Raw genomic sequence first — 135,593 nt, 5'->3', positions numbered from 1 at the left:
GCAGTCCAATCCTTTTTGTCTTAAGCCCAGGCGAGACGCTTCTGACGCTGTGTCTTGTTCAAGAGTGGCTGGACACAAGGAATGCGACAGCTGAAACCCATGTCTTGCATACATCTGTGCGTGGTGGTTCTTGAAGCACTGACTCCAGCTGCAGTCCACTCTTGGTGAATCTCCCCCACATTTTTGAATGGGTTTTGTTTCACAAACCTCTCCAGGGTGCGGTTATCCCTATTGCTTGTATACTTTTTTCTATCACATCTTTTCCTTCCCTTCGCTTCTCTATTAATGTGCTTGGACACAGAGCTCTGTGAACAGCCAGCCTCTTTAGCAATGATCTTTTGTGTCTTGCCCTCCTTGTGCAAGGTCTCAATGGTCGTCTTTTGGACAGCTGTCAAGTCAGCAGTCTTCCCCATGATTGTGTAGCCTACAGAACTAGACTGAGAGACCATTTAAAGGCCTTTGCAGGTGTTTTGGGTTAATTAGCTGAGCTAGCTGGCACCAGGTGTCTTCAATATTGAACCTTTTCACAATATTCTAATTTTCAACACTTGAAATATATCAGTCTGTGTGGAATGAATGTATACATTATACAAGTTTCACTTTTTGAATGGAATTACTGAAATTAATCAACTTTTTGATGATATTCTAATTTTATGACCAGCACCTGTATATATATATATATGTGTGTGTGTTTTTCTTTTTTATTATTTTTAATATTAAAACACTTACAACCTAATAACTGGCCTAAGTTTACCTTTCAAGTGTCTAAGACTTTTGCACAGTACTGTATATGGAAAGAGAAGATGGTTGTTGAAAGTTCTCTATAAAACTTAATGGAGATTGAAAAATTTAGCAAAGAAGAATGGGCAAACATTTCTGTGTCCTGATTTACAAGGCTGGTAGATACTTATCCAAATGTACTCATGTCTGTAATTGCAGTCATATTTCAAAAAATATAGAGAATTTATTTACACTTTGACATTTCTTACTTAATTTATGTTGACTCAGTGGCAAAAACTCTTAATGCATTTTGAATTCATGTTGCAACACAATAAAACGTGGAAGGGTTGAAGACGTGTGAATATTTTGAGAGTCACTGTAGCTGTTATTCATTTAGTTGCTAAGTCTATCCAGAAACACATTGTTTCTGCTATTCCCGTTGTAGACATCAGTGGTCTGAAAATACAAATACAGTGGGTATAGAAAGTCAACACCCCCTTTCAAAATGATCACCTTTTGTTTCCTTACTGACTGAAATGAAAACACATATAATCTGACTTCTTCTGTCTTTATTAACACACAGTAACTCACAATATCTAGATAAAGATAAAACATTTAAAATGTAATAAACTTTAACAGTAAAAAAACTAATTTGGATAAGTGAACCGCTTTTTGCTTTACAGTCACGGATCTCTTTAAATACGTCTCTACTAACTTTGTAGACCTAAACTGTGCAATTTTTGTACATTTTTCTTTACAGGATTTTTCAAGCTCAGACAAATGGCAAGTTGACCACTTACGGACTACACTCTTCAAGTCATTCCTCTGATTTTCTATTGAATTTAGGTCAGGGCTATGAATAGGCCACTCTAGGACATTCACCTTCTTGTCCAGCCTCTTTACAGTTGCTTTGGTGGTGTGCTTTGGGTCATTGTACTGTTGAAACATGAACCATTTTTCAATTTTCAACTTCTTGGCAGAGGGCGGCAGGTTCTCCAAGAAATTACGCTCTCCATTTTCCCTTTTACCAACTGCTTTCATTTGGAATAAATCATAGAAAATACAATTGATGGAAGCTTGAATTCTGATCTGGAAGGTGATTTATTATACCTTAGCCAGTTTTCCATTTCAATTTTATGGGGGAGTGCTCGCTTATCCAAATCCAAAAGACTATAAAAGCAAGTAATTTTTTAAGTGAGTATTTGATGTGGTCTTTAAAATACAGAACTTAAGAAATTTGCTTTGATAGAGTGTAGTTTTTACGATTAGTCCTGTATTAATGTCTCCCAACAGGATTTGCCATAAGGCTTCCTTTCACTTTGGCTGCTTTTTGTTCTTTCCTTCTCCAAGTGTTTTTGCCAATCAGTCAAATATTTCAGTTTCTTATAAGACATCTCGTGGTCAAAATTTATATTTTGGTGCCAGAAAATTCTGCCCGATGCTGAGCAAGCACTTCACTGGATTTTTCTTCCTTCCTTCAAGCAAGTAACTTTAAGTACTGTTCATCAGAGGTGCAGTTTTTCACAATGCTGTACTTTTTCCCAAACATTGCAGTAATACCTGGCATTTCACCAGTTTCATTGACAGTTTGCAAAGTCAGCTAAAATGTTTCAATAGCAGCTGTGTGCGTGTACGTGCTTGAAACTGGAGAATAGCCTAGCGTAGGCAGCAGTGGATGAATCCCCTCGGATGTACAATTGTCGACACACCTCTCCACGGGGGGAACATTCTGTCCTTCTGTCCGTGCTACTTGCTACACCACTATCTCACGTTTCCATGGCAACCATCTGAGACTTCACTCACACCAGTCTGCGCTGTGTGGCAAAGAACAGCGCTCAGCAAATTTCTTCTCCGTTTCTTCTTTTTTTTTTCATGGAAGTGCTATACACTCCTGTGTGGAGTAGCGGGTGTAATTATACCGAAGACATTGCGATTATCTGAATGGAGTAAGACTGATTGAGAATGGTGACCACTGAGACCTGTCCCTTGACTTGCACACAGAACGACAGACAGTGCCCCTTTGGTGCTTGTTAAAACAGGTCTCCCAACAGCTCCAACAAGTCTCCTGTTACGACTTGTTGATTTATGCTGTTAAGGGCATGTCTAAAAATAAGGTATTTTACTACCACACACCAGCATAATAACAGAATCCCCCCCAAAAATCTGCATACTGAACTAACAACAGCACCATGCGTAGTAGTCTTGTTGAGGGTTGAGGAGTAATTGACGGGTGGAGGAGGAGTTGAAAATGTAGCTTGTAAAAAAAAGGGGGGATTTTGAGTTGAAAATGATATATTTGTAAGTATTTGGTCTATAACAAAAGTTCATCTCAATACTTTGTTATATACCATTTGTTGGCAATGACAGAGGTCAAATGTTTTCTGTAAGTCTTCACAAGGTTTTCACACACTGTTGCTGGTATTTTGGCCCATTCCTCCATGCAGATCTCCTCTAGAGCAGTGATGTTTTGGGGCTGTCGCTGGGCAACACAGACTTTCAACTCCCTCCAAAGATTTTCTATGGGGTTGAGATCTGGTGACTGGCTAGGCCACTCCAGGACCTTGAAATGCTTCTTGCGAAGCCACTCCTTCATTGCCTGGGCAGTGTGTTTGGGATCATTGTCATGCTGAAAGACCCAGCCACGTTTCATCTTCAATGCCCTTGCTGATGGAAGGAGGTTTTCACTCAAAATCTCACGATACATGGCCCCATTCATTCTTTCCTTTACACGGATCAGTTGTCCTGGTCCTTTTGCAGAAAAACAGCCCCAAAGCATGATGTTTCCACCCCCATGCTTCACAGTAGGTATGGTGTTCTTTGGATGCAACTCAGCATTCTTTCTCCTCCAAACACGACGAGTGGAGTTTTTACCAAAAAGTTATATTTTGGTTTCATCTGACCATCTCCCAATCCTCTTCTGGACCATCCAAATGCTCTCTAGCAAACCTCAGACAGGCCTGGACATGTACTGGCTTAAGCAAGGGGACACGTCTGGCACTGCAGGATTTGAGTCCCTGGCGGCGTAGTGTGTTACTGATGGTAGCCTTTGTTACTTTGGTCCCAGATCTCTGCAGGTCATTCACAAGGTCCCCCCGTGTTGTTCTGGGATTTTTCTCACCGTTCTTGTGATCATTTTGACCCCACAGGGTGAGATCTTGCATGGAGCCCCGGATCTAGGGAGATTATCAGTGGTCTTATATGTCTTCCATTTTCTTATAATTGCTCCCACAGTTGACTTCTTCACACCAAGCTGCTTACCTATTGCAGATTCAGTCTTCCCAGCCTGGTGCAGGTCTACAATTTTGTTTCTGGTGTCCTTTGACAGCTCTTTGGTCTTGGCCATAGTGGAGTTTGGACTGTTTGAGGTTGTGGACAGGTGTCTTTTATACTGATAACAAGTTCAAACAGATGCCATTAATACAGGTAATGAGTGGAGGACGGAGGAGCCTCTTAAAGAAGAAGTTACAGGTCTGTGAGAGCCAGAAATCTTGCTTGTTTGTAGGTGACCAAATACTTATTTTACCGAGGAATTTACCAATAAATTCATAAAAAATCCTACAATGTGATTTTCTGGATTTTTTCTTTCTCGTTTAGTCTCTCATAGTGGAATTGTACCTATGATGAAAATTACAGGCCTCTCTCATCTTTTTAAGTGGGAGAACTTGCACAATTGGTGGCTGACTAATTACTTTTTTGCCCCACTGTACATAACCCATCAGACATGCCAAAATTGTGTTTCGTTATTGTATGCAAACCAAAATCTGATTAAATGTGTCAATTAATTACGTATAGATTATGAATAAAGCCCTGTCATCATGGAATTCTCAGATGGCAAAAAGCAAGTTTATCTGAAATCCAAATAATTTATGGTATCAGTAAAAAGTTTGGACACACCCATTCAAATGACTTTGGAAGTGTGTCCATTAGGTTTTGACTTGTGTAGTGTATTTTCTAATTTAACTTTACTGTATACTCTCTATGAATTGTGTACTCTTTCTTTGCATGTTACATTACTCAAATGTTTTATGTATTTCATGTATGTATCTTAATTGAATGCAATAAAAACGACATGTACTGTAGTCTCTTTTGTAACTGCTCTGAACTATCTCATGTCTTTGACATTTTATAAGAGCCTCTGGAGGTTTCAAATAACTAAACTCAGTATTCTTCAAGCAGACGAAGCAGGAAAGTTGTTTATTCATTGCTGTAGACCAGAAGCCCTGCTAGAGGTACAGTACAACCAGGTGATGGAAGATAGACAGTGAGACATTCTCCTTCATCTTCCTCCACAACCTTCTGTTCAATATGGACCTTGCAGAAATCCATCTCTATCTCAACTTTCTACTTATATAATCACCCTACCGACTCCCTCCTCACCAGAAAGAACAAATTGGCTACTATCTCCAGTAACTCACACGCACACACACACACACACACACACACACACACAGCCTTGCTTACGCTCATTTTTGTCAAGCCACATTTCATATGTCACAGCCCCTCCCAGTGTTGAAAGATTTTAGTCATGACTGGCAGAATATCAGATGGGAATATCCAAAATTACATTCGCCACTCCGGTCTACTGCCTAGCAAGCACCTGGAAAGCGCCCCTAGCCTCTGACTTTTGAATAGAAAAAGGTCTAGGGAGACGGACACCATCTGTGGACCACCTAACACACAGAATCTGTTGGATGAATGTGTCTGCATGACAACAAAACAACAATCTCAGAACAAAATTTTTCAGTCATTTAAGTTGCTGTGGTCGGGTATGGCACACATAGATTTGTTGTAAGGTCACTGATAACACTAATGGGTTTCGGTTCCCTCTCAATTTCAGTGGCCAGGTTGGCTTTGGTTACAACTCCTCTGAATTTGGCCTCATCTCTTGCTTGGCACTGTTTTGTATGGTCTGGTCTATGATGTGTGTCACCACCATCTTCCTCCACATTAGGTGCTTCTTGCTGCTGTAATCGGGATTTATGGTGCCACACATTAGCGTGGATGTGCGGTCCGCCTTCTGGTGGGCCATACTGGTCTTTATTAAATAACTATCCTCGCAATGAAGTCATATTGGAGCTGACAGCTTTGATTCACTGACACAGGCTTGTCAGGTCAACACAGAACATCTGCCAAGATGGAGAGGAGGGATTTTTGCTGAAGAGAGAGCAAGAAGGCCTCTGCCCTTTTAGGGTCCCCAAGGGAGATTTGGTCAAGCCACCCCCCCCCCCCCCCCACACACACTTTAGATAGCTGATTAACTTACCATACACAGCAATGTTAGCTATTAAGAGCTAATTGAGTGACTGACATTACAATATGAAGACTGCTAATGTACATTTCAAAATTGTCTCGTGTTACAGTAATTTGGTCACCTATAACAAAATGTACTAGACCTGGGGACAGTATCTTTTACACTACAGTTCAAAAGTTTGTTCAAAAAATACAGTGTAGACATTGTTAATGCTGTAAATGACTATTGTAGATGGAAACGGCAGATTTTTTAAGTAATATCTACACCGATCAGCTATAACATTGACATTATGACTGCCTAATATTGTGTAGGTTCCATTTTTGCCATCAAAACAGCCCTGACCCATCAAGGCATGGAGTCCACTCTGAAGGTGTACTGTGGTATCTGGTACCAAGACGTTAGCAGCAGATCCTTTAAGTCCTATAAGTTACAAGGTGGGGCCCCGTGGATCAGACTTGTTTGTCCAGCACATCCCACAGATGCTCGATTGGATTGAGATCCGGGGAATTTGGAGGACAAGTAAACATCTTGAACTCCTTGTGGTCCTCAAACCATTCCTGAACCATTATTCTTTGGGGCAGGGCACATTATCCGGCTGAAAGAGGCCAATGCCAACAGGGAATACCGTTGACATGACAGGGTGCACATGGTCTGCAACAATGCTAAAGTAGGTGGTAAGTGTCAAAGTAACATCCACATGAATAGCAGGACCCAAGGTTTCCCAGCAGAACATTGCACAAAGCATCACTGCCTCCACCGGCTTACCTTTTCCCATAGTGCATCCTTGTCCCATGTGTTCTCCAGTTAAGCGACGCACACCCGACCATGATGTAAAACGAAACGTGATTCATCAGACCAGGCCACCTTATTCCATTGCTCTGTGGTCCAGTTCTGATGCTCACGTGCCAAATGTACACGCTTTCAGCAGTGGACAAGGGTCAACATGGGCGCCCTGACTGGTCTGTGGCTATGCAGCCCCATACACCACAAACTGGGATGCACTGTGTGTTCGGACACCTTTCCATCAGTACCAGTATTAACTTCTTCAGCAATTTTGAGCTACAGTAGCTCGTCTGTTGGATCGGACCACACGGGCCAGCCACCTAGTTGGCAACCTATCACAATTTGGCCCTTTTCAAAGTCGCTCAGATCCTTACACTTGCCCATTTTTCCTGCTTTTAACACATCAACTTTGAGGACAGAATGTTCACTTGCTGCCTAATATATCCCACCCATTGACAGATACAATGATAATGAGATTATCAGTGTTATTCCATTCACATGTCAGTGGTCATAATGTTATGGCTGATCGGTGTACATACTGTAGGCGTACAGAGGCGCAACCATCCTGTGTTCCAGTGGCACATTATGTCTGCTAATACATGTTTATAATTTTAAACAGCGATTGTGTTAGCACGGATGAAAACTGTTGTACAGATTAAAGAAGAAAATAATAAAACTGACCTTCTTTAGACTACTTGAGTGTTTGGAGCATCAGCAATTGTGGGTTTGATTATAGGCTCAAAATGGCCAGAAACAAAGAACTTTCGTCTCAAACTGATCTGTCTATTCTTGTTCTGAAATACTGAGGCTATTCCATGTGAGAAATTGTCAAGAAACTGAAGATCTTGTGCTATGCTGTGTACTACTCCCTTCACAGAACAGCGCAAACTGGCTCTAACCAGAATAGAAAGAGGAGTGGGAAGCCCCGGTACACAACTGAGCAAGATGACAAATACACTGCCAAAAACACTCAATTTTTGGAACACTTAAATCACACATCAGGTCTCGTTGAATGAAATTTTACTGTACAGTAATATGCTGTACGTTGTGAAATTCGTTGAGAACAGAAGGAAGTAAGAACGGTCAATGTAAACCAAAATCACCTACCAAATGAGGGCTGGATTCACACTCACATCGGTTGTCACTTTCATTTCGCAACAAATCAGGTCAAACTGATTCACAATCCCTTATGCTTCCTAACTGGACAGATTCATAACCCGTAAGTTTACTTGATTTGGTGTTATATTGTGATGATTACGTGTTCCCTTAATTGTTTTGACCAGTGTACATTAAACTGTCAAGTTTGAGAAACAGACACCGCACATGCCCTCACCTGGCAGCTTCATTAAATAGTACCCACAAAATACCAGTCCCAATGTCAACAGTGAAGAGGCAATTCCGGGATGCTGGCCTTCTAGGCAGAGTTGCAATGAAATAGCGATATCTCAGACTGGCCAATAAAAAGAAAAGATTAAGATGGTCAAAATAACAGAGATACTGGACAGAGGAAGATGTTAAAAAGTGTAATGGACAGATTAATCTAAGTTTGAGGCGTTCCGATCACAAAGAAGAACATTTGTAAGACACAGACTAAATGAAAAGATGCTGAAGGAGTGCTTGACATATCTCTTAAGCATGGTGGAGGCAATATTATGGTCTGGGGGTGCTTTGGTGGTGGTGAAGTGGGAAATGTATACAGGGTGAAAGAGATCTTGAAGAAGGAAGGCTATCACTCCATTTTGCAATGCATGCCATACCTAATGGACTGCACTTGATTGGATCCAATTTCCACCACCATCAGGACAATGATCCAAATTATACCACAACTATTTACAAAAGAAGAAGCTAGCTGGTATTCTAACCATAATGGAGTGGCCAGCACAGTCACCGGATGTTGAGTCAACCATTATGAGCTGTTTTAGGAACAGACTGACTGATAGATAAGAAGGGCCCATCAAGCCAATCCAAATTATGGGAGGTGCTTCAAGGAAGCATGGGGTGAAATCCCTTCAGATTACCTCAGCTAGAATGACAAAGATCTGCAAGGCTGTAATTGCTGCAAATGGAGGATTTTTTGACAAAAGCAAAGTGGACAAAATTATTATTTAAATTAAGTCATTATTTCTAACCTTGTCAATTAATATATTTCCCAGAGGTGTGGACTCGAGTCATGTGACTTGGACTCGAGTCAGACTCGAGTCATAAATTTGATGACTTCAGACTCGACTCACAAAATGTACAAAGACTTGCAACTCGACTTGGACTTTAACATCAATGACTCGTGACTTCACTTGGACTTGTGCCTTTTGATTCGAGTAGACTTGCTACTGAAAACTGAGGATTTTTTTTTTTTCACACGGCTCTGTTTATCTGCATCTGTGAAAAAAATTTGCACCACATGTATGCATGCAGAGAGCGCGCGAGCTGTCTGCACGTCCCATGGGGGGTGGATTCTGCCACGGAGATGAACCCCCCATACACGTCATCCAATCCCTGTAGTCCCACGTTGTTCTGATTCGACAGCATCTAAGCAGGCACATTGCAAGACAACCAATGAAGCGCAACAAGTAACAACGCGCCAGTTGGCAAAATGATACCCAAGATAGTTTCGTTTGGCTATGAAAAATTACGAGGTAGTCGACAAAAAACGAGTTGCAATTTGCAAAACATGCGGGTCAAAGATTACAGACGGAGCTGCCACAACGCCCAACTTTGTTCGACACCTGAAGTTGCACAAAGAAAGGTAAGTTTTGAACGAATGCTAAGCACCTTATCGGATGTACCGTAACTTACTAGCTGCTGCATATTTACTGTATCAACGATACAGTAAACGCACGTCTCCCTTGCTGGTTCATGCTTCCAAAAATAGGGATTTTTGAACCCGGATTATATGAGGTACATGAGTGTAGCACACTCAGATGGAAAACCTCGCCAACATCATGTCAACGTCCGTTTTAAAGAACCATAACACAGTCACAGTAGATCCACAATTAGCCTTCCCTTTTCATATCATGCCCAAACAGCAGGCAGCGCATGGACATAGAGTGCTACGTAGTCTAGGTCTGTGAGGCAGCGCACCACTGGGATATATATAGTATATAATAAAATAATAACGATTATAGTAGTAATGTTCAGAGATGCAATAGATTATTATAGTGCAGTTCTTAATTAATGGGAATATTGTTTAGCTTATTTTTGGTTTAATTTGGTTTACTTTAGTTATTTAATTTATTCAATTATTTTGTTTTGCTATACTTTTCATGCCAACTTGGCATGCCCCCCCTAGCACCCCCTCGCGGCACCCAGGGGTCACCGTCCCCACTTTGAAAACCATTGCTTTAAAGCATATGACTTCAGTTTCTTGAGGGAAAGGACTTTCTTATGACTTTTGAAGCAGTGAAAATATTCTTAATATTGCATACACTGAAACTGAAATGTATTATCGTATACCGTAGTGTACAATAGACAATGAATATTAACACAACAACATTGATATGAGTAAAGAGTAGTTTCAAATACAACATGTGTGGCTATAAGGGATTTTCTGACATCTGTTTCATATTCTTCTCTGTTACAGGTATGAAGAATACCAGATGAACAAAAGCATCGTAGATGAATCACAACAGCCTTCAATCTCAATTCCTGGACACTCGTGTAGGGCGTTACAGCATGAGCCACCCACAGCAGAAGGCCATCTCCAATTCGATACTGTCTGACTTGATTATTGATTGCAATTTTCCTGTCTATTGTGGAAAATAAGAGCTTTCGTCACTTTCTGGCTTTGCTGGACAGCAAGTATATCCCAGTCTGTCGCCGAACACTGACCACAAAAACAGAGAGCCTTGCTGAGGAGAGACGTTCAAAGTCAAAAACTCAATTGAGCAACACTGACCATGTTTCAGTCACTGTGGACATTTGGTCTGATTGAAAGATGAGGGGATTACTTGGTGTCACTGTGCACTGGATGGAGAGAGATGCAGAGAGGGTACAGCTAAAGACTAATCTCTTGGCCTGCAACCGCTTCAAAGGCTCTCACACAGCGGAGCGCATCTGTGACCAATTTGAGGCAATATGTGATGAATACAACATCAAAGCTAAATTGGACTATATCATTAGTGACAATGCTGCTAACATGCGCAAGGCATTTACGGTCTGCTTCCCCAGCGAACAGGAGGAAGATGATGATGCTGGAGATAATCTTGATGATCCTGAGCTATGGCATGACTTAACTCTAGAAGACCGTCGATGCTGCTATGGCAAAGAAACTGTGCCTGCAGTGTTTTTCACACACATTGCAGCTGGTTGCGGGAGACGGTTTGAAAGAAACAAAAGCGGCATTTGTCCTTCTCTCCAAGTTATCAAAACTTAGCTCCCTGCTCCACACAAGCACAACGTTTAAAGACCTCTTTGATGGTGAATTTGGGGAGCACAGAGGCATCCCTGAGGTGGAATTCCACACTGCGGCAGGTGAAAGCAGTCCTTCATTGTGATCAGCAAAAGCTCTGTGCAGTTCTTGAGAAGGCCGGGTATAAAGAACTGTCATTCACACCACAAGAGTGGAATCTGCTGAAGGAGTTGGTGGACATCTTGAAACCGTTTGGAGAAGCAACTGATTTGACACAGGGAGAGAAAGTCATTACAATCAGTGCAGTTGTTCCATCCGTCTTGTCCCTCAATCACCATCTTGAGAAGCTGAAGCCTCAAGTTCGTTTCCTGAGCGGCCTGGTCAGAGGTCTGCAGGCATCCCTGATAAAAATATTTCTTGGGATCTTCATTAATGTGAAAATAGCCCAGTCTGAAGAAGGGATCACTGCCCCCTTTTCAAACACAGTCTACCTGAAAGCAGCTGCCTTGGATCCAGCCTTTTGTCTGCTGTGGATTGAGCCCCGTCTGCTGTGGATTGAGCCCCATGTGCTGGTCAACCGTGACATCAAGGCAGAGGTGGCACAACGAGTTAACGGTAAATATTATTGACTTGCAATGCAACTTAAATGCAACGTAAAATAATTTGATCTTAATCTGATCTAGGATTTAATGTGATATTAATCTGACTTTAACAATAATAAAAATGTTCAGTCTTGCACAGTATCATCAACATCAGTAATGGTAATAAGGGCACTTTTGTTTCTGCTGTTGTGACACGTTTTTTTTAGAATTGATTCTGCAAGATGCTGCAGACACGGAGCAACCTGTGCCTGTGCCGGTGCCTGCTGAAGAAGAACTAGACGACATGGAAGGAGAAGGGCTGTTTGCTGCATACCATAAGAGGCAGAAAAGGGATGTTGGGACCTCACCAGCAGTACAGCTAAGTCACTACATTGACATGGCAGAAGGACAGAATGCCCTTTTGTTCTGGGCACTGAACAGTAAGACCCTTCACTCTTTCAAGTAGCCATCCGAGTCTTGGCAGTGCCTGCTTCTAGTGCTCCAGTGGAGCGAGTTTTCAGCCATGGTGGCATCATTCTGCGTCCCCATCGTGCACAAATGACTGACAGACTTTTGGCCAATTTGATCTTTTGCAAATGCAATGCAGTAGAGGGGCCTCCCTCCACCTGTCCACAGCACGCATGCGCACACACACTCACTCTCTGCTCATCACCTGTCCACACAGCTCACTCACTCATTCATACACACCAGTCTCTATGGAGTCATTCCAATTATATTATCAGGTTGGTCCAGTTTTTCAGAAGTGATAATTTTGAGGAGTGAGGATTTTATTGATGACATGTTTAAAAAAGTTTAGGCTAAAAGGACCCATGTCTATTTGAAAGTTAAACTGTTTTGCAATATGAGGTCAATACAATACAGGACTGAAGCTGCTGTGCATTGTTCTAGTGCAATATGCTGTTGAAATACAAGCATTTTTTGTGACAATTAAAGTTTTTTACTGTATTTGGTTAATGTCATTATATTAAAAAGAGGTTTAAATAAATACAAATCTTACAGACATACATGATTTGTATACATTTTATTTCTGTGGTAAGAGGACTTGAAATGACTCAACTAAAATGGTAAGACTTTGGACTCGACTTGAGACTTGTTGGCTTTGACTTTTGACTCGACTCGGGACGTGCCTCATCTTTGACTCATCTTGACTTGGGACTCGAGGGCAAAGACTTGAGACTTACTTGTGACTTGCATAACAATGACTTTGTCCCACCTCTGATATTTCCTATTCATTTTGCTATCTTTCTTATTCAAACTCATTTTTTTAGAAAACAAAGGCATTTCTAAGTGACTCCAAACTTTTGAATGGTAGTGTAATCTTACAATATTTTAACCCAAATACATTTAATCACTGCAAAGCCGAGCAACGAGCTAGCGTGCCAGGCCATGTGTCCCCCAATCACGTGTGATTGTATTCGTTTTCACGGATATGCTTGACACATTCAAGTTCCCATACTGGCACCAAAGTGACCAACTGAAAGATAGCTGAAAACTGATGACCTTATGGCTTCTATTTTAGTTGCTTCAAAATTTCATGTTAATTTATCCTAGTCAATTTATTGTATTGCTTTCAGGTTTAAGCCTGGGTATCTGTATTGCACATTGTGACAACTACTGATGATAAAATAGTTTTACACAAAATCTATTTAATTGATTTATGTAAATGTTAATTATTTCAGTGCCAATGTAAGCTGTTTTAGGTTGCTTCCCAAGAATTATGAGCTGGAAGTACAGTCTTGACGAACAGAAAATACGTCTGTCGCTAGCTTTTTATGTCTTTTAGTGTTTAGGTAATAACACATATGGTTCATTCATGTTCTTGTCAGTTTCTATTAATGTTTGTGCAGATTTCAATTACTTTCTTCATGTTATACAATTACCAGACTATTTAATGTAATGGACACTCACATATAATAAGCTCCAAGGTAACACCGGGGATTGAAGAAAGTTGCTTATGACAAACCACCAAAAAAGTTGCTTATGACTGACCCCTCTCGATGTGGAGGAGCAGCGGCTATACTCTGAGCTCCTCCCGGGTGACCGAGCTTTTCACCCTATCTCTAAGGGATCGCCCAGCCACCCTGCGGAGAAAGCTAATTTCGGCCGCATGTATCCGGGATCTTGACCTTTCGGTCATGACCCAAAGCTCATGACCATAGGTGAGAGTAGGAACGTAGATTGACTGGTAAATCGAGAGCCTCGCCTTGCGGCTCAGCTCTTTCTTCACCACGACAGACCGATACATCGACCGCATTACTGCAGAAGCTGCAACGATCCATCTATCAATCTCCCGTTCCATCCTTCCCTCACTCGTGAACAAGACCCCTAGATACTTAAACTCCTCCACTTGAGGCAGGCACTCTGTACCAACCTGAAGTGGGCAAGCCACCCTTTTCCGATTGAGGACCATGGCCTTGGATTTGGAGGTACTGATTCTCATCCCCACCGCTTCACACTCTGCTGCAAACCGTCCCAGTGCATGCTGAAGGTCCTGGTTTGAAGGGGCCAACACGACAACATCATCCGCAAAGAGCAGAGATGAAATCATGTGGTCCCCAAACCTGACACCCTCCGGCCCCTGGCTGCGCCTAGAAATTCTGTCCATAAAAATTACGAACAGAACCGGCGACAAAGGGCAGCCCTGCCCGAGTCCAACATGCACTGGGAACAAGTCTGACTTACTGCCGGCAATGCGGACCAAGCTCCTGCTTCGGTCGTACAGGGACCTGACAGCCCTTAGCAAAGGACCCAGGACCCCATATTCCCGAACACTCTCCACAGGATGCCACGAGGGACACAGTCGAATGCCTTCTCCAAATCCACAAAACACATGTGGATTGGTTGGGCAAACTCCCATGAACCCTCCAGCACCCCGTAGAGGGTATAGAGCTGGTCCAGTGTTCCACCGCCCGGACGAAAACCACACTGTTCCTCCTGAATCTGAGGTTCTACCATCGACGTTCCCAGCAGACCCTTACAGTACGCTTGGGTCTGCCGAGTCTTTCCAGCTTCCTCCCCCGCCATCGAATCCAACTCACCACCAGGTGGTGATCAGTTAACAGCTCCGCCCCTCTCTTCACCCGAGTGTCCAAGACATACGGCTGCAGGTCAGATGAAACGACAACAAAGTCGATCATCGACCAAGGCCTAGGGTGTCCTGGTGCCACGTGCACTGATGGACACCCTTATGCTTGAACATGGTGTTCGTTATGGACAAACTGTGACTAGCACAGAAGTCCAATAACTGAACACCGCTCGGGTTCAGATCAGGGGAGCCGTTCCTCCCAATCACGCCCCTCCAGGTGTCACGGTCATTGCCCACGTGGGCGTTGAAGTCCCCCAGTAGAACGATGGAGTCCCCAGTTGGAGCACTTTCCAGCACCTCTCCCAGAGACTCCAAGATGGTTTGTTACTCTGCACTGCGGTTCGGCCCGTAGGCACAAACAACAGTGAGAGACCTATCCCTGACCCGTAGGCGCAGGGAAACGACCCTCTCGTTCACCGGGGGGTAAACTCCAACACATGGCGGGAGAGCTGGGGAGCTATAAGCAAACCCACACCAGCCTGCCGCCTCTCACCATGGGCAACTCCAGAGTGGTGAAGAGTCCATCCTCTCTCAAGGAGTGTGGTTCCAGAGCCCAAGCCGTGCGTAGAGGTGATCCCGACTACCTCTAGTCGGAACCTCTCAACCTCACGCACAATCTCAGTCTCCTTCCCCGCCAGCGAGGTGACGTTCCACGTACCTAGAGCTAGTTTCCGTGTTCAGGGATCGGGTTGTTGAGGCCCCCGCCCTCGACTGCCGCCCGATCCTCTCTGCACCGATCCCTTATGGTCCCTCCTGCAGGTGGTGAGCCCACGGCAAGGCGGTTGCGCCATACCGGGCGACGTCACGGTCCTTAAAATGTTTCTCATAATTAAAGGGTTTTGAACCACTCTTAGTCTGACCTGTCGCCTAGGACCTGTTTGCCTTGGGAGACCCTACCAGGGGCATATAGCCCCAGACAACATAGCTCCTAGGGTCATTCGGGTACTCAAACCCATACACCACGTTAAGGTGGCAGTTCAAGGATGGGAATCAGAGACATTTTATTAAATATATACCCACTTTGAATATGATGCCAGCAACATGTTTCAAAATAAGTTGTGACAAAGGCAACAAAAGATTTGAAAGGTGGTAATGCTAAAAAACTAAACCTGGAGGAATATCACACAACTAATTAGGTCAATTGGCAACAGCTCTGTAACATGATTGGGTATTAAAAGATCATTCCAGAGAGGATGGGTATGTCAGAAGTGAGGATGAGGAGGGGTTCATCACTCTGTGAATGACTGCGGGGGCAAAGGAACACCTCTGAAAATCATAGTCTGTGAACACAGTAGATCGCAGCACCCACAAATATAGGTTAAAACTCTACCTAGCAAAGAAGAAACCATGTATAAACAGGATCCAGAACCGCCTCTACCTTCTCTGGGCCTGAGCTCATTGACTGACGCAAAGTGGAAAACTGTCCTGTGGTCTGACTATTAAAAAATGTGGGAATCATGGACGCTGCATCCTCAGGGCTAAAGAGGATAGGGACCATCCGGCTTGTTGTCAGCACACAGTTCAAAAGACGTCATCCGTGATGCATTGGGGATGCATTAGTGCACATGGCATGGGTGTCTTGCATCTGTGAAGGCACCTTTAATGGAACAACATATTCTGCCATCCAGGCAATGTCTTTTTCAGGGAAGGCCTTGCTTATTTGAGCAAGACAACACCAAACCACATTCTGCACGTATTACAACAGCATGACTCCATAGTAAAAGAGTATGGGTTCTAAACTGGCCTGCCTACAGTCCAGACCTGTCACTCATTGAAAACATTTGGTGCATTATGAAACGAAAAATACAGCATAGGAGACCCCGAACTGTTGAGCAGCTGGAATCATCCTATATCAAGAAAGAATGGGAATACATTTCCCTTTCAAAACTACAGCAATTGGTCTCTTCAGTTCCCAATTGCTTACAGAGTGTTGTTAAAAGAAGAGGTGATGCAACCTTGTGATAAACATGCCCCGGTTGTTGGCATCAAATAAAAAATGGACATTTATTTTTCCAAAAACAAAATTTCTCAGTTTCAACATTTGATATGTTGTCTTTGTACTATTTTCAATGAAATACAGGGATAAATAATTTGCACATCATTGCATTGTTTTCAATTGCATTTTATGCAATGTCCGAACTTTTTGTTGTAAGTTATTTATAAATATGACACACCTGAATGAGTGGCGGAGAAAACTATTATTTTCATGTAATTAGTTGAATGGAGATATCCTGTGTGCAATAAAACTGGAATAACTATGAAAAATTGCTTGAAATAATTCTTGGACAGCCTCTTTATGAATGCAACTCTGCAATTACTCTGGAAGAGCAGGGTCAAGCTAATGTGAATGCAGCATCAACTGGTTATATTGCTTTTTCCCCATCAATGCAATTTGAATCAATCTACAAGAAAAACCAATGTTCTGTCACAACAAATGTACAAAATCTGTGAACCCTAATTGATTGTAGTATGTACCACATACATTTTATGAGATAAATGCCAGTCCCGGGTTTACAAGTAGACCTTTTCTAACATCTCTTCAATAGACGAGCAGCAAAAAGAAAGCAATTGTTGAGAAAAACTTTTACCAGAAGGCATATGGGAGTCTCTGAGACCAAGAGAAAAAAGATTCTATGGTCTGATGAGAGTCTGATCTGAGGCCATAGATAAGCACTATGTTTGGCATAGGTCTAACATTGCACATCATCCTGAGAAGGTGGAGTGGCTTAAAATGTAAAAAGGTGGTAGAGACTTCCAAATATACTATAATCCAAATATACATTGGCCTTAAAAAGTATAACGTAATATTAAAAGATTACTTATGAAATTGATTATTTTCTGTATGTTATTTCTGAGGAATTTAGAACCATTTGTAGATTTTATTTTTTATTTGACATTATGGACTTTTTGCACTGTGTTCATCATTGGCAAAAAAACACCTAATTAAATTCATTTTGAAGTTCAAGGGGGTGAATTATTTTGAGAGTATCCTTATGTTTTCTCTGCAGGACTGGCTATAGTCTTTATTGTTTCTAAGTATGTTTTTGTGTTGGTTAGCCCACATGTAGTTGGAAATAAAAACTAATGTTTGGGTTGGGGCCCCTTGAGGGGTAGTCCAGAAAGCTTCAATTCACTGTTCCATAAACACTGGATTTTATTAACCAAATGAGGGCATCCTGGAGGTTCTGGTTCCAGGATGCTCATTTAAATCATTAGTCTAAGTAAATCAAAGCCTGTTTGACCTGACAACATTTTGAAAGGTCTTTCATGATGATGACAGAAAACATGATGGACATCATGGAGTCAAAATAATTATTTTAACATTTTCTAAACTACCGTAGGTACGGTCCCCTATTGTTTTTGTTGGTTTTATTATTAGGGGGCCAAGCAACAAAGTTGCTGGAACCCTTTTATGTTTGTACGTTTTATTATTATTATTATTAGGGGGCCAAGCAACGAATTTGCTGGAACCCTTTTATGTTTGTATGTTTTATTATTATTATTATTATTAGGGGACCAAGTACCGTAGGTACAGTACCCTATTGTTTTTGTTGGTTTTATTATTATTATTATTATTATTTTTCTCCGGGCCCATTTTCAGAGGCCCGTAACTCGGCCATATGTGGCTCAATTTGCATGAAACTTTGCATACTTGTTGGCAGGAGAGACACACCCCATGGTGTGAATTGTAACACACCCTGGGGTGTATTACAATACCTATACACCCCATGGTGGCGCTGTAGCACTTAGTCAAATGTTGAACATTTGAGCATGCATATTTCATGACCCGTATGTTGTAGAGTCATGCAGCCAAGTTCCATACATTACCCTTCTCATGTTGACCAAATAAGTCTCTGGGGGATTTGCATGCCGTTTCGTGTGAATGACCTCTGAACCATTATCTTTAAAAGTTATATAAGAAAAGTTGATATCTCAAATAGTATTGCCGAAATCAGCGAATGAAATTGAGCTGGGCGGGTCTATGAATTTAGAAGTCCATTAATCCCAAATGGAACATCAATCAGCTACGAAACGAAACATACTCGTAAATGTGTCTGTCAGGAATGGACAGAAAAAGTTCCATACAGAAATACCTCTTGGGGGCGCTATATACATCACCGATGTTTCTCACGATTTTGCCGTTAACAAAAACACACTTAAACAACATCTCCTCCGAAACCGCTGAACAGATTTGGTTGACAATCAGTGTAAAGGACCACTGGACCATTGTCTTTAAAAGTTATATAAGAAAAGCTGATATCTCAAACAATATGGCCTCCATTTTGAATTTGGTGAAAAACTTGTTAACGACATCTCCTCGGAAACCGCTGAACGGATTTGCACACCATTCGCTGAGATGGACCCAGTGACCAGTATCTTTGATATCTCAATCGATTTGACCGCAATAAGTGAATGAAGTTAAATCACCTAAACACCACCTACCCTGATATAATTGAACGGATTGGCATGCTGTTTGCTTGGGAAGGTCCTTTGGACAATGATTTCAAAAAGTTTTGTATGAAAAATTTATATCTCAAACAATATGGCAGCATTCAGTCCCCAAAGTTTTGTGTTATTCTCTTTCTCTATTTTGGACTATTATTTTGAAGGAACTCTTATTTTGAAGAAAGAGGTGATGTAATGAGTGTGTGAATCTGCTAGAATGTTGAGTTGGAGTTGGTGGTTCTATCAGCAGTTACGGAGGGCTATTTTTGAAGCTATGGGAGGAGCCATGGCAGTGTATGTGAGTCAATGCGGAATGGGTGGGGTGTCGGGAGCATGGCAGCATTCAGTTAACTTTTTGTTTATATTGGACTATTATTTTGAAGGAACTCTTATTTTAGGATGAGCAAATGTTAAGTGTTTGTAATTCTCCTTGATCAGTAAGTTTGTCTTGGCAGTTGAAATTGCTGCTGCCATAAGCTAGATTCCAGTACAAACCATCTTAAGGTTTAGGCTATGGATGATAAATGTCTGTGTAAATTCTAACCCTATTGAAATTATTATTCAAAAGAAGTCAATTTCTTAATTTTATTTTCCCCTTGTAAAGAAGACCTTTTTTTTAATATTCGTCAAATTCTTTGTTAAAAACCCAAATATTTGAGGGTATTCCGGGTAATATGTTTGACTAAAAGCATTTGTTTCTGTTTAAGAAAAAAAAAGTGTGTGTTCAATGAGGTTAGTTTCTTGTTAAATGTTACACAAATCATATATTATTGTACACATAGATATATGTTTTTATACCTTTTTTTAATTTCCCTTGGTAAGACTTCACTTTTGCAGCCGGTCAGGTTTTTTGCCATGTGACTTCCTGTCAATTAATAATCAATGACCTTGTCACGTCCAATCCCATTGACAGCTTAAATTGTTCGTTAGGTCACACCTGCTCCCTTTTACAAGGTGGTAGTATTTCGTAAGATTATGAGCTTTTCAAGAGTACACAACACTGTGTATTCAAATCGTAAGTAGGCCTGTTGGATTTGTGGGTAAGTTTAAAATGAAGCTTGTAATGGGGATATTAGCCTATTTGATAAATTGTTGTTGTATATTTTTGAAACGTTTATAAACATAATAGACTTAATTGTTGCAATATTTCCTGTCAAAAGTGATCTAATGTAGCCTGTACACTGGAAATGGAAGCAGTTAAACAAGCTATTGGAAAGCCAAATTTTTGAAAATGTTATCTTACTAAGGCGGAAATTACACTAGGGACTTAGTCACCTCTTCCAAATTAGGACGACGTGCACCTGCAGTAATTTCAGAGTGGCAGGCAGGCCAAGGCAACAACAAATCCTCAAACTCTGACATCTCGCCACTTTGTTTCATAATCGTTTCTGGTACTGGTATTTGCAGTTAGACTTCTTTCCAACAGAAGCTGCTTGCGCGTTTTCCTGAAGCAAAGCATTATATCGCATTGTAAAGTGAGTTCGATTGAGCTAGTTAGCAACCTAATTTCTCACAATGTTGTGCATAAGCAGGTAAAGCATACATTGCCAGCTCTCTCATTGATATAGCGAGCTAGTTCCTCTTTCAAACAAGGCTGATGGCTGATAACGACCAAATATCTTACTACTATTTTGTATGCGTTATTGTAGCTAGTTAATTTACTAATTGAGCTACATGAAGTTTGCTAGCTAGTTGATTAGTGCTGTGCTGGAGAGCTACGCTATAGACAACTAACAAAGCTGTTTTAAGACCGGCTATAGATCACTCATCTAGCATCAGTAAAGATTAAATAATCTAAGAGATTGACGACCGATATTAGGAGAGTTGTCAGAGGGTCTTTCAGCTATCTACCAAATTCTTTATTAAAACATCGTCACGCTGTAACGATGTTTTACATGTTTCACTGTCATGGTAATTCAGCCTACATGACTTGGTGCACCATGTCTCAGCAGGATGTTCAGTTGTGCACAATATTAGAATTCAGGAGCTTTACAAAAACTTTTCACCCTCACTTAAAAAAAGTTCCAATCCTGTTATTTTACTAACTTAAATGTCAAAGTTGCTTGGCTAGTTTTAAAATAATTTTTAACATTATCTTTGCAATTGTGTTTTCCTTTTTCAGTGTGTACATTTGCTAGGTGAATTCTGAAAGACACTAAGGGACGTTATTCATCCTTAATTCTAAAATGCTTGTTTGGTATAAGACAATAATTTTTCATTATATTAAACCCAGCTGAAAACTATTTGGTTTATTTATATTAAATGTAACATTGTCTGTTATTGAGTTGTCAAAGTATGTAATGCACTGTCATGTGTTAAGGTAGGTATTAGGTTACAAATGGCAGAAAAGGAATTAAATGAAGCTAAAGATGTGAAGCGTCTGTTTCTGAAATTAGACATTCTGATGTACTTATTCTTTTGTTTAGTTGTACATTTGCTCCTTCCACATCTTTCATTCCTCAAAACATTGATTGATTGATTGGCTGGTTTCTACAGTGAGCTGTTTCTTTTTTGAACAAATATTGACCTCAGCACATACCAGTCAACTCCAGACTGTGGCAACACAAAAACTCAGACTATATAAAGCTTAATTTATCAAAGAAAATAGCTTTTAGCTGTTTGATATAATTAAGTGATTGTCTAATACCACATTAGCAATTTGGCATGATCACTCAATGATAAGGTGTTGGAGTAATGGTTCTTGGAAATGAGGCCTGTGTAGATTTAATCAAAAATACTTAAATAGTTATGTTTTTTGCATCATTAATATCCCGACTATACTTTGATCAGTTGAATACCACGTTGGTGAATTAAAGTAAAAATGTCCTTTCAAAACAGCAACATTTGTAAATTATTTAAAACTTTTGAACCGCAGTGTATATCTTTTATTGTCCTGTTAGATTTCAGATCAGTCCCATGGCTAAAATAAAGGTTTCCATAAAATGCATTTCAAATTGACTAACAATATTATTTGTTTAATAGATGCCACGCAAACCTGGATTTATGCAGAGTGTGTTGTGAGTGTCTTTGGGTGTGGAGCCTGTCCTTGTGTGTTCAAGTGGCTCTATAGTTTGAGTGAAATTTGTAATGAAGTTCTGCTTGATTCCCAACTGAGCCAAATGTTGTGTCCTAGGGCATGGCATTCCCCCCTAATTTATTCCAGGAAAATATACCTGTGCTTATTGTAAGTCGCTCTGGTTAAGAGCATCTACTAAATGACTACAATGTATACTTGTACATACTTTTTATATTAATGCATTTGATTTGTGTGTAAACACATTGTTGTTTTTATTTACAATCTTCAAAGTGGAGTAAAATGGAAAATTGGAAATGGAAATTGATTCCTTTATTAGAAACTTGCTAAATTAGCAATACAATGATTTGACATAACTACTCAATTCTGGTAATGGTGTGATTGTTATTAATGTACAGAAGTAATGTCTTATTACCTGCATTATCTAGCTCGGCTAGTCTTAATATTATTTGTAACCTTTCAAATGGTAATTTCCATTTTCAATGTCTAGCTTAGAAGAAATAAGATTTCTGTGAGTGTGACATTCATCTATCTTTTATTACACTGATGCTGAGAATGTTTTGTTGTTATAATCTAGGCTATTCTGCAAACAGTGTGTCATTAGGGTTTCAACAGTATGCCAAAATCCTATTCTGTTTGTTCCAGTTCCCTGTTATTCTTCTGGCAAAAAATGTCCTTTCTGCAAATTCCTGTGAGTTAAAATGTTGTAAAGGTACCCAGATTTATATAGTAAAGCGTCAAGAAACAACTTCTGGTGCGGTGGACATGCCAATCAGCCTCATGGTGGCACAAGCCTGTGAAGTTTGACTTTTTGAAAGTTCACCACACTCATCCCTTTTGACCTGGTCTTGGAAATCAGTCCATAGGTGTAGTAACTATGAAAATGTTTGCCACTGAGACCCAGAAATTGCGATAATGGATTTTCAGCCGTCTTAGTTATTTTGAAAAACACTTAAAACACTACTCATATGGCAGCAAATGACCAATCTTGATGTAGTTTGACATTTGGTATCTATGTATGAAGATCTTCAAGGGTTGTATAAACCAGTATGTGTAAAACTACATGGGATTACAATTGGACAGGAAAAAAACTCCAACATTGGCTTAATGTTTGTCCACATGTGCAGTTTTTTACCCTACATACCATATTGCATAATTTTCATGCTAACTAAATGCTGAAACCCACTAAATGCTGCTTGCAGCTTTAATTGAAGTTGAAAATGTAAAGACAATTGCTTAGTTACAGTAACATATACATTCCAAGGGTCTTCAAAGTTTCCTTTTTTCATTACTTGGTCCCCTTAATTGCTGCTTGCAGCTATATTTATTATTCTTATTCTTCTCCGGGGCCATTTTCAGAGGTCCATAGCTCGGTCCCCTCTGGTTCAAAACGCTCTAAACTTTGCCTGATTGTAGACGGCCAAGGTTCGAATGACCTTGGCAATCCTGGTACCCATACTCCTCATGGTGGCGCTGTAGCGAAAATGGAATAAGTGAAGCTCAGATCTCATTAACCGAATGTCGTAGAGACATGCAACCAAGTTCCAGATATACCCCTTCTCATGCTGACCAAAAAGTCTCTGGGGTCTTTCAAATTCTACCCTTGGATTTTTCTTCATTTTGAATTTGGTGAAAAACACGTTAACGACATCTCCTCTGAGACCGCTGAACGGATTTGCATGCCGTTTGGTGTGAAGGATCTTTGAACCATTATCTTTAAAAGGAAAGTTAATATCTCATAGTACAGCCGAAATCAGTGAATGAAATTGAGCTGGGTGGGTCTATGACTTCAGAAGTCCATTAATCCCAAATGGAAGATCAAACAGCTATGAAACGAAACATACTCATACATGTGTGTCTCAAGAATGGATAGAAAAATCCCATACAGGAATACCTCTTGGTGGCGCTATAAACATCCCTGATGTTTCTCACGATTTTGACGTTAATAAAAACAAACTTAACAGCTCCTCCGAAACCAATAAACAGATTTGGTTTAAAATTGGTGTAAAGGACCACTGGACCATTGTCTTTAATAGTTATGAGTTAACAACATCTTCTAGACTGCTGAACGGATTTGCATGCCGTTTGGTGTGAAGGCTTTGAACCATTATCTTTAAATGTTATATAAGGAAAGTTGATATCTCAAACAATATGGCCAAAATCAGCGAATGAAATTGAGCTGGGCAGGTCTATGACTTTAGACATCCATTAAACCCAAATGGAACATCAAACAGCTACGAAACAAAACATACTCATAAATGTGTCTGCTAGGAATGGGCAGGAAAACTCCCATACAGAAATACCACTTGGGGGCGCTATAAACATAACCGGTGTTTCTCACGATTTTGCTGTGTAAATGTTTCTGGTGGATTTTCATCCATGTATGCTATTTTGGGTATTATCACACCCCGTTGAGACTATTTGGACTGCCAGTAGGCCCTGTGGTGTACTGGGAACATCCCGGTCCTTCAATATTGTGACCCCAGTTCAATTCCCTTCTCAGACATTCCAAATTCTGTATCTCATAAATGTTTATCCACTAAATGTTTTGGTATCTATATTATATCAACAAAAATGTAATGGCTGAGGTAAAAGCTGCATTCTGTTGTTTAAATGGCGTAATGATTAAAGACAGTCTGCCACATAGAAAACCAGGGATTGAAACCTGCCAGCGACAACAATATTCAACCCTTCTAATTGGCTGAACTAGGATTGCCTGGTTCCTGTTCTGGTTTTTTGATTTCTTCTTTTTTGATTGGACATCCTAGGGGCATTGGGCATTTTTAAATAGCAAAAAAATTCTCTAGTGAGAGCATGCAGTGAGATGATTCCTGTGCCCCGCTTGGCTCCCTGAAATTGTTATTGTTCTTATATTTAATATTTACCTGCTGCCAGGATTCTTTTGCTGCCATTTCTGCTGAAAATTGATGTAATTAGCATTGCTATAAAATAGTTCTATATATTTAAAATGTTACACTTAATAATGAAACGTGTTATTTTTTTTTGATAATTAGTTCATGACACATGAATTTAGTCTGATATACTTCCAATCTGTGGGGGGGGGGAATCCAAAGCAACACAGAGTTTGTATAGTCAAAGCTAAACTGCATTGGGTTACATTGAACATGTACGTGTGGAGTAAGTTGGCCAGAATAATTTACTGTGTGGAATCATTATTCAAAATGAGGGCTGGCCTACCCTGTTCCTGGAGATCTAATGTCCTGTAGGTTTTCTCCTCTACCCTGTTTGAGTAACCCAATTAAGCTAACTAGTTATTAGAATCCGGCGTGCTAAATTAGAGTTGGCGAGAACCTACAGGACAGTAGATCTCCCGGGGCAGCCCTTGTCTACAGTTTCAGCTCCCTTTCATGAGCTAAAAACTAAGAGATGCTTAAGTTCTGGTTTGACAGAACTTGCTAATTTACAAATCTCCCTCTGGAGATTGGGACCCAAGAACATGTGTCCTGCATGCCATCATTAATATGACACAGTTGTCCAGAGTGAGGCAACTGTCATGGTTTGGACCTGAGGCGTAGAGCAGTAGTGGATTAACATTCCTTTAATCGTGTACTTACAAAAACAACAAACAGCACAGCCGCAACCACAAACCGAAAAGCAAACAGCACAAACAATGATCTACAACTGAACACAGAAAAGATCAACTTAAATAGGATCCCCAATTAGAGACAACACGGCAGTAGCCTTTAATTGGGTACTGACAAAACCAAAAATAGAGATGCCTAGAGAGCATCCCTGCAGTCAGGCAGAGAACAACACAATCTGTTGATTGTCAATGATTGGATCGGAAAAGATTTTAACCCACAGACTGTATATTTTAGATCTCCAATAGCATTTGCTAAGGCCCTATTCCTTCTGAGGCCCATAAAAATGTGTATAATCCAATAATAAAATATTTTGTTGATAGCCCCTGTACTTACTGCAGCAAGGTACTGCAACAAGGGACTGCAAGTCTACCCAAACTGATTTGAATGCAGAGTTAGACCAACATCCCTTAGTAAGCACATTAAAGGCACAGAACAGTCTGTTCTGACAGTTAAAACACAATTTGGACACCCATCAATACCACCAAAAGAGAGGCAGCAGAGGATTCCACACGGTCTCCAAATCTCTGCTACCCCAGTCAAATCAAGCTATATATATATATATATATATATATATATATATATATATATATATATATATATATATATATATATATATATATATATATATATATATATCTACACATACACACACACACACACACACACACACACACACACACAGGTGATGGTCATAATTAGAATATCATCAAAAAGTTTCTTTTTATTTCAATAATTCCATTCAAAAATTGAAACTTGTATATTATATTAATTCATATATTAATGTTTATTTCTTTTAATTGTGATGATTATAACTGGCAACTAATGAAAATCCCAAATTCAGTATCTCTGAAAATTGGAATATTACTTAATATTACTTTTTTGAATTGTTGGCCAACTGAAAAGTATGAACATAAAGTATGAGCATGTACAGCACTCAATACTTAGTTGGGGCTCCTTTTGCCTGAATTACTGCAGCAATGCGGCGTGGCATGGAGTCGATCAGTCTGTGGCACTGCTCAGGTGTTATGAGAGCCCAGGTTGCTCTGATAGTGGCCTTCAGCTCTTCTGCATTGCTCGGTCTAGCGTATCGCATCTCCCTCTTCACAATACCCCATTGATTTTCTACAGGGTTAAGGTCAGGCGAGTTTGCTGGCCAGTTAAGAACAGGGATACCTTGGTCCTTAAACCAGGTACTGGTAGCTTTGGCACTGTGTGCAGGTGCAAAGTCCTGTTGGAAAAAGAAATCTGCATCTCCATAAAGTTGTTCAGCAGCAGGAAGCATGAAGTCCTCTAAAACTTCCTGGTAGTTGGTTGCGTTGACCTTGGACCTCAGAAAACACAGTGGACTAACACCAGTAGATGACATGGCACCCCAAACCATCACTGACTGTGGAAACTTTACACTGGACTTCAAGAAACGTGGATTCTGTGCCTCCTCTCTTCCACCAGACTCTGGGGCCTTGATTTCCAAAGGAAATGCAAAATTTACTTTCATCAGAGAACATAACTCAGCAGCACTCCAGTCCTTTTTGTCTTTAGCCAAGGTGAGACGCTTCTGACGCTGTGTCTTGTTCAAGAGTGGCTTGATACAAGGAACACGACAGCTGAAACCCATGTCTTGCATACGTCTGTGCATGGTGGTTCTTGAAGCACTGACTCCAGCTGTAGTCCACTCTTTGTGAATCTCCTCCACATTTTTGAATGGGTTTTGTTTCACAATCCTCTCCAGGGTGTGGTTATCCCTATTGCTTGTACACTTTTTTTTCTACCACATCTTTTCCTTCTCTTCGCCTCTCCTATTAATGTGCTTGGACACAGAGCTCTGTGAACAGCCAGCCTCTTTAGCTATGACCTTTTGTGTCTTGCCCTCCTTGTGCAAGGTGTCAATGGTCGTCTTTTGGACAGCTGTCAAGTCAGCAGTCTTCCCCATGATTGTGTTGCCTACAGAACTAGACTGAGAGACCATTTAAAGGCCTTTGCAGGTGTTTTGGGTTAATTAGCTGAGCCTAGCTGGCACCAGGTGTCTTCAGTATTAGTTGTCAGTTATAATCATCAAAATTAAAAGAAATAAACACTTGAAATATATCACTCTGTGTGGAATGAATGTATACATTATAAAAATATCACTTTTTGAATGGAATTACATACATACATACATACATACATACATCTTCTTCCGCTTCCGCCAGGTCGCGGGGGCAGCAGTCTAAGCAGAGATGCCCAGACGTCCCTCTCCCCAGACACTTCCTCCAGCTCTTCCGGGGGGACACTGATGCGTTCCCAGGCCAGCCGGGAGACATAGTCCCTCCAGCGTGTCCTAGGTCTTCCCCGGGGTCTCCTCCCGGTGGGACGGGACCGGAAACACCTTCCCAGGAAGGCATTCCGGAGGCATCCGAAACAGATGCCCAAGCAAACAGATGCCCATCTCAGCTGACCCCTCTCGATGTGGAGGAGCAGTGGCTCTACTCTGAGCTCCTCCCGGGTGACCGAGCTTCTCACCCTATCTCTAAGGGATCGCCCAGCCACCCTGTGGAGAAAGCTCATTTCGGCCGCCTGTATCCGGGATCTTGTCCTTTCGGTCATGACCCAAAGCTCATGACCATAGGTGAGAGTAGGAACGTAGATTGACCGGTAAATCGAGAGCTTCGCCTTGCGGCTCAGCTCTTTCTTCACCACGACAGACCGATACATTGACCGCATTACTGCAGAAGCTGCACCGATCCGTCTGTCAATCTCCCGTTCCATCCTTCCCTCACTCGTGAACAAGACCCCTAGATACTTAAACTCCTCCACTTGAGGCAGGCACTCTCCACCATGAATGGATGGAATTACTGAAATAAATCAACTTTTTTATGATATTCTAATTTTATGACCAGCACGTAATTACGTGTGTGTGTGTGTGTGTGTGTGTGTGTGTGTACACAGGTGCTGGTCATAAAATATACATACAGTCACCTAAAGGATTATTAGGAACACCATACTAATACTGTGTTTGACCCCCTTTCGCCTTCAGAACTGCCTTAATTCTACGTGACATTGATTCAACAAGGTGCTCAAAGCATTCTTTAGAAATGTTGGCCCATATTGATAGGATAGCATCTTGCAGTTGATGGAGATTTGTGGGAAGCACATCCAGGGCACGAAGCTCCCGTTCCACCACATCCCAAAGATGCTCTATTGGGTTGAGATCTGGTGACTGTGGGGGCCATTTCAGTACAGTGAACTCATTGTCATGTTCAAGACACCAATTTGAAATGATTCGAGCTTTGTGACATGGTGCATTGTCCTGCTGGAAGTAGTCATCAGAGGATGGGTACATGGTGGTCATAAAGGGATGGACATGTTCAGAAACAATGCTCAGGTAGGCTGTGGCATTTAAACAATGCCCAATTGGCACTAAGGGGCCTAAAGTGTGCCAAGAAACATCCCCCACACCATTACACTACCACCACCAGCCTGCACAGTGGTAACAAGGCATGATGGTTCCATGTTCTCATTCTGTTTACACCAAATTCTGACTCTACCATCTGAATGTCTTGAATCAGCTTGAATCAGTCGGCCCATTTTCCTCTGACCTCTAGCATCAACAAGGCATTTCCGCCCACAGGACTGCCGCATGCTGGATGTTTTTCCCTTTTCACCCCATTCTTTGTAAACCCTAGAAATGGTTGTGCGTGAAAATCCCAGTAACTGAGCAGATTGTGAAATACTCAGACTGGCCCGTCTGGCACCAACAACCATGCCACGCTCAAAATTGCTTAAATCACCTTTCTTTCCCATTCTGACATTCAGTTTGGAGTTCAGGAGATTGTCTTGACCAGGACCACACTCCTAAATGCATTGAAGCAACTGCCATGTGATTGGTTGATTAGATAATTGCATTAATGAGAAATTGAACAGGTGTTCCTAATAATCCTTTAGGTGAGTGTATATATATGAGAATTAAAACACCTAGAAGCATGACAAGGTCTGTGAATTACATGCAGACAATATTTGTTTATCATGTGTGGATTGGCTTTTGTGTATTATGTATTTTATAAGGAAGAGAAGCCTTTTACTTTGGCAAATCGAGATCTCAATAGAATACCAATATCAATAGGTCACAGTAGTCCCCAACAGTACTGTTTATTGGCAGGATAGTAACCTTACATAGCAGTGGTTCAAAGAAATGCCTAAAACTTTTTCCCCTCCATAAGTGTTCTGTCTTGAGAAAATAATTTTCAGATCAGTAAATCAGTAAGTGTGGAGGAGTTAAGGAGAACTTAATGCTGTTCTGCTTGCCGAAGTGAAGAGAAGTCATATGCATCCAAACACGCAGCAGAAATAAATCGGCACTGGGAGATATTTGAATTGCAATTAGGAAATAAGAGGAAAGATTCGAAACATTTTATGCTATTAATTATAACTCAGTATATGCAATTTCAACCTAGCTCTGTATTTAAAAACATGTATTCGGGTGAAAAACTGGGTGGTGGGAATTGATCCTTTTATAAATATTCATTTTGAGAGTGGGTAAAATCAGTGCTACTGAGAACTCCCATGTGGCTTCTCTCAAAACTACACTGAATGGGTCCAGTTAAAAGAATTGCTCACAGATGATTCGATTTAGGGAGTTTTAGACCCTTCCATGTGACAAATCCAGCTACTTTGGAGGGCTGTCCCATCAATCTTTGGTTCATTTTTCAACTTCCCACTCTGTGTGTGTGGCACTTGGATGAGCCCAGCAGCGCAGTGTACGACTTGCTTGCGCACCATTCACTTGTGCCTTTCCTCTGTATATCCTCAGGGCAGGTAACAGAACTTGACAGGCATTTGCCAGCAATACAGTTTAACACTAAAGCATATTGATAAGCAAGGATGTGAAATTTGCAAAAGTGAAACAAAAATAGAAAAACTTCATTGGAAGTTGCGGTAAGCATTTATTTTCTTACCGGTACAGGTTGACACACTTATGTGTTCTGTTTTTTTCTATGGGTCTAATCACAGAGTATCATATGGGTAAGTGGCAGATAGTGGCTATATTGAATCCCAGAGACGACAAGGTAAGAAATCTGTCTGTCCTTGAGCAAGATAGTTAGCCCTAATTGAGAAATGGGGAGCTGAGCTGCAACAAGCTTACTCACTAAAGAGCTTATAGAAAATGACATGCACAGAACGCAATCCACACATCCTCAGAAGCTTCTGGATCTTTAGTGAAAGAGGTATTTTAGTCTTTAAAGGTCTGAGGAAAGACAGATCGGCGGACACCATCTCAGGCATGTTTCCCGGGGTGGGGGGGCTACAACGACGACTGAGCATTATAACCCAGACCCAACAAAGACAATACATTTATGAAACATTGAGCTTGATACAGATATTCTTTAGCATTTCTTTGGCATCTGTTTTTTAAGGTATTCATGCCTACACTTTTACATTACAGTTTTGTGAACGAGACAGACTATCTCAATCAATCAATCAATCAAAATTTATTTATAAAGCGCTTTTTACAACAGCAGTTGTCACAAAGTGCTTTACAGAGACACCCGGCCTTAAACCCCAAGGAGCAAACAACAGTAGTGTTGAATTTCAGTGGCTAGGAAAAACTCCCTAAGAAGGTCGAATTTTAGGAAGAAACCTAGAGAGGACCCAGGCTCAGAGGGGTGACCAGTCCTCTTCTGGCTGTGCCGGGTGAGATATTAAGAGTCCAATTGGAATAATAAATAAATTTCTCTTGGCTAAATCCAGAGTATATTTGATTTTAGACTAGGTCAGAAGTATGACCAGGTGGACAAGGACAGGAACAGCAACGGTCCCCCCAAACCAGGTAATCCGCAGGTGTGGACCAGGACCTCATCTCCTTCTAAAATTTAAAATTGGAGGAAACTGAGAAAAGTTAGTAGTACATCCCTCATGTCCCCCAGCACAATAATATAGCAGCGTAACACCTTGGAAAATCTATCTGAATATGGCTTGTTTAACGAGAGACAATTCAGCATTGTGTCTCTGCCTATGTAAGCAGATATCTCTGCTTTGACAGCCTGCTTGGATCTGCCATGTGCTGACGGGGCAACTGACAATTAAGCTACTTCGTTTTTTAAAGACATAGTCACATTGTGTGCCCTGAGGCAGCAAAGCAGAGAATGAATGGACCAATTAAATATATTCAGTGTTGAACCATCAAGAGGCTCTTCCTTTCCTGCCCTCTTCTCTCACCAGAGTCAATGAAGTGAGGTCTAAATAACCAATCAGCACAAACCGTCGCAGACTGAATGGGAAGAGGTACGTTTCTGGTGGAGTTGCCCTTGTTCTGAAGACACACGGTCATGATGATGAGTACAACGGTGTCTATTCTTTGGAATTGCTGTGTTTTGGAGACTTAAGATATTCTACCTTTCAACCCTCATGTCTCGTCTGACCAAAGACAACAGTGTGTCAACAAAAAGGTTCATGTTGACATTGTGCAGCACATTAGGATACTTAGCATCTTTCAAAAATAACCAATGGCAAAAACACCCAGGGCATTTAAAAAAAAATTACATCCTAACACACACACAGATTCGACAGCAAATCGAAATGAGTAAAAGACGAAATGGATTAGTCCATTTAAACCAGTCCCTTTCCTAATCCTGCAGGGTTCTTATTATTTCAGCCAATAGCAGTAAAATGTGTGCATATTACTTAAAATGGGTCCCTGTTTTTTGGGTACTGTCTTTCTGTCACCAATTTGGATGATTTGATACTTAAAAAAAGAACAAATTAAATACAACTTCCAAAAACTGTTTGAGTGCTCAGTTGACCCTAACCTGACATTTAAGGCGGGTATCCCAGAGATAGATAAAGCCCAATCCTGGGGTAAAACATTTTATTCACTGAAAATTGATTTAGGCATAATCTGTGACCGACCCAGTGAATATGAAAAATGAATATCCAATTACTGTTTAACCCAGACTCCTTTACAGTTGCCCTCCCAACTCCCATTGTTGACAAAGTCCATTACTACCACAGATAACATCACATAGTTATGGAAGAACCTATTCAGAGATCTCATATCAATTTCAGATTGAATGTTCCAAAAATGTGCCCATGTTAATTTGATTTGTATTATTTTTCAATTATCCTGGATGGTGTTGTGTGAGATCACACGTGACCTCTGCGGAGAGAGTGCGAGAGCCATTAAGTAGGAGGTCAGAGGAACAAAACTCCTGGCTTAATCTCTCTTAGTCTCATCTCAAGTCAATGAGGCAGAGAATAATTCCTGTTGCAGCCAACCAGCCCTAATGTTTTGTCTACCCAATTGCATCGTTAAGATCATTTTGCGAACAAATGATTCCAGAACTTTTGATGTTCTCTCGTCATGACTCACTGTCATTACTGTGGTAAAAAAAAAATATGGGTAACAAGGAAACAATATTAAAAGCAGGTGGAATGAGTAACAAAGATTCACATTGCTGAAGGGCACCTTATTAATTTTTATTTCTCTCTTTCTGTATCTCCATCTTTCTTTGTGCAAGCTGTCATTTTACATTTGAGTCATTTAGCAGATGCCCTTACCAAGAGCAATTTAACTGTAGTGAGTGCATAATTTTTTTCTCTTGCACTGGTCTCATGTGGGAATCAAACCCACAACCTTGCGTTCTAAGGGTTATGCTCACGCCTCTTATATTCCTATTGGTGTCATTATTGTTGTCCGACTTTATTTTTCTCTTTCCTACATTGTGAGTTTTCCAGGCTTCCTTTTCTCTCTCCTTTTCTCATCCCTCCTCGCCCCTCGATCTTCAGCCCTTCAGCTGCTTTCACATTTTGCCTCCTGTAACACAATCTCTTGCCACTACCATTCTCCTCCTCACTGCTGCCCACTAATGAGGCACCGGGTGTATCTGAGGTTCCCCTGCGATTCATTAGTTTGGCCACTGGCCTCTATGTGCCTGGGTGCCACCCCCGGACAAGAGCCCATGAAAATGCCATGCCCGCGGGCAAGGTCTAAGCATTAAGATGTGTCATCCGACCCCTGGGCAAGGATGGCACTGCCACATCAGTGGCCAGAGACTTGCTTGAGAATAAATATTCATCCAGATTCTGTGTTGTTGGCCTCATTAAAAAAGGCTCAATACAAACATTGGCTGTCTGTTGTACTCATTGGAATATTACAGTATATGTTTTGGAAATTTTAATTGGTGAGTTGTAGTCTGACAGTCTCTTTTCGTCTTATAGAAAGCTATTTGACATCCTGAATCAGGATCTTTTAAACCGTATTTTATCAGATATGTCCTTTAAAGATATATTTCAGGCATTTAAAGTTCTGTTAGACTGAGACAGTGAGGAAAGATACAGGAGAGTGTTATGTTAAAAGATGTGCCAGATTTGAGCCCACCCTGCAGCAGATTGGACCACTGCACAACCCTAGGGCAACCAAGAACAGTAGGTTGACCACAAACACATTCTGATTACGTTTACCTGCCTCGCTCAGGAACAGAACAACACATTGTTAACCTTGCTGACATATTCAATTTTGCAACCTTTTCGTTGGTTAGATGCTCTGAGAAAGTGTTGTTATATTACTCTCTCGCTGCAGCGTGGTGGTCTCGGTAGACTGATGCAGTGTCAGAAGGGGCATGATTGACAGCCTGCTGTCAGAGCAGGCCACTCCACAGGACGACAGATTGGATCGATAGCAATGAAACTGGAGTGCAGTTTATGGCTACACGGCTGTCGTGCAGTAGATGTGTCCTTCTCCATCAAGGGGAACAGGTACATTTAATGGGTCTTTTATAGCGATACAAAAATGTCACAGTTGGGGGTCATTTGCCACGGGCACATATACAGTATCTCACAACACTGAAGAAGTTAGAATGTAAAGTAGTGAGTGTACAGCTTGTATAACAGAAATTTGCTGTCCCCTCAAAATAACTCAACACATAGCCATTAATGTCTAAACCGCTGTCAACAAAAGTGAGTACACCCCTAAGTGAAAATGTCCAAATTGGGCCCAATTAGCATTTTTCCTCCCTGGTGTCATGTGACTTGTTGGTTTTACGAGGTCCCAGGAGAGAATGGGGAACAGGTGTGTTAAATTTGGTGTCATCACTCTCACCCTCCCTCATACTGGTCACTGGAAGTTCAACATGGCACCTCATGGTGAAGAACTCTCTGAGGATCTGAAGAAAAGAACTGTTGCTCTTCATAAAGATGTCCTAGGCTTTAAGAAGATTGCCAAGACCCTAAAACTGAGTTGCAGCACGGTGGCCAAGACAATACAGTGGTTTAACAGGACAGGTTCCACTCAGAACAGGCCTCGCCATGGTCAACTAAAGAAGTTGAGTGCACGTGCTCAGCATCATATCCAGAGGTTGTCTTTGGGAAATAGATGTATGAGTGCTGCCAGCATTGCTGCAGAGGTTGAAGGGGTGGTGGGTCACCCTGTGAGTGCTCAGACCATACGCCGCATACTGCATCAAATTGGTCTGCAGGGCTGTCATCCCAGAAGGAAGCCTCTTCTAAAAATTATGCACAAAACAGTTTGCTGAAGACAAGCAGACTAAGGACATGGATTACTGGAACCATATCTTGTGGTCTGATGAGACCAAGATTAACTTATTTGGTTCAGATGGTGTCAAGCGTGTGTGGCGGCAACCAGGTGAGGAGTACAAAGACAAGTGTGTATTGCCTACAGTCAAGCATGGTGGTGGGAGTGTCATGGTCTGGGGCTGCATGAGTACTGCCGGCACTGGGGAGCTACAGTTCATTGAGGGAACCATGAATGCCAACATGTACTGTGACATACTGAAACAGAGCATGATCCCTCCCTTCGGAGACTGAGCCGCAGGGCAGTATTCCAACATGATAACGACCCCAAACACACCTCCAAGACGACCACTGCCTTGCTAAAGAAGCAGAGGGTAAAGGTGATGGACTGGCCAAGCATGTCTCCAGACCTAAACCCTATTGAGCATCTGTGGGGCATCCTCAAATGGAAAGTGGAGGAGCGCAAGGTCTCTAACATCCACCAGCTCTGTGATGTCGCCATGGAGGAGTGGAAGAGGACTCCAGTGGCAACCTGTGAAGCTCTGGTGAACTCCATACCCAAGAGGGTTAAGGCAGTGCTGGAAAATGATGGTGGCCACACAAAATATTGACACTTTGGGACCAATTTGGACATTTTCATTTAGGGGTGTACTCCCTTTTGTTGCCAGCGGTTTAGACATTAATGGCTATGTGTTGTGTTATTTTGTGGGGACAGAAAATGTACACTGTTATACAAGCTGTACACTCACTACTTTACATTGAAGAAATGACATTTTGCTACAGTGTTGTCACATGAAGAGAGATACTCAAATATTTACAAAAATGTGAGGGGTGTACTCACTTTTGTGAGATGCTGTATATTGAAACGGTGTCAAAATGTACACATGGATTAATATTAAAAAAGTTATGTGATGTGGAAACGGTAGAATGTGGGGGGGGATTATTATCCAGGGGTGGCCAGTAACCCCTTGCTACAGAGACCGGTCTACATCCCTCAATGTTTCTTTTGTTTGCCTCTTGGGCAACAGGGGTTGTCACGGTAGCAGGGTAGGCAGTACACAAGGCACAAAGTAGACTTGAATTGGGGACAATCAAAAGAGGAGTGCAGAGAGAGCCAGGACCTGACAGGTTTACAAACTCTTCTACTATCTGACCAATCAATGTATGTATCTTTGTATTTTTTGCCATCAAGTATTTTAAGATAATTTCCTTCAATTCTACCTGACCATTTCAAAAATGGTCAAATCGTATAACAAAATCAATGAGAGTCAGACTAGCTTTTATTCTGAGGGATGTTAAGTTCTAAATAGATTAGAAATACTGTGGCGTGAACACTGGGACCTCATCAGAGGATGGATTTACTGTATGGTCTCTCAGGGAGCAGCTCGTGGTGGAGGCCAGAAGAAAATGACCAGAGAAGGCTGCCCTACAGGTGGTGGAGGAAGACAACCAAGAGTTGGAGGGTACCTCAGCAGCCGCTGAAGTTGCAAACACTAGCATCCATTCCTCCAAAATCCCCAGCAGGAGGCCACCCAAGAGTTGATGCAGACTCTGCTAAAAGGGGGTTTGATGGTTGCTTTTGGTTTCTCCCTTACCTCCTCCCCTCACCCTTCTCATTCTGTCAATAAAATGCCCTCCAGGGCCCCAAACACACTCTCTGTGTCTCTTCTCGTTACAATACATGCTCAAATAATGCATGCAGTGAACTTCAGAGGTACTTCGGCAGTAGTGATAACTGAGTTATCCAGTTTAGCTCTACAGCAAATTATAGCCCCTTGGATTTGAATTAATACAATGATTACAGTGCAGACTGTCAGCTAAAATGTGAAGGTATTTCCAAAGGGACAACGGGCTTCATGGCTGTTATTTATTAGGTGGTGTGTTTGCATGCATCATTAGTGTAGCACAGGAGAGATTTATTGTCTAGTTCTGATTATAAGTTTGTTCAGGAGACTCCTGCTGATGTCTGACAACATGAAGACCAAATATGTGCCGATTCAAGTAAAGCAGTCCATCATAAGGCAGCTAAATTTGAAAGAAAATTCAGGGTCAGACAAAACAAAGTGTGCCAAAATCCACTATTTTGTACATCACATTAAGAAGAAAGACTGCACTGGTGAGCTCAGGAATGGAAAATGACCTGGTACACCAAGGAAGACTATAACAGAAGTAGAGAACCCTAACAACAGTCCAACAGATCAGGAACACTGCAGGATGTAGGTGTACATGTGTCAAAGATTGATCATGTGCAGAAGAATACACCAACATAATTTCAGAGGATACCACAACACGCAATCTACTAGTAAGCATAACCAAAAACAGATTGATGATGTGTTGGCAGCAGAAAGATTCATTCTGAAGTGTAGAGAAATACCGTCTGCCACCAAATGCATCTAAACCCATTGGATGGCTGAATTATATAGGTCTAAAAAGTGTGAAGTTCTTGACTGATCCCAAGCACAAGGTCAAAGCCATATTGGAATGGCACAAGAAAAAAAGGACAAATTTACTAAAGTGGTCCAGTGCAAGTTCTCATCTCAATCTACAAGTTTCTGCCAACCAACCTGAACTACCTCGAGCAAATCTGCTGTTAAGAATGGGCCAAAACACATGCAATAGTTAAGGCTCTTATTGCAGCAAAAGGTGACTATACCAAACTATTAACATTTAGGCAACTGTCAGGTCCTGGCAAGGGGCCTCAAGGCACTTCAATGCGCCTGTGGGTTACAGCCAGGGCCTGCCCGCAGAGGTGCATCTAAGTATCTCTGCGCTCCTGTTTTTGATTGTCCCCAATTAGAGGCAGCTGCCCCGTGTTGTCTCTAATTGGGGACCCTATTTAAGTTTCCCATGTTTACTTTAGTTTTGTGCCAGTTAAATTGTGCCTCAGTTTGCCTCGCCTTTTGTTGTTTCGGTTACTAACAATAATAAAAGGATGTTATCCTACTCTCACTCTGCGCCTTGTGTCCCTCCTTCCTTCAACCGTGACAGGCAACATATTTCAGTTTTTATTTTTCTTACAAATATTTCCCAATCTGCATCATCATTTTCAAATAGAATATTTAACAGAACAAAATTCAATAAACAATTCCTAATTCAATAATATGAATTAATTTTTTAAGCGGTTTGAATAATTTTGCAAGGCACTGAATGTACAAAATCTTTTGTAATTTCTAAATCGTTAATCCAATATGGTTGATAATACACTAACATTAAAATTGACACTTTAACATCATAATGTATTCTATTAAGTACTGGAATACGGAGCCCAAAAAGTCACAGTACAAATACATTTGTAGTTAAATATGTGGATATGAATCATTAGAGACAAAGATGTTCTGTCGCTTGCTGTCCACAAATGATTAAAACACGCATTGTCTTTTTATTTTTAAATCATCCATGTACAGTGGGGAGAACAAGTATTTGATACACTGCCGATTTTGCCGGTTTTCCTACTTACAAAGCATGTAGAGGTCTGTAAATTTACACTTCAACTGTGAGAGACGGAATCTAAAACAAAAATCCAGAAAATCTTATTGTATGATTTTTAAATAATTAATTTGCATTTTATTGCATGATATAAGAAGCTCTCCTGTTCTCCACTCATTAACTGTATTAACTGCACCTGTTTGAACTCGTTACCTGTATAAAAGCCACCTGTCCACACACTCAATCAAACAGACTCAAACCTCTCCACAATGGCCAAGTCCAGAGAGCTCTGTTAGGACATCAGGGATAAAATTGTAGACCTGCACAAGGCTGGGATGGGCTACAGGACAATAGGCAAGCAGCTTGGTGAGAAAGCAACAACTGTTGGCGCAATTATTAGAAAATGGAAGAAGTTCAAGATGACGGTCAATCTCCCTCGGTCTGGGGCTCCATGCAAGATCTCACCTCGTGGGGCATCAATGATCATGAGGAAGGTGAGGGATCAGCCCAGAACTACACGGCAGGACCTGGTCAATGACTTGAAGAGAGCTGGGACCACTGTCTCAAAGAAAACCATTAGTTACACACTATAAAATCCTGCAGCGCACACAAAGTCCCCCTGCTCAAGCCAGCACATGTCCAGGCTCGTCTAAAGTTTGCCAATGACCATCTGGATGATCCAAAGGAGGAATGGGTGAAGGTAATGTGGTCTGATGAGACACAAATTTAGCTTTTTGGTCTAAACTCCACTCGCCGTGTTTGGAGGAAGAAGGATGAGTACAACCCAAAGAATACCATCCCAACTGTGAAGCATGGAGGTGGAAACATCATTCTTTGAGGATGTTTTTCTGCAAAGGGGACAGGACGACTGCACCGTATTGAGGGGTGGATGGATGGGGCCATGCATCGTGAGATCTTGGCCAACAATCTTCTTCCCTCAGTAAGAGTATTGAAGATGGGTCATGGCTGGGTCTTCCAGCAGGACAACAACAGGAAACACACAGCCAGGGCAACTAAGGAGTGGCTCCGTAAGAAGCATCTCAAGGTCCTGGAGTGGCCTAGCCAGTCTCCAGACCTAAACCCAATATAAAATCTTTGGAGGGACCTGAAAGTCTGTATTGCCCAGCGACAGCCCCGAAACCTGAAGGATCCGGAGAAGGTCTGTATGGAGGAGTGGGCCAAAATCCCTGCTGCAGTGTGTGCATGCCTGGTCAAGAACTACAGGAAACGTACGATCTCTGTAATTGCAAACAAAGGTTTCTGTACCAAATATTAAGTTCTGCTTTTCTGATGTATCAAATACTTATGTCATGCATGCAAATGCAAATTACTTAAGAATCATATAATGTGATTTTCGGGACTTTAGATTCCATCACTCACAGTTGAAGAGTACCTATGATAAAAATTACATTTTGCTTTGTAAGTGGGAAAACCTGCATAATCGGCAGTGTATCAAATACTTGGTTCTCCCCACTGTAGGTACAATCAATACATAAGGACTAGAAGGAACCTGCTCAGACATAGGTCACCAAAATGCATTTACTGTTTTCTCTGAGCTTTTTTGGCCTTCAAATGGTTAGTTTAATTCTGTGGGAATTTGGGCAAGCGTAAGGATCTGAGCGACTTTGACAAGGTCCAAATTGTGATGGCTAGAAGACTGGGTCAGAGTCTAAAAAAATCTAAAAAATTGCAGCCCTTGTATGGTGTTCCCGGTCTGCAGTGGTCAGTACCTATCTAAAATAGTCCAAGGAAGGAAAAGCGGTGAACCGGCTAGAATTGATGAAAAAGTTAATGCTGGTACTGATAGAAAGATGTCATAAAACACAATACATCGCAGTTTGCTGCGTATGGGACTGCGTAGCCGCAGACCAGTCAAGGTGCCCATGCTGACCCCTGTCACTACCGAAAGAGCCTAGAATGGGCATGTGAGCATCAGAACTGGACCATGGAGCAATGGAAGAAGGCCTGGTCTGATGAATCACATTTCCTTTCACATCACGAGGATGGCTGGGTGCATGTGCATCGCTTACCTGGAGAACACATGGCACCAGGATGCACTATGGGAAGGAGATGTAAGGTTTAGAAGTGGAGTTAATTCATATTTGAAAGTTGTAAGGCTCAGAATTTAATATCATTTATATTTGAGTTAATTTATTACAAAGGTATTTATAATGTTTAGTCAGTTAATCATTTACATATTTGTTACACAATTATTAGTTAACTTTCCTTTACACAGATCAGTCGTCCTGGTCCTTTTGCAGAAAAACAGCCCCAAAGCATGATGTTTCCACCCCCATGCTTCACAGTAGGTATGGTGTTCTTTGGATGCAACTCAGCATTCTTTCTCCTCCAAACATGACGAGTTGGGTTTTTACCAAAAAGTTATATTTTGGTTTCATCTGACCATCTCCCAATCCTCTTCTGGACCATCCAAATGCTCTCTAGCAAACCTCAGACGGGCCTGGACATGTACTGGCTTAAGCAGGGGGACACGTCTGGCACAGCAGGAGTCCCTGGCGGCGTAGTGTCTTACTGATGGTAGCCTTTGTTACTTTGGTCCCAGCTCTCTGCAGGTCATTCACTAGGTCCCCCCATGTGGTTCTGGGATTTTTGCTCACCGTTCTTGTGATCATTTTGACCCCACGGGGTGAGATCTTGCATGGAGCCCCGGATCGAGGGAGATTATCAGTGGTCTTGTATGTCTTCCATTTTCTTATAATTGCACCCACAGTTGATTTCTTCACACCAAGCTGCTTACCTATTGCAGATTCAGTCTTCCCAGCCTGGTGCAGGTCTACAATTTTGTTTCTGGTGTCCTTTGACAGCTCTTTGGTCTTGGTCGTAGTGGAGTTTGGAGTGTGACTGTTTGAGGTTGTGGACAGGTGTCTTTTATACTGATAACAAGTTCAAACAGGTGCCATTAATACAGGTATCGAGTGGAGGACAGAAGAGCCTCTTAAAGAAGTTACAGGTCTGTGAGAGCCAGAAATCTTTCTTGTTTGTAGGTGACCAAATACTTATTTTACCAAGGAATTTACCAATGAATTCATTACAAATCCTCCAATGTGATTTTCTGGATTTTATTTCCTAACTTTGTCTCTCATAGTTGAAGTGTACCTATGATGAAAATTACAGGCCTCTTTCATCTTTTTAAGTGGGAGAACTTGCACAATTGGTGGCTGACTAAATACTTTTTTGCCCCACTGTACATGTTTACATATTTAACACAGTCAGGATATTCTGTTGAATCTGCCTCTCTGATTCCCTCACGTTTACCTCAGTCTAAGTTCTCGCTTCTGATTGGTTAGTTCAGTCACGTGGAAGGTCTGAACAAGGAAGTGTTGTTGTCAGTGGTGTTCAGTAAAGTACCGTTTGAGAGAGAACTCCGTCTCCATCCTGCTGTTTATTCTCAGTGATCCACCACCACATACCGAACCCTCACGTTATAGAGGCAAGCCGGCGGAGGCAGTGTGATGTTTTGGGCAATGTTATGCTGGAAAACCTTGGGTCTTGACCATTCATGTGGATGTTACTTTGACACGTACCACCTACCTGAGCATTATTGCAGACCATGTGTAACCCTATCATGGCAATGGTATTCCCTGATGGCATTGGCATTCAGCAGGATTATGCGCCCTGCCACAAAGCAAAAATGACTCAGGAATGGTTTGAGGAACACAATGAGTTCAAGGTGTTGACTTGACCTCCAAATTCCCCAGATCTCAATCCAATCGAATATATGTGGGATGTGCTAGACAAACAAGTTAGATCAATGGAGGCCCCACCTCGTAACTTACAGGACTTTTTAGGATCTGCTGCAAATGTCTTGGTGCCAGATATCACAGCACACCTTCAGAGGTCTGATGGAGTCCATGTCTCGACGGGTCAGGGTTGTTTTGGCAGCAAAAAGGGGACCTACACAATATTAGGCAGGTGGTCATAAGGTTATGGCTGATCGGTGTACTGCAGTATTTGTGACATATTTGTTCTGCTTTTTCGCTCAACTTCAAGGGTACCAATTGTTTTTGAGGTATAACAAATTGAGGGTGGAGAGAGAAAGGAAAACCCAAACACTAAAATGGCAGGATTCATATATGTTCTTCTCTCCACCCCCCTTACTTTTTTATTTCATTAAATTCCCTCATCTTGCCAGTCACCATCTCTGTTTCCAGTCATCGCGGCCCTGGATGAGAGGGTCTGCGTTTCGTGTGGGAGACGGAGCCTCAGGACATGAGAGCAATATCCCACTCATGTGATTATCTCAAGAGAGCTGGAAACCAAATGAAATAATGTCCGGCAGATAATCCTGCTGGCCAGTGTCCAGAATGTGCATCTGGGTGTGCTGCTAAAGGTTGCTCTAATACTACTGCTGCTCCCCCTGTCAAGAAAAGATAGCATCGACTCATTTTCTTATTCTCGCTCTTCAAAGAGCTGGCCTTTTCTCATCATAATGCCTAGGCGCCCATGGAAAATGCTTTCTGATGTTTTTCTTTTAAGATGAAGTCTCTGATGCTGTGTTGGGGTTTGAAACATGTTTTTTCCATCTATACTCTATTTCATCAGTCAGTGGTCATTTTAATTTACTCTGCTACTGATCTGATGTTTACTCTGCACTTTTCTACAACTGATCATCAAAAGTTTGAAGATTTCCAGGTATTGTCTAGCCTAGTGCAACTTGAGATTTTCTATATTTTCTAAGGATAACCCTGCAAAGAAATAATTGGTTTAGAATACAAGAGTGACAGACTGTTGTAGCCCAGTATTATAGACAGCATCGATTCCTTATCCTGAAGCCACCTACTGTTGTTCCCCAATTGACATGTTAACACGTGTCTTTGAATCCGATGCCATATCCTCTGCCAGGAACACGTACACGTTATATAAAACATTTTAATATAACGAATTGTCCCTAATTAGACAGAAATTAAAACAGCATTATACTATTTAACTGGAGGTATCGATATATTAAATTCAAACAATAATATACTGTTTGTCTTATTCAGAATTGTTTTTGATGAAAAGGTTTGTTTGGCATCGCTTAGAACAGATGAATAAAAAAAGCAGTATTTATATTTCCAAATACAACTGTCTGTTGTTTTTCTGAGAGTGTATTTTTTAAGGCAGTGGCGCTACAATATTTGTAGTAGTGCCACTGCCTTATGACCTGGCACGTCCTTGAGCATTTGTGTGTCATTGTGTAGTTTTCAGTTGTCATTTCTCACTAGCCTCCATCTGATGTCTTTGAGACCTGTCTCAACCGTAGGTTGGGATTAATACTGCCTGTCTCCAAAATCTTTATCTTTCTGTCTTCCATCCCTCTCTGACTTTCTTACTTTATTTTTCCATTCTTTTTATCTATTTTTGTCTTCTCTTTTTCTCTGATTTTTTTCCTTTCTTATATCTTTATTTCCTACTCTCTTCCTTCCCTGTTTATTTTCCTGTTTCTGTCACTATCTGCCTCTGCTTAGATGAGTGTCCTCCATGCGGTCCCAGGCCATGCGGTCCCAGAGCACACAGCCTGAGGACGGTCTGCTGGGTTGACGGGGTGCTATATCATTGGTTTTCAAAGGAGTGGGGCATTTCGCTGTGAATGGCAGTTTGGGTCACGCTTTTACGCTATAGGGCAGTGTGTGTGTATGAGGCCCATTTATGACTGCATCCGGCTAAGCATATGCTTATCCCGGGGACGCTACTCCTCCTCTGTGAGGTCTAAGACACAATGTCTCCTCTCCCTTTTTTTCACGTTAAGCACCTCCCCCCCCACCATCACTCTCCCTTACACAAGTTGGAAATCTCTGTCTCCTGCCCATAACACACCTCACGTTTTCTCTCTATCACTGCTTCTAATTAGTGCCGGAGCCTCATCTGCTGTCTTTTCAAGCTGAATGAGCTTGCAGTGCGGCCCCCTTGTGCTCAAACTTCAATGCAATTGAATCTTCTCGATGTGCTGTAAAACTGAGCTAAACTAGGGGGACTTGAGCAGAATACAAATGCAGGAATGAAAGAGATTTGAATTGAATGGTCTTTCTGTTGTTGCTCTGATCATCATCTTATGTCCTCTCTAATCATGGGGATATTTACTGAATTGCTCCCAGCATGCAGTGGGGTGGGTTGTGTTCTTTCTTCATGTGCTTGGAAGTAACAGTACCCTGCAGACTTGTTTTTTTTCTAAGATTTTGTCTCCTGATCTTGGTGTATTTGTTATTTGTGATGCGATTAAATTATTTATATGAATTTAGCATCATTCATGTAGCTCTGGAGAAAGTAGAAAGATCATAATGTCAGGGATAAATTAGCCTAAATTCAGTTGTTCTGGAAGCATATACAACAGATTATTGATGTTAATAAATGCCTTTCAGGGCATTAGCTACAGTACCAGCAATGTGTCAGCAAACTAAAGGCCAGCTCAGTTAGTGAAGTTCATAGTCAAACCCACCAGCACTGATTCCTAAATACTGGCTCAATGACCCTTAAATTAGGAGCTTTAAAAGGGGGATTTATTGGTCTATTCACCTTTTATTCTCACATAGTTGAGGGGATTTGTTTGAGAGCATGAGAGATTAATCCTCCCTGCAGCTCTGCTCTACTCCATAGCATTTCAGGAATTTGCTTTTATCAGGGCAAATTGCCTTTACATTTTTTGACAACAACGGGCAAACCGGGCCAATGTAGACCACTTTGTAGACCATGGCCTGGAACTGGCCATGGATGATATTACATGTGGAGAGGTTCAGATTGAGTCCCACCTAGTTAACTTCCATAAGTAAAGTTTCTTCACAGTCTATTTCTTTTAATTTCTCCTATGCAAATCGGAACCTCTGCTTCTCAGGTGACCCCAGCAGAGGCTGGCTTGACGTAACAGAGAGAACCCAGTCGTGGTTTGTGGTTGGGTACACGCTGGCATCAGTGAGAGACAGGCAAGTTCCTACAAACCCAAATTAGCTTTTGTCTTTGACATCTCTTTCGGGCTCACAGAGAAGTAGTAGTAACTGGAGAGGGGCAGTAATTGCACAAAACGTTAGCTTGTAGACGATAGCGGGAGGCCTAGTCAAGTGCCACATAATGTATCTGATACCGTAGCTGCGATACATGCAATGCTCGGGTTACACAGCACTTTAAGAATATTGCATTACATCTGTCGGGACTCATGAGGCAGTCTGTGGCTGCACCTCGCTGTCTCAGGCCTATTTCATTATTCCTCATGTCGACTGCCAGCAAGCTTCCCTGGCACGGCAACTCATCTCATTTCATAGAGAGAATGGAAAATGACAAGATGGAGATTAGGCAGGCGTAACGACGATGCACTCGACAACAGGGAGCTGAGATTGTAACAGGAGTCATTTCCAATACCACTCTAGGTTCCGTGGACGTGCTCTCGGGTTGTCATGTGCACTCCTGCATATGTACACATTGCACATTACATTCGAAAGGTCATGAATATCTAGACATCTGGGGGCACAGGAAGTACTCCACACCACCAATGACTGGTGACAAAAAGCAGTACCTCACTACCTTAAGGTTGAATTCGTTTAGCTGATACTTTTATCCTGTGTGACTTACACTTAGTGTGAGTGCATACATTTTCTTCCATTATTTTCAACTGTATGAATGAATGCCAACTGAGGAACACGGGACGCTTTTTGCATTGACTATAGACAGACCTGCAATCTGGAGGCCACAATCTGTCAGTCTGTGAGCATAAACACTCAAACACTATAATTACGTGTTTACACAGACAGGCAAAGCTGTTCAAGTGCACTACAAGGGGTTGGTATTTTAGGTCCTTGTCAGCAATGGTCTCCTTTCTGAGGTGGTTAAATTAGCAGCCTGCTTCCGAAATGAACACTTGCCTCGAGCCTTCCCCAACAACGCTTACTCTCTTTCCCAGGCTACACCAGAGGACACACTCTTATCAGCATCAAATCAGGTCAATTTGGCAACAGGATGCTTGTAAATGTGTGCTGTTGGTGAGACCAGTCTGGTGAGACCTGCCTAGTGTCAAAGGAACCTGACTTGTGGGATTTAACAAGTGTCCTTTTTGGTGGTTCATTTGCCCCACATTCCATCCACGTGCACCACTGGTCATCAATCCGAGGATTACCTTTTTGACAGATTTGTACTTTGAAAGGTCTGTGCACTGCCCTGGTTCGCAGAACCTTCCCGAAAGAGGTAGGCTAATAGTGTTTTTTTTCACAGTGCTCTCATGAAAGCCCCAATTAAAAAAATATTTTGGAATAATGGTGTTCCATCCCTCTTAGAATCAATGCCAAGACGCATTGAAAATGTGGTGGCAAGGCATTTTACTGAGCCACTTAATGCAGTTTTTTTTCTTTCATTTGTCACCTTCTGTATATACACTACTGTTCAAAAGTTTGGGGTCACTTAGAAATGTCCTTGTTTTCCATGAAATATACATGAAATGAGTTTGAATAGGAATTATAGTCATTGACAAGTTTAGGAATATTTCCTTTAATTGGAATAATATTTGGGCCCTTCAGACCTTGCTTTCTTCAAACGATCATCCATTTACAGCCTTGCAGCATTTTAGCACATGCTTCCTGAAGCACCTCAAGTGAAGTTGGATTGACTTCACTTGACACTTCTTATGTACGGTCAAGCTGCTCCCAGACAGCTCAATAAGTTTGAGATCCAGTGACTGTGCTGGTCACTCCTCTAAAGACAGAATACCAGCTGACTGCTTCTTCTCTAAAAACTTCTTGCATAGATTGGAGCTGTGCTTTGGGTAATTTTTCTTGCTGTAGAAGGAAATGGCCATATCTGAGATATGGCTTTTTCTTTGCAAGTCTTCCAAGAAGGCCAGGATCCCAGAGTCGCCTCTTCACTAATGTTGAGACTGGTGTACTATTTAATGATGCTGCCAGCTGAAGACCTGTGAGGCATCTCGTTCTCAAACTAGACACTCCCACACCTCCTTTTATTCTGGTTAGAGACAGTTTGTGCTGCTCTGTGAAGGCATTTGTACCCAGCGTTGTATGAGATCTTCAGTTTCTTGGCAATTTCTCGCATTGAATAGCCTTCATTTCACAGAACAAGAATGGACTGATGAGTTTCAAAAGCAAGTTCTTTGTTTCTGGCCATTTTGAGCCTGCAATCAAAATCACAATTGCTGATGCTCCAGATACTCAACTAGTCTAAAGGACAGTTTTATTGATTCTTTAGTCACCACAACAGTTTTCAGCTATGCTAACATAATTGCAAAAGGGTTTTGTAATGACCAATTAGCATTTTGAAATGATAAACTAGGTTCCGGCTAGAGGTAGTCGGGATCACCTCTACGCACGGCTTGGGCTCTGGAACCACACTCCTTGAGAGAGGATGGACTCTTCACCACTCTGGAGTTGCCCATGGTGAGAGGCGGCGGGCTGGTGTGGGTTTGCTTATAGCTCCCCAGCTCTGCCGCCATGTGTTGGAGTTTACCCCGGTGAACGAGAGGGTCGTTTCCCTGCGCCTACGGGTCAGGGATAGGTCTCTCACTGTTGTTTGTACCTACGGGCCGAACGGCAGTGCAGAGTACCCAACCTTCTTGGAGTCTCTGGGAGGGGTGCTGGAAAGTGCTCCGACTAGGGACTCTATCGTTATACTGGGGGACTTCAACGCCCACGTGGGCAACGACAGTGACACCGGGAGGGGTGTGATTGGGAGGAACGGCCCCCCTGATCTGAACCCGAGTGGTGTTCAGTTATTGGACTTCTGTGCTAGTCACAGTTTTTCCATAACGAACACCATGTTCAAGCATAAGGGTGTCCATCAGTGCACATGGCACCAGGACACCCTAGGCCGCAGGTCGATGATCGACTTTGTTGTCGTTTCATCTGACCTGCGGCCGTATGTCTTGGACACTCGGGTGAAGAGAGGGGCGGAGCTATCAACTGATCACCACCTGGTGGTGAGTTGGATCCGATGGCGGGGGAGGAAGCTGGACAGACTCGGCAGGCCCAAGCGTACTGTAAGGGTCTGCTGGGAACGTCTGGCCGAGTCTCCTGTCAGAGAGATCTTTAACTCCCACCTCGACTGGATCCCGAGGGAGGCTGGAGATATTGAGTCCGAGTGGACCATGTTCTCCACCGCCATTGTCGAAGCGGCCGCTCTGAGCTGTGGCCGTAAGGTCTCTGGTGCCTGTCGAGGTGGCAATCCCCGAACCCGGTGGTGGACACCGGAAGTAAGGGATGCCGTCAAGCTGAAGCAGTCCTATCAGGCCTGGTTGGCTTGTGGGACTCCTGAGGCGGCTGAAGGGTACCGACAGGCCAAGCGGACTGCAGCCCAGGTGGTTGTGGAGGCAAAAACTCGGGCCTGGGAGGAGTTCGGTGAGGCCATGGAGAAGGACTATCGGCTGGCCTCGAAGAGATTCTGGCGGTGGAAGGAGTACTTCGAGGATCTCCTCAATCCCGCTGTCACGTCTTCCATTGAGGAAGCAGAGGATGAGGACTCAGAGGTGGACTCGTCCATCACCCGGGCTGAAGTCACTGAGGTGGTCAAGAAACTCCTCGGTGGCAAGGCACCGGGGGTGGATGAGATCCGCCCTGAGTACCTCAAGTCTCTGGATGTTGTGGGGCTGTCTTGGTTGACACGCCTGTGCAACATCGCGTGGCGGTCGGGGACAGTGCCTCTGGGATGGCCCTTTTTAAAAAGGGGGACCGGAGGGTGTGTTCCAACTATAGGGGGATCACACTTCTCAGCCTCCCCGGGAAAGTCTATGCCAGGGTTCTGGAGAGGAGAATACGGCCGATAGTAGAACCTCGGATTCAGGAGGAATAGTGTGGTTTTCGTCCGGGCCGTGGAACACTGGACCAGCTCTATACCCTCTACGGGGTGTTGGAGGGTTCATGGGAGTTTGCCCAACCAGTCCACATGTGTTTTGTGGATTTGGAGAAGGCATTCGACTGTGTCCCTCGCGGTGTCCTGTGGAGGGTGCTTGGGGAATATCGGGAATATGGGGTCCTGGGTCCTTTGCTAAGGGCGGTCAGGTCCCTATACGACCGAAGTAGGAGCTTGGTCCGCATTGCCGGCAGTAAGTCAGACTTGTTCCCAGTGCATGTTGGACTCCGGCAGGGCTGCCCTTTGTCACCGGTTCTGTTCATAATTTTTATGGACAGAATTTCTAGGCGCAGCCAGGGGCCGGAGGGTGTCAGGTTTGGGGACCACATGATTTCGTCTTTGCTCTTTGCGGATTATGTTGTCGTGTTGGCCCCTTCAAACCAGGACCTTCAGCATGCGCTGGGACGGTTTGCAGCCGAGTGTGAAGCGGTGGGGATAAGAATCAGTACCTCCAAATCCGAGGCCATGGTCCTCAGTCGGAAAAGGATGGCTTGCCCACTTCAGGTTGGTGAAGACTGCTTGCCTCAAGTGGAGGAGTTTAAGTATCTAGGGGTCTTGTTCACGAGTGAGGGAAGGATGGAACGGGAGATTGACAGACGGATCGGTGCAGCTTCTGCAGTAATGCGGTCGATGTATCGGTCTGTTGTGGTGAAGAAAGAGCTGAGCCTCAAGGCGAAGCTCTCTATTTACCAGTCAATCTACGTTCCTACTCTCACCTATGGTCATGAGCTTTGGGTCAGGACCGAAAGGACAAGATCCCGGATACAGGCGGCCGAAATGAGCTTTCTCTGCAGGGTGGCTGGGCCATCCCTTAGAGATAGGGTGAGAAGCTCGGTCACCCGGGAGGAGCTCGGAGTAGAGCCGCTGCTCCTCCACATCGAGAGGGGTCAGCTGAGGTGGCTTGGGCATCTGTTTCGGATGCCTCCGGAACGCCTTCCTGGGAAGGTGTTCCGGTCCCGTCCCACCGGGAGGAGACCCCGGGGAAGACCTAGGACACGCTGGAGGGACTATGTCTCCCGGCTGGCCTGGGAACGCCTCGGTGTCCCCCCGGAAGAGCTGGAGGAAGTGTCTGGGGAGAGGGAAGTCTGGGCATCTCTGCTTAGACTGCTGCCCCCGCGACCTGGCCCCGGATGAAGCGGAAGAAGATGAATGAATGAATGAATGAATGAAATGATAAACTCGGATTAGCAATCATAACGTCCCATTGGAACACAGGACTGATAGTTACTAATAATGGGCCTCTGTACGTGTATGGACAATAGATATTCCAAAATAAATCAGCCGCTTCCAGCTACAATAGTCATTTACAACATGTCTATTTTAATAGTCCAAAAAAAACTTGGCGGCGTCGAATGTACCGATACATAACGTCCCAGAGATTCTCACTTGGATTCAGGTCTGGGGAACGGGAGGGCCAGTAATTGGCATCAATGCCTTCGTCATCCAGGAACTGCCTACACACACTGGCCACATGAGGCCGGGCATTGTCCTGTACCATGAGGAACCCAGAGCCCACTGCACCAGCGTAAGTTCTGACGATGGGTCTGAGGCTTTCATCCCGCTACCTAACAGCAGTTAGGGTACTGTTGGCTAGCACGTGTAGTTCTGTGCAACCCTCCATGGATATGCCTCCCCAGACCATCACTGACCCACTGCTAAACCGGTAATGCTGGATGATGTTGCAAGCAGCATAACATTCGCCACAGCGTCTCCAGACTCTTTCACGTCTGTCAAGTGTGCTCAGTGTGAACATGCTCTCATCTGTGAAGAGAACAGGACACGAATAGCGGATCTGCCAATTCTGGTGGTCTTTGGCGAAAGCAGGTGGTGCTGCACGGTGCTAGGCTGTGAGCACAGGTCCCGCTAGAAGACATTGGGCCCTCATGCCACCCGCATAGAGTCTGTTTCTGACAGTTTGGTCGAAAACATGCACACCAGTCATTTTGTAGGTCTGTGGCAGTGCTCCTCATGTTCCGCCTTGCACAAAGAAGCAGATACCGGTCCTGCTGCTGGGTTGATGCCCTTCTACGGCCCTGTCCAGCTCTCCTCGTGTAATGGCAAGTCTCCTGGTATCTCCTCCATGCTCTTGCGACTGTACTTGGAGACACAGCAAACCTTCTTGTGATGGCATGTACAGATGTGCCATCCTGGAGGAGCTGAAAAGCCTTTTACCTAAAAGGGCTGCAGGTATCGCCTCATGCTACCAGTAGTGAGAAGGACACTAGCAAAATGCAAAACTAGAGAAGAATCAGGAAGGATAAGGTGAGAGCAGTTGTCTGTTGCCACCACCTGCAAAACCATTCCGTTTTTGGGGGTTATCTTGCTGTTGCTTCTCCAGTGAACGTGTTGTCAATTTCATTTGCACCAAAACAGGTGACATTTATTCACAATCGCTTATGCTTCCTGGACAGACTGATATCCCTGAAGTGTAATTGACTTACACTCACCTAAAGGATTATTAGGAACACATGTTCAATTTCTCATTAATGCAATTATCTAATCAACCAATCACATGGCAGTTGCTTCAATGCATTTAGGGGTGTGGTCCTGGTCAAGACAATCTCCTGAACTCAAAACTGAAAGTCAGAAAGGGAAAGAAAGGTGATTTAAGCAATTTTGAGCGTGGCATGGTTGTTGGTGCCAGACAGGCCGGTCTGAGTATTTCACAATCTGCTCAGTTACTGGGATTTTCACGCACAACCATTTCTAGGGTTTACAAAGAATGGTGTTAAAATGGAAAAACATCCAGTATGCGGCAGTCCTGTGGGCGAAAATGAGAAAGGGCAGACTGATTCAAGCTGATAGAAGAGCAACTTTGACTGAAATAACCACTCGTTACAACCGAGGTATGCAGCAAAGCATTTGTGAAGCCACAACACGCACAACCTTGAGGCGGATGGGCTACAACAGCAGAAGACCCCACCGGGTACCACTCATCTCCACTACAAATAGGAAAAAGAGGCTACAATTTGCACGAGCTCACCAAAATTGGACAGTTGAAGACTGGAAGAATGTTGCCTGGTCTGATGAGTCTCGATTTCTGTTGAGACATTCAGATGGTGGAGTCAGAATGTGGCGTAAACAGAATGAGAACATGGATCCATCATGCCTTGTTACCACTGTGCAGGCTGGTGGTGGTGGTGTAATGGTGTGGGGGATGTTGTCTTGGCACACTTTAGGCCCCTTAGTGCCAATTGGGCATCGTTTAAATGCCACGGCCTACCTGAGCATTGTTTCTGACCTTGTCCATCCCTTTATGACCACCATGTACCCATCCTCTGATGGCTACTTCCAGCAGGATAATGCACCATGTCACAAAGCTTGAATCATTTCAAATTGGTTTCTTGAACATGACAATGAGTTCACTGTACTGAAATGGCCCCCACAGTCACCAGATTTCAACCCAATAGAGCATCTTTGGGATGTGGTGGAACGGGAGCTTCGTGCCCTGGATGTGCATCCCCCAAATCTCCATCAACTGCAAAATGCTATCCTATCAGTATTGGCCAACATTTCTAAAGAATGCTTTCAGCACCTTGTTGAATCAATGCCACATAGAATTAAGGCAGTTCTGAAGGCGAAAGGGAGTCAAACACAGTATTAGTATGGTGTTCCTAATAATCCTTTAGGTGAGTGTATATACATCTCTGGAAGCTACTGCAAAATTATCAGTTTCTTTGGTTTTACTATTCATAGTGTTTGACTAAAATTTAAATGTTTGTTTTATCCAATAAACTACTTACAACATTACACCTGAATTCCAAATAAAGGTATTGTTATTTAGAATATTTATTTGTAGAAAAAAACAACTAGTCAAAATAACCAAAATAATATGCATTCTTTTCAGACCTCAAATAATGCAAAGAAAACAAATTCATATTCATTTTTCAACAAAAAAATACTAATGTTTTAACTTAGGCAGAGTTCAGAAATCAATATTTGGTGGAATAATCCAGATTTTTAATCACAGCTTTCATGCATCTTGGCAAGCTCTCCACCAGCCTGTCACATCGCTGTTAGGTGACTTTATGCCACTCCTGGCATGAAAATTCAAGTAGCTCTGCTTTATTTGATGGCTTGTGACCATCCATCTTCCTCTTGATCAAATTCCAGAGGAATTCAATGGGGTTCAGGTCTGGAGATTGGGCTGGCCATGACAAGGTCTTGATTTGGTGGTCCTCCATTCACACCTTGATTGACCTGACTGTGTGGCATGGAGCATTGTCCTGCTTAAAAAAACAATTCTCAGAGTTGGGGAACATTGTAAGAGCAGAAGGAAGCAGGTGTTCTTCCAGGATAATCTTGTACTTGGCTTGATTCATGCGTCCTTCACAAAGACAAATCTGCCCAATTCCAGCCTTGCTGAAGCATCCCCAGATCATCAGCGATCCTCCACCAAATTTCACAGTGAGTGGGTGAGAGACATTGTGGCTTGTAGGCCTCTCCAGGTCTCCATCTAACCCTTCGACGACCAGGTGTTGGGCAAAGCTGAAAATTTGACTTGTCAGAGATGACTATACGTAATTCCTCTACGGTCCAATCCTTATAGTATTTTGCAAACTTCAGCCTTGCTCTTCTTTGCTTCTCATTGATGAAGGGCTTTTTTCTAGCTTTGCATGACTTTGGCCCTGCCCCTAGGAGCCTGTTTCAAACCGTCCTTTGCCGTGCACTTCACCCCAGCTGCTATTTGCCATTCTTTTTGTGGGTCACTTGATGTTATCCTACGGTTGTTGAGTGACATTTGATGAATTGACAGTCATCTCGGTCAGTGGATGGTCGTGTTCGCCTTCTGCCAGTCTGTAGCTTTGTTGTCCCCAATGTCTGCTGCTTAACCTTGTTCTTATGAACCGCCATCTTTAAAATGTTCAGGATGGAAGCAACCTGACACTCACTCTATCCCTCTGCCAGTAAAGACCGAATTGAACCCTTCTTTTCCTCACTGAAAGCTTTTCTTTTCAACTCTTTTGTCTTGCTGAATAGTAATTTATTTATTCAAATTACCTTTGAGGTACTACTTGCACTGTTTTTGCCATCCAGCTGGTCCTATTGCAAGAGGATAGTGATGACCACAGCAGTGGTTTATATACTTTTCCTTGTTAAACTCGATTTGGTTCCGGTAATCACCTAATCAGTACCTCAGTATTAAATAAAATGAGGTGTGCCTGTGTTGGAATTTAAAAGACACTGGAATGGAATGGCTGCCACACATGAAGATATGCTGACTTAAGAAAAATTAGGAGTGGTCTCTTAATTTTTTCCAGAGCTGTATATACTGTTATACTGTGATGATTACGCGTTCCCTTAATTTTTTGGAGGAGTGTATATATAATTCTTGCAGGGGCAACTGCATCTATGTGACCCCGTGTGATACATGATAGTGTATCTGAGAGCCAAATTTCGTAACCGCACTCCAACACCCAGGCAGAAAGACCGATGGCAGGGACAGAGATTCAGGAGGGACTCAGCAACCGCACTGCTTCTTCAAGGTCTGTCGGGCATTTTAATTCTGAGGTGGAAAAAAAATCACATTTTTAAATAGGAATGCCTCCATCTGGCCTTGGTGGCGGCTCCGCTGTGCCGTGTGGAAGACCTTCCTCTCGCATGTCGCTTTAGCGCCTCTGCAGTGGTGAGGTCATTAGTCACTGTGATACGCTTCACTGATCTACATCATATTACCAAACGTTTAATAACATTCGCTCCTGGGAACATGATGACATGGCCAGAAAAAGCAAAGTAACATAAGCAGACTGCCTGACCTTGCTAAAAACCCCTTGAAAATCGCAGTACAGTGATTTCTATACGATCCAAAAAATTTTTTATCTTGCAGATACAGACCTAAACTCATCATGGCAAGGTAGTAGAAAGCGTTTACGTATATTTCTTCGAAATTAGCTGTTTGAGGCTAACATTGGTGCAGCAGTCTAAGCCACTGCCTTCAGTACATATGTACTGTTGTTGAATGGGTTAGAATCCGGTCCATTGCACTTTCAGCAAAAAAACAAATGTTTCCATGTTCCTGTCAAAAAAATAGAGATGCCTACATAATTTTTTTTTTAATGATTCGTTTTCTTTTACCCAATTATACCTTGTTTTTACTGCTGATCGTCCCCATCATCTACCGGTAGCTGTTTTTTCCAGACTTCAAAATCATTCGACTTCGCACGGTTCTCTGGACATCAAAGAAAAAACCTTTGCAGTGGAGTTTTGCGTCATCGGTCTTTCTCCAAAACCCTCAGCCTCACATATCCTTCTATCTAGCTTTCTTTTTCTGTCTCTATCTCTCCCTTTCTCCATCCCTCTTGCTTGCTTCTCTAGCTCTGTGTTGAAAGGACACTGAGGAAATGTTTTATTTTTGTGTGTGTGTGTGTTGGATACCTATCCTGAGTCCCATTTCCATTTTCACATTTGGGTGTTCACTTCACATCCAGAATGTTATGCCAAGGGAAGTTCAGGTTGCTGTTTCTGTTTACATCACATCTTGCAGCAATGGTGTTTTTAAATCAGCTATGAAACAGCCTTTTCAGACACAAATACCCCACAATGAAGGTTAGCAAGTGTCTCAAATCTCAGAATCCAGAACGCAATACACAGTTTAATAAGAGCAATGATCGCATGGAAAACCCAGCCACTGTAAACCGTTCACTGTAAACCAGCTTCAAAAACAAATCAACAATACCATGTGAGAATTTGACCATTTGTGCATTTAAATTTGAACTTGTTAATTCTGTTTGCATAACATTTGCAATTCCTCTTAAGGAAGGAATTCAACAGTCTGTGTACTAAAACAGGTTTAGACTTTAATGATGAGCTTGCTGCTTTGATCCATTGTCTTGAATTAAATATTATATTAAGATCAAATCCAGCTACTGCCAAAATAAGCAATCCTCCAGGGGTCCAGAGTAAAGGTTAAACGTTCCTTAAAATTCTGATAAAATATAATTCAATTACAATCAATTCTTCTATTGTCACAATTGCTTTTGTTTACTGACAGTCTTGGGATTCTGGTCAGATAATTATACTAATAATCCTATTTAAATATTGTTTTATGAAAATCATATTTCTCCCCAAAATGTTGTCATGATCAATTACTGATGATGGCTTTGCCTCATGGCAACAATTTGTCAACAAGTTTGGAAGAGTTGAAGAGCGAGATGTTTCCTCCCGTGCATACGTGACATTCATCCTTCTCTGGGATCCTCTTACAATGTCCGAATGCTGCAACAAGGATTTAAACCCTTGGCCACAATGCAGTTGTCTCTTGCTTTGAGTAGGTAGGTTCTCTACCTTAGGAGATTTCAATTGTCCTATCATGTGACCTAAAGTCAGGAAGTACTGAAAGCATGGTAAACAGTTGTTTTACTTCATCTGTATAAATATGTCAACATCTGGCATTGTCAGTAAGTATTAAAACACCTGTTTATTTACAATAGCTTTTCGAACAGGGCATTTATTTTGTGTTAACACAGGCCTCCACTCTTCCTACATACTACTGGGAACTATTCCATCGCAGACCTGCAATAAGTGAAGTCAGTTATAGTTAATCTTACAGAGAAAGTAATCAACAAAATGAAACACGGTTACCCGAGCGGGGCACCAAAACGCAAAATAATCTGTATGTACCCCAATTTAACCATTGCACTGCTTCTAAATATCCATGTGACAGTGGCTTTCTCATCTTTAATGCTCACCAAGACCTAACTGAGAACAAGAATGTCACAGGAAAGACTGTACTCCCTTGCTATTCTTTCCATTGAGCATAACATGGGGTAGACAATAAATACTGAGTCACTGATAGCAAATTTTGCTGAGACCAAGGCTGGTAAGGCTAAGTTTTAATCGGTGTCAACACAACAGTCATCAGTTACTGCATAAGCCCCTCAGCCCAGTGAAGTTGATGAGACCGAGAATATGAGACTACAACACAGCCAGAGAGAAAAAGATAGACAAGGCATACAGCACATTTATAGTAGATTGTATATTTCATTTGCGTTTGCGTTATCAATTTGTTAACCTCTTGTCTTTCAGAATACAAGACAGTAGAAACATTATTTAAGATCCAGTCAGCAGATCATGGAACCTGAGGGTAAACACTTACATCCACGGAAAAACATGAACATTTACTCTTTATTCATTGTGTTTTTATTGATTTAATAAATTACAGTAATGATGCTGGTACCTTCATTATGTCGCCTTTGTTAAACTGAGAACAAATGTATTTTGTTTCAGATTAATGACAGCCTGGACACCTTGGCAGAAGTTCTATATAAAAGTGCGGCCTGGTGAGAAGTAATCTGACAGGTACAGTAGGTCAGGTTGTTTTGCCCTCAAAAGGTTGAGAATAGGGGTGAAGAGGGCATCATACCGGTCTTCGCCTTGGGCCCCCAAATCACTAAATCCGCCCGTCTCTGGGCACTTCATCTTTGAGAATGTTTCACGGTTATGTCATATTCTACCCATTTCTTAATGATGGACTGCACTATGCTCCAGGGGCCTGAGTACTTCCCAAAGCCACTGTATTTAAATTTTTGTAATTCTGATTTTCTATAATTGTTGTTTTGTGTAGTTCTTAGTTATGTAGATTGCCTGCCTCGTTCACAAAACCCACGACACACAAACTTGACCCAAACAGCTGTGAAATATACAGTACTGTTACTTTTTATGAAGCTCAGCTTCTGGTACTTTAACCGTTAAGCTTGCCCACTAGAAGCAAGATTGTTAAGTGAAGCTGAATCTAACCCTTCCCTTTATTCAGTCCCTGTTCCACTTCATTGAAGTTCTGTCTACGGTTGCTACCAACAGTGACCTTACAGCCTATAGGGATTTCTAATAGTTGTCCTATCATTGTTATGGCTTCTTTTTAGTCACGCTACACATGTGATATACAGAAGAATGGCTAACTTGCTGGCCGGGAAAGTCAAAGCCGGGACATCGGGTCACCCTAACATAACTGTCACATATGAATGCACAAACAACCAATATCTAACAAATATAAAGTTCTAGAAGAAATTAAGAGACCACTGCACCTTTTTCTTTCTTTTCCAAAACAGTTGAAAAGGAATGTTTTGAGTGAGCAACAGAAGCATTCAATTTGCAGTGGTCTGTTAATTTTAACCCTTCACTAATATATCATTACACTTTGTAAAGCAAGGTTTGAAAGTGTACGTGACAATACTTCCTTTATTTACTCACAATAGACTAAGCAAACATATTAAGAATATATCATTAGGCCTTTAATATCATGAACAAAATATATCAATTTAACTACCAACCCACTCACCTCCAAATTTGAAATGATAATATTATTAGCATGAGATTTTTTATTTCACAGCACTTATTTATCAATTAAATAGGTAGAATATATTAGCTACTGGGGTTTTAGCCAAATGTCTCAGACCATATACAGGTTAGCTATCTGAGAAACAGAAGAATTTTTAGTTTTGGGCCATTTAAAATAAATATATATATATATTTAGGAGTGGAAGAGTACTCCAGTGGCAACCTGTGAAGCTCTGATGAACTCCATGCCCAAGAGGGTTAAGGCAGTGCTGGAAAATTATATTGACACTTTGGGTCCAATTTGGACATTTTCACTTAGGGGTGTACTCACTTTTGTTGCCAGCGGTTTAGACATTAATGGCTTTGTGTTGTGTTATTTTGTGGGGACAGCAAATGTATACTGTTGTACAAGCTGTACACTCACTACTTTACATTGTAGCAAATTGTCATTTCTTCAGTGTTGTCACATGAAAAGGTATACTCAAATATTTACAAAAATGTGATGGGTGTACACACTTTTGTGAGTATGCTTGCCATTTCACTAATTATAACATTACTGGTTCCAGCAGCTAAAATAGTATCTAGTTACGTAACCAGAGCTATTGCATTGAGGTTAATTAGAAGGCTGACTGGCTAGCACCTGGATGCTAGCTTGACACCTGACTGAAATATCAGCAACTAATTTATTTACCATTTGACCACATATGTCACATGACAACACATTTGTATGGTAATGACAAAGCCGTCAAAATAAAAGCTCCAATGGGAATATTTTGAAATGTATATAATTCGGCCTTAAGATAGCAAATTGTAACCGAAGGCAATTTTTGTGTTTTTTCTAGCAAATGCAAAGAGCAATTAATGTGAAAACTGTGGGTTTTTAAAAAGAATTTAAGAACAATATTAAAACATAAAATGTAGAGACCGGTTTGGAAAATATATTGCCTTATAACAAAAAACGAAATACCAAAAACTATGAACTAAACTGAGGTGACACATTGGGGAAATAATCATTAGGGTGTGTACAGCCCATATACACACACATACAGTTGAAGTGAATAACACTGATAATCTCGTCATCATGGCACGTCAGTGGGTGGGATATATTAGATAGCAAGTGAACATTCTGCCCTCAAAGTTGATGTGTGAGAAGCAGGAAGAATGGGCAAGTGTAGAGATCTGAGCCACATTGACAAGGGCCAAACTGTGATGGATAGACGACTGGGTCAGAGCATCTCCAAAACTGTAGCCCTTGTGGGGTTTTCCCGGTCTACAGTGGTCAATATCAACAGTGTTCCAAGGAAGGAAAAGTGGTGAACCGGCGACAGAGTCATGGGCGGCCAAGGCTCACTGATGCACGTGGGGAGCGAAGGCTGGCCCACGTGGTACAATCCAAGAGACGAGTAACAGTAAATCAATGCTGGTACTGACAGAAAGGTGTAAAAACACAGTGCATTGCTGTTTGTTGCGTATGGGACAGCATAGCCACAGATCAGTCAGGGTGCCCATGCTGACCCCTCTCCACTTCTTAAAGCGCCTACAATGGGCATGTGAGCATCAGAACTGGACCACAGAGCAATGGAAGAAGGGGGCCTTGTCTGATGAATCACGTTTTTTTTTACATCACGTGGATGGCCAGGTGCGTGTGCGTTGCTTACCTGGAGAACACATGGCACCAGGATGCACTATGGGAAGGAGGCAAACTGGCGAAGGCAGTGTGATGCTTTGGGCAATGTTCTGCTGGGACACCTTGAGTTCTGCCATTCATGTGGATGTTATTTTGACACATACCACCTACCTGAGCATATCCCGCCCAATTCAACACTACTGTTGTTTTCTCCTTGGGGTTTAAGGCCAGGTGTTTAGTAAAAGCACTTTGTGACATCTGCTGATGTAAAAAGGGCTTTTTAAATAATTTTGATTGATTGATTGGCATTGTTGCAGACCATATGCACCCTTTCATGGCAAAGGTATGCCCTGATGGCATTGGCCTATTTCAGGAGGATAATGCGCCCTGCCACAAAGCAAAAACGGTTCAGGAATGATTTGAGGAACACAACGAGTTCAAGGTGTTGACTCGGCCTCCAAAACGATTATTACCGGTACTTCACAAGATTCAATGTCTGCACTACCAACCTGGTCTCAGGGGACTACGCAGACTACTTTACGTAAATCTTTGACAGCTGAATTCATAAGAAATATTACGTTAAGTAAAGTAACAGAATAATCTAGAAAAAAAAGGTAAGCCATGCTTAAAACCAGGGACGTTTTGCTCCACTGACAGATGCTCTACCCACTACTCTAAACAGAAACTTGCTGTTACAACATCAATATGTTATCAGGGATTTTCTTTCTAACCCAAACCTTAACCCCAGTGCTGTGATACCTAACCCTAACCAAACCTTTTTCGTTTTCTAACCTTACCCCAAACCTTAACCCCTGTGCTGTGATACCTAACATTAACCTAGCTGTAATAAATGCATATTCACGTTACATATTGTAGCGACCTTGCTAAAGCCGCTACTCTGCTTGTTACTCACCTGTTTGAAGCAGCGGGTAGGGAGCTTGTCTTCAGATCTGAATGTTGCCGGTTTGAAACTTCACAGCGATTATAAAATATGATACGTTTGTCTGACGTTCGTTTCTTATACCATCCATCCATCCATCTTCTTCCGCTTATCCGGGGCCGGGTCGCGGGGCAGCAGTCTAAGCAGGGATGCCCAGACTTCCCTCTCCCCAGACACTTCCTCTAGCTCTTCCGGGGGGACACCGAGGCGTTCCCAGGCCAGCCGGGAGACATAGTCCCTCCAGCGTGTCCTAGGTCTTCCCCGGGGTCTCTTCCCGGTGGGACGGGACCGGAACACCTTCCCAGGATGGCGTTCCGGAGGCATCCGAAAAAGATGCCCAAGCCACCTCAGCTGACCCCTCTCGATGTGGAGGAGCAGCGGCTCTACTCTGAGCTCCTCCCGGGTGACCGAGCTTCTCACCCTATCTCTAAGGGATCGCCCGGCCACCCTGCGGAGAAAGCTCATTTCGGCCGCCTGTATCCGGGATCTTGTCCTTTCGGTCATGACCCAAAGCTCATGACCATAGGTGAGAGTAGGAACGTAGATTGACTGGTAAATCGACAGACCGATACATCGACTGCATTACTGCAGAAGCTGCACCGATCCGTCTGTCAATCTCCCGTTCCATCCTTCCCTCACTCGTGAACAAGACCCCTAGATACTTAAACTCCTCCACTTGAGGCAGGCACTCTCCACCAACCTGAAGTGGGCAAGCCACCCTTTTCCGACTGAGGACCATGGCCTCAGATTTGGAGGTACTGATTTTCATCCCCACCGCTTCACACTCGGCTGCAAACCGTCCCAGTGCATGCTGAAGGTCCTGGTTAGAAGGGGCCAACACGACAACATCATCTGCAAAGAGCAGAGACGAAATTGTGTGGTCCCCAAACCTGACACCCTCCGGCCCCTGGCTGCGCCTAGAAATTCTGTCCATAAAAATTACGAACAGAACCGGTGACAAAGGGCAGCCCTGCCGGAGTCCAACATGCACTGGGAACAAGTCTGACTTACTGCCGGCAATGCGGACCAAGCTCCTGCTTCGGTTGTACAGGGACCTGACAGCCCTTAGCAAAGGACCCAGGACCCCATATTCCCCAAGCACCCTCCACAAGATGCCGCGAGGGACACAGTCGAATGCTTTCTCCAAATCCACAAAACACATGTGGATTGGTTGGGCAAACTCCCATGAACCCTCCAACACCCCGTAGAGGGTATAGAGCTGGTCCAGTGTTCCACGTTTCTTATACGTTTTAGCCAATTCGTAATGTATTATGTTGTGGTTGTGCATTGTAATGTAACCTAACGTAACGTGACATATCATACGAAATCGGGTGCCATGGATTTACATAAAATAGTCTACGTAATCCCGAGACCACGTTGAAACCACGACACACTGACCACCCATAGAACCAATGGTAATATAGGTGAATTAGCACTCACTTTCGCCTTGACAATGAACAATTTCTCCTACCAAACAATTGCATTATTGTACGGAATGTACGCTCTCTTTACTTTTTGCACGCTTTCATTTTGGTAGGAGTGTAAGGGGATGGATTCACCACAAGGTATATGTACACATCCCCAAAGTTCAGCTCTGGCAGGGATATCAACGTTCTTAGCGTTGAACCACGATGGGAACGCAATAAAAACTGGGTAAATGATATTTAACTAGCGTGATTGAACACCCTTTCACAAGTAAAACGGCGAATACAGTAGGCTACGTTTATCCACTATATCCCTGGAACTGAGAGGATCTGGAGGTTGTTTCCCATCAATAACAGTCAGACTTTTATTGTAAATTAAAATAAGATGTTTATTTACAGATCGGGAAAAAAACTGAATACAACAATCAACAGTATGATCGTAAGGAATTTCAAGTCCTTACGAGATTATACTGTTATACCCCAGACAACACTAATTGGCCTTACACTGGTTGATCATCACATAATTGTTACATATCAGAAATTCAGCTGTATGAAAGAAATGCAAAGGTTCTCATTTTAAAATTGTCTTATGTAGTCATTTTAAAATATAAAACTTGTCTTTGCACTGTACACATGGCTGTTGATGTTCTGTATGTCATACGTTTTGTGTGGACCCATGGAAGGTGTTGCTTCTACTTTGGTAGTTGGTAATGGGGATCCTAATAAATTCCCAAATCATCAAAATTACTAAAAAAAAGTATATGCACTATTTTTGGGTAGAACTGATTTGTTTCAGAAATACTTTTTTTTCATATCTGAAATAGCTTTTGCAATTTTGCTACAGGTTGGTAAACAAAAATAAATGTTTTAGAATGCCTGTAGAATTTTAAAATAATTAAACATTACAAAGTAATATTGCAGTGAGTCTTTTTGGAGGATTGTTGTCCACCAGTTGGACCTGTCAAATATGAGCTAGCAATTAGGCTAGCTGTAGTAGACATGGTTATTGTAGAGATTCAGGGTACAGTACATTAAACGGTCTGGGTAGGCAGGAATTAGACATTAACATAAATTAAAATAAAATAGCTTAATTAATTATGTAAAGACCAGAATTGGGCATTCATCATTGATTGCTAATGACTGACCGGTCTCTTTTAATGTTACCTGTTAACAATGTTGATGCTTGTGCTGTCTCATGTCTAAGCCTCATCTTCCCTACAGCTGATGGTCTACTCCCAGAACCTTTTAAACTGAGAGTTACAATTGTATAAATAATGTCAGCCCACTCCTCAGCCCAGAAAGTGAAGGTGAGAAAGCAAGGCCCAAGGCCAGCTTGCAGCAAAGTTTGTTTACTGAACATGAGCCCAGTGTCAGGCACATTTGAACATTGAAGATTTTAAATCTCAGCACGATGCACACGCACACGCGCACACGCACACGCACAAACAAACAATTCACCACTTGATCATACCAATTGGTAACCTTTTATCTATAAGAAACACTATATTGAATAGGGTGCCATTTGATTAGTGCTGGCTTGAATAACATTTGCCCATTTACTCATGTTTCAAACAATGTACTCTTACACAGGCTAGTCAGGCAGTCAACATTTATTTTTGACGGCTCAAAAATAACGCACATTCCACTGGAATGATTAGAACCAGGCAATCCAGGTTCATGTCCTGGATAGGCAAACTGGAAGTTTTCATAACGAAAATGAGCGTTATTCATTGAGGGAATTAGGGTACATACTCAAAGAAAATAGAAAACAGAATAAAAAATATTTTACATCTGCGCCTTTTGAAAATGGCCTAAGACAGATAAGTCTCGGTTAATTTTACTTTTCCCATGCTTCATTCCTGGTCCACCTTCGGAATGATGATCGCTATTGACCTCTCGACAGTTACAGTCTCATATACGCCACCTGTCAAGAATTCAGATTGTTAACATTTGGGAGAGGGCGCTAAAGGGTAACAAAAGCTAAATATAATCTTGCATAATTTGCAAGCCAAGTGGCTTATGGTAAGTATACTACATGGAAGAAAGTACAAAGCATTGTAAAGACAGTAACATTCAGGTAAGCAGTACGCTGATAGACATTTGTTACAACTTGTGGTACATTCTGTTGTCTTTTTCATGACAAAAAACAGCACATTAAGAACAATAGAAAATGCAAGTCTGGTAGTTTTAATTAACATCAAAAACATGGGCATGAGCTCAAACCCCCTCAGTACCAAAGCCATCTGCTAATCCTGGCTGTGACATCTGTGAGACGGCTATATTGGGATGATGATGGATGAGTGCAATGGCTTCACTCAAGGCCCTCTCCCCAATCTCAAGTCTCTCCCTGAACTCGCATGAACACTCATTCACACAAATGATAAGAAAAGCAGTAAAACACTAATCATTCCATTCTGACTGTGACAGTAAATAAAGGCCTAAAAGGTAAGAAATTCTACAAAATAGTTAATCCCCCAAAGAATAAGAAAGCAATACACAAACAATTTTTCCCTTTGACTGAAGAAGAGTGACCCTTAACCTCCCACGTTAATGCAATCAAGTGTGTCTTTATGAAACAGCTGCTGTCATCCACAGACGGTCCTGCAACATTCCAAGAATAGTTGTGATATGCTAATGTACTAGTCAGGGGTGAAAGACTTTCATCGTGGCTTTGTTAGGACCTCACAGTGAGAGCAAATGGTAACAATTGGAACTAATTTTCGGCCTGCTTTAAAAAAAAAAAAAATCCCTATATCCTAGGGGTAGAGAAATACTTTTTACAGTACCAGGAAATGTCATTTGCAAGTAGTTTTTTTCTAATGACATACTATATATTTTTTATTATGTCAGAGGGGAGTTTCTTCGTCAGCATTAAAAAAAGGCTGACGAAATAGAGTAGCATCGCTTCAGTAGCTTTAGGCTCATCTTTCATGTTAATTTTCAAAGCACTTGACTGTGAGGAGATGGGGAAATATTTTGTCCACTTGTTGGGTGAAAAGAGCACAGAAATGACATGGGATGCTGAAGTGAAAAATTTTTCCTACACAAATGGTTTCTGTCAGGAATAAAGCTTTTTTAGAAGTGTGATCTGGAGTGGGGCCTTATTGATAAAAGATGGCCACAGCCACTAACTTTCTAAATTATGAGAACCAACAACAATAGCGGTGCATAAGTCATTCAATGCAACACAATACAGTGCTTGTTAGAAGACACACTCTCTTGCGACATACAGTGAGGAGAACAAGGATTTGATAACCTGCAAAATTGGCAGTGTTTCCCACTTACAAAGCATGTAGAAGTCTAATTTTTATCATAGGTACTCTTCAACTGTGAGTGACGGAATCTAAAAACAAAGATCCAGAAAATCACATTGTATGATTTTTAAGTAATTAATTTCCATTTTATTGCATGACATAAGTATTTGATACATCAGAAAAGCAGAACTTAATATTTGGTACGGAAACCTTTGTTTTCAATTACAGAGATCATACATTTCCTGTAGTTCTTGACCAGGTTTGCACACACTGCAGCAAGGATTTTGGCCCACTCCTCCATACAGACCTTCTCCAGATCCTTCAGGTTTCAGGGCTGTCGCTGGGCAATACAGACATTCAACTCCCTCCAAAGATGTTCTATTGGGTTCAGGTCTGGAGACTGGCTAGGCCACTCCAGGACCTTGAGACGCTTCTTCTGGAGCCACTCCTTCTTTGCCCTGGCTGTGTGTTTTGGGTCGTTGTCATGCTGGAAGACCCAGCCACGACCCATCTTCAATGCTCTTACTGAGGAAAGGAGGTTGTTGGCCACGATATCGCAATACATGGCCCCATCCATCCTCCCCTCAATACGGTGCAGTCGTCCTGTCCCCTTTGCAGAAAAGCATCCCCAAAGAATGATGTTTCCACCTCCATGCTTCACGGTTGGGATGTTGTTCTTGGGGTTGTACTCATCCTTCTTCCTCCAAACACGACGAGTGGAGTTTAGACCAAAAAGCTCTATTTTTGTCTCATCAGACCACTTGACCTTCTCCCATTCCTCCTCTGGATCATCCAGATGGTCATTGGCAAACTTCAGATGGGCCTGGACATGCGCTGGCTTGAGCCGGGGGACCTTGCGTTCGCTGCAGGATTTTAATCCATGACGGCGTAGTGTGTAACTAATGGTTTTCTTTGAGACTGTGGTCCCAGCTCTCTTCAGGTCATTGACCAGGTCCTGCCATGTAGTTCTGGGCTGATCCTTCACCTTCCTCATGATCATTGATGCCCCACGAGGTGAGATCTTGCATGGAGCCCCAGACCGAGGGAGATTGACCGTCACCTTTAACACCTTGAATTTTCTAATAATTGCGCCAACAGTTGTTGCCTTCTCACCAAGCTGCTTGCCTATTGGACAGGTGTATTTTATACAGGTAACAAGTACAAACAGGTGCAGTTAATACAGGTAATGAGTGGAGAACAGGAGGGCTTCTTAAAGAAAAACTAACAGGTCTGTGAGAGCCAGAATTCTTACTGGTTGGTAGGTGATCAAATACTTATGTCATGCAATAAAATGCAAATTAATTATTTAAAAATCAAACAATGTGATTTTCTAGATTTGTTTTAGTTTCCGTCTCTCACAGTTGAAGTGTACCTATGATAAAAAATACAGACCTCTACATGCTTTGTAAGTAGGAAACCTGCAAAATCGGCAGTGTATCAAACACTTGTTCTCCCCACTGTATCCCCATTTTCATGCATTGATTGTTACAAAAGTAATGAGATGAGGTGCCGGTTTCAGAAGGATGTAATTGTTTTCGTCAACACTTGGGTGTTTGATATTGTCAGGATGGGACTTGAGATGTATTGATCCGAATCTTCCATAATTTTGCACTTTATCAATTTCTGTCTGGTTGTACCTTCCTGTGTGCCTCTGTGTGTGTGTGTGTATGTGATTAATGAGCTAGGGGTTGTGTTGTCTGTCCCTCTGATGCAGGAGTGGCACGCTGCACTGGATATACTTTACACCCCATTACACCGCAGAACAGCTCCAAGGTGGAACAAAACAGCCCAGATAACATACCAGTCCTCTTCTAATGAGAGGCTGGATATGGTTAGAAGGGCTAACGCAATAGAATGGTACTGGAAGGCAGGCGCGCACACACAATTTCAGCATAACTTAACCACGTCTCCTCCACACGTAATGCAATGGAGTTTCCAGCACTCATCCACAGTAACTCTATCAGACTACACAAATGCTCTACTCTCCGGGGCAACTCACTTTACCAAAGATATTTGTCACTAAAACTTCCAGCATTTCACTTAGCCCTGTCTCCATGTCAGTGAGATGTCTGTACTGCAAGTACCCTGTCCGAAAATGGAATATCACGTCATTTAGCAGATGCCTTTATCCAAAAGCATTCTATAGTTTTGAGTGCATATATTTCACGTATGGGTATTCCTGAGAATCAAAACCAAAATCTGGGCAGAACAAGCATCACGCTATACTAAATGAGTTTCAGATTACATCAAATCCCTTTTCAAGTGTAGGATAATCACTCACAGCCAGGACAAAACACTGGGATCCTCGATTCCCAGGATTCTATGCCAAATAAGACTTGGAGGTACACCATCGTGATCTTTGATGACATGTCTTTGGTTGTATAAAACACGCCAAACGGTAAAACAAGGATATTCCTTTTCAATACTTTCCACTCCATCTCCTTTTGTTGAAATGATCTCTTCTGCCAGAGTGAAAATGAGTTTAACCTCTCTCTACAAACTTTTCAAAAATAATATAATCCAAATACGAGCTTTTGTTCATTGGTGTCGGCCTGTGAGGACCAGTAACAGAGATTTATGATGGACAGAAGGGGACACATGAGACTGCAGACAGTCCGTGGGGAAGGGGGGACTTTTACATTTAATTAGCCCGGTGTCCTAGACAGCTGGTGCTGTAGCAGTGGGAAGGGGAAATGGTAACAGTAGTAAGCGTTTTAATCAAAAGGACCCAGAGCTGTTATGCGTATATAATGAGACAGGAACCAGGGGGGCCTTATAAACAACTGCACTGAATATGCAGAAGCTCAGTTTTTTGTTTAGGTTACCCTACCTAATGCTTTCTGGAAGTTTGCTAATTCCAATTCTTTGCGAACTTCTTCAATGGCACATCCTGCTCTCAGGTGAGTGCTGCTGCCATGACAGGTAACTGAGGCTGGAATGAGACAATGGTGGTAATTACTGTGCAACTGTCTGGAGAGTCCCTGGTGGAGGCAGCAAAATTAACACCCCCTTTCTAGTCTCGCCTTGGTGCAAGAAAACTCTTAATGTAGACAGTACATCAGCCAATAGAGGCCCAGAGGTGAAAAGAATAGTGTGAGCACAAAAATGTACAGCTAGCCAATGGAACTGTTCAAACTGCTCTCAAGAGAAGACGTACTATAATGTGGGACACTACAATTAATATATTTTACTGCTCGGTATGGTATGTATTCATTATTCCGATTGCAATTAACAGTTTGTTCAAAGTATTCGTATTTTGTTTGTGGTTAGTTCTTAAAGTTAGGATTAAGAACTCAAAAGATGAAATCAAGTGTTAAGGTTTGGGAATGGCTTAAAAATGCTTAAAATTGAACTAGTTATAGTTTAATTAAGACTAGTTTTAGCATTGGCCAATGTTGAGAGCTTTCACATTTTAAAGAAGTCTACTGTGTGGGACTAACTGCTTTACTATGCTCCACTGTGTGGCACCATGATCACATTACTTATAACCCGGGTGGAATCAGGGATAAAGCCAAATAAGTCATACTATATTAACATGGCGGAAGCTCTTAACACTGCCCACTTGTTCACAGAGGCCATCATGGGAAATATGTGCATCCTCTTTTCTATTCTACAGGGGAGTAGCTTTTCCTAAATTACCCAGAGGAGCTCTTACCTTATAAGAGTTCATGGAATGCAGCGATAGAGGGAGACAGGAAGTACTGGCAGTCAGCAACAACAACACCTCCTGGCATGTGGCAGAAGGCAGCTCCAGAGGATGGACGCTGATGTCTTTTTCCCAGGTTTCTACCACACTGGGACAGGGAGCACAAGAGACAGAGAAATTAGTGAAAGACACAAAGAAACCACGCTGCCAGTCGGATAGATACATAGAAAGTCAGGCATTACTATGTTAATCAAGGCATTTCGAGCCATCGCTGGGGACTGAGTGAATAATGAGTGTAAAAGGGATGGAGGAATGACAAAATGAGGGAGTGACTGAAGAAGGTAGAGACTGAATCCCTGATACAGGTTTTTTTTATGACATTTGGCCATCTGTGCAATGGCTCAGCGACAGACACTCAGCTTGGTGTTAAACTGCTGGCAAGTACTTGGTACACACACAGTAACACAGTCTTTTGTTTAAATACTACTGCTGCTACCACTGACAATAATTAAGACTACATCTACTACTACTAATAATTAGTGCTCTGTATTGTCAGGGCAAGATGGGCAGATTTGACAATGTAAAATGTTGTTGGTTCCATTTGCCAGAGTCAAGCTCAAACAAACATAGCTCTTTGAAATGCTCACAAAAATTATTTGAATTCGGGTAAAAGCCCTATGTTACCTAAACCTTAAAACGGACAGTCCATTTATCTGTATAAATGTCCCCTCAGGTCCACCTGGAAATAGACAGATTACGGATAGGCAGTCGCCTTGATTTATTGCACTTCTCTGTCAACTCAACACTAATCAAATTATCACCCACAGCGATTGACACAATTCGATTAGGTGGAGGCTCATTGATTCTCACACCAATTAGAGACACAGTTTGCGTGTCTCACCAACAAACACACCGTCCCCACCTGTTCATCCAATTGAGACAGACGGTGACCTGTGACTTACATGGCTGACTGAATTCAAATCTTGTCAGAGATGAATCATGCCATGGATGTAACAGTATGTCTGCTCATAAAGGAAAACAGACATTTCTTTCAAATGCTTGCCAACTTCAAGTAACCCGTGTCCGCCAATAGCCAAAATAATTTTGCAAAATTGGAGTGAGTCAATTTAACACTAGAACCGCTGGGCATTTCAGACCAACAGTATCAGCCAGAGGCGAATGCTGTTTCTCATCATTAGCATATGAATCTGCCATATTAGCATGGACACTCTCCTCCGCAGCATCACCATCCAGCCAGAGCATCAGTTCATCTACTGAGTCGTTATCAAACTTTATAGAAGTTTAAAAAAATCATGAATTACAGAATTTGTTTTAAATGGTTCATAAATTAGAAGAAATACAAGAATGTGTTTAGTTAAGGTAAAAAAAAAAGAACATACATACATTGAACGATTAATTTCTAAGAACACAGGTTATAGTATTTTCATTTGTTTATTAGGCTCTACAAATGTACAAAATGAAAATCACACAACACTAATTATTCAAAGATAAATCCATTAGAATTTAGTTTTCATTTTGATGATGTACAAGGTAAAATAAGACATTATCGGCCTGTTCACGACAGTCAAAGGACGTACCCATGAATAGCCGTACATAGGCCTAAAGCACAGTTGCTTGATAAAAACAAAACATGTCAAAGAATGAATGACACACAGGCTACAGCCTATTCATAAAAATAAAATTGATAAATCCAAGGATGTGTAGCCTTCCTTCAAATAAAACATTGCAGTGTATTATTCAATAAATTGTATTTGTAAATTTGATTAGCAGAGTAAAAAGACGTTGATTTCGGGATCTATTTAAATCAAAAATTTGCAGCATATGCAATGATGTGAGGGCGTCCAATCGTCAGCTTCTGTTTGCAATTGTGTACTAAATGCTGTAAATTGTGTCCGAGTTGTGCAATTGAAGGTGCAAGGTGGCAAGTGCAACTGAAATAGAGGCATGATTTATAGTAGACTACATGAAAATATAGAAAGGTCATTTGTCAATTGTATTGATGAAAAACAGTAACGTGTAATACATTACTGAATTGATAATTGGTGATTGTTGATATTTTGTTTTCTAAATAATTATTTTGCCTAATACATCTGTAGAATCTTAATCTTCACTAAAATAAGCATAGAACATTCAAATATAGACGATAGGATGTGTACGCAATTTTGTTTCTCGCTCTCCTTATAAAAACACTAACGGTGTAATAAGTTTGTTGAATGGGTGATTGGTAAAGAATGTCTGGTATTTCGTTTTGTGAATAATTATTTAGATTTACATTTGATGAATTACCCTACACAAGAATGCTCAATCTCTTATTGAAAAACAGTAACATGCAATACATGTTTAAATTGTTAAGTAGTCTATATTGTTTGTGTTATGTTTCAATAACAGCCTAACTCAATTGTTGAATGGTCATGGAAATCCTGTGTTTCATGTTCATTCAAATTCAACCAAAACTATTATTCATCTGGGAGTATTGCGCATTCATCCATTGACCTCATGCATTCAGTGAGGGGTGATTAGTGCCTGGGTACCATTTGGGTACCAACGTTAAGTGCCGTGGGCTGTTGGCGAAGTCGGAAAAAAGGGTAAAAAAAATAAACCAGTTAAATAGTCTAAATAATTTTCCATTTGTTAGTTAAGAATTCTGATAACGGAACAATGTAATATACGCCTATGTGGAATCTGAGCATTAACAATTACAATGTGAATGTACGTTTCATTGTAGGTGAATGTGCCTAGATAATGAGAACAACAGAAACCTCTCTGTTTAGATTGCGCTCTACTAACCCCAGGAATGTTTTACATTGACCATTTGGCATGGGGGTTACGGTCTTGGAAACCTGATCTTTGCTAAGTAGACACACCCTTCAATGTATATATCAGCTTGTAACCAACATTACAGTGAGAAGAGATTGAGTGAGATGAGATTGAGGTTGTGTAAGGAAGACCAGGTCCGTAACCTCATGAACAAGACTTTCTAATGCTTCAATAAATAATATACTCTCTTTCCCTTGACAAACGGGTTTGCGATAATTATTACAACCACTATACGATACGACTGATTTCTAACACCTACTTAGGAAAAGTAATGGAAGGAGGAGGGTGTAGAGCTTTCAAAATGGCTTTTTTATTTTAATTACAAACTCAAACACCAATTCCCGTAATTGGCGTTTGAGACCCGGATTTGGGAATTGTGCGTATAATTCCCCCCCTTTAAACTGGTGAAAAAAATAAAATCAATCAATCAAAAGCCAGCCATTCCAGCATCACATTGTGAGGCATAGAGAGATGCTGTGGTGCTGCACTGAGCCAAGCAGTTTTCACCTTTCATCTACCATTTGTTAATTACAGCTCTGCTCTGGGGTCTGTCACATCCTACGGAATAAAACAAGACTTCTCCCAGGCAGAGCGGGGAAGATGGAAGGAAAATAGCCCCAATTCGGCCTCCAAAGAAATCAGAACAGAAGAGAACACTCCTCCTGCTACAATATCGAGGTAGATGTTCTAGTTCTTTCTATCTCGCTTTCAGTCTCAGTCTCTGAACCTTGAATTACCCAGCCTCAACACCCAGCTCCAAAACATGAATTGAATCCAACAGAGTCTGAAACCAAAATATACCAGTATCCACAAACATCCTGAACTATAGGCACCAAAAGGGCTGAAATACCACAAAAATGCTCTCTCGTCTCGTTTTGCCTGCAGTCAAAACACAGACAGATGATACGTAGTGGCAGGGAGAGTAGGTGGGGAAAGGCAGAGGGAAAAGGACTTGAGATTGATATTTGGATAGCAAAAGAGTGGTAGAAAGGTAAAGAGAGAGACATTAAGAAAGAGAAATAACACAGACAGAAACAAATACCAGAAATGAACAGATAAATAAAGAAAAAGACAAGCAATAGAAAGAAAGGGAGAGATATTTAGACTGTCATGTGGATATTCAACAGGAGGATGGGCATGCGACAGACAGAGGGAGGCTGTATAGGGCTTACTCCTGATGTGTGCTGGCAGAGAGCAAACAGGGGAGATAGAGGACTTTGATGGCGCTGACAGCCTTCGTGCCTGATGGATGCTCGCAACACTTGGGCTGGCTGGGACAGACGACGTCACCACTGACAGCCGTGAAGGGAGTGGCAGAGAGCGAGGCGATGAGGGAATCGCTGTTCAGGAGCCAGAGCTGTGGATCAGAGAGGAAGTCATTTAACACACACACACGTGCGCACACACACGCGCACAGACACAAGCGCACAAAACTGTTACCAATATGAAAGCTTTTCCCTCAGGGGTCTGGAGAGAGAAACGAAACATGCTCTGAGAGGATGATAGCTCCACTAGTCTGGCTGCTATGGTCTGTTCCAAGAAGAGTGACCTGTGGATGAGAAGGACATGGTCAACTCTCATTTGTAACAATCTGTTCATTTGCTGAGTTCCTAGGTTTTATTTCCAGTATAGGGATGGATGATCTAGCATAATCTAAACAGGTTTTCTTCAAGCATTTAGAGTATGCCATCTGAATTACAGCAATAGCTCATTCAACTATTGCTTTTTTTTCTACCAGCATACAAACCCTGTAAAAACTGTATTTCTGGATATTTTAACATTTTAAATCTGATTTAGATGGGAGATTATTATTGAAAATATATTTATGTATTTAGAATTAATTATTAGAATGAATAAAAACATCGACATCAAGCCCTTGAAGAAGCTCCCAAATTAGGATTTAAAAAGGTAGCGTTGCAAAATTCCCAGAACTCTCAAATTCCTTTGTTCATCAAAAACCAAGTGGATTCCAGGAAGCAGGAAATCTGGAATCCTCCAACCTGGACTTTTTGGAAAACTGAATTTATCGAAATGTCCCAGAATTTTGTAAATACCCATAAGGTGAGATTCAGCAATAATGCAGTACACTGAAAAGCAACAAAATATTTACCTGTCTGGAGATGTGTCAAACTGATGGTCTCCAGCACTTGGTCTCACAGTCACCTCTGTAATGAACAGTTTTAGGGTATCTGCAACAGAGGAGCAGTTACACTTGTGCAGGCAGAAATATCTTTCAAACCTAATGCAACACAAGCGGGAATTGAACTGGGATCCAATGCAGGTCTCCTGTACAATTTGCTGATGTTGTGCCATTGAGCAAAGCACTTCAGCCCTACATCTGCTCTGGTGGGGCTATTCTAAAGCTGATGCTATACAGCTCCGAGCGTGGGTGACGATGGTTATTGTGACACAAAGCCAATACATTTCACTTGAACAGAAACAAAAGACATTCAATAATAACTTGGTTATGTACCTGGTGCGACAGCCTCTCCCAGCCCAACAGAGCAGCTTTTACAGGAGACTAGTTTACGCCGCCAGTTGGGTTTCTACAAATAGAATAAAATAGAGTTTCCATTTGAGTTCCTCCACAAAGAAAATGAATAACCACAACGACAAACTGGAAACCAGTCTGAAGAGACAAGGGACATGAACAGGAAGGTAGGAATCCTCCCCCTGCTCTCTCTGTGGATCTCTGCCTCTTACCACTTCACAAGCACACCACCACAGTCAGTCTAAAATAGACCAAGGCTGAGCCAAATCGCGTATAACGAATGGCGATGGAAATCATTCCCACTCTAGATAATGATGGGTGGCAGTTTAGGAAGACAAAGGAGAAAAAGAAAAAAGATAGAATGAAAAAAGGAAAAGATAGGAAAACAACAGAGAGAAAAAAAAAGAATGTGAAATGGAAAGAAAATGTTGTCATTAAACAAGGCCGGGCTCTAGGCCAGGGGTGAAGTGTATCCAGATCTATGTTGATGTGTTGCCCGCCTGTGTGTCGGCCTACTACTGTCTCCCCTGGAAAGGAACAAGGGGGAGATGCCAACAGTAGACTCCGATTCCCCAGTCTGTCCATCTCAGGCCTTGTGGAATAGATAACTTTATGTTTCCCAGTGGCAGGCTAAGTGCAACTCCAGAAAACCTTAAAAAATTATCAATACCTTCACTTTACAGTAGTGTGGAATCTGAGCATTAACAATTACAATATGAATGTACGTTTCACTGGAAGTGAATGTGTCTAAATAATGAGAACAACAGAAACATCTGTTTAGATTATCTCTCTGTAGGTTGTGCTCCAATGACCATAGGAATTTTTATGATGGCCATATGGCATGGGGGTTACTGTCTTGAAAACCTGATCTTTGCTATGTAGAAACGCCCTTAATGTATAGGCTAGCTGGCAACCAACATTACAGTGAGAAGATAATGGAACGTTCACCGAATGACATCTGTGCTGCAATTTCCCAATAAACGTGAGCAAACCTCTCCCTCGATTTGATACGGGTTCTACATTATTTGACCACTATACGAAACCGCCGATTTCTAACAGTAGGTACACAGTAAATTGGGTAACGAGGGAGTGAGTTGTGACTAAGGTGATCAAAGCCATGGATTATATATCAGAAGAACATAAAAGTTATGAGTAAGGGTGGAACATTACTGGTCTTCTTACTTCATTCTATTCTTCTTCTTACCTGTGCAAATGATTTGCCCTAGGTACAGATCTATTAACCATTACTGGGGGGAAAATGGGACGAAGTGACAGCATCGAGCAGCTTTCCCTTCACCCACCTGTGTATCCTGACTTTGACTGTCAGACATTTTGTTGGTGATGGAGCGGCATTCCTGGGTGAGAGTCTCGTCGCAGCCTGCATCCCGGGACACCAGGAGGTATGTGTCGCCCATTAAACAGTCGTCCACTCGGGGTAGAAGCTTCAGGTTGGCAAAGGGGTCTGGATGGCAGCACCAGTCGTCCACCAGGGAGTTCCAGTTTCCGTTGGGGAGAGGAAGCACTCGCTTAAACACTCTGAAGGGAAAATAAAAAACAGTCAGGACATTTTCATTACTCAATTAACACCCACAAAAGAATAGCATATGGTTAATATTCTAAAATACTGTAGACAGGCTAAGAAAGGGATGACACTTGTATATAGGGGGAAAAAAACAGTTCAGAATTGGGCTCCCTGTACGAAAGCAGAAGTGTCCCAAAAAGTGTTCACTATACTGTGGTATGGAGTGTCCATTTATGGGTCATTTGATGAAACGGGTCCCCATTCACTTTTGTAAAGTTTTAAAATACATTTGATTGGACTTTAAATATTTTGTTGTAGGACAGAAGGTATCCTTACGGTTTCAAACATATTGTGGCAACCCAGAATGCATTGTTTTGATAATAATTATTAGAGGTAATTGACACAATGATGCACCCAATGTAAACCCTCTTACCTAACTTTGAACACATTTTTGAAAATGTCTAAATTAAATATTTTGAATAAGACTAACATTATTGACTATGAAAAGCCTTTTTATGCATAGGCTTTATTTTTTTTATTACGAACACTGCAGAAAATATATATTTTGTATTTATTTATCCAAAGAAATAAATGTATCCAATTTATACTATGAGGTGCGTGTAGTAAAAGAAAAAAAACACATACATTAAATAGGTTAAGTAATTAATTTTCCAATTATACTAATTTCATCCAGAAATTGTACAAGTAACGTGATTGAATAGTAAAAGAGTTGATAGGACAACAAATGCGATTGTATGGGAAATTTAAAATGATTATTTCTTAGTTTTTATTTGAAGGTATCACTAAGGTTTTGCAATGACATACGGTTTGAGTAATATTAGACATTTTCAGAAGGGTCAGAACAGCCTTATCCTGTTTAACGGAGCTGGACATGCGGATGAAAACAATGTTTATTTTGTTTCAAAAATGTAATTTAAACAGTGGTCAATTGACCTATGAGGCATATTCATTCAGTATATACATTATATAAGTAAATAATATTGGGCAAGTACTGAGCAAAACAAACAAACATTCATGATATAAGAATTTGTCCCAAACCCCCAACTGCCCCTTCTATCCCATGATCATGTAATATTTAAACAACATATAACAGTAAAAAATTCCACAAATGGCAAATCAGATAAATTATGTATTACCTCAAGTAGGCCTATACAAAGAAATAGTACTTCATGTGGTTTTCTTGGGAAATGGTTTTTATATTACCCTTCAAATTGTTTACAGACATTTGTAAATTCAAGAACACTAAAAACCTTTGAGCCATTGATCTAACCAGACTCGCCCAGTCTTATTTTACCCTACAAGTTTTGCCCATGTCTCTCTTTGAATTTCCATGTGACGCTCAGTAACTGGCTTGTTTCCAATGTGGTGCATGCATTTAACTTGTGTATATCGTTCTTCGATGGCCAAAATACTGTGGGAGGGATCGTCATTGTACCTCAGGAGATAATTTTTCCTAATTACATAAGTGCATGAATTGTGGTACAGTAGTAACCTTAAGTGCACATGAACTACAATGTAACTAAAATGTTTGGATTAAATTGTAATATTATTGGTAATATTATGTCAGTCCTGTTACCAATAAAAAGGTAACCGGGTGGAAGTTATCATGGTTGACGATACAGGTCTCAACCTGCCATTACCTGTCACGCGATGAAGCTAATGAGACTACATTACAGGATTTTAGTAGTTTTAAACAATCATCTTGAAATTTTACATTTTAATTATTTTCTCTGTAAATTATTGGTGACAGGTTTGACATGTTAAGTGTGTCAACCCTCAAACATCAGAAAACATAAATAACTAATAGGAGACAATTACTTCCCCTCAGGCCATGCTGTTCCAAATAAGAAATTTATATCACTTTCTGAAAATCATGTGACTTGTGGAATAGTCTGACAATAGAACAGGAAGATTTATATTAAACAGGTTTGAAGGAAGAGTAGGAGCAATACATTTTAAAAAAATACATTATTTAAATGCCCTTCATGAAATATATATTTAAAAAGGAAAAAGACTAGAGTAACTTTACATTCATGATTTAAAAATCACTTTTTCGTTTTACATTAACAACTATTAAAAGCTGAACACATCCCGGGGAACCAGTCAAAATGCATATTATGAAGAAACTGTTTTTAATGACATCTTACATAATGAAAAACAAACATGTAAGGACACCTGAAAGTTTACATGTTAACTAAATTGTAGATCGTATTGTATGCAAATATATCAGAAGAATGAAAAGGGCAACCGTTTCATGGAATGACCCGGGATCCCCCTGATCCAATGTTTCCACGTCACTGGGAGTCAATTTCAGTCTGACAGCACTGCACTGTCCTCTAGCTCAAACACCCAATCACTTTCCTCTTGAAACCTGCTGACTCCGCCATCAAGCCACACCACCTCCAGTGACTGAACAGAGGGTGCAAATAAAAACTTTGCCCAGTGTCGGGGTCTCACCTCTCTTCCAGCACTCGGGTCTCACAGGACTGGCAGTGAAAGCAATAACTCTTATGGAGTTGCAGACTCTCCATCACACTCCCTGGGGCTTCTGTAAGGAGAAAACAGAGCCAGAGACAAAACACAACGTAAACAACTCCCAACTTTAACAGGCTAAGAAAAAAAAAAAAAAAATCACCTTGAGAAAAGTCAATAGCTACTGGGTTGGTGGCAGGCATACCGACATTTGGAAAGAAGCTTGCAATCAATCTATTTTTGATTGGATTTGTCAATGAAGAAAAAAAAAAAAGTCCCCTGGCTGTATTTGTGGGAGGTCAGCTAGGCTGGTATCCTCTCAGCTGAAATGAGGCGGATGGGACGCTAAATTCACTGCCTCACTCTAACTCCCATGCTGTTTCCTCCATTATAATACCAGGCTTCTCAACAGGAATAACTGACTTTTTGGGAGGAAATAGCTAAAAAGATATAAATCAGAGTTTATGTTAGCTGGAAAATGCTGGCTTATCATCGGTCAAATGTAACCGGACAAAATGGTGTGAAATATACCAAATAAATTGATTAATAGCATATTAAATAGCTGAATATTGTGTGACTTACAGTGGATATAAAAAGTCTACACACCCCTTTTAAAATGCCAGGTTTTTGTGATGTAAAAGAACGAGACAAAGATAAATCATGTCTGAACATTTCCACTTTTAATGTGACCTATAATGTGAATAATAACTGAAATCTTCAAGGGGAAAAAAAATTAAAACCTTGTGTTTTATTGCTGTTTAAATATAGGATTTTATGTCCAGTAGCTGTTCTATAAAGCTGGATTTCTGGAATTTTAACGGCCATATTGGCAGTGAAAAAAAAGGCTAACGTAAATTCTGATATAGCTCCCACCCACAGTGTTATTTTGCATACTAGAATCAGTCAGTTTGATGTTCAGTTCCAGATTTATTTAGGTATTTACTTTGACTTAGATGTTCAGTTCAACAGTTATCCTGTTTCTAATAAAGTCAAAGATTCATTTCCAACAGTGTGGGGGCGTGGTATCTGCTTTTTCCTGCTCCAAACAATCGTCCTTATATCGGCCTTTAATTAAATATGTTAATTGTATACTTATGCACTGTATATTGCACATACAATTTTGTTTACATACTCTAATCCAATCGTCTTTTCACCAGTCACAAAAAAAAACTGTGATTCTACTAGACGTCATCTGAAAAGTTAAATGTTATGCGGATTGGATGTAGTTTAGGCCTTAAGATATATTCAAATATTCTCACATGCTTGGGTGTAAAAGAAAACTAGGATCCACTTATTTTCCAACGTTACTCATCTCGGCGACATCAAGACCAGTAAGGTCCTGTATGCAAGGTTGCCAGATCAATGACAGTAAACCAAGAAATCCGCAAAGTTCTCTCTTCTATACAATCCTCTGTAAATCAACCCGCCCAAGCCCATTAAATATAGCCCAATTCTGGGGGAAACCCACCCATCTGGCAACACTGCCAAAAAGTTTCCTCCTACGGTCACATTGGCTGCAGTATATTGCTGGTAGGCTATTCGGCGTATGAGTGCAAAGTTATGCTTTACCATGCCGACACTCAGAGGCGGTGCGAGATGGCGGCCACCTGTGAGTTTTATATGCAGGAAAAAAAAGTTTTTGTTCTGACATGTTTAGACATTGATACATGAGCTAAACTGCAAACACATTAATTGATAAAGGTAACCCAATTCAAACAAATCAGAGAAAGAAAAATTTAACTTTGAAAACAGGAAATATATTTTTAGGGTTGACTGAGATGCGACTTATCTTTCTGACTAATTGGCTAATCTAAATGTAACCCCTCACCCATAGACAAATGATACATGTTTTAATAAAACCAAGTTGTTTGATGCTTTAAGGCACTGTTCAATTAAATAATAAGGAACATGCAGGTGCATCTCAAAAAATATATATAATATTGTGGAAAAGTTCATTTACTGACCTGAGAAGAGCTCTAATCAGCTAATTAGGTTTTGTTAATTGAAGCACTCAACACTTGGTCAAGGCTCCTTTTGCACAAATTACTGCATCAATGCAATTTGGCATGGACTCAATCAGCCAGTGGCAATGCAGAGGTGTTACGGAAGCCCAGGATGCTTTGATAGCGGCCTTCAGCTCATCGATGCTGTTGCATTTCCCTCTTGACAAGTCAGGCGAGTTGGCTGGCCAATCAAGCACAGTAATACCATGGACAGCAAACCAGTTACTGCTGGAAAAGGAAATCAGCATTTCAATAAAGCTTGTCACCAGATGGAAGTAAAAAGTGCTCTAAAATCTCCTGGTAGACAGCTGCATTGACTGTGGACTTGACAAAACACAGTGGACCAACACCAGCAGATGACATGGCACCCCAAATCATCACTGACTGTGGAAACTTCACACTGGACTTGAAGCAACTTGGATTCTGTGCCTCTCCATTCTTCCTCCAGACTCTGGGACCTTGATTTCCAAATGGAATGCAACATTTACTTTCATCTGAAGAGAGGACTTTGGACCAATGAGCAACAGCAAAAAAAAAAAGTAAGTATCCTTCGCCCAGGTAAGACGCTTCTGATGTTGTCTCTGGTCCAGGAGTGGCTTGACACTAGGAATGTGACACTTGTAGCCCATTTTCTGGACACGTCTGTGCGTGGTGGCTCTTGAAGTCCACTCCTTGTGAAGCTCCTCCTATTCAAGTTCTTGGTCATCCCTGTTGCTTGTGCACCTTTTCCTACCACATTATTCCCTTCCAGTCAACTTTCAATGAATATACAGCACTCTGCGAACAACCAGCCCTTTCAGCAATGACCTTCTGTGGCTTACCCTCCTCAAGGAGGGTGTCAATGAGTGTCTTCTGGACAACCGTCAAGTCAACAGTCTTCCCCATGATTGTGGTTATGTGTACTGAACCAGAGAGACTGAAGTCTCAGGGAGTAAATTACCCGATTAGAGCTCTTCTCAGGTTGACATTTCTGTATAGTACATTTTTTATTCTAACATATTGGGATATTGGATTTTTTATTTCCCCCTCCATGAACTGCCACCTTAACGCGGTGGAGGGGTTTCAGTACCCGAGTGACCCTAGGGGCTATGTTGTCTGGGGCTATATGCCCCTGGTAGGGTCTCCCAAGGCAAACAGGTCTTAGGCGACGGGTCAGACTAAGAGTGGTTCAAAACCCCCTTAATGATGATAAAGACTTTGAGTTCCGTGACGTCGCCCGGTATGGCGCAGCCGGGGCACCACCCTGGAGCCAGGCCCGGGGTTGGGGCTCGTAAGCGCCTGGTGGCTGGGCCTTTCCCCATGGGGCCCGGCCGGGCGACGTGGGGCCGCCTTCCCGTGGGCTCACCACCCACGGGAGGGACCATAAGGGGCCGGTGCAAAGAGGATCGGGCGGCAGTCGAAGGCAGGGGCCTAGACAACCCGATCTCTGGACACGGAAACTAGCTCTAGGGACGTGGAATGTCACCTCGCTGGCGGGGAAGGAGCCTGAGATTGTGCGTGAGGTTGAGAGGTTCCGATTAGAGGTAGTCGGGATCACCTCTACGCACGGCTTGGGCTCTGGAACCACACTCCTTGAAAGAGGATGGACTCTTCACCACTCTGGAGTTGCCCATGGTGAGAGGCGGCGGGCTGGTGTGGGTTTGCTTATAGCCCCCCAGCTCTGCCGCCATGTGTTGGAGTTTACCCCGGTGAACGAGAGGGTCGTTTCCCTGCGCCTACGGGTCGGGGATAGGTCTCTCACTGTTGTTTGTGCCTACGGGCCGAACGGCAGTGCAGAGTACCCGACCTTCTTGGAGTCTCTGGGAGGGGTGCTGGAAAGTGCTCCGACTGGGGACTCTATTGTTCTACTGGGGGACTTCCACGTCCACGTGGGCAACGACAGTGACACCGGGAGGGGTGTGATTGGGTGGAACGGCCCCCCTGATCTGAACCCGAGCGGTGTTCAGTTATTGGACTTCTGTGCTAGTCACAGTTTGTCCATAACGAACACCATGTTCAAGCATAAGGGTGTTCATCAGTGCACATGGCACCAGGACACCCTAGGCCGCAGGTCGATGATCGACTTTGTTGTCGTTTCATCTGACCTGCGGCCGTATGTCTTGGACACTCGGGTGAAGAAAGGGGCGGAGCTGTCAACTGATCACCACCTGGTGGTGAGTTGGATCCGATGGCGGGGGAGGAAGCTGGACAGACTCGGCAGGCCCAAGCGTACTGTAAGGGTCTGCTGGGAACGTCTGGCCGAGTCTCCTGTCAGAGAGATTTTTAACTCCCACCTCCGGCAGAGCTTAGACTGGATCCCGAGGGAGGCTGGAGATATTGAGTCCGACCGCCATTGTCGAAGCTGCCGCTCTGAGCTGTGGCCGTAAGGTCTCCGGTGCCTGTCGAGGCGGCAATCCCCGAAACCGGTGGTGGACACCGGAAGTAAGGGATGCCGTCAAGCTGAAGAAGGAGTCCTATCAGGCCTGGTTGGCTTGTGGGACTCCTGAGGTGGCTGACGGGTACCGACAGGCCAAGCGGACTGCAGCCCGGGTGGTTGTGGAGGCAAAAACTCGGGCCTGGGAGGAGTTCGGTGAGGCCATGGAGAAGGACTATCGGCTGGCCTCGAAGAGATTCTGGCAAACCGTCCGGCGCCTCAGGAGAGGGAAACAGTGCCCTACCAACGCTGTTTAAAGTAGAGGTGGGCAGCTGTTGCCCTCAACTGGGGATGTCGTTGGGCAGTGGAAGGAGTACTTCGAGGATCTCCTCAATCCCGCTGACACGTCTTCCATTGAGGAAGCAAAGGATGAGGACTCAGAGGTGGACTCGTCCATCACCCGGGCTGAAGTCACTGAGGTGGTCAAGAAACTCCTCGGTGGCAAGGCACCGGGGGTGGATGAGATCCGCCCTGAGTACCTCAAGTCTCTGGATGTTGTGGGGCTGTCTTGGTTGACACGCCTGTGCAACATCGCGTGGTGGTCGGGGACAGTCCCTCTGGGATGGCAGACCGGGGTGGTGGTCCCTCTTTTTAAAAAGGGGGACCGGAGGGTGTGTTCCAACTATAGGGGGATCACACTTCTCAGCCTCCCCGGGAAAGTCTATGCCAGGGTTCGGGAGATGAGAATACGGCCGATAGTAGGACTTCGGATTCAGGAGGAACAGTGTGGTTTTCGTCCGGGACGTGGAACATTTCATCTCTGCTCTTTGCAGATGATGTTGTTGTGTTGGCCCCTTCTAACCAGGACCTTCAATCAATCAATCAATCAATCAAAATTTATTTATAAAGCGCTTTTTACAACAGCAGTTGTCACAAAGTGCTTTACAGAGACACCCGGCCTTAAACCCCAAGGAGCAAACAACAGTAGTGTTGAATTTCAGTGGCTAGGAAAAACTCCCTAAGAAGGTCGAATTTTAGGAAGAAACCTAGAGAGGACCCAGGCTCAGAGGGGTGACCAGTCCTCTTCTGGCTGTGCCGGGTGAGATATTAAGAGTCCAATTGGAGTAATAAATAAATTTCTCTTGGCTAAATCCAGAGTATATTTGATTTTAGACTAGGTCAGAAGTATGACCAGGTGGACAAGGACAGGAACAGCAACGGTCCCCCCAAACCAGGTAATCCGCAGGTGTGGACCAGGACCTCATCTCCTTCTAAAATTTAAAATTGGAGGAAACTGAGAAAAGTTAGTAGTACATCCCTCATGTCCCCCAGCACAATAATATAGCAGCGTAACACCTTGGAAACTGAGACGGGGGGGTCCGGTGACACTGTGGCCCTACCCGGGGGAGGCCCCGGACAGGGCCCAACAGGCAGGAAATCAATCCAACCACATTGCCAGGCATCAACCAAAGGGACACCCACCAACCGCAACCCCCCTGAATGAGGGCCGAGTATTGCTAGTAGCGTACAGCCCAACTGCACAAGTGCGCAATAGAGAGTCAACAACAAGCCAGTGACTCTTCCCCCGAAGGGCATTGGAGGGAGGGCATCCCAGTGGCGACGAGAGCCCACCTGGCAAGACAGCAAGGGTGGACAGTATCAAGCCTACTGGTCACCTTCACGCCCCCGGGCCAGGCTACACCTAATTATAAACCGTGCTGTAGAGATGAGTTTTTAGTAGACACTTGAAAGTTTGCACTGAGTTTGCATTTCTAACCTTAATTGGCAGATCATTCCACAGGAGTGGAGCTCTATGAGAAAAGGCCCTGCCGCCAATTGTTTGTTTAGAAATTCTAGGTACAATTAAAAGGCCTGCTTCAGCATGCACTGGGACGGTTTGCAGCCGAGTGTGAAGCGATGGGATGAAAATCAGCACCTCCAAATCCGAGGCCATGGTCCTCAGTCGGAAAAGGGTGGCTTGCCCACTTCAGGTTGGTGGAGAGTGCCTGCCTCAAGTGGAGGAGTTTAAGTATCTAGGGGTCTTGTTCACGAGTGAGGGAAGGATGGAACGGGAGATTGACAGACGGATCGGTGCAGCTTCTGCAGTAATGCAGTCGATGTATCGGTCTGTTGTGGTGAAGAAAGAGCTGAGCCTCAAGGCGAAGCTCTCTATTTACCAGTCAATCTACGTTCCTACTCTCACCTATGGTCATGAGCTTTGGGTCATGACCGAAAGGACAAGATCCCGGATACAGGCGGCCGAAATGAGCTTTCTCCGCAGGGTGGCTGGGCGATCCCTTAGAGATCGGGTGAGAAGCTCGGTCACCCGGGAGGAGCTCAGAGTAGAGCCGCTGCTCCTCCACATTGAGAGGGGTCAGCTGAGGTGGCTTGGGCATCTGTTTCGGATGCCTCCGGAACGCCTTCCTGGGAAGGTGTTCCGGTCCCGTCCCACCGGGAGGAGACCCCGGGGAAGACCTAGGACACGCTGGAGGGACTATGTCTCCCGGCTGGCCTGGGAACGCCTCGGTGTCCCCCCGGAAGAGCTAGAGGAAGTGTCTGGGGAGAGGGAAGTCTGGGCATCCCTGCTTAGACTGCTGCCCCCGCGACCCGGCCCCGGATAAGCGGAAGAAGATGGATGGATTTTTTATTTCCATAAGCTGGAAGCCGTAATAAGACTTTCCATAATTCCATAATTATCTGAATTATGGAGAAAAAACTTTTCCACAATATTATTGAGATGCACCAGTATAAGGAAAGATTATTGTTTAACTTGCACAAGTCAATTATATTGGACATGAGTTAATTAAAACAGTGCAAGTCAATACAATTGGAGCCTATTACCTAAGAACCGAAGACAGTGACATACCACATCCGCCGTGGGAAAAAAATGCTCACTGAAGTTCAACATGTTGGAGAAGGTGCCCATACAACAACTGCAAGACAACTGGGGAACTGTGTGCTACAGAGGCAATTGGCTGCAATTGCCTTCACAGGTGCTGTGCAAAAGCAGCAGATAAGTACAGCAGATACATTCAAGGAAACGTTTGATATTAGGTTAGGCCTCACAGTATCAATTCGGGAAACACATTTGTTAGAAAATAATACAATGTTTCTTAGTGTTCCACAATTTTTCTTATAAAAATTCACTACAGTTCAAAAGTTTGAGGTCACTTAGAAATGTCCTTGTTTTTTTTGTCCATTAAAATAACATCAGATTGATCAGAAATACAGTGTAGATATTGTTAATGTTGTAAATTACTATAGTAGCTGGAAATGGCTGATTTTCAATGGAATATCTACATAAGGGTACAGAGGCCCATTATCAGTAACCATCAGACCTGTGTTCCAATGGGACGTTGTGTTTGCTAATTCATGTTTATCATTTAAAAAGGCTAATTGGTCATTTGAAAACCCTTTTGCAATTATGTTAGCACAGCTGAAAACTGTTATGCTGATTAAAGAAGCAATAAAACTGGCCTTATTTAGACTAGTTCAGTATATTCGCCATCAGCGTTTTTGGCTCAAAATGGCCAGAAACAAATAACTTTCTTCTGAAACTCGCCAGTCTATTATTGTTCTGAGAAAGGAAGGATATTGACAAGAAACTGAAGATCTCATACAATGCTGTGTACTGCTCCCTCCACAGAACATAGCAAATGGCTCAAGCCAAAATAGAAAGAGGAGTGGGAGGCCCCGGTGCACACCTGAGCAAGAGGACAAATACATTAGTGTCTAGTTTGAGAAACAGATGCCTCACAGGTCCTCAACTGGCAACTTCATTAAAGTACCTGCATCAACAGTGGAAAGGTGTCTCCTGGATGCTGGCTTTCTTGGCAGGGTTGCATGGAGGTGGTTGCATTATGATTTGGGGCTGTTTTGCTGTCCTTGGGCCAGGCTAATTTACCATAATTGAGTCAACAACAAATTCCATATGGCACCTAATAACTTTGAAAGACCTGCATGAAGTTGCCCCCCCACCCAACGCAAAACTTCGGCAAAATAGGCTCAATTGTTTGTGCTACTTTTGTGCTGGTTTGTGCCATTAACATTTTAGTTTGTGCTGCTGTAAATTATGAAATCATATTTTATAGGTCATTCTGAGGTCACTCAGAGCATCTCCCCAACATCCTTCCACTGTTTGTGCTTCGTTTGTGCTGGTTCAGTATTTTATATATTACACATTTAATTATAAGTGATGACGTCACATAGCCCCCCCAACATGCTGCAAATCGAGTCAAAATAAGCTAATTTGTTCGTGCTTCGTTTGGCCCGTTAAAATTGGTTTGTGCTTCATCTGGGTTTTTTATATAAAAAAATGTATTATTATAGCCGCCCAACATGCTCCAAATTCAACCAAAACTTTGTTTGTGCTTCGTTTGTGTTGGTTTGTCCCATAAAAGTTTTTTTGTTTGTGCTGATGCAGCATTTTATATATTAGACATTTAATTTTATGTGTCACCAACACCACAACCTGCTCCTCAAAATAGGCTCAATCATTTATTCTCTGTTTGTGCAACTGAAAGGTTTGTTTGTGCTGCTACAGTTTTCGGTTCATACCTAAATTCCCACTAGATAGCGCACTGGCTTTACTCTCTTTCCACTATTGCTGTCACTATTAGTAAAGCAGTCGCAAAAACAAACATAAGTTTCGTTTAGGCTGCTTCTGTGTTTTAAAAATTAGACATTTAATAATAGGTTATGGTGTCACCAGCCCCCCAACATCCTCCAAAATCGGTCAATACTTTGTTTGTGCTTCGTTTGTGTTGGTTTGTCCCATAAAAGTTTTTTGTTTGTGCTGATGCAGCATTTTATGAATTAGACATTACATTTTTGGTGATGTCACTCAGCCTCCCAACATGCTCCAAATTGAGTCAAAATAGTATCCTTTGTTTGTGGTGTTAAAAGTTGTTTGTGCTGCTTCTGTGTTTTTATTATTAGACGTTTGATTAGAGGTGAAGACGTCACCAGCCACCCAACTCCAAACTGACTCAAAATAGGCTCAATCGTTTATGGTCCATTTGTGCTGGTTTGTCCTGTTCAAATTTTTGTTTGTGCTGCTATCATTTTTTAACATTAAATAATATTTCACTGGTCATTCTGAGATCACTCAGCTCCCAGACATATTTCAAATTCACCCGAAATTGTCTCTTTTGTTTGTACTTAGTTTGTGCGTTAAAAGTTTTGTTTGTGCCAGCTGCCCAACCTGCTCCAGATTGACTCAAAATAGGCTCAGTCTTTTGTGCTGGTACAGTTTCTGGTATAACCAAATTTTCTACTGGATAGCGTATTGGCTTTACTCTCCACTATAGCATTACGTCAACTGATTTCGTAAAAACATTGCAAAAACTCAATTTTAACCGCCACAAACGGAACACATTGAGCATATTTTGAGTGTTGTAAGGCTGAATGACTTCGGAATGATCTACAAAATATTCTTTAGGACTAATCTAAAAAATGACAGCAGCACAAATGGAGCACAAACGATTAAAGGTTTTTTAGCAGCGTAAAAATTGTCCCCAACCAACGCATAACTAGGGCAAATTGGCTTAATCGTTTGTGCTGCTTTCATCTTTTAGATATTAAATAATATTTTATATTATTTATGGCTCTGGGGACGTGGAACGCCACCTCTCTGTGGGGGAAGAAGCCAGAACTTGTGAGGGAGGTGGAGTGCTATCAGTTAGATCTGGTGGGGCTTACATCCACTCACAGTCCCAGTTCTGGAACAGTACTCCTGGATAGGGGATGGACTTTATTTTTCTCTGGTGTTGGGATACTCACAAGCCCCCGGCTGAGTGCCGCTATGTTGGAGTTTACCCCAGTGGATGAGAGGGTCGCCTCCCTACGCCTACAGGTTGTGTGGGGGGGGGGGGGGGGGGGGGGGGCTGATCTGAACGCGAGTGGTTCTTTGTTGTTAGAGTTCTGTACTAGTCATGGATTACCTATAATGAACACCATGTTCAAACATAAGGATGCTCATAAGTGTACGTGGTACCAGAGAACCCTAGGCTGAAGGTCGATGATTGATTTTGTGATCGTGTCATCGGATCTGAGACCGTATGTTTTGGACACTCGGGTAAAGAGAGGGGCAGAGGGGCATCTGGTGGTGAGTTGGGTCAGGGGTTGGGGGAAGACTCTGAACAGACCGGGAAAGCCCAAACGGGTAGTGCGGGTGAACCGAAAGATCTTCAACTCATCTCTGGCTGAGCTTTTCTGGCATCCCTGTGGAGGTTGGGGGCATTGAACCTGAGTGGTTGATGTTCAAAGCCTCCATTGCCGAAGCTGCGGCAGGGAGCTGTGGTCTAAAGGTCTTAGGTGCATCAAGGGGCGGTAACCCTCAAACACCCTGGTGGACACCAGTGGTCAGGGAAGCTGTCCGATTGAAGAAGGAGGCCTTCCGGGACATGCAACCCGAAGGGCTGCGACCTCTGCTGTGAAAGAGGCAAAACAGCGGGTGTGGGAGGAGTTTGGGAAAGCCATGGAGAAGGACTTTTGGTCGGCACCAAGGTGCTTCTGGAAAACCGTCACCTCAGGAGGGGAAAACGGGGGAACTATCCAAGCTGTGTACAGTAAGGATGGGACACTGTTGACCTCAACTGAGGAGGTAATTGGGCGATGGAAGGAACACTTTGAGGAACTCCTAAATCCCACTAACACGCCCTCTATAGTGGAGAGCTGGAGGCTGATGGGGAAGCATCGTCAATCTCCATGGCAGATGTCACTGAGGTAGTCAAACAACTCCACAGAGGCAAAGCTCCGGGGATTGACGAGATCCGTCCCGAAATGTTGAAAGCTTTGGGTGTGGAGGGGATGTCTTGGATGACACGCCTCTTCAACATTGCGTGGCAGACCGGGGTGGTGGTTCCCCTGTTCAAAAAGGGGGACCAGAGGGTGTGTGCCAATTACAGGGGTATCACACTTCTCAGCCTCCCTGGGAAAGTGTACTCAAAGGTACTGGAAAGGAGGGTTCGGCAGATAGTCGAACCTCATATTGAAGAGGTACAATGCAGATTCCGTCCTGGTCGCGGAACAACCGACCAGCTCTTTACTCTTGCAAGGATCCTGGAGGGGGCCTGGGAATATGCCCATCCAGTCTACTTGTGTTTAGTGGATCTGGAGATGGCGTATGACCGGGTCCCCCAGGAGATACTGTGGGAGGTGCTGCGGGGGTATGGGGAGAGGAGGTCCCTTCTGAGGGCTATCCAATCCCTGTATGTCCAAAGTGAGAGCTGTGTTCAGGTTCTCTGTAGTAAGTCGGACTCGTTCCAGGTGGGGGTTGGCCTCCGCCAGGGCTGCGCTTTGTCACCAATCCTGTTTGTAACTTTTATGGAGAGGATATCGAGGCGAAGTTGGGGTGGGGAGGGGTTGCAATTCGGTGGGCTGAGGATCTCATTGCTGCTTTTTGCGGATGATGTGGTCCTGATGGCTTTATCGGTCTGTGACCTTCAGCACTCACTGGACTGGATCGCAGCCGAGTGTCAAGTGGTTGGGATGAGGATTAGCACCTCTAAATCTGAGGCCATGGTTCTCAGCAGGAAACCGTTGGAGTGCCTCCTCCGGGTATGGAATGAGGCGTTACCCCAAGTAAAGGAGTTCAAGTATCTCAGGGTCTTGTTCGCGAGTGAGGGGACAATGGAGCGGGTGTTTGGCCGGAGAATCAGAGCAGCGGGGGCGGTATTGCATCCGAAAGGCAAAGCTGAGCCGGAAGGCAAAGCTCTCGATATACCAGTCAATTTGCGTTCCTACCCTCACCTATGGTCATGAAGGCTGGGTCATGACCAAAAGAACTAGATCGCGAGTACAAGCAGCTGAAATCGGTTTTCTCAGAAGGGTGGCTGGCTTCTCCCTTAGGGATAGGGTGAGAAGCTCAGCCATCCGTGAGGAACTCGGAGTAGAGCCGCTGCTCCTTTGCATCAAAAAGGGCCAGTTGAGGAGGTTCAAGCATCTGGTAAGGATGCCCCCAGGACGTCTCCCTAGGGAAGTGTTCCAGGCACGTCCAGCTGGGAGGAGACCTCGGGGTAGGCCCAAGACTAGGTGGAGAGATTATATTTCGACACTGGCCTGGGAACACCTCGGGATCACTCAGTCAGAGCTTGCAAATGTGGCTCTAGAAAGGGAAGTTTGGGGTCCCCTGCTGGAGCTGCTGTACCCGCGATCCAATACCGGATGAAGATGAAGATGAGATGAGATTTTATAGGTCAAATTCACTCTATATAGGCTGAATAGTTTGTGCTCCGTTTGGGTCTGTAAAATTTTAGTTTTTCCGACGGTCTTTCTAATGGATAATGACAGAGCTATAGCAGAGCTAAAGATAGTGGAAAGAGTAAATCCATTAACTATCCAATAGGAATGTCAACTATTTACCAAAAACCATAGCAGCACAAACAAAATTATTGCGGCACAAATGGAGCACATTCCATTGAGCCTATTTGGATGCAGTTTGGAGCAGGTTTGGGGCTGGTGACCTAAAATGAAACGTCTAAAATATAAAACGCCGCATCAGCACAAATGAAAATTTTAAATACACAAACCAGCACAAAAGAAGCACAAACGATTGAGCTTATTTTGATGGAATTTTAAGCATGTTGGGGGTCTGGTGACACCATACCCTATAATTTAAAGTCTAATATTTAAAACACAGAAGCAGCCCAAACAAAACATGTAATGGCACAAACAAACAAGACTTATATGGGTGAATTTGGAGGATTTGGGGGGCTGAGTGACCTCAGAGTTACCTATAAAATATTTTTTAGGACTAATATCTAAACAATTACAGCAGCAGCGATTAAAATATTTACCTGTGTAAACATGGTCCCCCATCCAGCACAAAACTACGGCAAAATGGGCTTAATCATTCTTGCTGGTTTGTGCCGTAAAAAAATATTTGTGCTGCTATCATTTTTTAGATGTTAAATAATATTTCATAGGTGAAATTCACTCAAAATAGGCTCAATCATTTGTGCTCCTTTTGTGCCGATAAAGGTTTGTTTTTGTGACTGCTTTCTTACCGATAGGGACAGAGCTATCCTGGAAAGAGATTAAAGCCAGCGTGCTATCCAGTGGGAATGTAGCTATGAACCTAAAACTGTAGCAGCACAAACAAACTTTGCAGCGGCAAAAACGGAGTATTAATGATTTAGACTATTTTGAGGAGCAGGTTGTGGGCCTGGAGACACCTACAATTAAATGTCTAATATATAAAATACAGAAGCAGCACAAACAAACATTGAGTTGTGGAGTAACGGATTACAAGTAATACATGTAACTAATCTGTTACGTTTCCAACAAAAATATTGTCATCGGATCATTTTTATGATTACTTCAAATTTATGATTACTTCTGGATTACTTCAATTGAAAAATAATAGGTGAGCAAAATAATTATGAAACCCTGTTGTATGTCTGAGTTTATTATTTAATGTTATAAAAAGTTATTTGAACCAAAATATTAATTGCGTGCCTCAGTTGTGTGCCTCATGCGCAAAGGTGGACGCGCATAACCAGTGTAGTGACGGAGGAAGCGCTAGTTTAAATTTCTCCAGTTTTGGTTGGTTGGATGGCTGTTAAATCTATATCTTCGATAATATTAGCAGAGTTATATAAGATGTTATTTAGTTATCTACTCGACGCATCATTCTCAGAAAAATTATAGGCAATAGGCCTACCTGGTGTCTTTTTCAAGTTTCAAGGTTTGAATTGTTTAATAGATTAGGCAACTATTAATTAGATACCTGTAACATGGCGCTGCCTTCAAGATAAAACATTATATGGAATTTTCCACTACATTTGAGGAGAAAAGGTGTGTTGTGAAGCACTCTGCCAAATGATGATTATTTGCATTTGATGCGGCCACATCAACTCTGTCCATACAGGTAGATCATGCGATTCTGCTTGCTTTGCATATCTGAAAATTGTGTTCATTGGTTATCATTGGCTGCTGACATCATTTACTTTAAGCTAAGAGTGCAGGTTTATAATCACAGTTTAGCATCATTTGATTTTGGATTATGCTCAGATAAAAAGTCAGATTCTGGAAGATTGAGGTTTATTGGATTAATTGGAATGACTGAATATCTGACAGACCTTCAGCGTGTAATGTAGAGATGTAGCCCAATCACACTGAAGTAGGGAGCAATGGTTTAGAAACACATTTCCAAAGGCAATGTAGCCTACACAACCCATAAGGTAAAATGTGAATTCTGTTTTTGGCCAGCTATGTAAACTCTAACATTGATTGATCCCGCAAAAGGTTGTTGGTTATAGGCTATTCCTATTTGTTTCCCAATGCCTCTTAATATGAAAGTAATCTAAAAGTAATCAAAGTACATTACTGAGTTTGAGTCATCAACTTCAAACTGGTCTTTGAAGGAAAATGCGAGGCTGTCAAAGATCTGAAATGTAACTGCAGTTGGATCTTGCAGGGGTGGAACATTACAGGGGATGCTTATGTTCCACAAGCGTAATTCTTAAACCGAATAGATTATCTGCTATAATTATATTCATACAGGAGTAATGTACATGTATCTTTGCATTTATTTTCTAGTATGTCTATACAGCTGGTGAAGCCATTACCTTTCTTGTCTGGGTGCTGGTGATCCACACTTAGGCGCAGTCTGAAGTGCATCTCATCTCCTGCTCCAGGTGCCTCCCTGCAGGAGCCCTCCACAAGGCTGACCCCTGCTGGCAGCTCTACACATTGCAGGCCCAGAGGAGTACGGATGTGGAGGGACGAATCTCCTCCTGTAACGCTCACCTCTGAATAGCTCTTTACCACATCTCTCCTGAGGGAGGCACAGACCAGCAGTGTTGTTAAATGAAGTTGTAAGATTCTGTTAAATGCTGGTAAACTTGGTAACAAAATATGCATGGCTAACAGAACGTACACAAATGGAACAATGATTCATCCCAGTGGCTGGTGGAAGATCTGTGACCTTGGCAAAATTGAGAAATATGTCAAATTTACTGATACACTAGACCAGTGGTCGTGTGAAAGCGCTCAAGTTATCATAATGTTCACACCTGTCCTTTGTCTTCTGAATAACCCTTGACTTCGCTTTCTCAGCTCAAATCAGAAGTTGATTTTAAATGAATTTCACAAAAGTCAGACAAAAACCGACTGCTAGAAAGGAAGCCCTGCCCTGAAAAGGGAAAAATAAAAATGCCTGAAGGGCACACAGAAGAGAAAAAAATAAAGATATAAATTGAATTTGTGTCATGGAGAAAAAAAAGAGAAAGGCTTGGTTGGGGGAAAGCACACGTACAATGTTTGACTAAAACAGAAAAAGAGTTTTGCTTGCAGCGACACCGCAGATGCACCCATGCGTGGATGATATGTTGCCCTCTGTTCAGTCTCTGGGTTCTGTGCAATTATTTTCACTATACAGGCAATGAGTCTCTGTCCACACTTGACTCAAGGGCTGAGAAAGAAAAACGCATTTCCCATCTAAGAAAACTTTCTCATCTAAGAAAACCATGCAGACATGGTTGGCTGCATTTCATTTTCTCTCCACTCTTCCAGCTGAGCGGAGGACAGAGGAACAATTGCCAGGAACCCGGCATGTTTAAGTTCACTACCCAACAGAGACATTGAGCCAGAGCTGGGTTAGAACCTTTGAATTAAAAGTCCAACATTGTAACTGTCTATTACATACTCCACAACCCCACCTTGTGTCAAAATATTGCATTACATCACAGACAATGTGATCTTGCAGTTATGGCACATAAATAATGTTATAGTGCCTCCATAATTATTGGGAATATATGCATTACTAATAGCTTTTGTCTATATACTCCTATGTATACAAAAATGATTGGTCCACAAATATGCCTACCCTCCAATAAAAGATTAATATACAGTATGTTTTAAACTCATAGTCAAATATTTGAAATAAAATCCCAATTTTTTTTTTTTTTTACAGGTCTAATGCTTATTTTGAGCACTAGGTAATTTGCACGTTTTTGTCCCTGGGAGGTTAAGTTTTCCATGTAGCTATACATACAGAGGTTATCAGAGATACATCAGAATCTATTTTAAAAAAAAGATACTTAAAATTAAGGTATTCGGTATCGAAAACGACAAAATACAGCAGCCTAACCATGTATCAAAATGAACTACTGTATTTTAAGAACACTTTTACAGGGAAGCATGAAATCACTTCGCAAACCTTCCACTATCGGCATATTTGATCTATCCCTTCACCAGTGCACTGATTCAGTTGATTAAGTAGACAATGTTTGATAGCAACAGCTTTTCTCTACCTAACGAGTCATGCGATAAGTCTGACATATGCAACCAGTTATAGATTAAAAAAAAAAATCACATATCCCTGTGATCTCCTAGATGATGGTTAGTTTTAAAGTAACCAACAGTTTTATGTTCAACTAAGTTTGCTAATAACTCAATTGTATCCTAATTTAGTTACTTGGTGTTTGGTAATGAAGGGCCTACTTTGCATTAGCAACACTGACTCAATGACAAACAAGTAATTAATATGACAGACAACTAATGCCATCTTTATTCACAGCAACTAGTTTCTAAGTAATTAGTAATTAGATTGTTAATAAAATTTCATAAAGTATGTGTCAGACAGTCATTCATTCATGCAATGGTATGCAAAATCATGATCATACTAAACAGCTACTTTAACAAGGGTACAATCTCGTACCCTATCTTGTATATTCGTGCAACTTAAAAGTACTGAAAGTATCAAGCTAACGTAGTGAGGGCTGCAACTCGGGATACAAAATATGAAGCCATTTTCATCAACCCTATCAAATACAAATGACAAAATCCTATTTTGTATTTTAAATACATATATCATAAATACGGCCTATCTTTGTATGTGTGTATATATATTCTGCAGACCTGTAATGTCAGCTAGCAACATACAGCTAACATGCAGCTACAGGTAGTTATTTAGAATACGTAAACGTAGTTATCAGCCCCATGTATAACTGAAATAATTACCGCAGAACAAGAAGACCACTTTGCAGCCGTTTTCTTAATTCGAGAAAAACCTCAGCTTGTTTAGAATTGTCTCCCATAGCCAGGTTATATTTCTTTGTGTCGTTTCTCCTCTTGGTAGTGTAGTACCTAGCCCTTGCTAGCTAATAACAAATACACGTGCTGTTTCCTTTACACAAATAGCTGAATCGAGTGCGTAATGGTATCATACATATGACGTGTGGTGATTTAAAATAAATAAAAATATCAGTAAAACGTATCAGCTGATTCAGACCAGTACTGCACTTCTGGGTACAGCGCTAGCTAGCTATTAACACGAGTTGGCTCGGAACATTTCCACCCGCGCGACTACATTGAATTTACTGTCGGACAAACGAAGTAGATGTGCAGCAATCTGCAATGCAGTCTGGGAGCTGTCAGTGTTTGGGCTTTGTGAACTAGAACGCAGGGCAGGTATCGTCTGGTGGTGGTTTGTAATTATGTCAGTAAAGCCATTGTATTCAAGAATATGTTAATATACAGTGCACTTTATCTTAACCGTGACCTTTATGTGCTTACTTGACGAGTGCCACTGTTTAACCGAGTCAACGTCGGGGCCCAGCGTAGCAGCAATATATATCACGGACGTTCGCATACACTAGCTAGTCAGCTAGGCTAGCTAGTAGAAGATACGTTTCCTATTCTGCCAATTGGCGCTGACGGGTTTTTATTCGTCAAACTGGATAAATAATTCAGTGTCAGTGATTTACAGATATCCTTCTAACGGTAAGCATTTAGTACCGCAGTAGCAAACATTTTCGCGTCTGAGAAATAAAGACAGCTGTGTGAGCGGTACTAGTGTACGAAGCTGCAGACAGTAGTATTGTCAAGTTATATTAATGGCTAGTTTACTACTGTAAGGTTACAGTAGATGTATAGTTCAATTGTAATTTTTTTTTTTTATCCATGTACTGGACATTTACGCTTTCGTTAGCGGGCACACTCATCCCGGGTTGGTTTCGGTGTTAACCACGCCTGACTTATGATGTCATCCAAGTTTTCTTGCTAACTAGCCGCCCGTATAACACACTCAAGCTGCGTTCAAGACATGTACTGTAGCCTTTTTTTTATCGACGTGATATTAAAAATAACTTGCTGACCAGTTTGATCTTGCGGATCCATAGCAACATCCCATTCTAATGTAAAACATTTCAGTTCAAAACGACACCGACTGGCATGTTATTTCCTGTCGATCTCACTCCAACAAGGCACATTTCATTCTGACAGCGGTCAAGTGTTGTCATGTGGTGCATCTAGGCTAACACACAGGCCCTACATGCATTTTAATTTTAGAAAATGTAAGGATTCTAATGTTAATAACTCAAATATTTGAACCCTGAACTTCCACACTGTCAATACCAGGCGGTTGGAATTTAGCTTTCTACTCTGGTTAAAATGTCTATAAAAATACCAATCAGTTTTTGGTGAAAGGATGGATTTGTAGTTGAATCCTTATTCTCTCCCTGTTTCTTGATCTCTTCACTTCTCTATTGTCCGTTGAGGCCAGTCTCCCATTGGGGCTACATTTCTGTTACTGAGATTTGTCTGGAGAAGGGCACATGATTCAGTCTTCTTAATCTTTCAACCTGTCAGTCTTTGCCCCTATTTATTGTCTGTAGTATTGCCAATGGAGAGAAAAAATTATAAACATTAGGAATGTTTTCCTAACGAAGGGAAATCCACTTCGTTTTGTTTCCTTTCCACAATACTATTGAGTATCACAAAGCTGGTATTGTTCCAGCCCCACTCTTATTGCGTGTGACTAGTCGATGAACAGCTCTGTGTCATCTGCACAACGCAAACTAACCAATCACCTACCCCTATTGTTTTCTCTTCCTGACTGATTGACTGGCACAGGCCATCACAATAAGCCAGGGTGACGTACAATAATGACCATACATTACAGAAATTAACGTATTCCAACTCCTACTCTTGTGGGAATCAAACCCACAATTTTGGTGTTGCAAGTGCCATACTCTACCAATTGAGCTACATGGAGCCACATTTGTAGTCTGAGATTGATAAACATGGTTGTTAGCGCTTGTTACACTAATAAAGCATCCATCACATTCAGATCAATAATTGACTTTTCCCTCATCACACCTGTCTCACTCCAGGTGTGATGTGTGTCAGTGAGTCTGGTGTCTGCCAGTAGCAGAGTAAACATCCGAGAGGATGAATGCAGAGGAAGTGGATCTGCTCAATGACTCAAAGTACAGGAACTACGTGGCAGCAGTCGACAAGGCCCTAAAGAACTTTGAGTACTCCAGCGAGTGGGCTGACCTTATATCAGCCCTTGGTAAACTTAACAAGGTAACAATCCACAAAACATTTACCGGCTTGTAATGGACATGCAATGAGCACCCCAGCACTTCAAACCAGGTCTTAACCTTAGCTAATGTTTTCAATAACAGGTACCCTCAAATGTCTGATGTTTGTCTCTATTTGTGTCCACAGGTACTGCAGAACAATGCTAAGTACCAGGTGGTTCCCAAGAAGCTGACAATAGGCAAACGCCTTGCCCAATGCCTCCACCCAGCACTGCCCAGCGGGGTGCACCGCAAGGCCCTGGAGACATATGAAATCATCTTCAAGATCATAGGGCCAAAGAGACTGGCCAAAGACCTCTTCCTCTACAGGTACCAACTGGGCTTCAGGATGCCAACACTTGACATAAAACAATTGCAGTCGGCCTTTTGTAACATCAGAAGCCTTCTTGTAAACTTAGTGAATAAGCCAATGGTCCACAGGGCAGGAGCCTAATCACTTTATTGTGCAGCGTCGCAGCTTAATTTACAAGTAGAAATCACATTTATATTTGTGTTTGTTTCATTAACTCTAGGTGTGGACTTAAAGTAAAAGTATTGTGACAGAAAAAAATCCCTTTTGTTTGCTAGACAAGAACTAAACTACCAAACATTAAATACCTTTGTTGCATCGAAAAACAGTTATGCTTTCAGTTATGTAGCTTTTACTGTTGTTACTAGTCAGACCGGATAATAATTTAAATGTTTTGTCTTATGATGGTGTTAACATTAGTCATACCAAAGGAGGTAAAGACTAAGACACCTGGAAACTGTATCCAATAGAAATTTCTGGTCAGGCATATAGGAGGGTCATGGCTAGAAGGGATACAGCTCATGTCAAGTAGAGAATGTTCAGAATCATTCAGTTTGGGCAACCATGTGTAGCCTTGTCGTTAATTACATGGTTTCAGGGAAAAATAATACAATGTAAACTGCTTCAGTCGTCACACTGATATTGGCTACATTAACATTGTCTGCTTTTGTCGCTAACTGCAGTTAACAGGACTGCAGAAAGTGGGAGTGAAGGAAACTTTGACAAAATTAGCTCCATTAGCAGACACCAGAGTCCAGCACCTCTCTAGGTTTCTTCCTGGGTTTTGACACTACTAGGGAGTTTCTTTTTGTTGCTTGCTCTTTGGGGTTTCAGGGCCGTTTGTCATTATATGCACTTTGTTACAACTGCTGATGTATAAAGGGATTTATAAAATAAAATTGAAATATACAGCTGCTGTTCAATGCTTTTGGCTGTCCAATGGCAGGCTACACACTGTTGGTAAGCAACATGGTGCTACAATTGTTGGAGATGATTGGTTGGTAGACAAAGCTGAATAAGGCAATGACTATCGCTGCAGTCATTTCTCTACCTTTTCTATTGGCTAATGAATGCCATGTTTTACGCCCTTGGCTTTTCATTCCTATCATTTCCCTTTTTAACTGTTTTACATTGCCTAACACTTAACCCTGTTTCAGCTCTGGGCTCTTCCCTCTGCTCTCCAATGCTGCTATGTCTGTGAAGCCGGTGCTCCTGGGCCTTTATGAGACCTACTACCTGCCCCTGGGAAAGACTCTCAAACCTGGTCTGCAAGGATTGCTAACTGGGGTCCTGCCGGGCCTGGAGGAGGGCTCTGAATACTATGACCGGTAAGAGCCGAGAGAAATGTCTTTTGTTAAATGGTCTTGTGACAGTCATATAGGACCCCATGTCATCATCCGTTTTTGTGTTGTGGTCGGCACATGACAAAACCATGACCAATTCATGTTTTTGTTTTAATAGAATACACACACTGTCATTTTAGACTGATTATGAAATGTTTTTTCCTTTGTACTTGTTTGATGCATGTTTTCATGGACACACAATTACTAGAACAACACAAATAATTGGCCTGGGTGTGGCCTAGTGTTATCCAGCAGCCGGAGCCTCTGCCTCCGGTGAACATGGAATGCTGCAGCATGGGTTTGAATCCGGCCCGCTGCTTTCAGCAACTGTGATTTGGGGGAATAAATTGACCATCAAGGCTAAAAGGAAAAACAACTTAAATTAGAACCATAAAGACAGACCCCAGTTTGAAATATACACAGTTTATCACAATTAATATTCATGTGTTATCATCTGGAAACCAATTTTCTTGTCATAGCATGTTTGATTCCTAACCCCCAAACATAAAATTATTTTGAAAATATTAAAGATTTATTTTCCTATTTATGGCCACTGGTTACAAAAGTGACACTGCTGAGCCAAAATGGGTCTGCAAATATTGTGTACTAATGGTCCAAGGGGCTTAGATTATGCCCAGTGGAACAGCATAGTACACATCCAGGCCAAAATGGGAGGTTTAAAATCAAGAAACCAGGCAAGCCTTGTTAAGCAGGCCCACAATAGAAAGTGTTGCCATCTCGAGATTCAAACCTGGGTCGACGTAAAAGGCTGTGTCATTAACCACTAAACCACGAAGCTGTACATTTGCCGGCTGTCAGTATAGCCTCTTGTCTGTATATCCTCAAAAAATCGTATTTTGCCACTGGCCGTTTTAATAGTTAATTGGCCTTTCATGAATGACATTGATACAGTTGAACTGACTAAAGTTTCTAATTAAGTTTACCTCCACCACAAATAGCGTCTATGTTTGCCGTTTGCCACTGACCGTTTTAACAGCGTATTAGCCAGTAATAAGCTTTACGGGTATTTACTAACTTACTGGAATAGTCATAAGAATGGAGCAATTGCTAGCGAGTCTGCCAAAGCTGTTTCATTTAATCTTTTTTTCTTTCATGGCAAAACAACATACTTTTTTCTTTCATTTGTGAATGACATTTATAGAGTAACTATCGATAACCTTTTCATCAAGTGAAAGATGAGAGAATCGTGGAATCTACCAGAAATAATTAATAAATTAATTAGTTCGAAATAAGATTCGAACTTAGGTCGTCCACATGAGAAGCACTGTCTTTAACCACTACGCCACGGCATTACACATTTCTGCTATCGCTAGAATCCATTGAGGATTGTGTTAAACTGACTAACGTTTCTTATTAAGTTCACCTCCACAATAGCGTCTATGAACTGTATTGCTTTTGCCACTTGCCGTTTTAACAGCTTATTAGCCAGTAATAGGCTTACTAGTATCTACTAACTGCCTTGGAATAATCATGAGAATTGAGCAATTGCTAGCGAGACTGAAGATTAACTTTTCCATGCCAGAAACAGTCGCAATATAACCGTATACAGTTTCAGTTAAGGCTTACCAGCAAATGTGTTTGTCTATCCTGACCCAAAACGGCTTACTATAATGTAGATACTAACGGTTTTAACCAGCGAAGTTTTCGTCTATACAGAATAATTCATATTACAGAATAATTGCGCATATTGCTTCGCCTGCGAGGGGATACGAACTCGGGACCTATAGTTTGCATGTCCGCTTCAGTCAGTCAGTCAGTCAGTCAGAGCAAAAGAGAGATTCGCTCTTCTAAGCCGGCTCAGCTTACCCAGTCCGGCAAAAAAAGAAAAGAAAATGTTTATTTAATGCAATCTTCTCCAGAACCAATGCCTTGCTGGAGAAGGTGGCTGCAGCGGTGGAGCAGTCGGCCTTCTATAGTGCCCTGTGGGGCAGCATCCTGACCAGCCCTGCCGTGCGTCTGCCCGGGATCACCTTTGTCCTGTTGCACCTCAACCGCAAGCTCTCCATGGACGACCAGCTCTACGTCATGGGCAGTGACATTGAGCTCATGGTACACCAACAGGAGATTGCTTTACTGTACCTTTTCACTGATGATGATATTTGTTTTGTCCGTTCCCTATACAGGAGAGTATCAGAAGCAATACAATTACAAGTACAACTCTAGATAGCCTAAGCAGTTAACTAGATAAAATCTAGCTAGCTACTGAATTTGGTTTGAAATCTTCAGTTTTTATTACCTATCCAGCCTGTGGTGTAATTATAACCAAGTGAAAAAATGGGCTAGCGGCACAGGACAGATATAGCTTCCTACTATTCTTAAACATTTCTCCTTTAAATAGAAGGAAAAAATTATTGGCCCTAGTTATGTTTTTTGCCTGGCCAGGACGAACAAGCAGAAAATGTCAACCTAGTGTGTTTGTGTGAGATTCTTCACTCTTTTCTTTAACATATATTACAAACAATTCTCAAATTTCTTCTTGAAGATCCCTGAGCCTTTGGGACTCTTTCTGAGCCAGCACACTTCAACTGGTCCGTCAAGCATGGAGGACTGGCAAGAGAACTGCTGCATGACCTAAAATGAATGGTGTTGTAAATAGATGTTTCGCCCCCTGCAGGTGGAGGCTGTCAGCACATCGGTGCAGGACTCCAGCGTCCTGGTCCAGAGGAGTACCCTGGACCTGATCCTCTTCTGCTTCCCATTCCACATGAGTCAGGTGAGGACACCATCTACTGTCAACCCTGCTCAACACACAGGATGCAGCCCCCACACTGTCTGGACGATTAGGATATCTGACATAGAGGGTTGGAGGGAGAGAACAGCGACTCTCCGCTTGTTTAACCATTTAACTCTCCAGTCACTCACTGCTGCACCGTATGCCCCAGAGCCCACATTGCCACAAATTCAACCGATTCAGAACTCCCCTGACATCTACTATTTTCCCCCATTATAATTGTGTGTGTGTGTGTGTGTGTGTGTGTGGTCGCTTGCTTGCTTTCACAGGCCACACGCCCAGATATGATTCGGATCCTCTCTGCAGCATTGCACGTGGTTCTAAGGAGGGACATGTCGCTCAACCGCAGACTGTACGCCTGGTTGCTGGGTAAGAGAGACGCTCGCAACACGTTCTGTACAATGCTATGTAGTTGATCTGTTGGACAGATCCTGTTGGTATGTCTTGTGGTCATCTCTCAGTGCTTATTTCCCTGTTGTTTTTTTTTCTCATTTGCGTCTTACTCACGGTGGATAAACATGCCGGTAAGTGTTGGTTTGTTGAGAAGGGTTCATGATCTCACACACACACACTTGTTGGTGAAATTGTTCACCCTTCCATGTTTAACCCCACCACCTTCCCTCTCTGTTTTCTTTCATTATATTGTTTGTGTGTTTTTGTGCTGCACCACAAGGCTTTGACAACAACGGTGTGAGGACAGGCCCTCGTAGCTCTCGACAGAGCAACCCAGAGGACCACGCCACACACTACTTCAACTCATACTCCAAGGACATGCTGGTTCAGGTAGGCCTTGTTTTATTCTGGTCATAGGAATGAGAAGGGAAGGTGAGGGGGTGTGTCTTACTAAGGAGACAATGTCTGCTTTTTCTTTACCAGGTCTTTGTTCAGTTTTATTTTCCAAATACGAATTGTCAAAACATTTCCATTTTGTTTAAGCTGTCCATTAATAATTTTAAGGGGGTACAAGTACAAAAGGCCTATTTCTCTCAAATATTGTTCACAAATCTGTCTAAACCTGTGTTAGTGAGCATTTCCCCTTTGCTAAGATAATCCATCCACCTCACAGGTGTAGCATATCAAGATGCTGATTAGGCAGCATGATTATTGCACAGGTGTGCCTTAGGCTGGCCACAATAAAAGGCCACTCTAAAATGTGCAGTTTCACTGTATCCGGGGGGCTCCAAAAACCAGTCAGTATCTGGTGTGACCACCATTTGTCTCACGCAGTGCAACACATCTCCTTTGCATAGAGTTGATCAGGTTATTGATTGTGGCCTGTGGAATGTTGGTCCACTCCTCTTCAATGGCTGTGTGAAGTTGCTGGATATTGGCAGGGCTGGAACATGCTGTTGTATACGCCGATCCAGAGTATCCCAAACATGCTCAATGGGGGACATGTCCGGTGTGTATGCTGGCCATGCAAGAACTGGGATGTTTTCAGCTTCCAGGAATTGTGTACAGATCATTGCAACATGGGTCCGTGCATTATCATGCTGCAACATGGTAGTGGATGAATGGCACAACAATGGGCCTCAGGATCTCATCACGGTATCTCTGCCATCAATAAAATGCACCTGTGTTCATTGTCCATAACACACGCCTGCCCATACCATAACCCCATCACCACTCGATCCACAAAGTTGACATCAACAAACCGCTCACCCACGCAACGCCGTACACGCTGCCATCTGCCCTGTACAGTGAAAGCTGGGATTCATCCGTGAAGAGAACACCTCTCCAAAGAGCCAGACGCCATCAAATGTGAGCATTTGCCCACTCAAATCGGTTACGAGACCCCAATGAGGATGAAGAGCATTCAGATGAGCTTCCCTGAGACGGTTTCTGACTGTTTGTGCAGAAATTCTTTGGTTATGCAAACCAATTGTTTCAGCAGATTGGTCTCAGACGATCTTGGAGGTGAAGATGCTGGATGTGGAGGACACTTATCTGCGGTTGTGAGGCCAGTTGGATGTACTGCAAAATTCTCTGAAACGCTTTTGGAGACTGCTTATGTTAGAGAAATTAACATTAAATTCAAGGGCAACAGCTCTGGTAGACATTCCTAATGTCATCATGCCAATTGCACCCTCCTTCAACTTGCGACATCTGTGGCTTTGTGCTTTGTGATGGAACTGGACATTTTAGAGTGGCCTTTTATTGTGGCCAGCCTAAGGCTGTGCAATAATCATGCTGTCTAATCAGCCACACCTGTGTGCTCACTCACACAGATTTAGACAGATTTGTGAACAATATTTGAGAGAAATAGGCCTTTTGTGTACATAGAGAAAGTCTTAGATCTTTGAGTTCAGCTCATGATAAATGGGGGCATAAACAAAAGTGTTGCGTTTTATAATTTTGATCAGTGTACATTGATATGTACCAATTGTACTCTAATCTATAGCTGCCCATTCCCGCCAATGTAGCAGTCTGTCATAATCATATATAATAAGCGTTGAATGTATGTCGCTTGTGGCGTCTTGGCGTTATAGCCTTTTATAATAAAAACATCAAATTGTTTGTCTTATTGCCTACCTTTCAGCTCTGTTACTAACAGACACACACATTTTTAAGACAATCTTGTGCTGTTGGGAGACATTACTCTTCAAAGAACTGAAAGTCTGAGTGAAAGGAGGCAATGTATATGTCTTGATGCCCCCACACATACATATATACACACACACACACTCTCAGGGGTCTATCACCTGTTGTCTCACTGTCCCCTACAATTCCCCCAGGCATTCCCTTTGATACCCCCCCAATCTGGCCCACGTTTACAAACACACACACACTATTCCACCGTGTTATTCATGGCGGTTCAGTGTGATGTGTCCTGGTACTCCAGGGGTTTGGTCAGATGGACCGCATCTCCATCCTGATGGGAGTTGTTTTTTGTGGGCGCTTTTCTGTTTCTTTTATATTTTTTTGTTCTGTTCTGCCATCTGTTTCTGACCACTTGTTGGTGCTCCCCGGGAGACCAGGTCAGGGCAGGGAGCGTCTGTTCCCCCGTTTCTGTGTTAGACGTCAAACACACGTACACCCTGGCACATTAAACACTGGCGGTGAATTATGCCCCCCCCTCGGCTTAACCCCCACAAAATGTGTCCATGTTTGGCCGTCTGTCTTGGGGCTTGCTTTGGTCCTTGTTTGTTTTTTCATCTGTTAAGCGGTGTGTGTCCGTCTGTGTCCAGGCCATGGTGGGGATCCTACAGGGAAAGGCTCGGGGTGGGGAGGAGGAGAGCGTCCTAATGCACGACCTCAAACCTTTCCGCATCCTCATCAGTTTGCTGGACAAACCAGAACTCGGTACGGTACCCAGACTGCAGATTGCCCCGAACACATAGGACCAACACAGCACATCCTTCACCTCACTGCCACACCCCCGAACCAATCAAAATTGCATTGACATTGTTGACTTGAATTTCCCAACGATCTCAATTTGCTAATGAAATTCTAGACTTTTAAAGGGCACCCAATGTCTAGAACATATGAGCCTCTGGTTCGTATTCAGCAGAGAACATTCTAGGATTTGTTTTAACGTTTCCCCACAGAAATTAGCATTTTATATTGGACCAAAGCAGGCTTGTAACAGTTCAGTATAGCTGCATTTGCAAATCATCTTAAAAAGAACAACCAAAAAAACATGTGAATTGCGATCCTAGGCCCGGCCATCCTCGAAGATGTTCTGATCGAGGTGTTCAGGACACTACATACCCAGTGCAGAGCAGAACTGGACCTTCAGAACCACAACCCCTTCAGCAAGGATCACACTCATCTCAGCAGGTGGGTGCGAGTGTGCCGTATGAACAATGTGTGGCGTATGAACAACGGCCAAAGTTAAAAGTCCTTTTGATTATTTGTATGTATTTTTATATTTTTTTTCAAGTAAACTGCGAGAGAATAAGAAAACGGCGGAGCTTATCAAGACCGCTAACCTACTGTTCAACTCGTTTGAGCCGTATTATATGTGGGACTACATCGCTCGCTGGTTTGAGGACTGCTGCAGGTCAGTGTGTGCATGTACTGGCACAGTTGCTGTCATGGACAAAATATTAACAGGGGCTGTGTTCATTGGGCCACACCGTTGCATTGGTTTTTGCAATGAAAAAGTTGGGAATTGAGCATTCCTTAAAGGGGCATTGTGTTGAATGTTTGCATTGTAAATTACAAAAATCTTAACTAAAACGCACAATTATCTCTGATCAGTTGACCAATGGCAGACGGGGGTAAACAAACTGTTTTTTCCTGGTTGCTAAATGTCTAACCAGTTCACTCAATTTCTGTTAAAATTTGCAAAATGCACTGAACATTGTAGGCAGTCATTATTCTATTTAAATCACTTTTTTTTAATATCATAAAATGTTTATATGATATTAGTGTTTACTGCTTTTTGACCTAAAATGAAATAGATGAATGAATTAATGTTGCTGTTTTATTAGACAAGTTTCACATTGCCATGTGATTAATGAACAGAACATTGTTTTGCTTGTGTTAATGACCGTCTTTACATGGGGCCACTCTGTCCGTCTTTCAGGAAGACCAAAAATGGACCAAGGCATGCTGGGAGCACAGAGACCCCAGGGCTGTTATTGGTGGAGTTCTCTCAGCTGGTGGACTTCCTATTGGACATTGTCTCCTTGGTGAGACACGCTCCCTCACCTTCCCTTCTCATTCCTAAGACCAGAATACGAACCCTTGAAATATCATTACCAGTCGAAGAGATGCTGATTGTAATTCGGGCTCTGGATGGGAAAGCTTACAACCGATCCCTCTGGCGTGTGCACCTCTTCTGCACCTGTGTGTATGTGTGTGTGTGGGAGCAGTGCTTTAACAGGTTATACTGTATACCTGCCTGTCTGTTTTAGCCTCTGCGTCTTCTATCAGAGAGAAGCTTGTCTCCCTTTCCAACCTGAAAGGGTTGGAAAGCCCCTCTCCCCCCCTGTGCGTGAGCGAGAGATTGTGTGAGTGCATGCAGACGTGCGCTTGCGAGCGTGTGTGTCCTGCATAAGAAGTGTGCTTGCTCCTCTGTTCAATCTATCTGCTCTCTCTCCTTGAAGCCCACTAGAAGCATGAGGGTAATCTGTCAGGTAATGTACTGCTGTCTCCTCATCATCCTTCACCCCGATTGTCTGCTTGCTTCACTGTGGCTTAGATAACATTTAGGCAACATTTCTGAAGCCCTCTCCCCCCATTTCGGAAGTTTTCCTGGCTTTGAATATGGCCATCATACTTCCTAGTAAGTAAAATATGCCTTTACTTTTGGGACAAATGGCAAAAGGCACAAGGTTGTGTGGTTTATGGCCTGTAACGGCTGTTCCTATTCATGACAGCCCTTACCCGTGGTATAATGGCATTATACCATAAATCCCTAAGGTGCCTTTATTGATATTAAAAAATTACAAATAAAGGTTTTGTTATCCCTGGTGTATGCAGTTTAATATCACAGCTTTCAGCCAATCAGCATTTAGTCTTCCACCCAGTTTATAATGGCATTTTGTATATTTACCATGCGTTGGGAATGTTGTGTAAATGAAATCTCAGCCTGGTTTGTCTTTGTCCTGCATGCACAGAGTAGCCTATAGCTTTTTGTAAAATGCCATGTTGGTTTATTCTTTATTTTCCCATTGTTCCATAGTCTTTTAGCCTTACTTTTTTAACGTATTCATCGTATTTCATGTTGCAAATTATAACATTCAAGGAAGTTGTACAATTTATGAAGACAATAATGTACGAAAGATGGCTGTTGATTAAAATATTATTTATTAATATGCTTATCTTAAAGTAACTGTCCAGTAAAACTCATACCCATATAATGTTTATTTTATGTTCCTTTTCAACCCTTCAAAAACCCCACCTCAAACTTGTGAAGTTAAACTGATGGGCCAATCAGTGGAAAGATGAGATGTCCAATCAGTGGTTTACTCAGATTCACTCTCACCATTCTGTTGTTGGGGTTTTTCCACTTCATTCCTACACAGAAAGACTGCTTTTAAAAATTCTAAATTTAATTACTATAAGAAGGAAAACCATTCCACCCATATTTTAATTCCCATTTCATAGAAACCCAGAATCACTGGGCAATGACTTTGATATCTGTATTTTCCAACAGTTTAGCAGATAGCTTTGGAATTACTTCTGAATCTATTGTCATAGCAATTTTCACGTGGTTCCTTCTGAGATAATATTTTTGAATCCTGGTAACTGTACCGATTGGGATGTATTAAGATTGTCACCTCCCCCCAGCGAGAGCCCTCCCAGCTGCTCTTAATGCTGCCTGTTTATTAAGTTTACTTACCACAAAGGCAAGGAAAAGCGAGGCCAGATAAAAGGCTGTTCTTCATGCCGTCACCCGGTGGGTTGGGACTCCCCTTTTTTCCACTCACGCTCCTTCTCTTTTCTCCAGGAGACCTACATTGAGATCCAGACAGAGCACCTCCCCCAGCTTCTGCTGCGCATGGTGTCGGCCCTGACCTCTAACCTCCCGGCTCTGGGCCTGGAGGAGCTCACCCAGTGCCTGCGTCTCTGCTCCAAGATTCTCAGCAAGGTGCAGCCTCCCCTGGTGTCCCCCCTGTCGCTGCCCTCTGGCCCTAAAGGTCCCCGGATCCCCACAGCCTCTGCTAAAGAGGAGAAATCGGTAAGCAAGGGACAGGGATTGTCAAGGATCTCACAGTATGAGTCACGTTAACGCCATTTGGTGTTCTAACCAATATTGATATCTGTGGGAGAACAGTGAGAAGTTTTGATCTGTCATGGAAATAAGTTCTGAAAACAAACTGGCTCCTTTTTAAAAGATTGAGAATGGACTATAAAGGAAAATAACTGGGATGTGTGGGTTCTGCCAAACAAAATGCTTCAGTTGCCTCTATGGTTGTGAACTTTAGCCCGGACACATATACTGTCACTTTGTTTACTATCTGGGTATAAAATAATTAGCATGTATACATGTGTTGTATTAGTTGTATTCATGTGTAAAATGTATGTAAATCAATACACTGATAGTGATAATTTCTAAGCTGCCTTTTTATAAGCATTGATCTCTAAGCTGCCTTTTCATAAGCATTGAGCGTTTCATTAAGCATTGATCATAATGAATAAGCTCAGTTAAAAAAAACTAAAAGCATCCTGTTAATCTTTGTTCTTCTCAGAACAAAGCTTGTGAATATCACCAGAATGAAAAAAAAAATTGCCTTTGGTATTTGTCCAGTAGAGATGAAACTGTCCAAAGAAATTATGTTTACAAGGATCCACACTACCCACTTGCCCGCCCAGCCACAGGCATTCATTCTCTTTGTGAAAATCTAAACTTTGTCCATCTCTCAGTTCCCAAGTATAGGCGTATGGTTGATTACCCTTCATAGTAGATAAATGTCCCTTCTTTCGCTCCCAAGTGAAATCATCAGAGGCCCTTTTGTTGTGAATCCGGCAGAGACAGCGGGGGCCAAGTTCCCCCAAAACATCAACAACCATCTGAAAGACCTCATGGTGTCCCCTGGTCCCTGAGGTGGAGGTTTCAGAGAGGTGGAGGGGTGGGGGCCAGTGGACACACTAGTGGGTAACTAACAGACAGCTGAGCCCCTTGCTCTCAGAGGAGGATGACACTCCCATTGGGTCCATCTCCTCTGTTCGAGTGGAAGGCCCCACACTGCTTCCGACTGCTCTCCTGGGGGTATTTCACCAGAACTGAGTTCTGCCATCTGAGTCCTAGTGCCAGTTTCTGTAGCCCCGCCTGCTTCACCTCGCACCCGGGAACTGTTGGGCTTTGGAAAAGCATCCTGGGAGCGGAAATAAGACTTGGTCATGCCCGAATGAGTTCAAATTCATAAAAGAATTATGTTAATGTTAATTGTTAACATTAATGTTGACATATGTGTCCTTCAATCACATTTTCTAAACTGCTTGCTTCTGCAATGCCTCTCCCTTACCGTAGGTTTTCACAAGCATGCTAACTGTCAGTGGAATCGATTATTCAAAGATATCTCTCTAATCAGTAAATCAATCCTTGGAGTAGAGAAACGCATGTTTCTTATTTCAGGCAATAAAGTAGATAACAAAATAAACCCCTGTCATAATTGCCTAGCAACAACAAGCTGTTTTATTGAACACAGTCGGCATTTCATGACCCTTTTGGTAAGGAAAGACCAAATGAAATAGCATGCGATGGCACAGTTGGGCTGGATGCTTCCTCTTTCCCCAGTTTAAACCGGCAGTGTATTTGTCCTAAGGAGGCTGGCAGGACGCAGGGAACGGGATGTGTGTAGGGTTCAGAAGAGTCCCTTACAATCTGGGCAACAGCTATGCACTCCTGTTGAAAGTGTTGTGTGCACGTGGAGAGTCTCTGGGTTGTTGAATTTTGCCCATCCGTCTCTTAAGACAGAAGAGTGCTCTTAAGAGAGCTCTTAAACTATTCTTTTGTGCACATGAAACACCACACACGTCCCCTATTCCCTTCGCTTCCCGCTGGCAATTCTTACACAAACCACTCCAACTGTGTTAAAACCCTGCCTTGTTATACTCTCGTTTCAATTCCCCTCTCAGCCACTACCCAACGCCCTGGAGCTCCCGGCCGGCGATGTGTTTGAAAACGCAGAGAATCCAAACAGCAGTCGCTCCTCCGAAAGTGGCTTCACAGACTTTGTGCAGTACCAGGCGTCGGACTATCCCGAGGGTGGGACACCTCCACCCTCTGCCGAGAGGGGCCGCAGGGCCTCCCTATCGGCCTCCCAGGCCAAGCCCCAGGACAGGCCTGTCATGCAGCGCTGCCTCGAACACTTCCAACTCTTCCTCTCCCGGCTGGTCTCCCTGTACATCACCCCGGGGGAGGGAGCCGGCGGGGAAGCGGCGTGTGAAGAAACAGCCGATGGCCCGCAGGATAGACCCAACGTTGGGGTGGCGCCGGGGGCCTGTCCGAGAGAGTGTCTGGCAGCTTTCACCGCTGCCTGCCAGCTCTTCCTGGAGTGCTCCAGCTTTCCCGTCTACATTGCTGAGGGCAACCTCAAGTCAACGCCCCCGTCTGAAGAGCAGACCAGTAAGGCAGCCAGTGCACTATCCTGAACACACACTCCCATGCCTTTCTGAAGTCTTTCCCTGTCGGTGCCACGATCACATCCGGGCCCCGACTTGCATTGCTGTCTTTTCTGTCCCTCTTCTCAATCCTGTGTCGTTTCCATTCTCTGTGGCAGACGGCGAGAACATGGGCCCAGCCGTGTGGCTGCAGACACTGATGGATGCCTGCTGCCTGGCCAGCGACTTCAGCATCCAGGGCGCCGCCATCTCCCTGGTCATGGATTTGGTTGGCCTCACACAGTCAGTGGCCATGGTCGCGGCCGAGGGCACAGTCTCCAGCGGCGACCCCGACTCAGCCCTCCCCATGAGCCCGAGCCAGGGACGCGTCGCTGTGGTGATCAGGCCACCACTCACGCAGGCGATCCTGAAGTACATCGCTGAGAAGACCCATTTCTTCAAGGTTAGTAACCAGTCATGCAGGAGCCCTGGAATGTTCTAGTATTTCCAGGGTTTTGTTTTACTCCGGGGCGTGAACAGAGTTGGCAGGCTGGCCTAGCAGTTAGAGTGACTGAAAGCTTCAAATCCCACAGCTGGCAAGGTGAAAAATCTAAAATCGAGCATGTTAACATTTGGCTGTTCCGTAACGTCCCACCCCCTTACAGAGTGTCGCCCTGATTCTGTGGGGCCAGTTGGGGGAGGCCACGCCTCAGCACCACCAGCGGAGTGTAGAGCTCTTCTACCAGCTCCACAACCTGGTGCCGTCCTCCAGCATTTGCGAGGATGTCATCAGCCAGCAGCTCATGCACAAGGACAAGGTTGGTGAGAGCAGTACGCAAAGGAACACGCACACTCTCACACACACACATTTTAGAATTATTGACTGATTTCGGTGGGTTTTTCAGCGGATCCGTCTGGAGGCCCATGTGAAATTCTCTGTGCTGTGGCACCTGACCAGAGACTTGAACATCACCAAGTCTTCCCCTTTCAACCGTACTTTTGACAGGTGAGACTTTGCTCTTTACTGACACCCCCTAAATTAATTTGTATTGTCCCTCTGGGTTTATAGCGAGTGGACAATATATTATATATTCATGCCGTATGTATGGCATTCTTTTGGGTTTTGGTCTCACTTTTCTCTAAGAAACACATACTCCAGCTTTGCTATTACCAAAGTAATCTTTTCTTTTCCCACCTTTTTTTCTCTGTTTATCTGTCTCTCCATCTTTCTGTCTTTCTAAATTCACTACCATTTTAAGTGCCTTTATGGCATGGGGAACATGTTTCCAATGCCAAAGCAATTTGAGAATGAGAAAGTTCTAAATAAAAAGGGTAAATATATCTCTTGATCCTCGCAGGTCTCTCTTCATCATGCTGGACAGTCTGAGTTACTGGGACCCGTCTGCCAGTGCGGTGGGCCGGGCCTGGCTCAACCAGGTGCTCCAGAGGCATGACATCGCCCGGGTCCTGGAGCCCCTCCTGCTGCTCCTTCTGCACCCCAAGACGCACCGCGTGTCTGTCCAGCGCGTCCAGGCCCAGCGCCACTGGGCCCAGGCCTTCCCCAACCACAGCCCCCCTGCTGAACAGGACCCATCAGAACCCATCTACACGAGAGACTCCGGCTTCTCGGACAGTGAGTAGAGGGAGTCAGCGTTGCCGGACAGCAGTCCAAATTTCAGTGAATAACAAACATAATTTAAAGCTAATTAGGACTGTAGTTTATTGGCGTAGGAATGTCACAATATGTCACTGATCCCCTTTTTTCTTCATCTCAGACTTCAGCCAAGTGCCAGGGGGGACACACGGCCTCTGTGGGCTGCCACTGGGCGACATGGAACCCTTCTGCTTGACGGTCAACCCTCTGAGTGACAGCCTGTCCCTGCTGAGCCTGAGCAGTGAGAACCTGGCACTCCGCAGTCCTCCCGGCCAGCAGGGGGAGCCACACCTCCACGGCTCCGAGTCCAGTGGCACCAGCTCCTCCACCGCGGATGACGGCAGCTTTGAGGAACCCGACGGCCCGGCAGACGGATGCGACATCAACCCGGTCCCGACGGAGTCTCCGGATGCAGACCGGTCACTCGAAGACTCTGTGTCGTCGGTGTTAAACGAGCTGATTGACAGGGTTGTGGGTATACTGGACTCGGCGGAGGCGGGCCTGCCCGAAACGCAGTCACCCGCCGAAGCGTGGGCGCAGACAGACTCCGATAGCTCCTCGTCGGACGCGTCGACGGGACTTCGCCTCGACTCAAGCCCCCACCTGGAGATGTTAGCGGGAGGCACCCTGGACTTTTTCAAGGTCACACCGCCGGACCAGGCAGGAGACAACAGTGAGAGGCAACGAGAGGGCATCACGCGCCACAGCTCATCCCCCTCCATCGTCACGCTTCCGGACGACGAGGGTTCCCGACCCGCCACCCCTCCCGACCAGAGCCTTCTGTCCTTGGACGCGGTCGACCAGGGGGCCCGCAAGAGGAGCCACAGCAGCGCCCAGCTCAGCCTCAGGGGTAAGATCATGGAGCGACTGCAAGACAAGTCACCCGGCGCCAAGCCCAAGATGAAGAAAATCAGGAGGAAGGAGGAGGAGCGGCAGCGGAAAGCCCAGGCCGACAAGCTCCACCATCCCAGCATCTTCTTCGGAGACAGCCTGGACCTAGAGAACTGGTACAGCTGCGGCGAGGGCGAGGTGTCCGAGATCGAGAGTGACGCCGGCTCGCCCGGCGTGGGGGCTAGTGAGGGCGGCCCTGAAGGCGGACGCAGAGCTTCGTCCTCGCCCCCCCGGTTCAACATCCACCCGCTGTACCAGCACGCGCTGCTCTATCTGCAGATGTACGACTCGTCGCGGACGCTTCACGCCCTCTCAGCCATTGCTGCCATGCTGCGGGCGGCACCCTCAGGCTTTGTGGGCGCCATCTCCACCACCAGTATCAACAACACATACACCCCCCAGCTGTCCCTGCTGCAGAACCTGCTAGCCCGCCACCGCATCTCTGTCATGGGTGAGGAACTGATACTCCAATTATTGCCGACCAACACACCACAAACAGAAATGACCGTGAATAGCTGGAACGTTTCCTTTTCGCGGCACAGATTTTTTTTTGTTGGCATATTGAAGGCTAAAATAAAAGGCTTAATGGTAAAATCTGGCAAAGAGAAATGCCAGGAAGTAGTACTGACTGATAATTGGGCTTTTCTAGATACCTAAAACTATTTATATTGGAGGATGCTCACCTCATCCACTACCAATGTTTTGCTCCCAGTTTGTATAACACATTAGACAAAAACCATGAATACCACACACAAATGGAAAACAAAGTGCACACTTTTTCACTTTTCACAATCTATGTGTAGCACACACTTGTACAACACAACACATCAACACCTTAAATACCATTGGAAATTGTCACCTTTTTACAGCTTTCTTTAGAGTGTCAAGAAGTGTGATGTTCCACCCCATTTTTCCTCCCAGGTAAGGACTTCTATAGCCCCATCCCCCAGGACAGCCACTCCCACTCATTCCGCAGCGCCATGTTCCTAGAGATCATCATCTCCCTCTGCCTCTACTTCCTGCGCTCCTACTACTCCGCCCACGTGTCGGCCACCGCCGCCGACCTGGCGGGCAATCGCGCCATGCAGCTGACCAGCGTGGAAGTCCTCACCCTCCTTTTCGGCGAGCTGGCCAAGGTGACTGGCGGCTCGGCCAAAGGGTTCGCCAGCTTCATCAGCGATGTGCTGTCCAAGTGCAAGGTCCAGAAGGTGGTGCTCCACTGCCTGCTCTCCTCCATCTTCTCGGCCCAGAAGTGGCATGAGCAGCGGGCCACCGGAGTCAACGTGGCGTCCCAGGAGGAGGGCTTGTCAGAGGACAGTGTCATCAACCTTTCGGAGGACCAAATGGACGGCTGCAGCGCCGTTCAGTCCCAGCTACTGAGGCTACTGCAGAGCCTGGTGGTGCTGGAGCACAGGGTCCTGGCGCCCGCCGAGGAGGGCGATGGCGGGTCCGTTGTCTCCCCAGCCGTCGTGGCTCTAGGGGCGGGGAGCGGCACCGTGTCCAGCTTCGAGCTGCTTGGAGGGGAGGCAGAGCCCGTGAACCCGCAGCAGCCGATGACGTCACTGCAGTACCTCCACGGGCAGCCTATCACGGCACAGGGGATGTTCCTGTGCGCGGTGATCCGGGCGCTGCACCAGCACCACGCGTGTAAGATGCACCCGCAGTGGATCGTCCTGATCACGGCCTCGCTACCCTACATGGGCAAGGTGCTGCGAAGGGTGGTGGCCTCTGTCACACTGCAGCTCTGCAGGAACCTGGACAACCTCATCCAGCAGTACCGCTACGAGACGGGCATCGGCGACAACAGGTCACTGCTCCATCCATTCATCTGTTACTGAAAAATTACAGAAAATCCCCACAAGGGAGGGCCCAATGAGGAAAAAGGCGATTTTTGGCTGGTTACATTTCGGGTAAAGTGTAAGAATTAGGGTTATAGGAGGTGGGTTAAGGTTTTTCGAAGTTTGGATTTGAATGGGAATGTTTGGGGAGCCAGTCACTTTTGGAGGGAATACACTTAAATCCATCTCAAAAGGGCACATATTTAAATATATAGATACAAAAAATAGTGTAAGGATCTAATGAGTGAGAAGGCAAGTTAAATCAGATATCTAAAGTGAAGATTGAGAATGGTTTATTTTAGCATAAATGTATGGAAATAGATTTCCAGCTGTTTAGTAGCAGGGGGAAGACTAGTAGGAAATTAGATGGGTGATGCTGCCACAAGATGGCACTCTTCACCAGCAGTTTTCTGAAGCGCTCATCCACCACTAATGACTTGGTATATTCCCAATTTGTACTAGATAATGACATGAGATAAAATAAACCATTAACGAGACACTTTGATCCCCCCCCTCATCCAGGCCTCAGTGGATGGCCTTGTGCATCCCCCCAGATCTGATTCTGACGGTATTGGAAGGAGTGACGGCCATCATCCACTACTGCCTCCTGGACCCATCTTCTCAGTACCACCAGGTGAGGGAGCCAGTCAGCCACACAGGCAGATAGACATGGCATGTTAGCTTCTTTTTTATGCTAATGCACATCATCTACACATGGACAGGCCTCCTTCTGAAACACACAAGTTGATAACTCATTCCTCACTTAAGTTCACACAGGGATAGTTCTTGTTCTTACACATTGCTGTCTGCAATTTTTTTGTTTGTATATGCGTGTCTTTATTGAATGTCTGTTATTTAGCAGACACTTTCATTCAGAGCAGATTGTATTCATTTTAAGATTGAATAGTGGGACCATATACCATACTTTAATAGGGTGCTTTAACTTTTCCGGTAGGATCAGGGGGGGGTTCCTGTTAGAACCTTTTTGTGTTCTAGATAAAAGATGGGTACTACTTTATGCCCAAAGAGGTTGTTCTTGGAACCTTTCATGGATAGGTGAAAAACCCTTTTGGAAACCATGTACACACACTGTGACTACTTTATTACGTATACTTATCTAGTAACTGGCCTTTGGCCTCTAGAACTCCCTGAACTCTTTGTGAAATTCAAAGTTGATGGCACTTTTCGGTCACACATTCATGCTGTAAACCTCCCATTCCAACTCATTTCGAAAGTGCTCTATTGGATTTAGATCTGGGGGTTGTGCAGGCCCTTGGAGTAAACTGAAGTCGTTTTGTTGGTGGAACCAGCTTGAAATCATACTTGGCGCATTTCCCTGCTGGAAATATGCATTTGAAAACAGGTTGACTGGGGTCGTAAAGGGATGCAAATGATCAGCAACAATGCTTAGGTACGCTGTGGCATTTAAATTATGCTGAATTGGTATTAAGTGGCCTAACGTGTGCCGGCATCAGTTTACTCTGCCACTAGGTCTTGTCCAGGTTTTCATCCATGTAGGTGTTTGACTGCATAACCTGCTAATCTCAATGTCCATATGTTTCCTCTCAGCTGCAGGTGTGCGTGGACCAGAAGCACCTGGCCGAGGCTCGCTCTGGGATCCTGTCCATCCTTCACACTATCATGTCCTCCGTCACCCTGCTGTGGAGCGTCCTGTACCAGGCCGACAACTCTGACCGGCCTGCCGCCGCCTCTGCTGCCTCCACATCCAACATCAACCTAGGATCCACCAAGGTCTGTCTGCCATACTCACCCCTAGCCTAGGACAACTTTCACATCTCCTGGCTGAAATTCTAGAAAAACTCTGCAGTGCATCTGGGTTGACAAAATGCAGTGAACCATTTACTTGTAGTTGATTCTAAGATTTTATTTCTTCAAACCTGCCCCAGCGGGACCCTGTGGTTTGTGCAGGCTTCTGTTTCAGCCCTATACAAAAAAACAGTTCAACTTTTCAACAATATATCCATCCCTTGTTAATTGGTTATGGTAGTGCAAGAGTGGAGCAAAAGCCTGCACACCTGGTCATTTGCTCAGTCTTTCCTTCGCGCTCTCCCTGTGGACTATTAGAACCTGCGTCAGCAGATTCTCGAGCTGCTTGGGCCCATCTCCATGAACCATGGAGCACATTTCATGGCAGCTATTGCCTACGTGTGGAACGAAAGGAAGCAGGTCAAAACCAATGCCGCTTACAAGGTGAGTTCCACAAATTAAAATCCCAGAAAGAGAATGTCCCCAACACAGACATTTATGGTTATTTGTATCGGTGATTGAGCTGTCAAAAGTATTCTTACCCGTGTGTGTAGGTGATCCCTACAGCTAGTGAGGAGCAGCTCTTGCTGGTTGAGCTGGTGAGGTCGGTCAGCGCCATGCGTACTGAGACGGTAATGCAGACAGTCAAAGAAGTCCTGAAGCAGCCCCCGGCCATCGCCAAAGACAAGGTTGGTTCTGCGTTCTCCCAATTACATTGCATTGCCTGGGACACAATCAGATAATCTGTTTCACTGTTGAAAAGAAGCATATTACTGTTGAAATGGTAGGCTGATGAACCCAAGCCGGCAGAACCTAAAAAAGAAAGTGAGCAGAGCCATGCACAAGCTGGGTCCTATTGGGCAATATTGGTTTCTGTTTGGAAAATGCCAAATCTGTAATTTGTAGATGTACAATTTTCCTTTTAAACAAAGTAATCTTTTGAAACTCTGTGAAAGGGTAAATGAAATCAAATTTCCACTTTTTATTACGTTTTAATGACTTACTACTTTTTTTAAACAATAGAGTACAACCAATATTTGGGATATTACTTTATTCTAAATAAAGTTAAATTGGATGCTTAGGAGGCTCTCCTTTACATGTATGATTCTATTTTAGAATAAGAGGTTATTGCTGACACGTTTTAGACCTTTAAACATGTGGATAAAATGAGGTACATTTTTAACTACTAAAGATACAAAAACATTTTATTCCTTAATACCTTTTATTAAGGAATAATAAAAGGTATTAGATTCAGCTTCAACACAGTGAGTTTGTAATGTTTAGCCTGAAATGTGCAAAGGTGTGGATCATATAGTTTGAGAACTGCAGAGCATTTCTAAAAACAAAATTTTTCATGAGCTGCTCATCACTTATAAGGTTTCTCGTACTCAATGAACGGTCACACTTACTCCCTGGTTGGAAGGAGTGGTTAGTGAGAGGGGCTCACATGCCGCCACACGGAACTTGTGAAAGGACATAAGGACAAAATTTATTCACATTACCGTATGTTGGGTTGCGGTCTGGAGCCCTGAATATCCTAGATTTAGGAAAATGAACCGGTTGTGAAATTATGCTTTGACAAGTAAGTATTCACATGGCCCTGTTTTATCAGACAATGATTTTTGTATTGTAACATTTTGATAAACTGTCAATACGCAACATGTGCAAGAACATTCATATGAAAAATAGTGTCTTGATAATGGGCGTGTTTACATTGGATCAAGTCTACACATCCTTTTAGCAAATGCGGCTTTTGTTTATATATGGGCTGAAATCAAGACACATCATTTTCACCTTGCGTAAGTTCTTGTGACCAACAATATTTAAGCAAAAAACTCACATTAAAAATCATGTAAAAAGGTAATATGTTGATCAGAACTGAGATCATTTGTGACATGATTGTGATTAACTGGAAATAGAATGAACTGTCCCTATAGGATTTCCTTAAACTTTTTTTTTGGTTGCATTGTGCAGATATGACCATGCTCCTCAAGGAGCCTTCGATCATGTATGGGGGCTCGGCAGCATTGTGCCATGGGGGTGCTTTTCTTCAGAGGAAACAGGATTGTGGTCAGGATAGAGGGGACAATTAACAGCTCAAAAACAATGATTCAAAGCAAACAAACCCTGCTGCCCTCTGCCAGAAAGTTGAAGTCAAGTATTTAACATTTGAACAGAACAATGATCCAAAGCTAACAGCTGATCTTATTGCTGATGTGCACCAACATAAACTGGCTGTTTCTCTGCCATAGCCTCCTTATGTTCCCTATAAAAAGTAATTCAGTTGCTTTGCCCTCTCTCTTAATACTCGCTTTTTTTCACCCCCCGCGTCCCTCTCCCCCTCTGTTGACAGAAGCATCTGTCTCTGGAGGTGTGTATGCTGCAGTTCTTCTATGCATATGTTCAGAGGTGAGTCGGTTGACATCCATTGAGTTCTGTTGTTTTTACTGGTTTTGTTCTGGTGTCGTTTCTAAAGGTATCTGACTACGATGAGTCCTTGATAGAAAATAATTAGTGATTCCCTGCTTCCAGGATCCCTGTGTCCAGTCTGGTGGACAGCTGGCCGTCTCTGCTGGCCCTGCTGAAGGACTCTATACAGCTGGGCCTACCTGCTCCTGGACAGTTCCTTATTCTAGGGTTAGACCACATACATGCTCACACCTCTTATTTGGCAACCAAGCTATTACACATTTTATAAGGCACATTCACCAAGTAATCCTATCGTGTGTGCGCGTGCGCGTGTGTGTGTACTGTGCCTTGGGAAAGTATTAAGACCTTTTTTTTCTCTACACTTTGTTGTGTTGTAAACTTGATTTATAAATGCCAATCAAGATACACACATTACAATACACCATAATAACAAAGACATTTGTGCTAATTTATTGAAAATGAAAAATGGAAATATCTCAAGTTCATAAGGATGCAGACCCTTTATTTAGTACTTTGTAGAAGCACTTTTGGCAGCGATCGCTGCTTTGAATCTGTTTGGGGTATGCCTCTACCAGCTTTGCATACTTGGATTTGGGAAGTTTCTCCCATTCTTTCTTGTAGATCCTCTCAAGCTCTATCAGATTGGTTGGGGAGCACCTCTGTAATTTTCTAAATCTCCAATCCAGTTCCAAAAAATGTGAAGGTTGATCAAATGATGATGCCTCAGAGTTCAATTTTGAGTATCATGGCAAAAGGTTTGAATTTAAAGAAATAACACAACATATTGTGTCTTTCTTCCCTTACCAAACATGACCGTAATTGTATTAGCTCGTCCAGGGTGGTTTAAGGTGGGTGGGGTGGAGGAGACTAAAAGTAAATGCAAACTGACAGACGGACCAACAAATTACTTTGACATTTTATCTTAGGCACAAAATATTGTTTGGACGTTAAACCTTAACTGTATATGTATTCTGGTCATTTATGCCTGTATTTATAGTAGAAGTAAAGTAACATACTTGCATATGGCTCCATTAAATATGTTTCAGTATACAACCCGGTTTCCAAAAAAGTTGTGACCTTGCATAACATGTACTGTCAATAAAAACAGAATGCAGTGAAGTGCAAATCATTTAGAAGGGAGGATTGGGAGGGGTTCACCGCTCTGTGAAAGACTGCACTGGCAAACAATTTAACAATGGCAATTTAGGAATACGGTTCCTAAACATAAAATTGCAAGGAGTTTGGGGATCTCATCTACAGGTGCTGGTCATAAAATTAGAATATCATCAAAAAGTTGATTTATTTCAGTAATTCCAAGTGAAACTTGTATATTGTATACATTCATTCCACACAGACTGATATATTTCAAGTGTTTTCTTCTTTTAATTTTGATGGTTATAACTGACAACTAATGAAAACCCCAAATTCAGAAAATTAGAATATTACTTAAGACCAATACAAAAAAAGGATTCACTTTTTGAATGGAATTACTGAACAACTTTTTGATGATATTCAAATTTTATGACCAGCACCTGTATGGTACAAAATATCTTTAGAAGTTTCAGAGAATCCGGAGAAATCTCTGTATGCAAGGGACAACTCCGAAAACAATTATTGGATCTTCGGGCCCTCAGGCAGCACTGCATTAAAAACAGACAATTCTGTAGTGGACATCACTGCATGGGCTCAGAAACACTTCCGAAAACCATTGTCTGTGAACCCGGTACGTTGCGCATCCACAAATGCAAGTTAAAACTCTACAATACAAAGAAAAAAAATTATATGAATAAGATCCAGAACCGCTGCCTTCCCTGGGTCCAAGCTCATTAAAGATGGACTGAGGTGAAGTGGAAAACTGTCCTGTGGTCTGACAAATCAAAATTTGAAAAGATTTTTAGAAATAATGGGCACCGTGTCCTCCAGGCTAAAGAGGAGATGGACCATCCGGCTTCCTATCAGCGTACAGTTCAAATGCCAGCATCCATGATGGTATGGGGCTGCATTAGTGCACATGTCATGGGTGACTTGCATGTCTGTGAAGGCACCATTAATTCTGAACAATATATACTTGTTTTGGAGCAACATGTGCTGCCATTCAGATTACCTGTTTTTCAGGGAAGGCTTTGCTTATTTCAGAAAGACAATGCCAATCCACATTCTGCACGTAATACAACAGCATGGCTCCTTAGTAAAAGAGTCCGGGTGCTAAACTGGCCTGCCTGTAGTCCAGACCGGTCATCCATTGAAATCATTTGGCTCATTATTAAACTAGAAATAAAGGAGACCCCAAACTGTTGGGCAGATGAAATCCTAATGCCGACAGATTGTATTGTTAAAAGAAAAGGTGATGCAACACAGTGGTAAACAGGCCCCTGTCCCAAATGTTTAGAAATGTTTTGCTGGCATCAAATTCAAAATGGACGTGTGTTTTTCCAAAACCAATAACATTTCTCAATTTCAACATTTGATATGATTTGTCTTTGTACTATTTTCAATTAAACATAGGGATAAATGATTAGCACATCAATGCATTCTCCTTTCATTTGCATTTTATGCAGCATCCCCATTTCTTTGGAACCAGGGTTGTATTATTGTTGCATTTGGGGAGAGGGACGCGGGAGGGATGGGTGAGTTGGCAAGGGGTGAGAGAGGGTGAGCGAGGATGTATTATTGTGGCATTTGAGGGAAAGCACTGAAATGTTTCTGTGTTTTGTAGCTTGTGCTCTAACTGCGCTGGTTTCACAACTCACCCACACTCTATTACACCATTTTCCCTTCCTCTTATTGGTCCAATGGGTCCAAGTGTGGGTTCCCGCTTAGTTGGTCCATAATGACATTTCAAGTGCCAGGGTTGTGGGTTAAGTCATTTTGCAAACTCTCATATAGTTCATATAATAAATTCTGACTTTTTCTTACTGCTACCCTATGGGGTGGAAAAGTGTACCATCACTATTCTGATAAGTTTGCTAAATGAATAATATGTCAATGACTTTGGCTAACCTGTCCCTATGTGTTCATCCCAAAGGGTTTTGAATGAGTTTATTTTGAAGAACCCCAACTTGGAGAGCAAGAAAGACCAGCGGGAGTTGCAGGTAAACCATAAAGCCCTGCAAATTAATTCCCTGTTCCTTTGTCTTTAGGTTATTTACATCAATAGATTGTCAACTGTGTAGGAATTACAGCCCTTTTGATATGTATTCCCCCGATTTAAAAGGAGTAATTTGACAAATGTACATAATCATAAATAGTCATTAATGTAATTCTCTGTTGCAAATCATTTCCCTGTGATGACTGCCTGAAGTCTGCTGTTTGGTCGCCACCTTCAGTTCTTGTATGTTTCGGTGTATTTTTGTCTTCAGGAAATGAAATGCGTGCTCAGTTGTATTTAGATTGGGTGATTGACTTGGCCAGCACAAGAACTTCCTCCTTTTGCTTTAGCAGTATGTTTTGGATCATTGTACAACTGCAAGGTGAAGTGCCCTCCAATGGGTTTTTCGGCATTTGGTTGAATTTGTATGTTTCTGTACACTTCAGCATTAATTCCTCTGCTGCCATCAGAAGTTACATCATCAATCAAGACATATGAACCAGTTCCAGCAAAAACAAAACAACCTCCACCTTATTTCACAAATAAGTAAATTTTTTTGCGCTTTGCTTTGGCTATCTCTCTGGTATGTTCATGTTTATTCTCTCTAATAAGAATACCCTTTTCCAGAACTCTCAGGTTCTTTTGGTAATTTTTAGGCAATCCTATTTTTGAGGCTAACTAGTTGCACCTTGCAGTCCAGCCTTTGTTGTTTGGCCGGTGGAGTCTAACAAGAATGGTAGTGGCTGACATCCACATCTACCTCCTGGTGTGTGTTCTGGATTTGTCTTGTATTGTTTTTTTTCTTCATTATGGTGTTCATTCTTTGGTCATCCACTGAAGAGGTCTTTCTTGATCTACCGGGTAATTTGCTATTGCTTAAATGAGGAAGAATGTAAGTTTGTGCTCAAAGGTTTGCACAGCCTTGGAGAATTAGTAATATATGTACCATTAGTAAAGAAAACATGAGTGAGCAGGCAAAACACATGTCTTCTTTCTCATGGGATTCCTATTCAACTGTAGGCCATAACAGAATGGCATAAAACAAAACAATGGCAACTAAGAAAAAAATGAACTGACCCCTGTTAAAAAGTCTTCATACTCTTAGTTCTTAATATTGTGAGGTGGTATAGCTGCCCATTTGTCATGGCAAAATGCCTCCAGGTCATGCAAAGTCTTTGGTCGTCTGAGATCTCCCCAGAGAGGCTCGATGATATTAAGGTCAGGTGACTGATGGCCACTCCAGAACCTTCACTTTTTTCTGCTGTAACCACTGGAGGGACAACTTGGCCTCGTGCTTAGGGTAGTTGTTGTGCTGGAAATTCCAAGAGCATCCAAGAGCAGCTTTCGTGCAGAAGAATGCTAATTGTCTGCCATTATTTTCTGATAACATGTTGCATTCATCTTGCCATAAATTGTTCCAAGATTCCCCATGCCTTTAGAGCTCACACACCCCCAAATCATCAGTGAGCCACCACCATACTTCACAGTGGGGATGTTATTCTGTTCTCTGTAGTGTTATTGGCCTCTTTCCAAACATAGCACTTTTGGTTGTGACCATAAAGCATTATTTTGGTCTCGTCACTCCAAATTACAGTGTGCCAGAAGCTTTGAACCGTGTCAAGGTGTTGTCGGGCGTATTGTAATCAGGCTTTTTTGTGGCATTGGCGCAGTAAAGGCTTCTTTCTGGAAACTCAACCATGCTGCTCATTTTTGTTCAAGTATCGTCGTATTGTGCTCCTTGAAACAACCTCACCGTCTTTTTCCAGAGCAGCCTGTATTTCTCCTGAGGTTACTTTTGTGTTTTTCTTTGTATCCCAAACAAATCTTCTGGCAGTTTTAGCTGAATTATTTCTTGGTCTACCTGACCAAGGCCAAACATTCAAGGGTATGTGATCAGGGCCATTTGGGTGATTTCTGTTATCATTATGATTTAAAAAGGTGCCAAACAACTATGTGATAATAAATGGCTTCATATGATCACTATCCTTAAATACACTGCGTTCACAATTAATAGGCAAATGAGTATTCTGATTGTATTATTATTTCTATGCACTTTTTCCAACTCCAAACCATATAAACTTGAATGCTCATTAGATTGAATCATTTTCATGTGATATGTATTTGTGTAATGAGGGAGGGTATCAAGTGCTCAGAGACATGGCCAAGGTCAGGAAGGCTGGAAGAAGACAACCACTGAATAAGATTCACACGTTGAAGCGTATATATTGGGCAAAGAAATACCTGAAGACAGATTTTTCAAAGGTTTTATGGACCGATTAAATGAGAGTGGATCTTGATGATGGACCAGATTAGCCATCACTAATGGACATAGAGCACTACTTTGAGGCACCAGCCAGGTGGAGGAGGGGTACTGGTATGGGCTGCTATCATTAAGGATGAGGTAGTTGGACCTTTTCGGGTTGAAGATGGACTGAAACTCAACTCCCATACCTCCTGCTAGTTTCTGGAAGATACTTTCTTCAAGCAGTGGTACAGGAAGAAGTCCTCAGCATTGAAGAAGGCCATGATCTTTATGCAGGACAATGCTCCATCACATGGATCAAAGTTACTCCACTGCTTGGCTAGCAAGTAAGGGCCTCAAAGATGCCTGAATAATGACCTGGTCTCCTTCCTTACCTGACTTAAATCCTATTGAGAATTAGTGGGCCCTTCTCAAGCGTGAGATTTACAGTCAGGGAAGACAACACACCTCTTTGAAAAGCATTTTGGTGGCTGTGGTTGCTGCTTCAGTAAATGTTGATCGTGAACAGATGGAAGGCTCATGGCAGTTATCGAAAAGAAGGGTGGCTATATCGGTCACTGAATATTTTTGAAAGGCCAGTAATGTTATTTAATTTTCATTTTGTGTTGCTTATTTGTTGTACTTACTCAAAAAATTTTGAATAAACAAGTGAGTTGGAGAAATGAATTTGGTTGCCTAATAATTCTGCACACTTATGTATTCCCCTGAGAAAGATCATAACTAATTGTGCCTTTGTAAAATGTTCAGGTTTGAGGTTCAATTATATTTTTGATTGTCTGAGAGCTTTGTGTTTGTTCAACAATAAAATAAATATTGGGGAATACGATTTGCCTAATAATTGTACATGCAGTTGAAAAGAAAAAATATTTCTGCATGATCAGTCATATTTTCAAAATGTAACAATTTCTGCCAGGGTACGCAAACTTATGAGCACAACTGTATACAAAACCTGCTATTCCTTCTTAATGTTTCATTCTATACGGATGAAAATACCCTCAAATATCCAGCAAGTCTGGATTTCAACCCCATTATCACTAAATCATTTAAAAGGATTGGATTACAGAACCTAAACAAATACTCTAAATATTGATGGACTGAAATGTAAGACTTAAATCAAAGCAATGTATTGGCAATGCATTTTAAGGGGTATGCAAAAGGGGATATTTGAGGGAAGACACATTGATTATGTACTGTGTTGTCTCATGATGCCTGGCGGTATATGTGTGCAGGATGTGACCCATAAGGTGGTGGAGGCCATCGGCACCATTGCAGGTTCTTCTCTGGAGCAGACCACCTGGCTGAGGAGGAACCTGGAGGTCAAGGCATCGCCACAGATCATGGTGGATGGGACCAGCCTGGAGCAGGACGTTGAGGGTAGGAGCCGTGAGTGGAGCCCAGCCGTCTGCATTAGATGGCACTTAATATACGCCACGGTCATGTTTAGGGTTGCAAAAATCAATACGTTCCCCCTTCTTTTTCCCAGATATTCAGATTTCCTCCTTATTGCCTCCTGGATTTCAAGACATCCGGGAAATGTATTGAAAGTTCTTTGAGAGTTTCTTATTGGACTTTTCCTTGGTTTCTTGTGTCCTTGATATTGAAAAACCTTATTTGGACTTTGTGACTGACTGCTGGCTCTGTTTCAATGTACACGTTAGAATGCTGCCGAGAATAATGCAACGTTTGGCATGAATTCTAACCAAACACTTTCTGCCGTGGGATGTGACTCAACCTGGGCAGCTTAGAAGCTTTCTCTGGTTTGAAGGGATGCTTCTCCTTAATGGCCGATTCTCCATTGTGATGTAGGAGAAATATCGGATATTGGAATGTAATCAGTCTGTCTGATCCTCAATGTGGGGTCTGCATGACTGCATGTGTTGGTTTTGCGTATGCTCTCACTAATGTGCGTGTATATTTCAGATCTAATGCTCACGGTAATGGAGGCGTCCAGTTTCACCCCATCTGTGTACAGCGTTCACGCCCTCACGCTGCTGGCCGAGGTAAAACTCCTAGCCGTCTGTCTGTATCTGACTGTATACATTATCTGTCCTCCCTTTAATGTCACTACTCCACTCGCACCTGGTAACAACCCTCTCTTTAGGACCTGCACACAGTTTACTTGCGCTCTGACAAACACACACAGTCTGCCCTTATGAGAAGCTTTCCCTCCGACACAACCTCAGTCATTATTAGCAAAGCAATCAATCCTTAACGTACATTTGCATTTGAAGTCAATTTTAGCAAAGATTGTATCCAATAAGATCATTATTAGAAACATTTGACACTGACAGATTAATTTACTTGCACTACATGTTTGGAACCACTGCTTTAGTTTTAGACTCTCTTTTGCTTTCCCATTTCTTATCTAATGTTTCAAGTTTTGGCCACGTGTTTATCGGTAGGTTCTGTAATTTTACCTATGTTTCTTCTACCAAGCACTGACGTGTAACGTTATTTATCGGTTTTGATGCGGAATGCTGTTGTGCGATCCGAACAGTTATTTGACACTGAATGTGTTATTTTATCAGGTGCTGGCCCACCTCCTGGATATGGTGTTCTACAGTGATGAGAAGGAGAGAGTCATCCCCCTACTTGTGAACATCATGCACTATGTCGTACCCTACCTCCGCAACCACAGGTATGGCAGGGATAATACCCAAAACCCCTTCCAACTCCCTGGTACGCGTACTAAATCACTGCTTCTCAAACCTAACTTTCACAATTTCGGTCGTTGAGCTGTCAACACCTACTCGCCTGGCTCACATACTGGCTTCCTTTTCAGTTGACGAGTTATTCCAGGTGGCCTCGCTGTGTAGAAAGGGAACTGTTCCAGACCAGATTTAAATAACGGAACCATATGATTTGTCAGTTGTCCAATCCGTATTATATACCCACCTCCCCCCCGGTAGTGCCCACAACGCCCCAAGCTACCGGGCCTGCATCCAGCTTCTCAGCAGTCTCAGTGGGTACCAGTACACCCGGCGGGCCTGGAAGAAGGAGGCTTTCGACCTCTTCATGGACCACACCTTCTTCCAGATGGACTCGTCCTGCGTCTGCCAGTGAGTGGCGCGTTTGTGTCAGCATGTATGATCCTTATGCCCTTCCCTATCAACAGGAACTTATCTTACATCCTCTCAAATACTTTGCAGTTGGAGAGCCATCATTGATCATCTCATGACCCATGACAAGACCACGTTCAGAGATCTAATTAGTGAGTATAATTGACCAGCCCGATTATACTTTGTTTCGGTGTGCGGTTATATTAGCATTCAAGGCGCAAATATAATCACTATAATCTGTCATCATATGTATACATTTTTTGTATTTATGTTTAATGTCAATTTCAACTTTATTTATAAAGCACATTTAAAACAACTGTCGTTGACCAAAGTGCTGTACAGCACAAAATAACAAAGTATACAGAATATATGAAATTTACAGGTAAAGAATTACATAGATACACATAAGACACAGACCAAATAGCAGCACAGACATGTAATGCCAACTCAGCTAAGATTAAAAGCCAGAGTAAAAAGGTGCGTCTTTAGCAATTACTTGTGTATAGTCTGGGCATTTTGAATATGCAGCGGTAGGCTATTCCAGAGGATGGGACCACCCACCGCGAAAGCTTGATCCCCTCTAGTCTTTAGCCTGGCTTTTGGGACAACTAGAAGTAACTGGTTAGCTGAGCTCCGTACTCGGGCTGGAGAATGACGATGTAAAAGTTCAGACAGATATAAAGGGGTCGATCCATTTAAAACCTTAAAAACAAGCATTAAAATCAATCCTGAAACGAACAGGAAGCCAATGGAGGGAGGCCAAAATTGGTGCTCCCGTTTTCTTATACCGGTTAAATGTCGAGCGGCTGCATTTTGTACTAATTGGAGAAGATTTAGGGTTTTCTGATCTACCCCCAGGTACAAGGAATTACAGTAATCCAGCCAAGACATAATAAAAGCATGGATAACATTCTCAAAATCCCTCAGAGGAAAATAAACCTTAACCTTTGCCATAAGTCTTAGATTTCACCACTAGACTAATTTGCTTATCGAGTTTGAAAGAGCTATCAAAGATAAAACCGAGATTCTTAACAAACAGTTAAGAGCCTAGAGGGCATAGGGTACCAAGAGGATCACCCAGCAGGTTACCTCGTCCACACATAAGAATCTCTGTCTTACTTTCATTTAAAGTAAGAAAGTTTAGCGCCAACCAGATTTTGATGTCCTTTAAGCAGTCTAGGATGGGCTGTACAGAGTCTTTAGATGGGCTGTACAGAGTCTTTAGATGGGCTGTACAGAGTCTTTAGATGGGCTGTACAGAGTCTTTAGATGGGCTGTACAGAGTCTTTAGATGGGCTGTACAGAGTCTTTAGATGGGCTGTACAGAGTCTTTAGATGGGCTGTACAGAGTCTTTAGATGGGCTGTACAGAGTCTTTAGATGGGCTGTACAGAGTCTTTAGATGGGCTGTACAGAGTCTTTAGATGGGCTGTACAGAGTCTTTAGATGGGCTGTACAGAGTCTTTTAATGCTAAAAGCAGTAACTCCCCTCAAAGGACTCTTTTATGTAGGTCAATAGTGTTTTATAACATGTATTACTGTTTCGGCAAAGTGGTTAAAGTGTCTGCACGTCGGCGTGTCTACAGCTCGTGTGGCAGTGGCACAAAGCAGCTCTCTGAATCTGTTCACAAACCGTGATGCTGAACTGGAGCAGAGAGCCATGCTGCTCAAACGCCTGGCCTTCACCATCTACAGCAGCGAGGTGGATCAGTACCAGAAATACCTGCCTGACATTCAGGGTAAACACACACATTAGGAAAAACCTACACGGACACGTCTCTTCTTAAATACACACAGAACACACAGCGATGGCTTGTCGACCTGTGTGTGTGTCGTTCTCTCATCAGAGCGGCTGGTGGAGAGTCTCCGTCTGCCCCAGGTGCCCATCCTCCACGCTCAGGTGTTCTTGTTCTTCCGGGTCCTTCTGCTGCGCATGTCTCCCCAGCACCTCACCTCGCTGTGGCCCACCATGATCACTGAACTGGTGAGAAACCTGGGGGCACCTGCCAGTTTTTTTATTATTTGTACCAAAAAGCCTTTTAAGATTGCCTTGGCTGGATGATTGGGTAAGTAAGCCCTGTTTTTATGGCTGTGCCTGTAACTGAGCTGGGATCCCATTATGTCTGAATTTAGAATAGCTGGTCGACCACAATGACAGATCAGTGTGATAAAACAGCTTGTGGCTTTCCTCCTGTTCAGCTCCTTTTGTTTCCTTCTCCTCAGGTACAGGTCTTCCTACTTATGGAGCAGGAGTTAACAGCAGACGAAGATATTTCAAGGTAACTATCAGTTGGTCAAATGGAAGTGGACATTCATTAAATAGATCGTCCAAGAGATTGCGCGTTCTTCCGGATATGGAAATTATGAGACTCTGTAATGATGATGAGAATGTGTTGGATTTGAAGACTTCACTGATCTAAGCGCTAAATGTTGTGTTTGCAGGTGCTCAAATCAGATATAACAGGGGGCTCTTACCAGCTGTGTTTACTTCTTACAACATGTGTTTGTTGTGTGAGTATGTTGTTTTGTATATGTAGTGGTCATTTGTCCATCTGTGTGGGATCTGCAGGACGTCAGGGCCATCAGTGGCCGGCCTGGAGACCACCTACTCTGGAGGGAACGGTTTCTCCACCTCGTACAACAGCCAGCGCTGGCTCAACCTCTACCTGTCTGCCTGCAAGCTGCTGGACCTTGCCCTAGCGCTGCCCTCTGAGAGCCTGCCCCAGTTCCAGATGTGTGTACTAATGCCATTCACCTCTGTGTTAACTGATGTGTGAAAGTGTGTTTACGGGCTTTGGTGCTTTCAATAAATGTGAGAAGATAATTTGGCTTATAAAAAATGACTCTGGTAAAACTCGGCCAGTAAAATGCTACTTAAGCGAGAAATATGTTTCTAAATACAGTATATCAAAGGACTAAAAGTATAAATCATTTTAAATATTAAGCAAACCAGGCAGTCATAATTTTTTGTATATGTTTTTATATTTCATTGTGGACAGACTGGCACCAAAAGCCCAGTAATTTACAGAGATGGACTTGTGTGCCCTGCTCATATATAACTAGTACTTTTGAAAGTTGTCAAGAATGTGAATATTAAAGCAAAGATACATGTGGAAAGAAAAATCAAATTAGCAATTTGAAGTAATTTTCCTCAACACCACTATGTCTGCATAATGTTGAAAATGTGTTTTTTGTTGTTACTTAGGTACCGCTGGGCCTTTATCCCAGAGGCGTCTGATGACTCGGGCCTGGAAGTGAGGCGACAAGGGACCCACCAGAGGGAGTTCAAACCCTATGTTGTCCGACTAGCCAAGCTGCTGAGGAAACGAGCCAAGGTAACTGCTCTGGTCGTCCTTCTGAGCAACATATCGAAGAGCACAACATGAAGTGGCAGAAGGCAGTTTAATTGGTAGAGCAAGGCTGCCGGACCCTGTACCCTGGAGATCTACTGTCCTCCACGTTTTCTTTTCAAATCTAATTTAGCACACCTTATACTAATAAATAGCTGGATGAAAAGCTTAACCAGGTTAGTCACAAATGGGGTTAAAGAGAACCTACAGGATAGTAGATGTCCAGGAACAGTGTTAAGCAGCCCCGGGTTAGAGCATCTGTCTAGTAAGCGAAAGGTTGTTACATCTAACCACTAAGTCAGCAAGGTGAAAATTCCCTGAGCGTCGCATTGAACACGAATTGGTTGTGTTTCTCTAAATGAAAATGTGTTCACTATCTACTTACCTGGTCAAATAAGGGTGAAAAATATATTTAATTAATAAATAATGCAAAGCTGATTTATAAGTAGCCTTTTTTTATTTCATGCTTTTTTGATACAGACAAGAAAGATGGGGAGAGGTTTTTTGCTGAAAGACCAGTGGGCCAGATTTAAATCAATGCTGCCACAGTACACGTGGACTAGAGACGTGGTTTAGGCTACTGGGCCTCCCTAGTCCACTTAGAACAGAATTTTTAACAGTCACCACAACCTAACCAGGCTAATCTGCTCAGTGGTTTTCATATTTGTGTTTTTTATTGACACACCTTGATGGTGTTTTACAGTGGTTCTCAACCTTTTTTGGGCCAGCACCTCCCTATCCATTATCCAGGTCCCTTACTGACCCCATCAAATAAGATGTAGGCTAATTGCCCTGAAAATGTATAATGATGATTATTATTGTTATTATTGTTGTTGTAACTGTTGTTATCATCAAAAATCATCTTAAAAAAAGCACACCATTTAATGACAAACAACAGATTTATTGGTTTCTCTGATTAGCGAATCAGAAACAGATAGCAATTTAACATTAAAATCTTAATTAAACAACAGCCAATCAGAAATGCCAAACAATAATAATTCTCATGAAATGTTCCTATGGAAAAAAGCAGGCACTTATCAAGGGGTAAAAGCAGAACAATTAACTTTCAAAGGAAATAAGTTAAAAAACAAGTTTTTTTTTTTTGGAGAACGACGATGACTTTTACATCGTCATTCTCCAGGCCCTGCGCCTGGTTGTATTGCAGTCATGTCAATAAAGCCACTTGTAATGAATAGTGTTTTAATGTGCATCTGGATGTTGCACACTAAGTTGGTTTCTGGGGAAGTCTGACAGCGGAATATCCCTCTTGTAAATGTAACCACTGCAATTACAAGGCGTCACGGTTTATCCCTCAGAGAAATTAACGCTTTCAAGAGAAGTCTTTCACGGGTAATACAGCGAAAGTGAGTGTCCATTTTCCAGAGTTTACACAGTGTGGGTGAAATTTTATACATGATACACTGACGCCCCTTCCCGTGAAGGCAGCACGGAGCTGCTCCACAAGAAGCTGACAGAAACACTGAAGAGAAGAATAGTTATGATACACCGTCTCGTCTAGTCACAGTGACATAAACTGGCAGGTTTTAATGTTACAGACCACAGTTTCTTGCAAGTACTTAACTTTAAACTCATATTGTTGTATTTTGAGTGTATTTTTTCCATACACTCAATTGACACTACTGTCACAAACCATGTCTCTGTTGGTTTGTGACAGTAGTTGTTGATTATTATAATTTGCGGAGTTCTTTCCACACGGTCCAGTGGAACACCATTGGCCTAATAGTGAAAACCCCTACCTTCCCAGCTTCCTTAAATCTAATAAATTAGAAAGAAATGTAGAGGAGGAACCGCTACACAACCAATCCGCTAGTTTCACATATTTGAGCCGGTCGGAATATTCTAGCAGATCTTTCCCCCATGACTAGTTGCATTTACTGACATATTTATACAAGACAAGTCTTTGCAAAGACCCCTCTGCCGAAGAACATTCTGGCCCACCCTCAATGACACCCAATACATACATCAAGTCACAACCTGTTGCCAATTGTGCCATTTTCTGTTGCCTCTACCCTTCTGTCCGTCTTACAGAAGAACCCAGAGGAGGACTGTTTCCTGCGTACCCTGTCTTGGGAACCGGGCCACCTTCTCCTGACGCTCTACGTGATCCGCAGCATGGAGCAGCTTCTTCCCTTCTTTAACCTGCTCAGCCAGGTGTTCAACAGCAAGGTCAGCAGCCGCAATGGTCCCGCCTACAGCTCCACCTCCAGCTACTCCAGCCACTCCTTCACCAACAAGGATGGCAAGCTAGAGAGCCAAAAGGTGTTCTGGAGCCGCGCACGGCAGAACATTGAGGAGATGGTGGAGAAAGACTTTCTGGAGGGCCTAATCAAAACATGAGCACGAGGGACGGGGGGATATGTAGTTTCCAATGGGAAACAAATGAATAAAAACCACTAGTGAATTGAACTCATCTTGTATATAAGGGAACATATGGGAAATAACAGGATCTAAAAAACGAATCGAGTTTGTACATTTTTTTCAGTTTTTGTATTTATAATGATTGTATTTTACTTTTATGCTATACTATTTAATTTTAATTATTTGTATATATAGGGCAGATGTGAAGACTGACTTTGACAGTTTGTGAGTGCCCTCTCTGGGACAATGTGAAGATGCTGCGCCATTCCATATCGATGTGATTACTAAATTAAAGACTTATTATGAGATCCTTTGGTCTTTTTCTGTTTTGATCTTTCCCACTATCCTAATAACGTGCATTGGTTTTGTGATCTGTATGTTGTCAATGGTCTGTGTAGTGCATTGTGTGCAATGAAGTGTGGTGCATTTTGGGAAATGAGTGCAATATTACGCCGGTTCTGTTCGTAATTTTTATGGACAGAATTTCTAGGCGCAGCCAGGGGCCGGAGGGTGTCAGGTTTGGGGATCACACGATTTCGTCTCTGCTCTTTGCGGAAGATGTTGTCGTGTTGGCCCCTTCAAACCAGGACCTTTAGCATGCACTTGGACGGTTTGCAGCCGAGTGTGAAGCGGTGGGGATGAAAGTCAGTACCTCCAAATC

At 42.8% G+C, this 135,593-nt stretch overlaps 3 protein-coding genes across 9 annotated transcripts; 2 read left to right on the top strand and 1 right to left on the bottom strand.

Moving 5' to 3' along the window:
- The first annotated feature begins 9,348 nt into the window (after window positions 1–9,348).
- On the top strand, window positions 9,349–12,816 carry LOC106023872. Its single transcript, XM_013132068.4, has 3 exons — window positions 9,349–9,497; window positions 10,332–11,714; window positions 11,908–12,816. Exons 2-3 carry the CDS (start codon window positions 11,165–11,167, stop codon window positions 12,144–12,146), a joined length of 789 nt encoding a protein of 262 aa, XP_012987522.4. The 5' UTR covers window positions 9,349–9,497; window positions 10,332–11,164; the 3' UTR covers window positions 12,147–12,816.
- Window positions 12,817–64,362: 51,546 nt separating this feature from the next.
- On the bottom strand, window positions 64,363–96,812 carry ube3d (ubiquitin protein ligase E3D). 2 transcript variants are annotated; one of them, XR_004574874.1, is made up of 11 exons: window positions 96,468–96,812; window positions 94,073–94,281; window positions 79,131–79,221; window positions 76,432–76,666; window positions 75,113–75,185; window positions 74,750–74,828; window positions 74,080–74,188; window positions 73,812–73,996; window positions 69,811–69,949; window positions 68,986–69,087; window positions 64,363–64,825 (listed from the first exon to the last, which is right to left on the bottom strand). XR_004574874.1 is itself a non-coding variant. In XM_020041176.3 (10 exons), the coding sequence occupies exons 1-10, from the start codon at window positions 96,542–96,544 to the stop codon at window positions 64,805–64,807; spliced, it is 1,218 nt and encodes a 405-aa protein (XP_019896735.1). In that variant the 5' UTR covers window positions 96,545–96,810; the 3' UTR covers window positions 64,363–64,804. The 2 variants fall into 2 exon arrangements, 1 of the variants encoding a protein (XP_019896735.1); XM_020041176.3 differs by lacking the exon at window positions 68,986–69,087 and having other exon boundaries at window positions 96,468–96,810.
- A 56-nt stretch (window positions 96,813–96,868) lies between these two features.
- dop1a (DOP1 leucine zipper like protein A) lies at window positions 96,869–135,240 on the top strand. 6 transcript variants are annotated; one of them, XM_010904486.5, is made up of 39 exons: window positions 96,869–97,229; window positions 98,621–98,816; window positions 98,961–99,142; window positions 100,280–100,450; window positions 102,346–102,535; window positions 103,101–103,199; window positions 103,487–103,586; window positions 103,918–104,000; window positions 106,406–106,520; window positions 106,877–106,997; window positions 107,101–107,220; window positions 107,749–107,854; window positions 108,272–108,301; window positions 109,618–109,848; window positions 111,750–112,239; window positions 112,394–112,677; window positions 112,880–113,032; window positions 113,120–113,220; window positions 113,573–113,847; window positions 113,990–115,210; window positions 115,681–116,566; window positions 117,120–117,231; window positions 118,167–118,349; window positions 118,683–118,808; window positions 118,919–119,053; window positions 120,718–120,773; window positions 120,897–121,001; window positions 123,820–123,886; window positions 127,375–127,519; window positions 128,066–128,145; window positions 128,674–128,783; window positions 129,055–129,204; window positions 129,295–129,356; window positions 130,790–130,942; window positions 131,051–131,187; window positions 131,427–131,482; window positions 131,773–131,937; window positions 132,409–132,538; window positions 134,603–135,240. In XM_010904486.5, exons 2-39 carry the CDS (start codon window positions 98,679–98,681, stop codon window positions 134,909–134,911), a joined length of 7,377 nt encoding a protein of 2,458 aa, XP_010902788.2. In that variant the 5' UTR covers window positions 96,869–97,229; window positions 98,621–98,678; the 3' UTR covers window positions 134,912–135,240. The 6 variants fall into 6 exon arrangements, with proteins under 6 accessions (XP_010902788.2, XP_010902786.2, XP_010902785.2 ...); XM_010904484.5 differs by having other exon boundaries at window positions 127,375–127,528; XM_010904483.5 differs by having other exon boundaries at window positions 103,891–104,000.
- The last annotated feature ends 353 nt before the right edge of the window (window positions 135,241–135,593 follow it).

The sequence above is a fragment of the Esox lucius genome, chromosome 20 (genome assembly GCF_011004845.1).
Source record: "Esox lucius isolate fEsoLuc1 chromosome 20, fEsoLuc1.pri, whole genome shotgun sequence".
NCBI lineage: Eukaryota > Metazoa > Chordata > Actinopteri > Esociformes > Esocidae > Esox > Esox lucius.
Note: the sequence above shows the minus strand (reverse complement) of the source record. Positions and strands in the feature narration are given on the sequence as shown.

Bases quoted from the DNA above. Each gene is read 5' to 3' on its own strand.
- LOC106023872 (XM_013132068.4), top strand. From the start codon at position 11,165: ATGGTGAATTTGGGGAGCACAGAGGCATCCCTGAGGTGGAATTCCACA. The intron at 11,715-11,907 runs GTAAATATTATT...CGTTTTTTTTAG, and splicing joins GGTGGCACAACGAGTTAACG to AATTGATTCTGCAAGATGCT.
- ube3d (XM_020041176.3), bottom strand. From the start codon at position 96,544: ATGGGAGACAATTCTAAACAAGCTGAGGTTTTTCTCGAATTAAGAAAA. The intron at 79,222-94,072 runs GTAATGGCTTCA...TTCTCCTTACAG, and splicing joins CCAGCACCCAGACAAGAAAG to AAGCCCCAGGGAGTGTGATG. The intron at 74,829-75,112 runs GTACATAACCAA...CCTCTGTTGCAG, and splicing joins GGGAGAGGCTGTCGCACCAG to ATACCCTAAAACTGTTCATT.
- dop1a (XM_010904482.5), top strand. From the start codon at position 98,679: ATGAATGCAGAGGAAGTGGATCTGCTCAATGACTCAAAGTACAGGAAC. The intron at 104,001-106,405 runs GTAGGCCTTGTT...GTCTGTGTCCAG, and splicing joins CCAAGGACATGCTGGTTCAG to GCCATGGTGGGGATCCTACA. The intron at 108,302-109,617 runs GTAATGTACTGC...TCTTTTCTCCAG, and splicing joins GCATGAGGGTAATCTGTCAG to GAGACCTACATTGAGATCCA.